This window comes from Diabrotica virgifera, chromosome 5 (genome assembly GCF_917563875.1).
Source record: "Diabrotica virgifera virgifera chromosome 5, PGI_DIABVI_V3a".
Lineage (NCBI taxonomy): Eukaryota > Metazoa > Arthropoda > Insecta > Coleoptera > Chrysomelidae > Diabrotica > Diabrotica virgifera.
In genome coordinates this window covers 66,770,039-66,908,597 of record NC_065447.1, presented here as the reverse complement: position 1 = coordinate 66,908,597, position 138,559 = coordinate 66,770,039, and the positions used below count along the sequence as shown (strand labels likewise).

The window sequence follows — 138,559 nt, the reverse complement described above, 5'->3', positions numbered from 1 at the left end:
ATCATTACTGATATCCCTGCTTTCGCTCTTTCACTTTTTGATACTCCCGTGTAGTAGTGTATATAATTCTGAAGATCTCCACAGGCGTTTCCCTTCTTCTTTGTTTCCGAGAGGATAATCAGGTCCAAGTTTCTTTTTTCTACTTCCATAAGAATTTCTCTTTGTTTATTTATAATTACTTGTATATTCCAAAAACCAATATTCAATGTCCATTTTCGTTGCCGTGTTCGTCTTTGATTAAAACAGTCCCGTTTCCGAGGCCAATTTCTGGGTGTTTTAGCATTTGTTTATTTTTTTTACGGGTGTAGGGTTGCTGGCCCTACGACCTAACCCTCCTCCTTTTTCCGGGCTTGGGACCGTCAAGCTACTCGATCCACCCAACAGTCATTCCAGGCGGAGTTATTTAATTAACACAACTTAATTAATTAATTTAAGTTTATTTAATTAACCACTTCAATCCCAGTCAATAATAGAAAATTCTGAATTTATATCTGATTTTACCATATACCCGCTTTACAACAATAATAAATTCATGAAGAAATTCAGGAAGTTCTTTAAGGTCAAATTTGACATCCAATTTTGCCACGAATAAAAAATGAAGAAATTTGACGAAATCAAACATCCTATTATAAGACATTTTTTATTTCGTCAAATTTCTTCATTTTCTTCTTATTCTTTTTATTATAAAAAGAAAATGAAGAACGTTGACGAAATTAAACATGTTCTATTACAGGACATGTTCTATTTCGTCAAATTTCTCCATTTTCTTTTTATTCACGGTAAAATTGCATGTCCAATTTTACACATGTGCTACGTACACATCAAATTTGACCTTGAAGAACTTTGTGAATTTCGTCATGAATTTAATGTTGGCGTAAAGTGGGTAATAGAAAAATGTGTATATTTTTCGGAAAAACTGAACAAATTAGTCTCTACAGGGTTTAAACCACCCCGATATATATATATATATATATATATATATATATATATATATATATATATATATATATATATATATATATATATATATATATATATATATATATATATATATATATATATACATCCCGCTATCATTATGTCATCTTTTCATGTTGCAGTCATTTGGCATCACCAAGAAATACTATCATTTTCGAATTTTAATTCGTGTATGTTTGTTGAGCGCATTTTTTAACGCCCTGTATCGTTCTCAGTTCTCTAAAATTTTAATTTTAAAAATTTAAATTATATACAAAAATTTTTACACTTCATAACCATTTTGACTTCCACCACATAAAAATGTGTATTTCCCATCATTTTGCCGCTTTTCGACGTTGCCACGAGTTAAAAATACCGATCTTTTGAGGACAGGTAGAAAAGGTCTATTGTAAACTTAGAGGATGGAATATTTTGGTAAAATATTCCATCCTCTCAGATTATAAACTACATAAAAGGTAGGTTCTTTACCTGTTCAGCTGGATTACCAAGCAAGGGTCTAAATATTTTACGAGTTGAATTGTGTTTATTTGATTTCATCTGTTAAATTAAAATTTCTCATACCGACTTAAAATATTTGTTTGAAAAATTCATTTTATATTTTCGTTTAATTTACTTAGGGTTTTTGGTCAGAATTTTGAAGAAACGCTTGGTTTGACATAAAATTTGGGACACGTACCTATAGCTAATATGTTAAAGAAAAAAAGTGATATTGTGCCGATATGTGCTTTTGATCTGGAGGTGAGTTTCGTCGGTTATAGGGTATGAAAACAAATACGTTCAAATAAGTCCGGAATTGGATAAACTGACTAATTCTAAGCAACTTCTATTTTATAGCGTTTTTCACTAAGTCAATACTTTTAGAGATATTTGCGAGTGAATATGTTCATTTTTCAACAAAAAAAAAAACGTTTTTATACGGTTTTTCGCAAATAACTCAAAAAGTAGGTACTTTATTGAAAAAAAATTAGCAAATAGTAAATATAGCTTATAAAAAAGTGAAAAAATGGTATATGTGTCAGGTCTGTAGACCCAGTAGAAGCAGAGTTATTGCTAAGCTTTGTTTTAAAACCAAGAGGAGTAGGTAAACTAAATGGCAGATTCACACCCAAGAAAGTCACTAGAAATATCATCAGATAAATCTTCTTTTTTGGTTGATCATATCGGCCTTTGACGGTAATCTTGACTAAAAATCTAAAAATAAAAGGAAGAACGCAGAAAATACAAAAATTGCTGATAAAATAAATAAACTGACCTATGAAATGCCAATAGTGTCAAAATTTGATATGAGTAAAATTGCCTGAGGTTGTACCAATTACAAACAAGGTGTACGGCGCGGGAAATTTGAATGACTCCTCAAAAACAGACTATAGTGAAAAATAAGCTCTTATATCTCAAATTCCAAATCGAATATTTTAACGTGAAATAAAAAAAATGAAACACTTTTCTGGGAAAACTTATTACAACTTTCTTAAAGTGTTTAAGAAAACGTTTATTTTTATTATTTTTTTAAGTTTCCAGCAGCAAGAGTAAGCAGGTTACGCTCAAAATACAGTTGTTCCTTTTTTTTGGTTAAAAATATTCTAAAAACTCCCTCTAATTAACAGCCCAAATGGAATTAATCGTTACCACTTCACAAGTAACTTTATGTATTGTTTGTGTTTGTAAGTTTCATCAGTTCAAAGTGCTTATTTGTGGAAAAATTTGGTTTTAAAGTAAATTTTTTTAAATCTTTAATTTTGAAAAAAAGACTTTTGTCAAAATAACTTAAAAATTATTAGTGATACCAAATATCTTAAAGAGTAAAAAATGTAGGTGTTGCTTTTTTAAATATTTGGAATTTTTTGATTTTCTGGAAGACAAAAATTGGTTAAGATATGGCTGTTCAAAATTTGCATATACATACTCGTGACTAGTGATTCGTTCGAGGCCTTTCAACAAAACCCCTTTCAAAAATAAGCATTTTGAACCAATGCAACTTACAGATCATATACAGGGTTTCCCCGAAAATAGTGCGTTCCTTAAAGGTATAGATAGAAAGCACAATGTAGAGCAAAAAAGTCTTATAACATTTTATTCTAAATTCAGCCGTTTGACCAAAAAACGAAAATACGTTTTGATATGCAAATTGATACTCAATTAGTAAATAAACAAGGGGTCCCATTAGATTAAATTTCACAGTCACAGGTTCTTCTACGCCATGTTGCCAGGTCATATAAATTTATGAAAATAAAAATTTACTCTTATGGAGAACAACTTAATTTTTGTTGAAACGGTTAACTTTAGGAAAAAATGTTACAACACCTTTTTGTTCTAAATTGTGTATTATATCCACACCTTAAAGGAACGCACTATTTTCGGAGACACCCTGTATAAACAATACATTTATCTAAAGTAACGTGTGAAGCGGTAACAATTAATTTTCATGACTTTCTTTTGCCAAAAAAAAGGGAACGATTTTATTTTCAGCGTAACTTGCTTACTTTTCACGCTAGAAACTGTTTTAAAAACACCAAAAAAAATTTTTTTTAAACACTTTAAAAGAGTTATGATGAGTGTTTCCCGAAAAGTGCTTTATTTTTTTGGTTATTTTACGTTGAAATATTCGATTTGGTATTTGACGAATAAGAACCTATTTTTCATTAGCTGCAACCCTGCTTCTACTGGGTCTACAGACCTTATACTGACACCTCTTTTTCATAAGCTATATTATTGCTAGGAATATTTTCTTCGATAAAATATGTACATACTTACTTTTTGAGTTATTTGCGAAAATCCGTCCAAAACGTGTTTTTCTATGAAAAATAAACATATTCACTCGCACATACCTCGAAAAGTATTGACCTAAAACTTTTATAGAACAAAATTTGCTTAGAATTAGAATTAGTCAGTTTATCCACTTCCGGACTTATTTTGCACGTATGTTTTTTCACCTCCAAGAAGGGGTGAAAGTCACATCCAGGACAAGAGAACATATCGGCATAATCTCACTTTTTTCTTTGGCATTTTAGCTACGTGTGTGCCAAATTTTATGTCAATCCAAGCGGTTCTTTAAAATCTGGAGGTTTTGCGATATTTTATCGTGAGTGAATGGAATAATAATTATTACAACGGCAATTATTGCCGTTGTCACTTTTAGATAAGAAGTCATTATCACAATGATATAGTCAGGTTAACTGAATTGTATAATTATTGTTTTTATCATTAAATGTGAAAACCTAGAATTATCCATGTCTGTCCGTCAATAAACACAACTCGTCTATTAGTAGGACAGAAAGAATGACAAATAAGGTGTCAAATGAAAGCCTATAACCAAAATATGATATTACATGTGAGAAGTTTGACCTCGGACTGCCTGTTCCAGAGTTGCAACCGAAAGTACTGTTTTAAATTCGTCGAAATAGTACAAACTATTGGTCAACACGACTAAGAAAGACCAGAACAAATACATACTTCCGGTTTCATGCCTGTCTGTTCGTCCATATCTGTAGGTGAACAAAATTCATCCGTCATATCAGCTGACAAAAAGTTACACGAAGGGTTCAAATATCGACTGCCGGTTCAACTTCCGGTCACTTTTTGTGAAAAATTAGAACTTACGATGTCCAATTGCTTGTTACAATTTTTTTTATAAGTGTTCTACTCTATCTATTCTGACTTTTCATTAACTTACTTAGATCACATATAATTTAATACAGTTTTGATGTCAGGGTCTTCAAAATTTATGTGGTGAGTTCCGGTATGTGATGAATGAAAAACGACTCCATAAGCAGAAGAAAAAAGTGTTCTCAAGACCTAAGACAATACATCGACTCACAAGAGCGTTGTGACAGTAGCAAAAATTCGAGTTGGGGTTCTAATTACTTTCTCATGCGGCTTACTCTCCTGACTTGGCCCCCTCCGATTATTAAGTGTTCCCAAATCTGAAGAAATGATGGGCGAGTCACAAAGTTTCACAAAAAAGCGAATATTTCGCGAAATGAACGTCAGATCGAAAAACTAAAAAATGCGTGTTCAATATTTTTCAAAAGTCTATCGAATGATACCAAAAACGAACCCCCACGGAAAGGGGTGAGGAGTAAATTAAAAATTTTAAATACGAACCCTGCGATATTTCGCGAAATGAACATCAGAGTGCCAGTGTGTGCTTTTTTTCTGGGGATGAGTACCACCCCCTTCTCGAGTGTGAAAAAATATAGGTCCAAATAAGTCCGTAAGTGGATAAACTAATTAAATTCCTTGTAACTTTTGTTTTTAGATGGTTTTTCGCAAATAAATCAAAAAGTAAGTATTTGATCGAAAAACTATTCCTAGCAAATATAAAGCTTATAAAACAGTAAAAAAAATGATGTATGTATGAAGTCTGGACACACAATAAAAACAGAGTTGGAGCTAATCAAAAGTTGGTTCTTATTCGTCAAATTCCAAATCGACTAGTTCAACGTAAAATGTCCAAAAAATAACGCACTTTTCGGGGAAAACCCGCCACAAATTTTTTAAAGAGTTTAAAAAAAGTTTTATTTTTGTTATATAAAAAGTATCTATTCTATCACCATCAGCATCAAAAGTAGACCGGGCAGTATCGTCGCCCCCGCTAGCGAAATTATTCCGATTCGATTTTTTTGCACAAACTTACTCAAAAAGAGGTCCTTATAACATATCCAAAGGGTGCCGGGCGGTGCATTGGTCGAAAAATTGTTTAAAAAATTTTTTTGAAACAAATTCACAAAAACAATTTTTTCATTTCGAACAATTTTTTTTAGATAACTTGTGTCATTCTGGGCAAAAAAGGTGTCTTGCCATTTTTGTTTAAAATTGATTGTTGTCGAGTTATATGCGATTAAAAATTTGAAAAATGCGAAAATGGCCATTTTTAAGGCTTAATAACTCGATTAAAAGTTATTATTATGAAATTAAAAAGTGAGCAGATCAAGTTTCAAACCCTTGCTTCAAGGTCCTTAAGAGATTTTTGTCATTATTTTATTACAAAGCTGTTATTTTTAATTATTAATAATTAGCGCTATAGTCCCGGATTTATCGTCGCCCCTGTTAGTGAAATTATTCCGATTCGATTTTTTTGCACAAACTTACTCAAAAAGAGGTCCTTATAACATATTCACAAGGTGCCGTGGTCGAAAAATTGTTTAAACAATTTTTTAAACAAATCCACAAAAATAATTTTTTCACTTTGAACAATTTTTTTTTAGATAATTTTGGACATTCTGAACAAAAAAGGTCTCTTGTCAATTTTCTCTAAAATTGATTGTTGTCGAGTTATACGCGATTTAAAACCTGAAAAATGCGAAAATGGCCATATAACTCGACAAAAATCAATTTTAGAGAAAAATCTCAAGATACCTTTTTTGCTCAGAATAACCCAACTTATCTAAAAAATCGTTCGTAATGAAAAAATTATTTTTGTGAATTTGTTTAAAAAATTGTTTAAGGTGATACAGTAGCGATCAACAGGTAGCCAAAACGCGTTCCAAGATTGCGGCTGTAATTTTGAATATTTTTTCAAGATATTTGGCACACGTATCCGTAATATAATAAAGAATGGCGGTACAGAGCCCAATTTGAAAAATATATTAGGTAATATTTGAAAATTATTCTGTAATTAAATACAATATTAAAAAAACGAGCCTGTACCGCCATTAAAAAGAACAAAAAAATACACTTTCTTCAAATTAACTTTTTTATCCGATGCCTAGATTTTGTGTCATTTTGGAACTACTAAAATGTTTTATTTCATTAGTCCAAAACAAAATTTAAATTTTTTAATTCGACAAAATATTTCCACGCACAGGCTGTGGTCTGTATTAATTCGAGAACCAAGAGAGACAGCTCATTAACCGCCTTTCATTTTTTCTTAGAAAATAAACGATCTCTACACAAAGTACTTATAGGATAATACGCCGCCGTTATGAAATGATTGTAGGATGTTAAAATGACGAAGGATGTTTTACCCGGAAATCCGAATTTTATATACTTTTGTTATATTTAATACCCTAATAGCACACGACGTCCTTTGGACGTCCAAAATAGGTCAATTTTTGGTCCTAACGTCCATGGACCATAAACGGACGTCCTTTGGACGTCCGACGCTGGACGTACTTCGGGTGTACTAAATATGTACGTCCTTTGGACGTCCGGCGTTGGACGTCCTTTAGGTGGACTAAATATGTACGTCCTTTGGACGTCCGGCGTTGGACGTCCTTCGGGTGGACTAAATATGTACGTCCTTCGGACGTCCGGTGTTGGACGTCCTTCGGGTGGAATAAATATTAACGTCCTTTGGACGTCCGTACTCGGACGAAATACGGACCTTTTCCAATCGTCCATATTGGACATATTCTACCAATAAGGGGATTAAACAGCAAAATTATTTAATAAAATATTAACTTAATTATGTTAATAAAATAGTTTAAATGGAAAAGATTATAAATCATATTTAATTCAAAACTGTATATGTAGTTTAATATCTAATACATGTTTTTGTTTTTATGTAAAGTGTGAAAATCTGATCGGTAAATTATTCGTTATGTCCACTCTACATCAACAATAAATTGAACAAGAAATTGACTAAGTTATTCAAGGCCAAATTTGACGAGTACAAAATGTATGATTTGTAAAAGAAAATGAAGGAATTTGATGAAATAGAACAATTGGATATGTTTTATTTTGTCAAATTTCTTTATTTTCTGTTTATTCACGGCAAAATTGGAAGTAGAATTGTGTTTTGTATAAGCCAAATTTGACCTTGAATAACTTGTCGTCAATTTCTTGTTCAATTATTGTTGATGTAAAGTGGACTTTATAATGTTTTATTATTCCCGTTACCAAGATGATAGAAGTTTGGTGGTTAAATCTAATAAGCAAAAATATAATTTTTATCAATGTATCCTTACTACAGATGAATATTGAGAGCATCTTTTTGAAGTTGAGCGTACGTGTGCCCAAAATAGGTCCAGTTTTAGTCCTAATGCGGATGGACTATAAATGAACGTCCTTCGGACGTCCGACGTTGGACGTACTTACGTGTTGAATAAATATGAACGTCCTTTGGACGTCCATTGGACGTCCGTGCTCGGACGTCCGTTGGACATTGACATCGATCCGTGAGCGTCATCTGCAAAGAAGAAAATCACAAGCCAGGACAACCAATCCCAATAGTGAGTGTTTCAAACTTTTGTGTTGTGTTGTCAAAAGTTTATTTAATTATTTATGTTTTTCCTTACATACTTACATATTTTTTCAAGCTTTTTGGTATATTTTTCATATTTTTTACTATATTTCGATAAAAAAATTCTTCGCAGTTTTATCCTAATCAACATCAACATCATTCTATCCAAAAAGGCAAATCGCCAAAATCGCAATTTTATCATAATATGATATGTATATTTGCATTTTACCACATTTTTTCGATGTTTTGAAACATTTTTGTATATCTTTTGTGTATCTATCTACATTTTGTATATCACCCCTCCTCGGGGTGAAACTCACCCCCCAAATTCACATACTAATTTGTAAGTACACATACTTTGTAAGTATGGAATAAAGGTTGCTTAATATTAATCAGTTTATCGAAGTCCGGACTTATTTTGAACGTTTTTCACCCCAGAGAAAGAGTGAAACTCACCCCAGGGCAATAGCACACATTGGCACAATATCACTTTTTTTCTTTGGCATGTTAGCTATGCGTATGCCAAATTTCATGTCAATCCTTTAAAATTTACAGCAAAAACCATCAAAGAATGTAGTAATACTTGTTTTCATGAAGTCGGTGATAGAGTTTGACAAATCTTTATGGTTGTTAAATATCTTTTAATTTGTGTATTCGATTTTTAAAGGTAGGTACTATATACGTCCATTTGGCACAATAAAAAATAACCTTCGACCGGTACATATTGCTTGTATCGATGCTCGGTGCATTGTTCAGTCATAAATTTTACCTGTCCCTATAGCGTCGGCCGTCGGTCGGGTCCTATTGTAAATTATTATAATAATAGTCCGTCTCGGTATTTTATTATTTCTGTCATAAGTATCTCTGTGGAAATGCAAATGCTGCTTGTAACATCCCAAAAACCAGCTCTACTATTAATTGTACTCGTATAAATAAGTGTATAATATGTACCTACCTACTTATTTATTGTATTCATTTATAGACCTGGATCCCGCGTAATAAAAAAAGTTGATTAACAGCAAGCTGAAAATTTGTTAATAGCTTCACGGTGTCTAGTCGGACAAACTTTGATGTACGGGAATACTGGAACCGGGGAAGTTTTAATTGTGGAACAGGTTAAAAACTTGGAACATCAGACTACCGAAAACGTTCCATGTATTTTGTCGGACAGAACTTCCAATTGATTTGTTACCATTTCATTAAACTTATGCAAAAATCAGACTGCGTACCAGTCTACTTTTATTCTCTTAATATTTTTACTTAAAAAAAGTGTACTACAATCATCTCGCTAAACTTAATATAACTGTTTTCGAGATAAACCCATTTTAAATCTGCGATATAACATAATTTTTTGCATAATATTGTAGTTAAATCCGAAAAATCAACTTAAAACCATAATAATAATTGTGCCAATTCTCATTTATGTCATTTATATTTTTGGAGATTTTTATGGTTTATAAGTTATTTTTCGAGTTTAGCGAGACGAATGTAGTATATATTTTTTAAGTAATAATATTAAGAGAATAAAAGTTTTGATTCGAAAAGTATATGTAATGTAGAGTTCCCTCAGCGATGTGATATAATATTACAGTATAGCTCCCCGTGCATGACAAGCTTATGGAGGTAGCCCATATAGCCTAGGCTATAATATTATTAAAAAAATCACTTAGATGGGACAATGGCTTTAGGAAATTCGAGACATCAAAAATGGCCCATTTTTAAGGTGGTGCGTTAATTTCTTGGAGAAATGTAATTATAATTTAATGTAAATAATCTAATATCCAATAATTGTAAATTAATATAAGATGTAATATAAGTTCCTTAAAAAATATATTTTTTATTTCCCACAATACATTCTCCACAGGTATAAATATCGTCTCTAGACGTCCACCGAACGTCCTCCCAGGACGTTAGATGGATGATCGGCAGCAATACATTGGACCAAACTGGGACGTCCTATGAAGGCCCAATTGACGTCCACCGAACGTCCCTTCGGACGTTAGGTGGACCTCCATTGGGCGTTTGGCAACGTGGAATTTGGACCAAAATTGGACGTCCTGTTAAGGTCCAATTCACGTCCCCTAAGACGTCCGATTAAGATCCAATTTACTCCGATTAAGGTCCAATTTACGTCCAATTAAGGTCCCATTTACGTCCGATTAAGGTCCAATTTACGTCCGATTAAAGTCCAATTTACGTCCGATTAAGGTTCAATTTACGTCCGATTAAGGTCCAATTTACGTCCGATTAAGGTTCAATTTACGTCCGATTAAGGTCCAATTTACGTCCGATTAGGGTCCAATTTACGTCCCCTAGGACGTCCGATTAAGATCCAATATATGTCCCCTCGGACATTAGATGGACGTCCAATGGACGTTCGGTAGCGCGACATTTGGACCAAAATAGGACGTATAAAGGACGTTCCTCGGACGAAAACGGACGTCCAATGGACGTCCCTAAAGTCCGTGAAGGACGTCCATTGGACGTCCTTGTGCTATTAGGGTAGGTACCCACCTATAATTCTGGTGATTTTTTAAATCCTCTATTGTTAAGAGAATTTACACCTTTAGCCAAAGTTTTACGATTTTCTAACGGAAATTAACAAGTTATTTTAAATACGCACCAATTATCGATGTTGAAAGGAGTTTTTCAAGTTATAAAAATATTTTGTCTGATCAAAGAATATGTTTCCTCGTAAAGAATTTGGAAAAACACATTGTAGTGAATTATAATCGAAGATATATTTATAGTGATATTGTTGTTTTATTTTAAATAGGTAACTATTGGTAGCAGTTTTTGTAAAAACTGTGAATAAATTGCATATATAAAAAATGATTTTATTTGAAAAATAATAAATAAGATTACTAAATAAGACAGAAAATTTGTGGTTTCCCGAAATGCGCATTTTTTGAATTTTTGTGCATATCTTGCGCATATTTCGTAATTTTTTACCGCATATATATGCGAATATTTCATCAAAATTGATCGCATATAAATCCGCTCCCTAGTCATTGTATTCTGTTGGCTGATTCCAATGATTTGAGCCGCCGTACGACACGTTGGGACCAATGGGAGTGAAGATACGTAACTAATACCTATCAAGAGGTTTACTCAAACTTCTTCTCTGTACTTATACCTACCACTCGGTATAAGTACAAAAAAGAAGTTTGTGTAAACCTTTGCACAACTGTGTAAATACTAAAGAAAAATCTAAAATATTAAAAAAAAATAGTGGAATCCGTTAATCTGTTCTCGAAAAAATTAGCTATGAAAATGAGCATAATTTTCTATATCCCTAACTTTTGACGAGCAGTTTAGCTTAAATGGGGAAAAGCGGTAAGCTTAGACCAAACACCAGTAGGAGGCATTCAATTAATTGAGGAAAAAATTAAATGGATAACAATATTCATTTCAGTTATAGAAAAGGCATTGCCCCGCTAGAATGGTTGAAATCACAAGTAACAATTAATAGTCCTACAAAAAAGACAGGCGCTTGAAAGTGATAAGACCATTGAACAATAAGCCTGCGAACTGCCTTTTAAACACATTCTTAAAAATAATCCATAACACAATTAAAAAAAGGTTTGTTAAGAAATTCTTTTATAGACTTCAGAAATTCAACAACTTCTCCTGATTATGTTTAAAAAACGTACGGAATGCACTAAATGAAAAAAAGAAGAAAAAGATTTATCATACCGTTATACTCTAATATATTCTTACGTTGAATATTTGATGCTTCCCTGTAGAGTATAAAACGGACAGTTGTGTTTTTCCCGTGAGCTGCCTTGTTTAGTCTTCTTTGTCGTTCTATTCGTTAAATCATATCCTCTCAAGTCACAGCGTCAGAAAGCAGTGGGTATATGCAGTGAACGGGAGGCCTATGTCGAGCAGTGAACGTTGGGGCCCTTTCGCGTTTATCATATGTAGAGAAGTCGCTTGTCAAAAACTGGACGTATGTAATCGTATTCTATTTGTTAAATACTCTCACCTAATATGTCATACCATGTGTGTTAATCCATTTTATTTCTACAATTTTAAAGTGTTATTACATGCCGTCATTTTCATTTGTCTACACCATCTTATTCTGCCAGTTAAATCCCATCATTTCAGACGCTGTACGTCACGATTGAACCAATAGAACCGTAGATACAAGACTAAGGCCCTTTTGACATGATGCTGTAATTGATTTTCATACGTCATTGTATTATATTAGTCAAATCCAGTTATTTTAGGTGCTGTACGCCACGATTGGACCAATAGGAGCGAAGATACGTAAATAAGGCCCTTTTGACATATTGCTGTATTTGATTTTTCTGTGTCATTGTATTCTGTTCATTAAACCCTACCATTTGAGCTGCTGTACGTCACAATTGGACCAATAGGACTAGATATACATAACTAGGGCCCTTTTGACTTGTTGCTGTATTTGATTTTTCTGTGTCATTGTATTTTATTTGTCAAGTCCTATTATTTGAGATGCCGTACGTCACGATTGGTCTTATAGGACCGAAGATACGCGACTAAGGCCCTTTTGACATGAGGTTGTATTTGATATTTTTCTCTCATTGTATTCTGTTTGTCAAATCCTATCGTTTGAGGTGCTATACATCACGATTGGACCAACAGGACCGAAGATACATAACTAAGGCCCTTTTGACATATTGCTTGTTTGATTTTTCTGTGTCATTGTCTTCTATGATGTCTAAGGCATATCTCTGATATGCCCTATTTTTAAATTGGACTTTGTAAGTCCTAGGTTTTCACCCACAAGCTTTTATTTGACACCTCATTTGTCATTCTACCCGGTATAATGGCGGAGGAGTTATATTGGCGGTCGTACGGACCGACAGAAAGAGTACCCAGCTCAAATATCTCACCTTTAGTACCATCCTTGGATTATAAGCTTTCATTTGACACCTCATTTATTATTATAGCTGGTATAATGACAGAGGAGTTACATTCGCGGTCGGACGGACCCACCGACAGACCGCCTAGGTCAAATATCTCACCTTTAGTACCATCCTTGTATTACCAGCTTACATTTGACACCTTATTTGTCGTTCTACCTGGTATAATGACGGAGAAGTTATATTCGCGGTCGTACGGACCGACAGAAAGATTGTCTAGGCCAAATATCTCACTTTTAGTACCATCCTTGGATTATAAGCTTTCATTTGACACCTTATTTATCATTCTACTTGGTATAAAGACGCAGAAGTTATAGTCGCGGTCGTACGGACCGGCGGAAAGACAGCTTAGGTCAAATCGCTCACCTGTAGTACCATCATTGGATTATCAGCTTTCATTTGACACCTCATTTGTCATTCTACTTGGTATAAAGACGCAGAAGTTATAGTCGCGGTCGTACGGACCGGCGGAAAGACAGCCTAGGTCAAATCGCTCACCTGTAGTACTATCATTGGATTATCAGCTTTCATTTGACACCTCATTTGTCATTCTACCTGGTATAACGACGGAGGGGTTATATGCGCGGTCGTACGGACCGACGGAAAGACAGCCTGGGTCAAATATCTCACCTTTAGTACCATCCTTGGAATATAAGCTTTCATTTGACACCTCATTTGTCATTCTACCTGGTATAATGACGGAGAAGTTATATTCGCGGTCGTACGGACCGACAGAAAGATTGCCTAGGCCAAATATCTCACCTTTAGTACCATCCTTGGATTATAAGCTTTCATTTGACACCTCATTTATCATTCTACCTGGTATAATGATTGAGGAGTTACACTCGCGGTCGGACGGACCGACGGACAGACCATGTAGGTCAAATATCTCACCTTTAGTACCATCCTTGGAATATCAGCCTTCATTTGACACCTCATTTCTCATTCCACATGGTATAATGACGGAGGAGTTATATTCCCGGTCGTACGGACCGTCGGAAAGACAGCCTAGGTCAAATATCTCACCTTTATTACCATCCTTGGAATATAAGTTTTTTTGTCATTTGTCATTCTACCTGGTATAATGATGGAGGAGTTATATTGGCGGTCGGAGTGACCGACGGAAAGACAGCCTAGGTCAAATATCTCACCTTTAGTACCATCCTAGGATTATCAGCTTTCATTTGATACCTCATTTGTCATTCTACCTGGTATAATGACGGATAAGTTATATTCGCGGTCGGAGGGACCGAGTCACAGACCGCCTAAGTCAAATATCTCACCTTTAGTACCATCCTTGTATTATAAGCTTTCTTTTGACACCTCATTTGTCATTCTACCTGGTATAATGACGGAGGAGTTATATTTGCGGTCGGAGGGACCGACGGAAAGACAGCCTAGGTCAAATATCTCACCGTTAGTACCATCCTTGGATTATATGCTTTCATTTGACACCTCATTTGTCATTCTACCTGGTATAATGATGGAGGAGTTATATTCGCGGTCGTAAAGACCGACGGACAGACCGCCAAGGTCAAATATCTCACCTTTAGTACCATCCTTGAATTATCAGCTTTCATTTGATACCTCATTTGTCATTCTAGCTGGTATATTGACGGAGGAGTTGTGGTTACAGACAGACGGACAGACGGACGTGGATAATACAAAGTTTTCACATTTTTTCAAAATTGGGTGAAAACAATAAAACATGATGCCAGACTGATTTCTTTATGAAAATAATATATACATTCTCAAATTGTCTATTTTTCGTTGTGAATAATATTGTATTCAACAGTGATGCCAAATTTCTGATGCCAAAATGATTGATAATGAAAGTGGGATATACGTTTTCATGTATATAACGGCAGCGACAAAACGGTAAAACACTGAACTAAATGTATATAATATTTTCACTGTACGATCATTTTGGACTCAAACATTTTATGGAATAAACTTATATAACTTAGTAAGAGGTAAACAAGGAAAGCTGATATATTAAAGTAACATCAAGGAATCAAATCTCTAACTACCGAGCTGATTAGACTTCTGGTAGCAAGTACAGGAATAAAGTTATTAAGGTAGTGTAAAGTGGCATCGATATACAGATGCCACTTTGCAAGACGATGCCAAATCGATGGTAAATGCATAATGTATCGATGCCAAATTGATAGTAGGATGTATATATATATATATATATATATATATATATATATATATATATATATATATATATATATAATGTTCTTGAACTCCTAAGTGGAGCATAGAGCTTCAGTGAAAACGCGCCATCGGGTTCTATTTTGCGCTAGGGCCTTCACCTCATTCCAAGACTTTCCTTGACTTCTTATCTCGTCCATGATGGATCTTCTCCAAGTTTGTGCTGGGCGACCTCTTTTTCTCTTTCCTTGTGGATTCCACTCTAGGGCATTTTTTGCAATACTGGAACTATCTTTTCGGAGTGTGTGACCTATCCACCCCCACTTTCTGTATTTGATTTCATTTTCTACCCTCTTTTGTTGGGTCAGGTGTAGCAGATCTTCGTTTCTGATGGTGTTTGGCCAGAAAATACGAACAATTCTTCGTAGACATTTGTTAACAAAGACCTGCAATTTGTCTGTAAGGTATTTTGTCACTTTCCAGGTTTCACATCCATAGAGTAGAACAGACATAACATTTGACTGGAATATTCGGATCTTTGTCCTTGTAGTATATTCTCCAGACCTCCAAACAGGGTTAAGCATGCTGAAAGCTTGTTGAGCTTTTCGTATCCTCATACGAATATCGTCTTCTGTACCTCCGCTTTCTGTTATGACACTTCCAAGGTACGTGAAGTTCTCCACATTTTCAATCTGCTTGTTGTCGATATTAAATAGCGTGTTGTTCCTTGCATTTATTCTCATCGACTTGGTTTTACCAATATTGATTTTTAAACCTATTTTATTGGACTCAGTGGATAGTGTTTCCAATTGGTCGGCCACATCCTGGAACCTTTGTCCTAACAGGCAGATATCGTCGGCGTATTCCAGATCACTTAGGCGTGTGGTTAACGTCCATTGTATCCCTTTTGTGTCGAAGTCTAGTTTGGAGAGAACATAGTCCAGAGCTATGTTAAACAGAAACGGAGAAAGCACACATCCCTGTCTGACTCCAGTAAGTACGTCAAATTCGTCACTGTTGACCCCATTGTGTGTCACGCTGCCCGAAGCCAGCCAACAATTTAAAATTCGGGGAAACCAGGCAAACAATAGAAAGTTCTGGATCTATAATTATTTTACTAAGAAAGTTAAAATAAGTGTTTGATATGTATATTACGGTATACCGCAAGGTTACCACTCGCGTTACGATTTTTGAATGACGCCAAATACGATTTTAGTCCCGTCAAAATTCCATACCGAGCGATAAGAAGTATTCACTTACAAAAAATATTTTTAATAACGTATATCGATGGCTTAGTGTGAAAACCTCGTATCTCAATTTTTTTCGAAAATGACTTTTTCGAAAAATGTGGTTTTAGTTTGAAAACTTTGTCTCTCGCGGTTTACAGCTGTTAGAAAAAATCCAAATACACCATGTTTTTTTCTAGAGCCATAAAAAGAAAACACGTATATGAGGTGATTTCTTGATTTAGTGTGAAGACCACGTATATAATCAAGACTGTGGTACTTAATTTGGAGTGTTTGTTTGAGAGTTTTGACTTGGAGAAGTGTTTTTTCTGAACAATGATAAGTTGTCATGCAAGTAGAACATTTTATTAATCTTAATTTAAAAGATTTGTACTGTATTAACCTAGTATTTGGAGGTGTCCACCAGGATATTAGAAATGAAAACCTCGTAAATAATCATGAACACAGCATAACTATCTATGAAAAACACGTATATCAAGATATACGAGGTTATCATAGTTACTTGAACAACGTCTATATGTACTGCAAGGATAATAATTACGAGTTTTTCATAGTTAATATTTATGTCTTCATTTTAAAAGCAATATTTGAACCATATAACAGAATATTATCTACAATAAACCAATTTTTACAGCGCCTAATAAACGCTAGAGGTCTAAGCGCAGCTGAAAATGACAACGGACCATATAACAATATTTTTTCTGTAATAGACCGCTTTTTACGGTACCTAATAAACCCTAGAAATTTAAACGCTTTTATTGTAACTAAATATTAACCGACCAGAAAGAAATAAAATTTAATTTGGATGGTTCACATGTTGACAAAACAATTATATTCTTCAAACACAACCGGAAACTCAATATAATACAGTAATATAAAAACCATCACCAATTCGATATAATTCAATACCTAAGCTAAATCTCCGACCCTATAATAACATCCTTTTATCCTCACAATAATCCCATTTTACAATCATTGGAACATTTTTTTAAAACGTAAACTTTATCTCAGTGTCGATAGTACCTGATTAAGAATACATGGTTTCAGCAGAAAAACAAAATTAAAAGGCTACAGGGGGAAGAATACTTTGGCAGAAGAAAAACTGAAGCGGGGAAAATTGTTTTTGATAAAAAAAGGAATGAAAAAAAAGAAACCACGTTGTACCTGTAGAGCTAACTCTAAAACAGTATTTAAATGTGCCACTGTCACTCTATAAACAGGTATAAAAGAATCTATAAAACAGGTATTTGATCAGTTTTGGTCTTTATCACGGGGAGAAAAAAAAATTCTTTGTGCAAAGTTTAGTTGGGAAAAAATCTGTGGCTCAAAGAACGGGGGATAACGATGCAACTAGGAGAAATCTATCGTTATTTTATCACCTGATTATGCATAACAGTCTACAAAAAGTAAGAATTTGCAAGAAAATGTTTCTGAACACTTTATCTGTTGGAGAATGGTCAGTTTCAAATTGGGTGCGTAAATTTAAGGAAAGCCAGGGTCAAGTTGAAAATTATAATGAAGAAGAGTTAAAGGAGGAACAGCAAGAATTGATCGATACAAGAAAGAGTGCAGCAAATAAGGCTAAAAAAGATTTATTAAAATCCTTTTTTGAAACTTTGCCTAAGCTTGAGTCTCATTACTGCAAAAAAGATACAGAAAGATGTATTTAGAACCAAAGTGGCAATCAAAGGCACGTTTGTATCGGTTGTACCAAGAATACTGTGAGTCTCAAAATAAAGCTAACTTTTTATCGTTGATATGTTTATTTTATGAAATATTTGATGAGTGCAATCTGAGCTTATTTCAACAAAAAAAAAAGATCAATGCGACATTTGTTGCACATTCACGCGGGAAATTAAAGCGAAGATAAGTATAACGCTCACATTGAACAGAAGAAAAAAGCTAGGCAAGAAAAAGACAAAGACAAAGATTATGCAAACTCTACCAACAGCAAAACCGCTGTGTTTACAATGGACCTACAATCAGTTTTGCTAAGTCCATACTTAAACGTTTCTGCGTTGTACTATCGCACAAAGCTAAAGTTCCACAATTTTACGATCTTCAATCTCACCACTCAGGATGGACACTGCTATTTGTGGAATGAGTGTGAAGGCGGTCTAAACGCAGATGAGTTTGCAACCATTATCTACAATTTCATAACAACTGAAATCCATAGAAATACCTACGAACATGTAATCTTATACACTGATAGCTGTACATACCAAAACCGGAACTGTATACTAGCTAATGCCGTCCTGCTCGCTTCTCTTTTAAAACCGGTATAACTATTACACAAATATTCTTGGTCAAGGGACACACTCAAATGGAGTGTGATTCCATGCACGCAACTGTAGAACGGAAGCTTAAAAATAGGGAAATTTAGTCTCCTTCAAGCTACGAAGCAGCTATCAGATCAGCGAGACTACATCCTAATCCATACAAAGTACGATATATCTACCATGACTTCTTTAAACAGTACAGCAGCCTCAAATTCATTGAATCGATCAGACCAGGAACAAAAAAAGGAGTCCCCGGTGTTACAGATCTCCGTTGCATCGAATATAAATCAGACTGGTCGTTGCAAGTGAAATTAGGATTTGAAGATAACTTTACTGATCTTCCGAGAAGAGTACGGAAACCCGATGATGAAGTAGTTGTTCCCTCTCTCTACAAAGCCCGAATTCCTTTGGAAGCAAATAAGTTCAAGCATCTTCAAGAAATGAAGTCGGTAATACCCAGAGATGTTCATCTTTTCTATGACACACTACCTCATAAGTCCGGAGGAAAACTATGTAGGGCTAAAAAAAAATAATTAGTGCTCCTGTATTCTTCAGGTAAGAGTGGACTCTAAACAAAGTACAGACTGACATAATTAAGAAATAATTAAAAGACTGAGATAACTAAGACATTTTATTATAGCATTGAGTTTGTTATTTAGATTAAGAGTCAATGATTTTATTGTTTCAAAAATCAATATATAATAATTTCGTCGTTTAATGTTAATTTTGTAAAATATGTCAATGAACTAAATAAACAACTTATTTTTATTTTTTTATATAACCCTTTTAGTATTCAAAATTATGTTAGACAGATATACATGAATCAATATAATTAATATGAAAAAATCGTATATTTTAAATATCTAATATGAAAACCACGTATATATAGAACTTAAAAATGAATACCTCGTAGGTCAGGTAAAAAATTAAATAATAATAATATATGTGCAAAATTTATGGGTAACTATCGAAATGTGTCCAAATTAAAAATACGTAAAAATAGTTTTTTGTTTTTATGCTATAATATGCAGTAAATCAGTTTTTTGCCTCTCCTGTAAAATTGTATTTTATTGAGATACGAGGTTTTCACACTAAGCCATCGATATGTATTTCAATTATATTTATTATTGTATTATATAATATAATTTTTTAAATTTGTGTTTTATTTATGTGTATATGCGGTCTTGCACTTAAAACATCGATGTTGTTCTGAAGCTATTGTGGCATTTTTATGATTAACTATTTAGATGGGAAATAAGCCACAATTAAATTGAAAAAATAATTTTATTAACGTTTCGAAGCCCAAATCAGGTTTCGTTGTCAAAATACAAAATACTACTAAAATAAACAAAAATGTTGTTGCTAAGTAAAAAAATTCTTCTAATAATTTATTTAATCTGACTCATTTATATTGGCAATTCAGACGTATATTATACATTTTAAAGTAGAAGACTTTAAAATGATATCGCCAATATTTATGAGTTGCGTTCCTGGGACGACTTTACTAAAAGATAGTTCATTCGATTACATGAAATCAATCCCAACTCAAGAATATCCGCCACAAAAAATCATAGCATGTGATCTGTCTTTAAAAAGACAACCAAATGCAACGATGACAGTAAAATTCTCACGTTAGAGATTCCATAGTAAATCACGAGGGAAAACCGGAAAAAACATCGTGATACTATCCCGACATCGTAAGTATTTGTTCTTACATTTAATTTACTTTCAAAAAACTAATACCAAATTCTGACTTTAATATGTTTAAATTATAAATAATATTAATAATACATAGATATACAATAAGTAATACTAAAATATAAAATGTGTACTAACTCGATATGTTATTGACTTACTAATCGTGGTATTTTCTTTCTATTGACTTCCTATTTCAGTATGGGTAACCACATCCTACTGCATTCTACCGAGGAATTTGCGACACAATTGGTTTCATTTAGCATAATTAGAGCCGCTTCTTTGATTTTTCTTTTTTTAACTATCTGATTCTTTCAGGACTATACTTGAATCTCTCCACTGAACTCTATGTTCATTATCCCATGCGTGTTGACATATTTGAGATCTATCAAATTATCTATTTTTAATATAAGACTGATGTTCACTTATTCTAACGTTTAATGGTTTTGATGTTTCACCTAAATAAATAAATGGGATAGTATCACAAGGTTTTTTCCTGGTTTTCCCTCGTGATTTACTATGGAATATCTAACGCGAGAATTTTACTGTCATCGTTGCATTTGGTTGTCTTTTTAAAGACAGATCACATTCTATGATTTTTTTGTGACGGATATTCTTGAGTTGGGATTGATTTCATGTAATCGAATGAACTAGCTTTTAGTAAAGTCGTCCCAGGAACGCAACTCATAAATATTGGCGATATCATTTTAAAGTCTTGTACTTTAAAATGTATAATATATGTCTGAATTGCCAATATAAATGAGTCAGATTATAGTTATTTATGTACCAAGTCAGTAAAGTGACTCTTTATCGAACGAGTCTGATATTATGAGCCGAGCGAGAGTAGCGAGCAAGGCGAATAACAGACGAGTTCGATCAAGAGTCTTTACTGACGTGGTGCATACAAAATTTTATCGCCAATCATAAAAAACATTAACACTTACTTAATTACATCCTTCTAATGAAAAAAGAGTGTGTGTACTTTGTACGCACGAAAGAAGTTATACCTTTTTCTATTACCATAATTTCAACGAAATAAATATGTTTTTAACAATTTTATCGTATTTATATTTAAATAATATACTAATTTTAATACTTAAAGTAAAATACCAAAAATTAAAAATACCGTTAATAGTTACGTCATTGTTTATGAAGTTTAGTAAGTGCGTTCGCAGGTGCCTGTCGGCGACTAGTCAGCGACAAATTAGCAGTAAAACGCATGCGCACTTTAAAATGATATAAATAATATCGTTAATATATAAATCTACAAGGAATATTTACCTAGTATAATTTAATAATCAGTTATTAATATTAATTAAAAGTAAATATACCTTGTATATTTATCTACTAACGGTATTATTTATATTAAGTGAGGTTAGAAATTGTCGGCAACAATTTGTCAACTGTACCCGCGAACGCACCTAATGTAGTCTGCCGCAGCGAAGTTGATTTGCCGTGATGAATAGTAGACAATCTAAATAAATATATTTGCTTACAAATTATCAGTACCTACATATCTATCACCGTCCTATATATAATAGAATTAACAAAAACACCATTTCATACTATATTCTAATACTATATTCTAATACTATATTCGTATTAATACGAAACTTAAAAGATTTAAGAAATCTTTTACTTTTACACAAAATAAAAATTTCGTATGACAGTAATGACAGAAGGCTCTTGCTTGCATGATGGGCGATTTCGATTTTTAGTCGATAGTTGTCAGGTATCAATATTGAATACCTAATTACTAAATCTGTAAAGTTGTGATTTATGTTTTATAAATATAATTGCAAAATACTACAGAATTTCATTTTCTTACATAAATTTAATTAATAATAACGTAAATTTTGTACAATATTTTTAATAATTAAAGTAAATAAATTCTAAGGTTACTCAAATAAATAATCGATTACTGCCATCAACCACTTACATTCAATCTCAGTTGATTTGATTAATCGCGGCAGGTAAAGTAAAATTCTTCTTTCAGTACAATAAAGTGTTACTTTACTGCCGCAAATGGCGGCAAATCAGTACAATAATGAATGACTTTAGTGACGGTTGGCGATAAAATAAATTATTAGAAGAATTTTTTTCCTTAGCAACAACATTTTTGTTTATTTTAGTAGTATTTTGACAACGAAACCCGATTTGGGCTTCGAAACGTTAATAAAATTATTTTTTCAATTTAATTGTGGCTTATTTCCCATCTAAATAGTTAATCATAAAACATCGATGTCTCTTGTCGCCCCTGCTTTTCAACGTTTAGTTCGAAAGAATTTTCAGAAATGCACTTTCTGGAAAACAAGAAGGAATAATTGTGAACGGTGAAGTCATCAATATTTTGCGATATGCGGACGATACAGTACTCCTAGCTTCTAGTCAAGAAGATCTGCTAACACTACTTGATAGTGTCGTTGAGAGTTGTAAGGAGGCAGGTCTGGATCTGAACAGACGGAAAACCAAAATACTCGTAATAAGTAAACAACAGAATATAAAACCGTCTGTATATGTAAATAATACCAAACTTGAGCAAGTTGATAAAATTGTTTACTTTGGACAGCAATTAAATTGTAACGCCGAGAGGGGGCCATGGCCCCCTCCGAGAATTTAAAAAAGTACAAATTTAAATATTTGCAGTTCAAATGTTTTTAGTTTCATACACATATTTATATATGTGCAAAACGGCGGATAAATACCTATGTTTTCTGCATAGGGATTACGAACACTCGATACGAATCGTATCCGCCATGTTTTCCCATAGCACCTTACGGGAAAACATGGCGGATACGATTCGTATCGAGTGTTCGTAATCCCACCCCTGGACTAGAATTGAACAAAAGCAGTAACGAGAATGACATATGACATAGGATGTTTTATAAATCAAAATGTTGATAATTTTACAACGTGCCAATTGTTAGAACAACCTTAACACTGGCAGCCATTAAAATCGTATTAATTTCCATATTCTGTACACACAAAGAATAAAAAAGGAATGAAGCGTTACTTGGGTCACTAGCACTTAGTCCCGGCGCATATTGAACCTAAGCGAGTCACAACCTGCGCCGGTGGGACGGGTGACCTGTGCAGTTATTTTTCTAGCGTGCCGCATATTAAACACAAGCTAACCCGACCGTCGCCGTAACGAATAGAGACGGCCAAAATAAGTGCAAACGTGTAGCGGTTACTATTGATACCGGTTCTCAGTGGTACTGAGTACAAATACTGATTACAAAATACTGATGTATCTGATCCTTGTACTGAATTGAGTAGGCAACTAAAAAACGGTAGTTCCGTACATGTAACTAGTAACGTTTTAAAAATATCTTACACGTCCCTAGTAGTCGTAGCTGTATGACTTTCGAAAACATCGAATTTGATCATAAAAATTTCATATTTGAGCATATTTGAGCATAAAAAAATATCTTACACTGAGTATTCTATTTCTACATACCTTTATAATAACAAGCATAAGTTAAACACTGCATTGATTGTGATTGCAAAAACGGTTCGCATGTTTTAAATAAGATTTTTGCTGATTATGTTTTTGCTAAAATATTAAATAACACAAAAAATACAATTCACAACCATCATTTAATTTTTAACGATAAACAAAAGTCTAATAAATATATGATGACAAGTTTAGAATTGATCGACTTTGTCGATAACAGTGTCATTAATAGATATTTTTTACCATGAATCATTTTCCAATGATTGTGTGGATTTAGAAATACATACTAAACAATTTTTTTATCTATATAAAGGAGATTATAATTATGACACATTATGGTATTCCTTATTTTTCAAATAATATGCTCTTGTAAACGCATAACTTTGATTTATTGGCAAAAGCCACACCAACTACAGAGCCGTGCGGTACATGTTTTCAATATGATGCAAGTCTTCGAAATGCCGCCTCGAAACTTAACTTTTATTTTTATTAAATGAACCTACACAAAATGAAGGACACCTTTTATTTTAAAAGCAAAACATACTTTATAGACCTGGATCCGGCAAACTGAAAATTTGTTAGTAGCTTAACGGTGTCTATTCGGACAAACTTTGATGTACAGGAACACTGGAACAGGGGAAGGTTTAATAGTGGAACAGTTTAAAAATTTGGAACGTCACATTACGAAAACGTCCCATGTATTTTGTCAGACAGAACAACCAATCGATTTGTTACCCTATCATTAAACTCTCATTCAAAAATCAGACTGCTATTACTAACCAACATGATTCCTGTTATTTGACATGTTCTTCCTGTTTCACTCATTAAAATGCCCAGTTAGTGATAAATACCAATCTAATTTTTCCATGAGAGTTTAATGAAATGGTAATAAATCAATTGGAAGTTCTGTCCGACAAAATATATGGAACGTTTTTGTAGTCTGACGTTCCAAATTTTTAACCTGTTCCACAATTAAAACTTCCCAGGCCTAGAAATACAATGTCACAAATAATGGCGTAATCCCTTTTCTATAGGTATAAAATTTTTGTAAATATCATTCATTTCTTAAATCTACACAACATTATCATTAAAAACCGTTAAGCATATCTGTGAATATCGCACAACCCTCAAATAAAATGTGTCATCATACCGGGCTTGTTCATGCTTAAAAATAAAATATGTAGACAAGATATAAATATATGTAATAGGTAAGCAGTTTTTGCAACGACAATCCAATCACAATCAGTGTTGTTTATAATAATAGTAATTCCGAACGAGTTCTATTAGCTTTTCTACGTCCATCTCGAAAACAAAACCGCAACTGAGAATTGAGTCACGCGTCCCACGACACCAGAAAACTGTACGCCGATGACAAACGTTCGCATGCTAGACCTGGCACTGTATTCACTGATATTAGAATGCGCAGAACTCTCTACGCACCTCGCCGGTGCCAGGTTGTGTTCGCTTAGGATCAATTTGCGCCGGCACTTAGAATAAAGGAGTTGGTTGGTATTTTCTCACAGTCAAAAGGGATTGTTATACAAGTATTGCGTTTTATTTTTCTAATGAAAAATATGGAAACAATAAAGGGATGACAGCGCAAAGCCTTATCACGAAACCTTTAACATCTTTCGCCTAACTTATGGGCAAAGACAGAGCCGTACAAACCTATGAAAAAACATTATATCACAAGAAGTGCGTTCAGGTTGAGCTGGATTTTCTACAAAGTTATCGCAACCCGCAAAAATCAGTCATTAACCAGATAGACTCTCAAAGGTCTAAACAGAGACAAGAAAATAAAGAAAGACTACAACCAATACTAGAGTCTATAGTGTTCTTAGATCGGCAAAATATTCCTCTAAGAGGCCATCATGATAATGGCCTTCTGCTTTTGGACGAAGATGCTGGACCTAGCAATGAGAGGAATTGTTAAGGTTTAAAATCACATCAAGACAGGAGATAAATAAGATCTTAAACAACACCTATCCACAGCATCAACCTGAACAACACACATTAGTAGTACTAGCAAAAATCAATTAATAATATGTTGTGGTGAAGAAATAATTGAACAAATAATGGATCAGGTTCAAAGTGCAAATTATTACTCTGTCATATTTCAGGAAACGACCGATGTATCGCACGTGGAACAGCTTTCTCCAAATTTGAGATACATACACAATAACAAAGTTCGTGAAGATTTTGTCAAGTTTATTGACGTTTATGAGAACATAAAAATAATTAGTGAAAATCAAGAAAGAGGGGAAGAACAAGGCCTGACAGAAGGATTGGGAAAATAATTATTGCTTACTTGTTGAAAAAACTGCACTTGGATCCGAAGAAATGTGTAGAAATCGGTACTGACTTTAATAATACCTACTTTAATAACGATAAGTTTTAAATGTCTTTATGACATCAAAAGTGTGTGAAAAGTGCCTTAAAACTGAATATTGTAACTCTAATTTTTAAAAATTACCCCCTGACCCTCCGGTACACATCCCCAAAAAATGTTCATGGCCCCTCCCGAAAATCGGCCCTGGATCCGCCCTTGGGCCAGAGCCGCTTTTAGAAGGATGTCCAAGGTATTACGTAACAGAGACCTAAAATTGGCATTGGCGCCTACTTCGCTGTTACGTGTTCTCGGTCTTACTTTACAAATATAGATTGCTACAAAATATTATGTAAAGGAAAATAGCAGGCAAACGCAGTCCAGGACGAAGAAGAACCTCATGGTTGAAGAACTTGCGAGATTGGTGTGGAGTTGATGGAAGTATGCTATTTAGGGTGGCAGTGAATAAAATTAAGATAGCTATGATGGTAACCAACGTTCTGAAACGACATGGTACATGAAGAAGAAGAAGAACTGCCCAATTGTTTGTTTTGTACCCACGCCATGTGTAACGTTTTAATTTTGATAAACCCTTCTCTGGTTTGTAGCCAAATGAAATATTAATTAATTCCTTTTTACTAGTCCAGGAACCGAAGCTTTTCACCCCGCAATTTTTACAGAATGGATCGATTTGCTTGAAAATTTGAGAATAAGTAGTGGATGGTCCAAGGATCAAAATCTATATGATGCCGAAAGGCGCTTTTATTATGGGGGTGGATGCCACCCCATCTCGGGGGTGGATATTTTTTATTATATTTTGACAGCAAAAGTTGATAAAAACATTCGTTCTAAGTAAAAAATGTTCTATACTTTTTTTGATAAAACTAATAGTTTTCGATTTATTCGCTATAGAAAGTGTTAGTTTTATATGGAAAAAATCAATGTTCTTCTATAGTATACTCATTTACTATTCACTCAATTTTTGTCGTAGAAAAAAATTTTTCACACCAAGTTCTTAAGAATTAAATGACCTACAATTTCATGTTTAAACATTTTTTCTTATCTTTGATGCTATTTCTATTCTGAAGAAAATGGCATTTTTTACAAAATTACAAAAATTCTTTATTCGCTTTAACTTCAGTTTTTTAAAAACTAATCATTTTAAGCCAGTCAAACTTCTAGAATCTATTAATAATACACAAATAAAGAAGAATGAATAAGGCCAATGACTAAAAACACCGCTAACTTACATTATTATGCTTACAATTGGATTTCTCCTTTTTTTTTTCTCAAAAAAATATATTGATTTTTTAACCGTAACTTTTTTGTTTTGCATCTTAGAAAGTTTGGTATAGAAGAATTTTGTAGGTTTTTACAAAATCTACAAGCTTATTGATATTAAATCTTATTAAAATCCTTAGTCACAAAAAGAGGTGACTTTGAAAGGGTTGGTAAAGCTGGTTTTTGCATGCTATTACAAGTTTTAATTGTCAATAGCTCACTTAATTTTTTTCACAGAAAAAATTATTTCATACAAAATTCTTGGGAATTAAATTAGATATAATTTAATATTTAAACATTTTTTTACATCTCTGATGATAATCTTTCTATTCAGAAGAAAAGGCCATTTTTTCCAAACTACAAAAACGCGTTAATCGTTGTTAACTTCATTTTTTTTAAACGAATCATTCTAAGTCGGTCAAACTTCTCGAAACTATTAATAATACATAAATAAATAAGACCAAGTAAGGTCAATGACTAGTTTTAATTAGGATGGTGATTACAGGGTTGCTTCCGGCCACTTTTGCGCTGAAAAAAATAGGGACTGACATTCTTTTCATTATAAGTCACTTAATCTTTGAGCTAGAGACTTCTTTTTTATTTCTAGAGATAGATATTTTTAAATTCTTTAAAATAGTTTTAACAAGTTATTCTTGAAAAATGCATATTTTTCCCGTCTTTTGACTTTGAAACTACAGTATTTAGCATTTAGCAAAGGAGAGCTAACATATAATAAAGTATATCTTGATTACTGTTGGTCTTAAAGAAAATAAATAAACACAGCTTTGTTTATTTTTTCAAATAGTACATTTTTGTTAAGTAAGGTTGTTTTGATAAAACGAAAACTTTTGGAGTTATTAGCAGAAAACTGATTAAAAACATTGATTTTTCGATATAATACTAACACTTTCGATAGCGAATAAATCGAAAACTATTAATTTTATCAAAAAAATGTATAGAACATTTTTTGCTTAGAATGAATGTTTTTAACAACTTTTGCGGTCAAAATATAATAAAAAATTTCCACCCCCAATAGGGGGTGGTAACCACCCCCATGCTAAAGGCGCCTTTCGGCATCATATAGATTTTGATCCTTGGACTATCCACTACTTATTCTCAAATTTTCAAGCAAATCGATCCATTCTGTAAAAATTGCGAGGTTTTGTCCTATTTCAAGCTTCATTACTTGGACTATACGATCTTATCTACACTTGCTTTGGATATGGAACAAAAGCTGTTTGAATCAATTCTTTCTTTCTCTATTGCCAGTTGTTCTTTAGTGATATTTTTTGTTCCATTCGTTTCAAGTATCCTCAGATATTCTATTTGACCGTTACGTCCGATTGCTTTACCTACTTATATTGATAAAATTTGTTATAACATTTGTATATTACTTTTATAGACTCTTATTATTTTAAAACTAGATTTTATCGATCTTTTTGCAAATGACAGTTTGTCCTTGTTAACTAACCATACATTATAATACTCATTAGTATTTAATAGGAAACTTTGGTTTTATAGCATATTAGATACAGTAAGGTAACCTTGACTAAATCTCATATAACAACGAATTTATAAACATTTTTTTATTTAGGTAGGTACGTAAAGCCCAAAAATCAAATTGTAGCGTCAAAGTAAAGCCGCATCAACCATGGAGGATATTATTGTAAACATTAAATTTTGATTAATTGCCTTTTTATACTTTTATACAGGCATAAATAGATTTTATTGCTATATTCAAATACACTCCTGGCCAAAAAAACCTGGACACCTTGAAAATAGGTCATTTTTGATGTCACGTATCTTCTAAACCTGTTGTCCGATTTTAGTGATTTTTTTAATATATTATAGCCTTGTTCTTTAAGAATATCGCTGTGATAATATTGTTGCTAGACCGGTAAATTGTCATTGTATACCGGGTGTATCAATCAAACTGTGGTTTTTTCTCAAAGTTCGCCACACCCTGTAGAATATTCTAGCAATTATAAAATACTAAAATTAAAACCCAACTATAGCCTCATGTTTTCTTAATATTTTGTTGTTTGATTCATTCTCTTAGGTTGGATAATAAAAAAGTTAGGTACTTTAACAACTAGCCATGTTTTTCATCAATACAGGGAGATTTTAAATAAGTATAACAAACTTTAAGGAGTAATTTGCATGAAAAAATAATGACAGTTTGCTTTATAAACGTATGTTCGCAAATGCTTTGTTTCTGAGATACAGGGTGTTGAAATTATTCTTACAAACTGATGACGGTTTATGTATTGCTCTAAAACCGTTTGAGATATGAAAATTAAATTTGGTGGGTTTTATGGGGTAGCTATGTAACATTTTTTGACATACAATTAAGAATTTTGTATTCACCAAAGGCGCACATACGGGTAATATGACCCGTACGTGTAATGGTCTAACCTTTGTATAGAAAAAATTAGTAAACCACTGAGATATTTTAAATTAAAAATAATTTTTCTATTCCTCGTTAAATTTGCAACAAAAAACCTTTCTTGCCTTTTTTTCATGTGAGGCGCTGTTTTTATGCAAAAAATTAAAACATCTTAACGTTTACACAGTACCCTCAGTAAACCCTCCTGGTCAAAAAATTCCGGACACTTGCATTTTGTATGTTTTTTAAAATTCTCTGTTAAGGGATTTAAATGGGGGGAAATAAATATAAATAATAAAAATAATTTATTTAAAATACTAAAAAGTAATAATAGGGAAAATAAGTAACCCACAAGAAAGTAATAAACAACGCAAAAAATTAACATTGTTGGAAAAATTAAAGAAAAGAAAAAATAACATTTTAATTGCCCACAGTTGACTATTCTGTTGGTTTAGTACCGTGCTACTAAGTTGCTGAATTTGTGCTTGCGGTATATGCTCCCATTCTTCATTCAACGCTATTTTCAGCTCTTGAATTGATACTGGCAATGGTTGCCTCTTTCTAATCTTTTTCCCTAAAACGTCCCATAAATGTTCTATTGGATTCATGTCAGGACTACAAGCGGGCCAATCCAAAACTGGAATTTCGACAGCATTTAGGTAGTCCATGACGATTCGCGCAGTATGTGGACGCGCATTATCCTGCATAAATAAGAAATTATCCCCAACGAAAGGGGCGTAGGGGACAACATTCTCCTCTAGACACTGTTGTATATATCTATCTGCTGTCAGAGTTCCATGTTGATAAAAATTAATTCGGTGCGTCCGTGGAAAGAAATACCTGCCAATACCATAACGCCTCCGCCACCAAACGGCGTTCTGGGTGAAATACAGCAAGGTGCAAATCGTTCTCCGGGTCTCCTCCATACACGTTCGCGTCCGTCTGGAGATCGTAAGCAAAAACGGGACTCGTCAGAAAACATTACATCACTCCATTGCTGAACAGTCCAGTCTCTGAGTTAGCCCCATGAGCTGCTGTTAATTTAGGGCATGCTACTTGCTTATAAGAGCGTAAACCACTTTCATGCAGAACTCTTCTTACAGTTCGTCAAGAAATTTGGGTTCCTCAAGCTTGTAGCAAACCACTAGCGAGAACATTTGACGTTAAAGATCGGTTCCGTAATGCGAAAATCTGTAAAAAACGTTCATCACGCTGACCTCTACACCTTTTTCTGCCTGATCCTGGTCTTCTAGTCAATTCTAGTGTATTCTCCAGTCTGACGATACTTAGTAATAGCATTATGGACGGTACTTTTGGTAATATTCAACTGATTTGCAATATAACGTACATTGCGACCATCTTCATGTAACGTCACAACTTTTGCATTATTTTCGAGAATCACGATCAGAAATACTAACACGATAATATGGAAAAACTAAAAAAAAAACAGTTAGGTATCTGATTTTACCCGAATAAACTCAAGCTTATGGTAAACGCAATGAAAAATTCAAAAACTCTATCGCTGGTACACAAGACAGAAGTGTCATTTTTTGACAAATGTCAAAATTTTGTTTCTATGGTAACGCGGTCATTTAAAAACATTACAAAATCGTTTTAATTGTTGTGAATAAACGTGTTTTATCATCACCATAGAAAAAAGTGTTGTGTGATTTGGTAGAATGCGATCTTACCCTTCAAAAAATATGTCACGTATTTCAGCACCTGGAAAATTGGAAGGATACTACAAATCTGGCCTCCACGTAAGTGGTCTGTAGCTTCTACATGATAGGTGTGAAATTTTAAACGTTCTTGCTGTTGATTGGATAGGAAGGGTAGCGCTATCTAGCCTCCACGCTAGGTACACCATAGCCTCCATACGGTACTTCCAATATTTAATATTATTTTATTCAAGTGGACAATAAAGGTAAAACACAAACAACTTTTGTTTCTTAATTATTTATTTATACAATAATGTGACATTTTACATAGAAATATGAGTATTTAATTTCGATTAAATATATGTTTACTTGTTGAATTTATCGGCTGCACACAACAGCTGATCGGCCATTAGACCCAACAACACAACGCGAAATAAAATGTGTATTTTAAAACTATTGGATAAACAGTACCTACCTACAATCAGAAAAACTTACCTTTAAAAAGGTACTCGATTATGAAATAACAAAAATATCAAAAAACACGACTGAATATCAGCTTTTTATGGTGACACAAACTAAACACAAACACCAAACACATCACATAACCGACCATATAAAATAAGTGAACGACAACGAACGAACGAACACGAACACAGATTCACAGATAGCGCAGGATTTGTCAAAAGTCATGTTCCACCAATCACAATGCCGACATCAGCGCCTCTGACTAAACGGAAGGAAAATAAATACGATTACATGTTTTTTATTAGAGTTAGCGGGGCATGATCATCACTGTTTATTTCCTCCCAATTAAAACCGCTATACATTGAGAAAATTTTAGAAAATAAACAAAATGCAAGTGTCCGGATTTTTTTAACAAGGAGTGTATTTGAAATAAGTTTCATGCATATGGAAACTACCTCGAATACTTTGTCAGCGTTAAGAGGTTTTATTGTTTTGCATAAACACGGCGCGGTGCCTCATGTGGAAAAAAGGCAAGAAAAATTTGTTGTTGTAAATTGAACGAGAAATTCAAAAATTATTTTTAATTTGAAATATCTCAGTGGCGTACTAATTTTTTTTTTAATTCAGACCATTACCCGTTCGGGTCATATTACCCGGATGCGCGCCAATAATGAATATTAAATTTTTAATTGTATGTCAAAAAATGCACAATTCGCTCCGAGCGTTAACAAAGTGTCAAAGCAAAATCGACCGACCTGCTCATGGTGGCGGTTTTTTGAAATTTTATAAGGACGCTTTGTGTATGTTTAAATGAGATATTTAAACAAAATGCCGTGTCACGCTAGTGATACTATGTATTAATATAAACAGAAAATAAAAACGCACTTAATCTGATATAAATTCTTCACTTTCCAATATTGATTATCAGTTTGATTTTGTATACATAACCTCACTATCGCAGTTTATGTCAATAAATCTTTATTAACGAAAAAGAAAATATTTTTGTTGCACTATAAATTACAGTATAAATTAATAACTAATGAATTCTAACAATTGTATTCGGTTATTATCACTACAAAATAAAATATTCAAGTTTAACAAAATAATCCCATAAGACTCAATGTTAAAACGTCCTTACAAAATCTGACAGCGTGTCACGTGACTGTAAGTAGAGGGGAGACGCACGGAGCCAATAGCTACCTCTTAAAACCCACCAAATTTAATTTTCATATCTCAACCGGTTTTAGAGCAATACATAAACCGTCAGTTTGTAAGAAAAATTTCAACACCCTGTATCTCAGAAACGAAGCATTTGCGAACATACATTTATAAAGCAAACTCATTATTTTTTCATTCAAATTACCCCTTAATTTAAGGTTTGTTATACTTATTTAAAATCTCCCTGTATTGATGAAAAACATGGCTAGTTGTTAAAGTACCTAACTTCTTTATTATCCAACATAAGAGAATGAATCAAAAAACAGAATGTTAAGAAAACATGAGGCTATAGCTGGGTTTTAATTTTAGTATTTTATAAATGCTAGTACATATTCTACAGGGTGTGGCGAACTTTGAGAAAAAAAACACAGTTTTATTGATACACCCGGTATACAATGACAATTTACCTGTCTAGCAACAATATTATCACAGCGATATTGTTAAAGAATAAGGCTATAACATATTAAAAAAATCACTAAAATCGGACCACAGGTTTAGGAGATACGTTACATCAAAAATGACCTATTTTTAAGGTGTCCAGGTTTTTTTGGCCAGGAGTGTATTATTTTCACTGTTTATTGAATTTTTAAAAAATAACCGTTACATATTAATTGAAGTAACTATACCACCTCAATTTTCGGTATCTGAAACTTTCTCGATCATTATTGTCTCATATAAATATCTAATAACAGAAATGATTATAGTAAGGCTTATTAATTTATAATTTTAAATTGCCATATAATAGATATTTTATTATAGATCATCGATTTCTTTTTAAATGAGTTGGAAAACTTCCCCAATTATTTTATTAATAAGTATTTTTTGCCTTCTGCATTTAGATCAATAAAATAACAAAGTAAGTAGTTAATAAAATTCAATGTTTTTATGAATAGACTAGATCTGAAGGCTCGTTCCAAGACGGGATTAATCTTCTTCCTCGTGTAACATACTCAATTATTGTGCGTTGGCTATCAAATTGGCTACACCAATTTTGTTGACGGTAGCTCGGAAAAGTATACAGAGGATTTGTTTAACCATTTCTTCAAGATTCTAAGTCATGACGTTCTTCTTCGACCTAGACCTCTTCTTCCGTCAATCTTGCATTGTATTATTAAATGAAGTAAATCATATCTCTCTGGGTGATCCATAATATGGCCATAGTATTCCAATTTGCGAATTTTAACTGGTCTGGCCAGTTCCGTAACTTTTTTCGTCCGCTACAAAACAATATCGTTACGAATTCTATTTACCCAACTTAACTCATCGTAGGATTCTGCGACATACCCAGATTTCAAAGATTTCCAGTTTTCTGAGAAGTACATGGTATAGACCATATAAATAACAATAATGTGGCCCTTATTAAAGACCTATATTGGGACCGTGCAAGTTCGGTAAAGCGACACCTATTTCTACGCTCTGCAACTTTATTCGCACTTTTAATTATATTGGCCAATTATATTAGTCCTGGTTACTGGATAATTGTCAAGGCCATAGTCCAAAAAAATAATAAGAAAAAATAAGATTAAGGTTATGTTATTAAAACGTAAACAATTGACCATTCCAAATCACGTGATATAATATGGCCGGAGGAGGGCAAAAATTTAATAATATTTAGGTACATTCCATATCAAATCACTCAGGCAAAAAATTTTGGATCTCCGATTTGTCTGAAAATTGGTATATAGCTTCTGCGGGACGTAAAAATAAGATATTTAAGGTCAAAATATCTTCTTCTTTTTTTCTCAAAATGTGATTTTATGCGATTTTACAGTGATTTGGTGTTTATTTAAACAAATTTGCATTTTCTGTCGTAAAGTATCAATGAAAAACATAATATTTTAATAGAAAGGACTCAAAAATGTCATTATATGGCATTATAACAAGTTATTTTGAATCAAAACAAGATTTTGATCAAATTTTATAGTGTAAAAAACGTTAAAATACCGTTTTTTACATTTTCCTCCATTCCCAAAATAAATCATCATCGATTTGGCTGAAAATTTGCCAACAGATATCCAAAAGATAGAACTTTAAGTGGTTAAAAGGATTTGAATTATATTACAATACCAAAAAAGTTACATGCAGTAATATCAGACTCAAAAGTATATATTTGTCCAGTCGGGATAGCATTTTACCTTGAATGCCGCGAGCTGCCCAAAATTTTATTTTTCTGATCTTTAAGGGAGTCAATAATAGCCTAAATTTAAAATCACGAATGAATTCCTCCGTTACGTTAGCCGCCATCTTGATTTTAAAGGAGAACCTGTTTGGCTCAATATCTCCGCCATTTTTAACTTTTCGACAAAAATGGAAGGAACTGAAATTGTTCTAAATAAATCGTATTTACAATTATTACAATTTCTTTTTAACAATTTTTGTCGTGAGGTCGATATTTTCGAGTTAATTTTACTTACAGTAGACGCCTATATTTTTGACTATAATATTGCATGTAACTTTTTTGGTATTGTAATATAATTCAAATCCTTCTCACCACTTAAAGTCCTATGCTTTGTCTATCTTTGGGCAAATTTTCAGCCAAATCGATTATGATGTATTTTGGGAATGGAGAAAAATGTAAAAAACGGTATTTTAACGTTTTCTACACTATAAAATTTGATCAAAAGCTTGGAATCAAAGTAACTTGTTATAATGCCATATAATGACATTTTTGAGTCCTTTCTATTAAAATATTATGTTTTTCATTGATACTTTACGATAGAAAATGCAAATTTGTATAAATAAACACCAAATCACTGTAAAATCGCATAAAATAATATTTTGAGAAAAAAAGAAGAAGAAGATTTTTTGACCTTAAATATCTTATTTTTACGTCCCGCAGAAGCTATAGGTATACCAATTTTCAGACAAATCGGAGGTCCAAATTTTTTTTTGCTCCAAAATTGAGTGATTTGAAATGGAATGACCCGTTAACATAAGTTTTTGTAAAGAATATCCTGTTTGGTTTTGTTTTTTATTTTTAATTGTGCAGCGAAATTGTAATAGCAAATAAATATAAAGTAGTTTATCGCCTACAGAACTGAATTATCCCATAGTAGTTATTGACACAAACTGGTAACTACTATGGGATAATTCAGTTCTGTAGGTGATAAAGCACTTCATATTTAATTTGTTATCACAATTTCGCAGATTTCCCTACACAATTTACAAAAAAAAAAACAACCAAACAGGATTTTCTTTACAAATTAATGTCGATGTAAACATTAGATTTTGCCCTCCTCCGGCCATATTTGACAGTTCATTGGAATGCCTAATTGTATGTAGTAAATAAAATTAGTTATTAAAATAGAGTACTGCAAGCAAAATACAATTAATTAAATTTACCTTTATATACAGAGTGTCCCAAAAGTAGTGGAACGGTCGAATATTTCGCGAACTAAACATCGGATCGAAAAACTGAAAAATACGTGTTCAATCATTTTCAAAAATCTATCCAATGACACCAAACACCAACCCCCACTACACCCCCTGGAGGTGGGGTGGAGGGTAACTTTAAAATCTCAAATAGAAACCCCCAGTTTTTCTGGCAGATTTTAATTTGTTACATAAAAGTAAGCAACTTTAATTCAAGACGTTTTTTCGAACTGTGGATAGATGGCGCTATAATTGGGAAAAACGATTTATCCTGATACCATAGGTAAATTATAGAAACGCTCTAATATCTCACGAAATACACTTCCAAATGAGAAACCAAAAAACAGATTTTTAATCTTTTTTGAAAACCTATCGAATAACACCAAACATGACCCTCCAACCCACCCCTGGATGTGGGGTGGGGGTAACTTTAAAATCTTAAATAGCAACCCCCACTTTTTATTGCAGATTCGGATTCGTCATAAAAATTAAGCAACATTTATTCGAAACATTTTTTAAAATTTCTGATAGATGGCGCTAATAAAACGAATTTTTCCAATTAAGGCGCCATCTATTAACAATTGTAAAAAATGTTTCGAATAAATGTTACTTAATTTTTCATGACGGATCCGAATCTGTAATAAAAAGTGTGGGTTGCTATTTAAGATTTTAAATTTACCCCCCACCCCACATTCAGGGGGTGGGTTGGAGGGTCATGTTTGGTGTTATTCGATAGGTTTTCGAAAAAGATTAAAAATCTGTTTTTTAGTTTCTCATTTGGAACTGTATTTCGTGAGATATTAGACCGTCTCTATAATTTACTTATGGCATCAGGATAAATCGTTTTTCCCAATTATAGCGCCATCTATCCACAGTTCGAAAAAATGTATTGAATAAAAGTTGCTTACTTTTATGTAACAAATTAAAATCTGCCAGAAAAACTGGGGGTTTCTATTTGAGATTTTAAAGTTACCCCCCACCCCACCTCCAGGGGGTGTAGTGGGGGTTGGTGTTTGTTGTCATTGGATAGATTTTTGAAAATGATTGAACACGTATTTTTCAGTTTTTCGATCCGATGTTTAGTTCGCGAAATATTCGACCGTTCCACTACTTTTGGGACACCCTGTATATAATAATTGTATATCATATCAATATTGTGGAGCAACATATAATTTTTCTTCTTCAATGACAGTACATATGAAATGTACGTCAATTTGACAATTTCAATTGACAATATGAATTATTTAAGAAAGTTGCAATATTTCTCCGCTATTCGCGCACGATCGTTTCTCAATTCCCTTCCAAGTACTTGCACACCGCGAATTGGAATCAAATGGCCTCAATCAAAATAGACAATCGTCTGACAGCTGAAATGTCAATAAAAAGAGGAGTTCGTCGGAGTTGTGTACTTTCTCCACTATTATTTTAATATATATTCCGAAAAGATCTTTCAAAATGCCCTCGAAAATATTGAAGAAGGAATAAAAATCAACGGAGAATACGTAAACAACTTAAGATACGTAGACGACACCGCTATTCTTGCGGAAATAACGACTTACTTTGGAATGTCATAACCAGATAGGGAGATAGCTTGGGGCTGAATATAAACACAAATAAAACAAAAGTAATGACTGTTAGACGTGCAGCAAATGCCGACATTAATATTCGTATCTATAACAAACAGATAAAACCCGTACAAAGATTCCAGTATCTTGGTTGCAGGATAACAAACGATCTTGACCACGAGGACGAGGTCGAAATACGTGCTCGTATAGAGTATGCTGAAATCCTAAGAAACTCTACCGTATCGTTGGATATCCAATACAAATTTGTAAAAACATTCATTTATTTCATATTGCTACACGGAGTGGAAACATGGACTCTCGAAATTACAAATATGAGGTGTATAGAAGACTTTGAGATGAGGGATTTTCAAAGAATGCTAAAGATCTCTTGGACAGAGCAACGTGACCAACGAGTTACTGAGAATAATGGGGACTGAGAGAGAACTCCTAAATATCGTAAAAAACAGAAAAACGAGTAATCTAGGACATATTTACAGAGAAAAAAGATTACAACTTTTTCGACACAGAAAGACACATTCGATACTATGAACAACTCAATATAGATACAACCGTTGTAATATCCTGGTAAACCTGCCAGGGTATAAAGGAATATGTTTGATTCAAGACCTTTTATTGTGATCATTTTCATGACACATTCACATGTTGACTGCCCCCTATGATGACAGGTTATGTCACCTTCAGGCTCATATCGTGTTGGTTGCCTAACAGTGGCACCACATATATGGCAAAGACACTGACGCTAGGGCATCCATGCCATTTCGTTTGTTGCAAACCGTGACTGGATGCCGGAGATTATTCTAGTTCAGTCCGAGAGAGCTGCATATGCACTCCCTGATGAGAGACTCATAAGTCTCGAAACCGGTAGGGGTACTTGCGGCACTGTCTGATTGAACTAAAATGTAATACGGCTGTAGTTTCGTATCGCAACGAAATTGAAATGTTTATTCATTTTTAATTTGCATTTTTACTCCAATAGGAGTACGGGGGATCCATTTCCATTGGAACTACCGCGCTGAACAGATGGGAGGTGAATTATAAATTGTTAAGGTACTCGTACACTTAAGAACACCAAAAATAAGCATTTTTGAAGATTTTTTTTCTCAGAATCTTTATTAAAAATGAACATAAAACCTATTACACATTAATATCTAACTCTTAGAGAATACAAAAAATATATCTTCTTTCATATATGCACGTAGAGGGCGCCAAAGTCAAGGCCTCGAAACAAAGTAGTTCCGATGGCGGACAGTTTATCTCAGGATTGGGATCTCTGAAACTAAAAAATCGTACGGCATTTGAAAAAGGAAGGTTTCTTACGTGACAATTTACCATCGTTAGTGAAAAATTCTGCCAAAAAAAGATTTACGGAAATTTGAAGAATGTTTGTGAAAAAATCGCCCGTTTTTCTTCAGTTTTTCATGGTTAAAAATATTTATTTTTTATTTTTTGGTCAAATTGTGGTAAATTGTCACGTAAGAAACCTTCCTTTTTCAAATGCAGTACGATTTTTTTGTTTCAAATATCCCAATCCTGAGAACTGTCCGCCATCATTTTTCGAGGCCTCGAATTTTGCGCCCTCTATAATATTAGTGTACGTGCATACATGAAAAGAGATGTATTTTTTGTACTCTCTAAGAGTTAGATATTAATATGTAAAAAGTTTTATGTTCATTTTTAATAAAGGTTCTGAGAAAAAAAATTCTTGAAAAAATGATTATTTTTGGTCTTCTAAAGTGTACTAGTACCTTATTATTTCACATTAAAAATAGTTAATTATAAATTGTTAAAATTCCCTCATCTTCTTTAGTCTCAGCATCCGTTATGGGTTGCATTTTTAGAAGCCTTGGAGGTGTAACCAGAAAATGGTCTCAATACTAATCTGGTGGAATGTAAAATAATATTGTATGTGCTATTAGATTAAAACTTACACTTTTTTTGTTTTATTTATTATAACGATATTATTGACTGTTAAATTAAATTGATCAGAAAGACGAGAGTAGGTAATGAATAATAATATAATGTAATTACAGGGATAAAGTTTGCAAACTAAGGCCAAAAAACAAACAAAAAATTTATTTTAAAAGTACCTATCTATTTGTTTCCAAAGAAATTCATATACCGTACGCCCATGGTTAAAGTTCAGAATGGGTTGGATGCGTTGGATTTTGACACGTCACGCTATTTGTATTGTGTTTGTGATTGTGAATTGTGAAGTGTGAGTGTGAAGTGAATTGTCAATTGTTATAAACCTGTATCTGGAAGATAATATAAGTGATAAGTGATATAATAGTAATAGTAATAGATAATAATTGTAATTTGTAATCAGTGTGTAAGGTACATAAATAATTTCTATCGATTTAAAGTGAGTACATTTCATACTACCTCTAAAAATAAACTTAGTTGTTTACTTTTCAATAATTTTATCGTAGCAATTTTATAAAAAATACTCTTACGACACAATATACCATGGATAACAACTGGTAAAGGGTCAAAGTTTAAACTGTTTTCACTTTTTTTAGAAGAGTGTAAGAACAGTACGAAGGTGGTTGCCCTATTTGCTATCCTAAGGCAGTACAATGGCGCAAGCAGTTAATTCAAATTCTTCTTCCCCATTATCTTTGGACAATGAAGTCCTTAGATCACTGCTTTTCTACTGCTCTATTCTTGTTCTTAAGATGATGTTGATGTCCTTTTTAACTGCTTCAAAGAGATTTAAACATAAGGTAAAATGCAACTTTATATTTTTTTGTCTCATTTAGGGCCCCTACTTTCTGTCTTGATTAAACCCCCGTCTTTGTCAGGCAAAGGAACTTTGTCAGGCAAACTTCATCTAACAGGGGTTTAATCGGGACAGAAAGTACCGGCTCTTAAGTAGGTAATATTTTAGTATTTCCTCATTTTATCATTTTAACTTTCTCTTTAATAATTATTTTAAATGTTAATTAAATTTTGTATGAATCAGTGGCGGATCTACGGGGAGGGAAAATTGGGAAATCCCCCCCTAACAAGGTCCAACATTAAAGAAAAAAATTATTGAAACATAAAAATATATTAGCTGACATGAAACTTACACCACATACAGACAAATTCAACCCAATAAACAGGCTAGTAATTAAGGGAACTGAATGCATATTATTTATGTCTTTTATATACTTTGGGTTTATCTTTTTTATGTCTTTTAATTGGTGTTTCATTGGAAGTTCTCCCCTAAGGCAAATGTCCCCTCCCAAGGTAAATGTCTAGATCAGTGATTCCCAAAGTGGTCTATTTGTCAACCCACAGGGGTCGATTACAATCTGCAAGGTGTCTATATGGACGAAAATAAAAATTAGGGGTGTATAAAATGTAATGGGGGTCAATGGCAAGAGCCGCAATGGATTATCAATCCACTTGGTGAAAATGAAGAAACGAATGTTACATTACAAGAGGAATTGTTTGGAATAAGCATCAACGAAGAACTTGTAGAGTTTAGATATGGATATCAACAATTCTGGCTTCAAAAAGACATACCTTACTTATCCACTTTTGGGGATACAGCGAAAAAGTTTTTAATTGCTTTTCCATCTTCATACATAGTAGAAACTTAGTTTTTTTTTCATGTAACAGTGATATTTTGAGTTAAATTTAATCAAGAAATGTTTAAAAAAATTGTTGTTTTTTTTTTTTATTTTTTCACACTTTTCTACAGTATTCACTACTATTACAAATTTTAATCTTTCAAACATGAAAAACATGACAAGGGGTCTATGAGAGAAAAAAGAATGTGTGTGTACTTTGTACGCACGTAAGAAGTTATACTTCTATTATTATGATTTCAACGAAATTAATATACTTAGCAGGTTATTTATATTTTATTTAAATATTAAACTAACTTTCTTTACCTACCACTTTTAAAAATTTTTTATTAAAACGATACCAAAAATATAAAAAAAAAATATGAATCATCCGGGATTTGAACCCGGGACCTCTTGATCTCCAGTCACACTCTCTACCACTGAGCTATATCCCTTCTGCTTTGACAGGTTACAAGATTTCTCATATACCCAAGTGAAGTATACAAAAATACTTTAAATATACTTACTATTATTATAAAATATCTTATTCCCGAGGCAAACAAACCCAAAGACACAAAAATTATAATCAATAATACATTTACTTAACACTAATATATCCTTTTATTGGGACCGTGCAAGTTCGGCAAAGCGACCCCTATTTCTACGCTCTATACTAAAATTCGCACTTTTAATTATATTGGCCAATTATATTAGTCCTGGTTACTGGAAAATTGTCAAGGCCATAGTCCAAAAAAATAATAAGAAGAAAAAATAAGATTCAGGTTATGTTATGAAAACGTCAAGAATTGTATGTAGTAAATAAAATTAGTTATTAAAATGCAGTACTGCAAGCAAAATAAAATTAATTAAATTTACCTTTATATAATAATTGTATATCATATCAATATTGTGGAGCAATATATAATTTTTCTGCTTCATTGACAGAAGGTATGAAATATACGTCAATTTGACAATTTCAATTGACAATATGAATTATTTAAGATAGTTGCAATATTTCTCCGCGACTCGCGCAGGGTCGTTTCTCGTTTCCCCTTCCAAGTACTTGCACACCACGAATATGATATAATATGACTTATTTGCGCTGACAGCGCTGATACATACATCTTGAAAGATTAGCAACGAAATACATACTGTCTGTGTGCGCATGCGCCCGGCATGTGATAAAATTTCACTCTCGATCGTAAAGAAGTATAACTTCAAAAATTTGGGAAACTCTGGAATAGATCCACCTTTGTTATGAATAGTAGAATTAGTTCTCCATTTATTAATATATGTAATCAGGATTAAGTATAATATTATATCCATATATATTATTATATCCATATATGTAATCAGGATTAAGCAATATACCTAATTAGTAAATTTTAAAGTTTAGTTGGATTAATAATAATATAAAATAAATATTTTAGGCATATGCTAATCCCGAAGATGCCAAGCTAGAAAATCTCAAGCCACAAGTAAATGAAAATGTGGAGAGAGTTCGAAGGTAAGAATATTTTACTTTTTTTCGATTACAAAAAAAACCTATTTTTAAATGAATACACTTCAATGTTTAGTGTTTAGTTTTGAATTTCTGCAATTGAATTCAGTAGGTACATTTTGTTTGGGAACAATAGAAGGATTAAAAAGGTAGGCAATGTAATCTTACCAGAACATTATTTGATATCTGATTATCTGTGTTTGGAGAAACTAGCACAAGTCATCACAATTATTAATAAATCTGTGAGGTGATTAATTGGAAAAACTTACAGAATGAATGGGGAATAAAAATAAAATCAAACATTATTTCACTGTTTCACAACTTTTAGTCCTAACAACTTTCAAAAGTAGTGGAAACAATAATTAAAAATTAATAGCAAATTAAAGAAATCCATAGATGCTGAATGTTAGTGATTATGCCTGGGTGATTTACTAATTGGCTTCTGAGAGATGATAGGGCACAATGGCACGGGCGCCCATATAAAAATTTTTAGGGGGGGGGGCAGACGTGAAGATGTTGCACATTATATTTTGCATACATTGGATAACCATATTTAGTTTACAGCACCCGAAAAGCTAGGGGGGCACGCCCCCCCTGCCCATGGGTAATGCACAATGGGCACAAATTTGCCCAGATCAACAGAAGGAAATCATTGTTCATGAATCATTTCAAGAATCTACAATACCTACCTAATGGGAATTAAAACATTAAGTCACAATATTCTTTTAAAAGTAATTCAACAGACAAGAAAGACTAGTCTTTCAAATAATACTTTTATAACGCCTTTTACTGCAATGGAGACCAAGAGATGATACTTATCGAAGTAGAGGTCGTCCACCAACATATTGGACTGACTATTTAAAATGTTGCCATAGGAATTGGAAGCAAGAGGCATAAGATGGAAAATTATGAGGGAGATCTATGTCCAGCAAAGGACAAGCGAAGATCGAACGATGAATGCACTTTTGGCTTTCGATCTTTCGTTTTGTGTGATTAATTTTGTATATACAGTGAGCACGTAAAGGTTGGAATAAATTCATTTTTTCATAAATGGGCGATTTTGGAAAAAAATCCCGAAACAGGTCGCTTTTTATTTTTAAATTAAGATATTTTGGCATATACAGGGTGTCCAGAAACTCTACCGACAAACGAAGACAGGAGATTCTTCAGATAATTTTAAGATAATTTAACCCAATTCACTTAGTCCGAAAATGCTTCCTAAGGGAGCTAGAGCTCTTTGAAGATGGCGTCATGAAATTAGTTTTTCTTAAATACCTCCAGAACGCTTCTATTTAGAAAAACGAAAATTGGTACGCTTATTTACTTTTCAGAGATGAATGATTCCATACATTGTAAATTTCTAGTACCGGTCATAGGCGTCCGTTTTGGGTAGGGCAACGGTTATTTTATTGCATAACTTTTTTATCTTTAACTTTTATGCATTTCTGACACTGGATTATTAAATTCTGAAGTATTCTAGTACTAAAAGGTACTCTTATTTTAAATCTGTAGGACACACCGTTTTCTAGAAAAATCGATTTGAAAATTTTTCGCTTTCTGAATTAAAAAAAAATTTCACAAAAAAAACTGTTTAGAAAGACGAAAACTGGTACATTTATTTATATTCCAGAGATAAATCGATTTCATTAATTGCGAATTTCTAGTACTGGTCATAGGCGTCCGTTTTGGGTAGGTCAACAATTATTTTGTAGCATAACTTTTTGTCTTGAATTTTTGAGCATTTTTGACACTAGATTATTAAATTATGAGGTATTCGAGTACTAAAAGTTACTCTTACTTTATGTTGGTAAAATACTTCGTTTTTTGTTGAAAAGCTCTTTCAATTCTTTTTCAAATTCCAAAAACGAAAAACTTTCAAATCGATTTTTCTAGAAAACGGTGTGTCCTACCGACTTAAAGTAAGAGTACCTTTTAGTACTAAAATACCTCACAATTTAATAATCCGGTGTCAAAAATGCATTAAAGTTAAGAACAAAAAAGTTATGCGATAAAATACCCGTTGCTCTACCCAAAACGGACGCCTATGACCAGTACTAGAAATTTGCATTGTACGGAATCGATTCATCTCTGAAAAGTAAATATGTATACCAATTTTCGTTTTTCTAAATAGAAGCGTTCTGGAGATATTTAAGAAAAACTAATTTCATGACGCCATCTTTAAAGAGCTCTAGCTCCCTTAAGAAGCATTTTCGGACTAGGTGAATTGAGTTAAATTGTCTTAAAATTATCTGAGGAATTTCTGGACACCCTGTATATCATACTAATCGTTATCCATCTGGGTTTGATGACGTAATCGATCATTTTTTTTTAATGAGAATAGGGGTCGTGTAATAGCTCATTTGAAAGGTCATTCAATTCTCTATTCAGCAATATAAACACTAACATCACTATTTATACAGGGTGTCCAATTTTTTTTATATTAAATTAATTAACACAAGACGAAGAATGTATGTAATTTATTTAATTAAAAGTACATTTTAATGCTGTCAAAAAACAAAAAAAATATTTATTTGACAAATAAATATTGTGTTTCGCCTAAATTCAATTTTAAAGCTGCCACCTACCTGCCTCTTGGCAGTTTGAACATTTAATTAAAGCGAAAAGCAATATTTATGTGTCAAATAAACATTTCTCTCTGTTTTCTGACAGCCATTAATATTCATTTTTAATTAAATAAATTACATACATTCTTCTTTTTGTGTCAATTATTTAAAAAAAAAATTTTTTTTGGACACCCTGTGTAAATAATGATATTAATGTTTATATTATTGAATAGAGAATTCAATAAAATTTTAAATGAGCTATCACATGACTCCTATTCTCATTTAAAAAAAATTATTGATTACGTCATCACTCCCAGATGGATGACGTCACTAGTATGATATATATGCGAAAAGATCGTAATTTAAAAATAAAAATCGACCTGTTTCGGGATTTTTTTTCCAAAATCGCCCATTTATGAAAAAATGAATTTATTCCAACCTTTACGTGCTCACTGTATGTAATTATGAAACTGAATATTTAAATGTAGTAAAAATAAAAAAAACGTTAAAATATCTACTCATTTTGAATTTAAAATTACTCAATGTATTGTCATCTAGGTATTGGGTTTTGTAAATCATCTTATATCGAGCAGTGGTGTCTTAGTGGTTATGGAGATGGAGAAAGCCTGCAACCAACTAAATAAGGCTTTGACCTCATGGGCTCAAATTTTTTATCTTATTATTACTCATTGATAAATATTGTTTTAACTTTAAAACCTTTAGTATGTATTTGTAATTTTATCAATATGACTTATGAATAGTAGAAACAGGAAACCTTTGTGAGTATATCATATCATAATGTGATGTTCACTTTCATAATCAGATCCATTGTCGTTATTACTTGAGTCATTTAAATCAATTTGTAACTCTTCAGTAATTACATTTATGCAATGTTCATTTTCCAAGCTTCGTTCTTCTACCTTGACAATATGTTCACACATTTTCTTCCAGTTATCTACAGTTACTTTGTACTCTGGGCTAATTAGCAAAATTCATGGAAAAGTTATTTACCAGCAATTTTATTGCTGGAATCGAATTATAAGATCCTATATATTAATAATATAGGTATGCAAAGTCCGCAGATAGTGTGCTACTTTTTTTATAAACAAAATGCGCCGACAAATCGTATTTTGTTCAATTATTGTTCTATAACTCCGAAGATTTTAACTTTACAACAAAAACACCCAAATAAAAATTCACCGCAATTAAATTCTGCATAGAGATATGTTTTTCCTGATTTGCTCCGACGAAAATTTTCCTCGGAAAATGCGGGTTTTCCCTACAAAAACTCTAATTTTCAAATAAAGTTTTAGGTACTAATTATTAATCAATAATTAAATAACTTAGTGACATCAAAGCTCTCTTGGTATAGATTGTAATTCCAGAAGCCGGTGAAAATTAAACGAATATTTTAGCAACAATTCAATTGTTAATTAACAATTTACGATCGCACTAATAACCAAAATAATCATGATACATTGATCAAACTTATAAAGATTATAAAGATATGTTGCTTATTTAATATTTTATAGACAAAATATAAATTTTTCGTTTTTTTGCATTATCTTTAAATTTTGAAAAAAAAATAGTTATAATACGCTGGTCTAATTATTAAAGTACAAAGAAAGGTTATTTACCAGCAATTTGATTGCTGGAATCGAATATTATGATCCTATATATTAATAATATAGGTATGCAAAGTCCGCAGATAGTGTGCTACTTTTTTTATAAACAAAATGGCGCCCCCAAATCGTGTTTTTTTTAATTATTGGTCTATAACTCAGAAGATTTTAACTTCACACCAAAAACACTTAAATAAAAATTCACTCCAATTTAATTCTACATAGAGGAAGGTTTTCACCGATGTGCTCCGACGAAAATGTTCCTCGGAAAATGTGGGTTTTCCCAACAAAATCTCGAATTTTCAAATAAATTTTTTGGGCAAGTAATTATTTATCAATAATTAAATAACTTAGTGAAATAAAAGCTTTCTTGGTATAGATTATAACTGCAGAAGCCGGTGAAAATTAAACGAATATTTTAGCAACAATTCAATTGTTAATTAACAATTTACAGTCGCAATAAACACCAAAATAATCATGAGACATTGATCAAACTTAGAAAGATTATAAAGATGTGATGCCTATTTAATAGTTTGTCGACAAAATATAATTTTTTTATTTTTTAGCATAATCTTTAAATGTTTTAAAAAAAATAGTTATAAACAAATTAACATTTCTCAGAAATTCTTTATTATATTCTAATTTTAAAAAAATACTTAAAATGCGTATTTCAAAGGTCTTGAAAATGAATGCTTTAAAAAAATTTTCCAACCATTTGCAAAAAAGTTATGAAACAGCAAAGTAAATATACGATTGCTCCGTTGTTTTTAATTTGTTTTGATTGTTTCAAAGCTTAAAAGTGAGTCTGTGGTACAATCTAATTACTCACAAAGAATGTCAAATATTAGTTCTATGGTTCTATTTTAATCAAAGATTAAAAATACTTTTTTTTTGTAATTTTTAGCGCGAAAGTAGGCTTGATACAGAGCCGGAGATATTCACTCGAAGCGACTGACACGCTTTAAACTCGCGCGAGTTGTGTATGTGTACGGGTAAATACATAATACATAGCTACGGTACTGTATTAGTCTCCTTTCGCGCGTGTAAATTACAAAAAAAAATATTTATAATCTTTAATTAAAATATAACCATTAAACTTATAATTGTTATTTTTTGTAAGTAATTAGCTTGTACTTTAAACTCACTTTTACGCTTTTAAAAAATAAAAAAAATTATAAACAACGCAGTAATACTATGTTTACTTTGCTGTTCCATAACTTTTTTGCAAATGATTGTAAGAAAGTTTTAAAACATTCATTTTCAAGATATTTGAAATACGCATTTTAACTATTTTTTAAAATTAGAATATAATAAAAACTTTCTGATAAACGTTAATTTGTTTATAACTATTTTTTTTAAACATTTAAAGATTATGCAAAAAAAAATTATATTTTGTCGACAAAATGTTAAATAGGCATCTTATCTTTATATGATTTCAAAGTTTGATCAGTGTATCATAATTATTTTGGTTATTATTGCGACCGTAAATTATTAATTAACAATTAAATTGTTGCTAAAATATTCGTTCAATTTTCACCAGCTTCTGGAACTATAATCCAAACCAAGAAGGCTTTTTAGTTACCAAATTATTTAATTATTGGTAGATAATTACTTATCTAAAACTTTATTTGAAAATTAAAGATTTTGTTGGGAAACCCGGATTTTCCGAGGAAAATTTTCGTCGGAGCAGATCGGAAAAAACATATCTCTATGCAGAATTTAATTGCGGTGAATTTTTATTTGAGTGTTTTTGTTGTAAAATTAAAATCTTCGGAGTTATAGAGCAATAATTGGAAAAAAACACGATTCTCGGGCGCCATTTTGTTTATAAAAAAAGTAGCACACTATCTGCGGACTTTGCATACCTATATTATTAATATATATAATCATAAGCTTCGATTCCAGCAATAAAATTGCTGGTAAATAACTTTTCCCAAAAATGGCCTATTGTCCGATAATCAGCCCAGACTATTGGCTAATTACTATTCCATTGTTATAGCTCCTAACAATGTTACAGCTCCTAACATAAAATTATGAGTAGACGAGGGCTGATCTGTGAAAAACGTATATTTTTGGATGTGAGAGGTGGCATTCGGATTTTTGCAGATCAAGTTAGGTGATAACTTCAATAATAATAATTGACTTATGCTCCTTCTCAAATATGCCCGGAGCATTAAAAAAAAATTAAAATATTTAAAAATTTCGAAAAACATCGATTTTTTCTACTTTCTTTGCTTATAACTTTAAAACGATTCGTTTTGGAACAAAGTCGTACAGAAATAAAATAAAGATAATTGAATTTTGTCTTAAAGTATTACCCTTTCTGCAATATAGCAATAAATACAAAATAAGGGAGCAACAAAGCCTGTTGGTATTCAAATTTTTTTAACCACTTCGGTGGCACTTGGAAACTTAGTAATTTGCTTAGAAAATTCTTATAGCGTACCTACTTAAGCCGTCTACCAAATTTCATTAAAATCGACCTCATAGATTTTGCATAATAAATTTGCAATTTAAATTTTTTTAAAAAAGTTCAAATTTTTTAAAAACTTTCTGAACAAAAAGTAGACCATTTAGATAAAATATTATTCTAACCCCACATACCAAATTTCATCACAAAATTCGCAATTTTAGTTTTTTCATAATTTGTAGTCAGGATCCTAAAATTGCAGAGGGGGCTGCTGGCCGATCAGCCGCCCTTGCCCAATCTCCGGGCAGCGTGTGCGTTAAACTATAATGCAGATCTAAGGAGACCGGGTCTCCGTAAACGCTGCTGGGCTGCGCGGAGCATTAGCAAGTGAGATTTTCCGGCCAGCAGCCTCCGCTAAAGTTTTAGGATCCTGACTACAAATAATGAAAAAACTAAACGTGCGAATTTTGTGATGAAATTTGGTATGTGGGGTTATGACATTATTTAGAACAACTTGTTCAAATAACTTTTTCCGATATATCTAACGCGAAGCAAAATAGCAAAATAAACAAAACAGTGTAGCATGTGTAAAAAATTTATGGGGAGGCTAAGCCTCCCTTGCCTCCTCTGACCAGCCGCCACTGACTGGAACTGCTCTTCATTCCATTGTCAACGACAAATTCTGTCAATTTTTGAAGCAATAGGTACTTATTTAGGCGCGATTTGGAAAAATTTCGAGGGCGTGATAAACAATTTATTATCATTATTATTCTTCTAATGTATATTAACTGTAACTAACAATGTTCTGTTCTATTCTAACAATGTTCTTATTTTTATTTCAGAGCTCACTTGAACGACGTTGAAAACATTCCACTATTCTTCGTGATTGCTTTGATTTATACTTTAACCAATCCTGCAGTGTATTTCGCAAAAACGTTATTTTTTGCATATACACTGGCAAGAATCGGACACACTGTTGTGTATGCTGTTGTTCCGATTCCTCAACCAGCAAGAGTATTGTGTTGGATGGTTGGATACGGCATAACTGGATATATGGGCGTTGTCAGTTTGCTTACCTTTAAATAAGCAATAATTGTTAGTAATTTTGTGATAAAATATTTCTTTAAAAGACAGATTTTTATAGTTTTGTAAAAGATTCAAAATCTAAAACATAATAAAGGAATTGGTTTTATTCTTCATATTTATTTTATGTATAGTGTAACCAGTGACCTATTATGCGTTTCTCATAAGACATCTGCAGTGGAACCCCGATAAGTCGGCCCCCGATAACCCGGAAGTCCGGCTAACCCGGACCGATTTTTATCAGACAAACATTTCAACAATAAAAATGTATGTAATATAATATTTGAGAGATAATGGGTATTTGTGTAATTTGAACTACATATACGATAGTAAAAATGACTCATGGCACACGACGGGTGCCATGACTTCATGACAATGAAATGACTTCATTGTTTGGGTTATCGGAAACAACAGGCACCTGTAGTTTCAAATTGTCTTAACATTGTTTAAAAAAAACTAAAAGACTATTAAAAAATTCTTTTTTAAACAATGGTCTTAGTTCTTCACTGTTATTAAATAACAAAATCGTTGCGATTGAGACCGTATTGTGTGTAGTACAGTCGTATTGTTCGCTTCCGTTCTGTAATCGTTCGTAAATCTATTAAGATTTTGTGTTTGCGTGTTTTTTTGTCTACGTAATGGCAACAAAACATAAAAATGTTGTGACAATGGAAAAGAAACTTAAGCATTAGGTAGAATTGATAAAGGCGAATCTTTAAAAACAATTGCAGCATCATATGATGTCGGTACATCTACAGTATCAGATTGGAAGAAAAATAGAACTAAAATCGAAGAATTTTGTTTCAAAATGATAACAAAAGACAGTTTGGACAATCGGTGCAAAGCTAATAAAGCTAAAAATGTGACTCTCGACGACGCACAGTGGGGCAAGAAACAACATAAGTTGGCATTAAATCATTGTCGATATATTATGGCCAATTTTTTTTTCAAATATTATAAGTTGTGTGTACATAAACAAAAACGATGTTTTTTCAATGTTTTCTTCTTCTCAATGTGCCTATCCGTGACGAATGTTGGCGATCATCATGGCAATCTTTATTTTATCTGCAGCAGTGCGGAAAAGCTGCACAGATGTTGTGTTAAAGCAGGTTCTGAAGTTCTTTAACCAGGATGTTCTTCTTCTTCCTGGGTCTCGCTTTACAAATATTTTTCCTTGAAGGATGGCTTGTTCAAAAAATGTTTTGCTAAAAATTTTCAAAGCTGCATGTCCGTAGTTACTACCGATATTGATTTAAATGATATTTGAAGTTTAGTAATTTTAATTTAAAATAAATCTACAGTCTAATTTACTTGTTTTTATGTAGATTTATTATCTAATATTATTTATATCTCAAAACAATTGTGTTAACATAATTTTTGAAAAATTGGTTAACCAAATTGTTCTTTAAAACCATTTACCGCATATTTAAAAGAATGACATTAAATGTAGGTAAAATATTGAAAAACTTAAACTACAGATCATCATCAAAATCATCAGATGTGACGTCAACATCTTGCACATTCGGAGATTTGAACATAATATATTATGCACTAATATGCAGTGCTTCCACTGGCAGGTGTTCTAATTTCTTTCTTTTTATGTTTCTTTTGCTTGTGATCAGTGGATCATACTAATCAACAAAAAGTGGAATACATCTTAATTTGTTTTGGATCTACTACACTTTCTTGAATTATTATCCTTGAATTATGCAAATAACGAAAAATTAGAATAGAGTGTTATTCAATTTAATTAGGTGAACATAACCTCACAAAAAATAAAATTATGAAAAAAGGAGCAAATATGAGCAAAAAGTTAAAATGACTTTTTAAAGAATAATACTCAAGCTTTCAAAATAAAACAAAATTAAAGTTGGATCAGTCTGGGAACACTAACAAATCACTTGCTCTTTTTGAAAAATGCGTATTTTGATATTTTGTAGAGGTAATTTTAAACAACATATTATAAGAGACTATATTTACATAATTATTATATCACATCTGTAATAATATTGTTACTTTCCTGAAGATCAAATATCCGTAGCCAATTTTACTAGTAAATTAACTTTTGACTTGAAATAAGTGGATCAAACGTAAGTCGAATCACGTTATCGCGGCCTATGCATTGTTAACACGGGACCATGTGCCCTTTGCGACGCGTCGCAACTGGTGGAGGGGGATTTAATGGGAAAAAATGATGCCAAATCATAAGCAGGATTGTGTACTATCTAATTAAAATGAATGCCACAGAAAATACCGCATTTAGTATTTTCATTTTATGCCAACTTTTTAGCTCTCCTGCCCCACTGTGCGACGCTTTGTATGTGTGGTTTTGTGCGGAACGCGAACGTGGTTTACCAGTGTCTGGTAAACCACGTGGTTTTCCAAGCTGAATAAAATGTTGCCTGATTGTGAATCAAATTTCACTGCGAGTCAAGCAGGCTGTGTACTGTGCATATATATTTCATGGTATTTCAATAGGGCTTTTCATCGATTGTCATTTGTTTCGAGCTTCTGTCATGTGTCACATAATATTAATATATCTACGCCATACGTCTTTGATTTGTATTATTGTATATACCAATAACGTATGACGTAGATATATTAATATTATGTGACACATGACAGAAGCTCGAAACAAATGACTGTGAATGAAAAGCCCTATTATAACGGATTTTATCTTGTAAGTATACCGTATTTTATTAATTTTTACCATTTTCTCCGGCTAACCCGGATTTTCGATAACCCGGATCGGCCCCGGTCCCGATTAATCTGAGTTATCGAGGTTCCACTGTATATCTTTTGTATACATTCATCACAGCACAGCAAGGCACATTTTTACGTGTACAATAAAATAACTGGAACAGAAAACTCCTTACACAGCATAAAGCCATATCTTAGTGACCCTCAAGTCGAATTCCTTTCTTATCTTGTCGGCAAAAAGACGATGAAGAAAGAGGATTGATGACATATTGACAAAGGACGATCACGCAAGTAGCCTGGGATTAAAATTCTGAAGGATAAAAAATCGTTCTATATTATGTTGTAACGGAAGTGGCAAAAATTAAAACTTACCTCATTTTTGCGAGTTTCTCTACAAACATTTTATTTAAAAAACTGACGTCAGCTGCCATTGCAACGACAAAACTAAGAATGAATGAAATCTGGGCCTCTGGATACTTTATACCCTATTGCCAGACTAATTAAAACTGCTTGGTAATAAAAACATTCTTAGTAAGTGAGCTATGTTTATAATACTCAACGGATTTCAACCTAGTCTAGATGTAGACGGAATTACCCGTGTTGAGCTGCCCCCCCCCCCACTTGCAAAAATTAAAAAACAAATAGCCCTGATTTATGAGCTTTCATATTCCGCAAATTAAAATTTTTGAGCTCGTTACACTGAGCAGGAATTTAATATTTTAGTAGGGGGGGCTGAGTCAGCCCCCCCCACTACTTAAAAATAGGGATATTGAATCGATTTTTGCGGCAGAATTACGAGCTATTTATGAACTCTTGCAATCATATAGTTTCAATTTTTGAGCTCATCCCCTTCACCCCCAAACAACCCTTTAATTTATTTAACTTAAGAGAAACATGCTGAGAAAAATTAAAATATATCGAATCGCGGATATAATTTGTATAGGTTTTATATTCTAAGAATAAACTCTTAAATCAAGCGCATTTCGATTATTGAGCTGCAACCCCTTCGCAAGAAAACCACCCCTTCTTCCCGGCTTAAAAGAGAGTTGTACTTAAAATGCATTCAATTAATTATTTGGCGACTACAAATCATTTAATAATTTATGAGTTTTCAAAATACGCGCATTTAGATCATTAAATTGCAATTCCTTTTATATAGTGCAGTCACTGAAGGTAAAAATAAACTATTACCTTCAATTTCGGTGAACCGTCATCGATTTTTACGAAAATTCTTGAGTGGTTAAAGGAAACCTCAAGAAACAAAGGTGACATGGTGCCACCTTGCGCCTTTACCCTGAGGGTGGATGCCACCCCTTCTCGGGGGTGAAAATTATTTTATCAAAAATAACTTCACAAATCGATAGAAGGACAAATTATAAGCAAAATTTGTTATATAAAGTTATTACAATAAGTCAATACTTTTTGAGTTATGAAAGATTAAAGATTTTAATTTATTCGTGAAAAAAATGCATGTTTTAAAGCGGTATTTCATAAATGACTGAAAAACTGTAAGTCTTTGCAAAAAAGTTAATAGAAGATAAATTCGTATAGCTTATATTCTAAGAATTAACTCTTAAATCACGCGCATTTCGATTAAGGAGCTAGAACCCCTTAGCAAGACAACCACCCCATCTTCCCGGATTAAGAAATAATTTTACTTAAAATGAATTAGATTAATTATTTGGCGACTACATATCGTTTAATAATTTATAAGCTCGCAAAATACACGCATTTCAATTATTGAATTGCAATTATCTTTCTATAGTGCAGTCACTGAAAGTAAAAATCCAGTGATATGGGAGGGAGGGGATATGACATGTGGTGTGGTAGATGGGATCACTTCGGCCATGTTGTGCGTCTCATTGACACTATTGACAGCTCTTGTTGTTTGGTTTAGTTGTGAACTTAAAAAATATATTTTATAAATTGTTTTGAACTTATTTTTGCAGTGATTTTATAGTGACAATAGTATGCCGTCGTGTGCGTTCCCGTCGTGTAATTATAACGCTCGAATGAATAAAGAAAACTTAACCAAAATCTCCTTACATTGGTTAGTATCTAAGCATAAACAGTGGACAGGGCGGTATTCCTTCCATTTTAGTGATAATGCATGTAAAAATAACAGGTAATTTTTTAACTTGGTTTATATGATTGTAGTTTTCCTAAAGATGTTAAAAGGAGAAAGGCCTGGATACAGTTCGTAAATAAAGAGAACTGGGAACCAAGCAAAGGAAGCAGATTATGTACAAAACATTTTGCTGAGAGGGATGTAGATCGGACTTCCTTAGCTTATCCTATTCGTTTGCGAGAAAATGCAATCCCTACAATTGGTGAATCTCAGGTAACATAAATAAATTATTAAAATAATATGTGTACATATTTGCGGTCAGTTTATTTTGTAATTAACAGTGAATTCAACTTAAAAACACGATTGCAGTGTTCCTCAGTATTCATTCCTATTATACTCTACACTCAACATAATGATGTAAACTAACTAATGCCAAATCACACATTTTGTTAATTTAACGTTTGTATTAAACGTAATATTTTTTAATGTTTAAGTGACTGTAAAATTAAATAAATAAACAAAATGCAGTATATATTCTGTACATAGAATGTACATTGTTATACAAAATATTCCGACCACCTCATAATTTCCAAAACTCAGTTTTTATAAAATAAATTCACCTACTTACACTAGGTTCGCTTTCAAGATGCAGTAGCAATAAACAAACCAAGACACGTTAAATGCTACTAGGAACACTCCCGAATCATAATTTACAATGTATAAACTTTGGAAATCATGATTTGGGATTTACAATGTATGTACATTGTAAATTATGATTCGGTTGTGCTCCTAGTGGCATTTAACGTGTCTTGGTTTGTTTATTTCTACTGCATCTTCAAAGCAAACCTAGGTAGTTTGCAGTTTTTATTTAATTAAAAAATGTTATCTGTTAGTGTATAATAAATTGTAGTGTCCTATAAATTAAAGTAAAAACAAAATTAGAAATTTTAATATAGATTAATAATTTTTAAAACGCTGTGTGATTATCGGAGGCCAGATTTTTTATGAAAAAAAGGTAAAAACAAATCGGTAGTTAGCATCAAATTTTAACGAATGCATACAGATGAAACATAATTTTGAGTCGTCTTTAACTTATAAGATGTCTTAGTGGCAAAACTTAGTGGTTACTTTGGCAAAACACTCGTGTAAATGATTTTAATTTAACGTTTTAGAACTATGGGATCAAATGACAAAATGAATTGTTTTCCTCGAGTTATCGTCCATCTTTGAAATTTTGAGCGCCCTCTGTCGGAATTTAATTTTGCGAATAGGTAATAGGTGTGTAGGAGCAGATTTCAACTAGTTTCTTGATAAACTTGTTATAATTTTGTATATTATGTACTAAGTTTTATAAAATACTAATTTTATAAAAAAATATCCTATCAAGGTTCAATTTTTTTAATATTTTTTAGGAATAACTCATGTATGAATTCTTTATTAAGCACTTATACAATCTAAACTTACCTTTGGCCTTTTAGGATAGTGTGGAATACGAAATAATTACTTGCATTCTATAAACATTATTGAGAAGTGGCTAAATAGAATTATTTATGAGACAAATTTAAGATATTCCAGCAAGCTGTTATATAACGAAAGTCAATTTTGAACTGTACGTAAATTATTCTGTCACAAAGCTCTTATACATGCATATAGAGGAAAAAAAATAATATTAGACTTTAGCAATAGCCCATCAAACCAGGTACACAAGGACTATTGCAATTTTACCTAAACGTACAGTAGAGTCCCGCTAATCTAAACTTTAGTAATCCGAAAATCCGCTTAATCCGAAAGAGAATTTGGCAATAGCTTTAGAGAGCAATCAAATTTTTGTCTTGAAAAACGGTGTTTGATCCTACGTCTCAGATGAATGTGTTTTTTATTAAAGGCTTCATTACTTCCTTCTTATTATCATAGGCTCTTATTGCGTTCAAAAAACGAAAGTACTGTACTTAATGATAGGCATCGTGTTATTTTTTCTTAAAAGGGTGTTTTAAGAAAATCTGTATAATCCGAAAAATTCGGTAATCCGAAATGGGTTCGGTCCCAATTATTTCGGATTACCGGGACTCCACTGTAATAAATCCATACTCAAGAGATATGTTGGTTACATAGGGCCCAGAATACATATCTAATTGTCTACAGGAGAATTTAAAATAAATTAAAAATTATAAAAAACATATACATAAATATGAAATCAAACAATGGATTGGAAACAGAACAACACAATTCTATGAAAAACCGATTAATGGACAACCTCAATAAATAATAAATATCTAAAATATTACCAAATACTACATTTCTTCAATTTATTTTAATTAATGTCTAAAACACATTTATGTCACATGCAATATTAAAATTAATCTATTTAATTGTTTATAATGTAATAATGTATTGCACATAATATGTAATTAAGTGCGTATACGTTACTGTTTGTTTATATTTTTTTTTTGTTTATATGTATAATATATACAGTGAGGACATTTGAGTTTACATAAATTCATTATCTCGAGAATGGGCAAATTTGAAGAGAAATCCTCAGACAGGTCGTAATAATTAATGATTTTTTTAAATGAGAGTAGGGGTTGTGTGAAAGCTCATTTGAAATGTTATTTAATTCTCTATTCAGTACTATAAACCATAACCAAATTATTTATACAGGGTGGCCAAAAAAATTTTTTTAAATAAAATAATTGATCAAAAAGAAGAATGTATGTAATTTATTTAATTCGAAATACATTTTACTGTTGTCTGAAAACAAGAAAAAATGTTTATTTGATAAATAAATATTGTTTTTCGCTTAAATTGTCTGCCTCTTAGCAGTCTGAACATTTATAATTTAAGCGAAAAGCAATGTTTATTTTCCAAATTAACATTTTTTTTCTGTTCTCTGACAGCAGTAAAATGTATTTTGCATTAAATAAATTACATACATTCTTCTTTTTGTCTCAATTAATTTAATTCAAAATTTTGTTTGCCACCCTGTGTAAATAATTAGGTTATTTTTATATTACTCAATAGAGAATTAAATAACCTTTCAAACGAGCTACCACACAACCCCTACTCTCATTTAAAAAAATTATCGATTCCATCATCACGCCCAGATGGATGACGTCACCAGTATTTTATATGCCAGAAAGTCCTAATTTAAAAATAAAAATCAACCTGTATTTCTCTTCAGAATTGCCCATTCTCGAGATAATGAATTTATGCAAACTCAAATGTCCTTCACTAAATATTCATATATTTGGTTTATTGTTTGTATGGTTTTATGTTTATTTAATACTTATTCAGTATGCTTTTTGATTTCTTGTAAATCTATATTACATATTTTATTATTATCTCTTTGATATTGTGATACCTAGCGTTTGTTTTTTTCTTTTAGGTGCTACAAATGCAGGAGAATGCAAAAGTGAGGATATTATCTAATATATGTATCCAATCGCCAGGGAACGTAACTTCCGAAGTAGCACAAGATGTTCATAGTACATCACGTCAGTTAACTCCTAGGAAGCGGAAGATGTATAAAGAATTAGGTCGTTCGCAGAAAATTAGTAGTGAAAGAAAACGAAGATTAAGGAATCTTCGTCGAAGACTACAAAGAAGTGAGAAACAAGTAGCTAGCATGAAGAATGTAATTGATAAACTCAAGAAAACAAGGTTGGTTCAAGAAGAAACATTGGATCTTCTTGAAAAATTAGGAGCACCTAAAGAATTTGTTATAAGGCAATTCAAAAAAGTGGAAAAAAAGCGCTACCTAAGCAGTATTCAGAGCTGGTTCGTCCACATAAGTAGGAATAACAATTTTTAATTTTCTTGTTTTTGTAAAGAATATTTTAATTCATTTTCTTTTCAATATTATGGGACACCCCGTATATACGAGTAGGCCAATACCTAATTCAGTGAGTATGTATTAATTTTTATCATTATTTTCAAGTAAAAACCTTAAAGTTTTTTGTATGTAATTACCTGCCTACTCGCCTCATTTTAAAAAGACAATTCGCCAACCAACTCTCTTGGTTAACAGTCACTTACAATCATTCCGAAAAGTGTATAGAAACTCAATATAGTCCTCGCGAGTGATTTATACTTTATACTACTCAGCAATAGCAGTACGAAAAATAGCAGGCCTGCTCCAGCTTGTGCATCGAGAAATGACAAGGTAGGAAATCTTTTTATTACAATTTACTTTAAGGTCTGGTTTTTTTACTGTTATTTTTTTATTCTATTTTTAAATTCACCCTATGCTAAACAGTCCACTAATAAAGCTCACTGAGTTAGTAATCTCCTCCAAGATGATTTATTGGTCCTTCGAGCCGGATAGATCCATTTTCTATATTTTTTTCTTGCATTTTTCATTTTTCTAAGAGGGTAATATAGTCGGGGAAAGTTTCTTTTAAACCTGAATTGTTTGATTTTATTGTCATACTTTGCTAATTTACAAAGATCAGAATCAAATTCAGGTTATTTAACCGCATTTCCTTTGACTTTATTTTTTGTTATTCTTTAACATAAGGCGATAAAATATTCTTTACCAAATTAAAATCACGTATCAATTAGTAAATTGGTTTTTTGTTTGTGCCGATCGTTAGTGATACCTATACCTCAGTTAATGTTGTTTTTTAAGTAAAAAAGGAACACATTAATGTAAAAGTAATTATTATTAAATTGTCGACGTCGGCCAATAGACAAATTTTGTTATAATAATTATTATACAGGTTGACTCTATTATAGATGAAACTGTGTGTTTATTTTACACAGTAATTTTTATTTAAAGGGTTTATGTTTTATAATTATTTTTTGTCTATAAATATTCAAATAGCAGAGGACATAGTTTTCTATTTTATTAGCACAAAGTTCGGTTGTATTTTATTAATTTTCGTGTGGTGAACCTATTTTATTTCCTAACGCTAATTTCATATTTTTCTAAATTTATTAATTCTACATTTAAATTTACAAAATGGCAGATAAAATTAAAAAATATCAATCTTTAAGACAAGTTGAAGTGCAACAAATGACTGAAATTCATGCTGTTGCTTTAAAGGTAGCTGCTGACGATAAGAATTTTTACCCGGTTTTGGAAGTTATGTATGAAGGATTGGAAAAAATTCGTGACAATTTTTATGATCTTCATAATAAAATAATTATGTTAGTTTCTGAGCAAGATAATGAGGACGCGCTATTTAAAGTCGAAGATGATTGCCGTAGTAATTTTGACAAATTATATTATAAAATTAAATTAACATACGTGCAAGCCTTTAGAAAATCTTCAACATCAAGTCAGCAAACTACATCAACTTCACAGTCTCAAAATCCTTTACCTATAAATTATTTTAATTTACCGAAACCGGAATTGCCATCTTTCAGTGGAAAAATAACTGAATTTAGAAGTTTTATAGATCAGTTTGATGCTCGCGTTCATACTCTTACTTACTTACAGCCAATTGACAAATTTAATTTGTTACTATCGTGTTTAAAGGGTGCAGCGCGCGATGCTGTGGATCATATTGACATCACAGCAAACAATTATCCAATTGCCTATGATCTGCTTTGTGAAAGGTTTAATAATGTTAGGGTAATCGCTGCCAATTTATGGAATAACCTTGAAAGTTCACCACAACTGACTTCAGAAGATCCAAAAGAACTACGCAAGTTGTTAGATACATTTTCGAAAAATGTGGCATCTCTAAATAAGCTAGGACTACCCACAGTACATTGGGATTTTATACTTGTTCAAATGATTTTAAAACGATTAACTGTTTCTTTAGTAACACGTTTTGAGCTTTTTCATAATAATTCAACCATCCCAAGCTATAAAAAACTGATTGATTTTTTAAATCAAAGTTGTCTCGCTTTAGATAATATTGATTTTCACACTAAACCAAAATCTAACTTTTCTAAAAAACCTAATTCTTCCAAATCTACATCATTGCTTGCTCAAACAGAACCTGAACCAAAATGTTCTATCTGTAAAACTAATGATACCCATGCCATTTATAAATGCTCCGTTTTTTTGGCAAAATCTCCTGTAGATCGATTTCAATTAATAAAAAAGAACAAGATGTGTATTAACTGTCTTGGATCACATCGTTCTAGCCTATGCAAATCTACATGGACTTGTCACTCGTGCCATAAAAAACATCATACACTCCTTTGCTTCTCCTCTTCTAAGAAAGAAGAGAATGTTCAAGATTCGGCGGCATCCACTTTAAATTCAACGACTGGATCATCCGTTTCTGTGTGTTTTTCTTCCGCTGATAAAAGTACTTTGCTTTCCACTGCATGTATTGAGGTGCTTGATTGTCACGGTAACTACCAACCTGTTAGGTGTCTGTTAGATTCGGGAAGCATGACGTCCGTCATCTGTCAAAAGACCCTTAGGCGTTTAGGTTTACGTCCCATGAAAACTTCAGCTAACATCCAAGGATTAGGTTCTATGCAGTCGACCACTAATTTAGGTGGGGTTACCATTTCTTTTAAACCAGTACGTAAATCTTCTCCTATTTTGACAACCGATGCGTTAGTCTTGACAAAAATATGTGAGGATCAGCCTTTATGTAATTTAGAAGTTAATACTTGGCCCCATATTGCTAATTTAAAGTTAGCAGATGATAACTTCTTTCGTAGAGGATCCATCGACATTCTTTTAGGAGCTGATGTATTCTCTACAATTCTTTTGGATGGACGTATTTACGGCAATCAAGATCAACCTGATGCAATTAATACTATATTTGGCTATGTGCTTATGGGAAAAGTAAATATTTCAAAGGCACCTACTCTTACTTCTTTATTTTGCCAAGTTGAAGATACGGTTTCTTTGGATCAGCAAATAAAGAAATTCTGGGAATTAGAAGCAGTCCCTGAAGTTTTTTGCTTAGCTCCTGATGACGCTAAAGTGGAAAATATGTTTATGAATACTTATAAGCGTGAACAATCAGGACGCTTTGTAGTAGATCTACCTTTTAAGGAAGAAAATCCTGTCTTTCCTAATATTAGATCACTTGCTCTTAGTAGGTTTTATTCATTAGAAAGAAGGCTTCAAAAATCTCCTGAACTTTATGACCAATACCGCACCTTTATGAAGGAATTTGTTGAGCTCGGTCACATGGAACCTGTCCCATTGAATAACTTCGATTCACCTTATGTTTACTGTTTATCGCATCATTGTGTTTTAAGACCTGAAAGTCTAACAAGTAAATTAAGGGTCGTTTTTAATGGTTCCGGGCATCTTCCAAATCAACCTTCACTCAATGACAAATTATTCACTGGTCCTAAGCTTCAGACTGACATCTGTACAATTTTGATTAATTTTCGATTGCATGGTTATGTAATTACGGCCGATATTTCTAAAATGTATAGGCAAATTTTAATTAATCCTACTCAAACAGATTATCAAAGAGTACTTTGGCGTTCTAATAATTCTGAACCTGTTCGAGATCTTCGTATCAACAGAGTCGCTTATGGTCTCTCTTGTTCTCCTTATCTTGCTATTAGATGTCTACATCAGTTGGCTAATGATGACGGGGATTCGTTTCCTCTAGCAGCCGAGGCACTTAAAACTGGAACCTACGTTGATGATATCGTTTCTTCCTGTCCTAGTTTCGAAAATGCCTTAGCACTAAGAGACGAACTTATTGCCTTACTTGCCAAAGGAGGTTTTGAGTTGAAAAAATGGTCCAGTAATGTACCCGATTTATTGAAAGGATTAGCTGTATCAGATTTAGCAATAAAACCTCTTACATTTAATGATGATATTTCGTCCAAAACACTTAAAGTATTAGGGTTGGAATGGGACGCTTCTTCGGATACATTTGCTTTTAAAGTTCAAGTTTTAGACTCTTCTTGTACAAAACGTCATCTTTTGTCCAATTTAGCAAAAATATTTGATCCTCTTGGATTTTTATCTCCAATAACATTTCTAATTAAACACCTTATTCAAAGAATATGGACTCAAAAGATTGGTTGGGATGATGCTCCATCAAAAGAAATTATCCGTTTGTGGAAAAAATACATTGATGATGTAGCATATTTGAGTAAATTAAATTTACCTCGTCGTTTATTAATTGACGATATTTTACGCTTAGAAGTTCACTGTTTTGGTGACGCTAGCGAGAAAGGTTACTGCGCTGTCTTGTACTTTCGATGCTTATCACCTTCAGGCCAACCTTTTGTTTCTTTTGTTATAGCTAAATCTAAGGTCGCACCCATTAATAAGGGACTTACTATTCCCAGATTAGAATTGTCTGCTGCGGTTTTAGTGGCTCGACTAGTCTCCTTTGTTTCTTCTGTTATTAAAGATAAAGTAGAAATCAAGGAAATATACTGTTATTCTGATTCTGCTGTTACATTACGTTGGTTACAATCTTCCCCTCATCAGTGGAAAACTTTTGTGAGCAATAGAGTAGCTTATGTGCAGGAACGAGTAACTTCTTCATGTTGGCACTATGTTCCTTCTGAAGAAAATCCTGCTGACATTGGTTCAAGGGGTTGCTTACCCTCTGAGTTAATTAACTGTTCCAAATGGTGGGCGGGGCCAACCTTCTTACAATCTGATCCGCTAACGTTCTTTGAACTTAATTCAAAGGAGTCTACTAATGTAAATTTGGAAGTGCGGACTGTCGCATTGATTGCTGAAATTCCCAATAATTTTTTAGATATTTTATTGGATCGTCATTCGTCTTTAAATAGGTGTGTTCGATGTTTGTGTTACATTATTCGTTTTTTCCATTATGTAACCAAAAACCGATATGGTAATCTGGAAATAGGTTGTTTAAGTTTATTGGAGCAACATAACTCCTTACTGGTTTTTGTTAAACGAACACAGCAGATCTTTTTTAATACTTTAATAAATTTTATCCAAGATAAACAGCTGCTTCCAAAAAATTTAAGAAAGCTTTCACCTTTTATCGATGCAAAGGGAATTCTACGTGTAGGTAGTCGCCTAGCTAATGCGCCCATTTCGTATGATCGCAAATTTCCGGCATTACTTCCTAACAGTTGTAAATTAACTGATATGATTATTGAATCTACTCATCTGCAATATCTACACGCCGGGCTTCAAACTGTTCAATACCTAATTTCTCAGCGTTTTTGGATTATATCTTCCAAACGAGCCATTCGTAGAGTACTGTCTAAATGTGTTAAATGTTTTAAGGTGAATCCTTTGTCCCCAGTTCCGTTAATGGGAAATCTACCGCTAGCTCGAATATCTCAACTAAAACCTTTCAGTAATGTTGGAGTTGATTTTGCGGGCCCTTTTCTTATAAGAGCTTCCAAACTTCGAAAGTCTCAAACTCTTCATCAAAGGGCTAAATGGAATTCTCCGTCTCCAAACGTCCAACTAGGTACCTTAGTGGTAATCCGCCAAAATAATATTCCCCCGCTACCATGGCCTTTGGGCCGTATAATTGAGGTTCATCCTGGATCTGATGGTATAGTTAGAGTGGCCACAGTGAAAACTAATAGTGGTATATATAAACGCTCTATAGTAAAATTATGTCCTTTGCCTTTTGAGCCGTAACAATACTGCGTATTGTGGTGGGCGGTTGTGGTTCGTCCACATAAGTAGGAATAACAATTTTTAATTTTCTTGTTTTTGTAAAGAATATTTTAATTCATTTTCTTTTCAATATTATGGGACACCCCGTATATACGAGTAGGCCAATACCTAATTCAGTGAGTATGTATTAATTTTTATCATTATTTTCAAGTAAAAACCTTAAAGTTTTTTGTATGTAATTACCTGCCTACTCGCCTCATTTTAAAAAGACAATTCGCCAACCAACTCTCTTGGTTAACAGTCACTTACAATCATTCCGAAAAGTGTATAGAAACTCAATATAGTCCTCGCGAGTGATTTATACTTTATACTACTCAGCAATAGCAGTACGAAAAATAGCAGGCCTGCTCCAGCTTGTGCATCGAGAAATGACAAGGTAGGAAATCTTTTTATTACAATTTACTTTAAGGTCTGGTTTTTTTACTGTTATTTTTTTATTCTATTTTTAAATTCACCCTATGCTAAACAGTCCACTAATAAAGCTCACTGAGTTAGTAATCTCCTCCAAGATGATTTAAGAGCAATTGCGAACATTTGCTCTGACACTACATTATTACTCACCTGCAGCGTATAAATATGTTAGGCGAACATTTGATACATGTTTACCTCATCCTAGAACTCTAAGTAGATGGTATACAGCCATTGATGGTGAACCCGGTTTTACGAAGGAATCCTTTGACGCCTTAAGACTAAAAGTCAACTCATCGAATGACAAAGTAATATGTGGTCTGATATTTGATGAAATGTCTATCCGGCAACAGGAAGAATGGGTTCCAGGCAAAAAATGTTATGGGTATGTTGACTTAGGTACTGGTGTACAGGAACAGGTGTTAGCCAAAAATGTCCTTGTATTTATGGTTAACTGTATTAATGGTGCCTGGAAAATGCCTGTAGGATATTTTTTGATAGCTGGCTGCACTGGAGAACAAAAAAAAAGTTTTGTCCTGGAGTGTCTGCGGAAGTGCCATGAAGTAGGTGTAGATGTTGTAAGTGTTACTTTTGACGGGGCTCCAGTTAATCTCACGATGGCTAAGCTATTAGGATGTAATTTGAATCATTCATCCCTACAAACTTTTTTTAAACATCCTTGTACAGACAAAGATGTAGTTATAGTTTTAGATCCTAGTCATATGATTAAGTTAGTTCGTAACACTTTAGGTAATAAATCTAGTTTTGTAGATGACAAGAATAGAGTTATTGAATGGAGGTATTTTAAGGAGTTGCATTATCTCCAACAGAGTGAATCTTTTCATTTAGCCAATAAATTAAATGCCCAACATGTTTATTTTCGCAGACAAAAAATGAAAGTGTCACTGGCTACTCAGGTATTAAGCGAAAGTGTTGCAGTAGCTTTAGACTTTTGCAATAAAGAGTTAGGTTTATCACAATTTTCTGGAGTTGAAGCAACTGTTAGATTTGTAACAATCATGAACAAATTGTTTGATATACTTAATTCCAGAAGTTTGTTGCAGCATGGCTTTAAAAAGCCTTTAAGTTTAAATAACTATGATAACACTCTAAATTTTTTAAATGAAGCAGACAAATATATTAGTGAGTTAAAAGCAGCTCGAGGTCAGGACCTACTAATGTTAGATACAGATTGTTTTACTGGATTTCTTGGATTAAAAGTATGCATATCCAGTATAAAAGTTCTTTTTAACCAGTTAGTTGTTCCTTCTACTTTAAAGTATTTACCATTTTACAAGGTATCACAAGACCATATAGAATTATTTTTTAGTTCAGTTCGAGCACAAGGCGGTTACAATAATAACCCAAGTGCTAGACATTTTCAGTCAGCTTATAAAAAAATTTTGGTACATGTTGAACTGAAAAATAAATTTAGTGGTAACTGCTTTCCTTTGGAAGATTTAACTATTTTAAAATGCAATCCCACTGATCACATTAATATCACTTCCAGAGATTATAGGTTGAGTGGTAGTTGTACTACTGACGTGCCAGTAGATATAAGTGATCATGATCACAGCTATATTAATCCGTTTTCTGTTTATTCAAAAAGCATAATTACATATATAGCTGGTTATGTTGTGTTTTACTTACAAAAAAGAATAGTCTGTAATGAATGTTTAAGTGCCTTGTAAGTGTCACTCGGAACAACTTTTTATTTTCATTTATTGATAAAAAAAATAAAAAAGGATTGCAATATCCATCTGAGAGTGTGATCGATATTTGCTTTATGGCTGAGAAAATTTTAAAAGAGGTCCCTTCTCCAACTCGTATGAATACCGACGAGTTAGTTACAAACGTTTTGCGGAGGTACATAAACAACGACATCTTTTTAAATTTACTTAGTCATAGCATGGATCAACAATTCTCAGATAATCACAGAATGCTCCTAATAAAGGCTGTAGCTAGTCGCTATATTGATATTAGGATGTTCTATATGTGCAGGACTAGGACTCACAAATCCCGCACCACGAGACCTCTTATTAATAAAGTAGTATTATTTAGTGGGCACTAAATAATTTGTTGTGGTCAATACAATTTACTATTTTATTTGGCAGTTCCGGTCTGTTGAGGGATATTCCAAACCATTTTTTTTTATTTATAAATGAAAAAAAGTATAGATTTTTTCTTGTACTAATTAATGCATTAGAACATTCGGCACAAACTATTTTTAGTTTCAATGAGTGAACAAAATGACCTGCTCTATATATGCAATCATAATGCCTACTTCATTAAAAGCTGGATCTTGCGATAAGATTTTTAAAATCTCTTGAAGATTTATTTATGTGCACGATGGGATTACATTTTAAAATGGACACTTTCTAATAATATGCAGTTGCCTCTAAAGTTATCACTTAGTTCAACATGAACTAATAACTTTTTGTAAGCTGAAATGAACTGGCGAGCTGTCGTGTCATAATTAAGCCACCTTCTGATCTAATACTTTCAAAAAATAGCTCTATATGATCCTGGGAGAACTTATAGAATGGTAAAAAAGTTAATATGCCAGAAGTTACAAATGATTTGTATAAAAGATAAACTTTTTATGTATACTTTAAGACCTGAAAATCCTGTGTGACGAAGAGTGTCTAACAAAAGAGCACCACCAACATTAGTTTTTAACGCACTAAGGTATTTTTCAGTGGACTGTAGAAAACTACTTATTTCTGAATAATTTTGAATACTTTCTTTTATAACTAAACTGTAATAAATTTCTAGATTTAAGGACGTCAAATAAATTATTCATTATCATAACAAATCTAGTTGTGGTTTCAACTTACGTCAATTGCTATAACTGCAGTTCCTCTGAACAAAAGACCAAAGCGGATGCAACGCTTTAGTTAAATACATGAGTATCAAGACGAACTGTTTTTTTTTTTGGTTATAAAAAGCTATATACTGACATCTTAATTTATTAGCAAGATGAAATGATTCTTTTTCTTGCAAATTTGCGAAATAAGTTCTTGTAGGTAATTCCACAATATAACTTCATTGTTATCATCGAACATGATACACATCCCTTCTAAGGTATTATACGAACTAATTTGAACATATGGCAAGGATCCAAAAACAGTACATCATCACCATTTGAAGGATGCTTGAAGCTCGTTTTTAAATTTTTATGGTTTAGGTTACAGCCAAGATGAGCTGCCATTGTGAAATTTACTTGGCGGCCGTTCACAAGTTATACTCACTACCTTTATGTCAATGTTATGGCATTTGTGTAGGCACTGTTGGACTAAACCTTTTGTTTTTTGCTCTCCTGTAATTCCTTCTATTAAAAAATATCCAACTGGGACCTTGAAATGGTCATTGATACAGTTCAGCAAGAAAACAAAGGCGTTAGTGGCCTCTTGAGATCCTGTTCCCCTATCGATATAACCATAGAATATGTCTCTTTCAGCAACCCATTCCTCATGTCGGATAGAAATTTTATCTATAATAATTAAACTGCATAATTTATCAGGATCTAACAATGCTTTTGTTCCCAAAGCTCTAAAAGACTGCAGTAAAGCCAGGTTTACCATCAATACTTTGATACCATCTGTTCCATGTTCTTGGGTGCAACAAGCAAGTTTAAAAAACTGTCCTTACATAATTATATGCAGCAAGTGAATAATAATGTAGGGTCAAAGCAAATACTTTAAATTGCTCCGAATATTATCGAGGTAGTGATTGATTTTTAAATTTTCTATTGCCTTAGAATAATTTCTTCTGGTCCATCTATTTTTGAAATAATATCCAGAACTTCTTCCTCTGAATAATTATGTTTCCTAAGTTCCGAAACAATATTCTTCATGACTGCTAGTCTCTCTTCGTAGCAGTTTTTTATATCGAGGAAAATTTTCTTCTTCTTCGGCTACTGATTAATCTGCTGCGATTTAATTGTACCATTATAGTTCTTCCATTATATTATACTTTGAATTACTTTTTATACTAGGTCTCTTTTTTTACTCAGAGAAACTAGTATCGCAAAATTAAGCCGTTTGTTCATAGAAACCACAATAGGTTGTAAACGAGGATAAACGGTACGGCATGTTGTTGATACCTTGTTTACCATAAATTTAGACGTTTATCATTTTCAGTGACAGTCACATTAGTGCATTTATTGTATTTATTAGTTTATTTGGATTTATTGTTTCATTTGGATTTTCATATTATTTAAACTTTTAGTTTTTGTAGGTCATTGTTTTTATTTTCAAACATAATAGTTAGAACGATTAACTGTTGCTCTTTTAATTTTATTACTTCCGGAAGTATTTATTTTTACGCTAGTAAGACAACTAATATTTTCTAACTTATAAATTGTCATTACATTGAGAGATATCAATGATATTACGTATCGACTTACTTACTGTTTTCATTTAAATTGTTTAAAAATCATTTGTGTTCATCACATCAATCAATTCTTTAAAAATCAGAATCATCACGTTTGTGCAAAGATATAATGGAACAACTATAATTTCCGTTTTCTTGGTGTAACATCAATATTCATATCGTCGCCTTAGTACTACATATAACTTGATAACTTCAAAATTGATGTTTTTTAGATAACTAGTTCACAAGATGTATTTTATTTTCTTCCATATTGCGTAAAAACTTGATAACTCTCTCTAAACGAGTTATAAGTATTTATTTATGATTGACCGAGGTTGATAAAACTCAAATGCCCCTAATATTCAGTGCTAAAACTTGACAAGATAAGTTGTCAAGTTATTGTTTAATCGGAATAATCGTTAATGCAACATACACTGAAAGCTACAACTAGCTAACTCGAGTTATCTAGTTGTAGCACGTGTTTTTCTGAAACCATTGAGCTTACCGCGTAATTGCTATCTCTTTATTCGGTTCATGTTAATGCAAAAATTCGAGAATTGTTAGCAGATCTGGCAACCCCCATGGCAGAGGGCTCATTTTCACCAAAATAAATCTTAAAAATCAGTTTTTTTACAAAGTTCACTAAGATGCAACTTGGCACGACATGCGACATTACCAAATGTTAACATTATGGTAGTGCTAAAAGTTGATAACTTTAATTTTCCGTTATTTTCCATATTGGAAAACAAATTTGCACCGTACTCCTAAATAGATCAGTAGCCAAAAAGTTAAGGAACAGTATTTTAGAGCTGCAGAGAAATCCCGTATTTACCAACATCATGGTAGCAGCACAAATATCTTTAAAATCTTTAAACCCGTTTATCTCAAAACTACTAATTTCGAGTTATCAAGTTATAGTATTAAGCTTAGGTGGTTATAGTTATGGTAGTTATAGGTGGTTTATGTATATGGTATGGTTTATGTTTATTAGTATATGGTAGTTATGATAATTATGGTGGTTTAGGTAGTTATAGTATTAAGTTTAGGTTTAGGTTATAGTATTAAGGCGACGATATGTGAAATGGATTCTGTAGATTCAGTCGATGTACTGGGTATATCTTAATATGGAAGTTCAATTTGGTTCTATAACATATTTTTTCTATGCTCATACTTTAATATAGGTTCACTACCTTTATCATAATAAGCTTCATTATGATGCAGATTTTCATGACGATGCAGATTTTTAACTAATAGAATCGCGATATGGCATTAGCGATGAAGGTGGCACACGCGCAGTGACCAATGGCGAGTGAAATACATACGCTTTGACAGTTCTTAATATGTAAACAAGCTGACTAATTTAAAAATTAAATATTTTTAAGAAAATGTCTGAAGACGATAGGGATATTAAAAATTTATCCTCCAAATTCATTTTAATAATTGTAATATTGAAAATATAAATGTGTCAACAAAATAATTAATTAAACCATACAACTACTTATTTTGTTTGCGTTACAAAATTAATAAATTTGAATATATTTTTTGTTGTAAATGATCATAGAAAAAATCGTGTATACAACTTTCATTTAATTATTATCATTATGAAGCTCGTATGCTATAAGAAAATCGCCGCTAGGCGGCTCGTTTCGTATCCGTCATACTCGCTTCATAGTGACCATCATTAAATGCTCGTTGCATAATATACTAACATGTCGTAAAAAAGCAAAAATGTTATTTTCTATAAATTCATATAAAATCTACAATGAAAATATTAAGGTAACTTTTTCGAGATTTTCAATGCTGTCATTTTGTAAACTTTACACTCTTTAGGTAAGACCGATTCTGGAATATGCTGGTGGAACGTGGTATCTTGATTTGATTCGAGACAAAACTTTGTTGGAAAGCGTTCAAAGAAAATCCACTTGAATTTCATTGGAACTGAGAAGACCCCCCTATGCAGAGAGACTTAAGTATGACCAACCTAACTTCTTTTGAACTTTACCGACAACGTGGAGACTTAATTATCACATTTAAAAGATTAAAATTCAATTTCGGAAATCTCAACCAAATGTTTACCATAAATCAAGATGAATGCCTCAGAGGTTACCAGTTTAAACTTAAAAAAGAGAACTTCTCTACAAGATCAAGACAGAACTTTCCACTAAATAGATTTTTCGAGAGCTGGAATAACCTTAGTGATAACATTGTCTCGGCCTCTTCTACCAACACGTTTAAAAGTAAAGTGGACCATTTTCTATAACAGTCGAAATATTGTTTTTTATTTCAACCGAATTTTATTTTTTTTTGGTTTTTTTTTTTATTATCTACTAGTAAGTTACTTATAGTCCGTCCGCTATAACTTTTTCCATGCGTTACGATTCATTTTCAATCAAGTTAAGTCAAAACAGAAAGTGAAACGTACGCCGATGTGTGTAGTATATATAGTATACGGTATACAAAATGTATATACACATCGACGTTCGTTTCAATTTATGTTTTGACTTAATTTGATTGAAAATGAATCGTACCGCATGGGAAAACTTATAACGGACGGACTATATATAATTTCATTGTTTGTGTGCATAATAGGGACTTGCCCCTCCGTCCTTGCTTATGAATAATAATAAAAAAGAACATGTACTTTGTACGCAACTAACAAGTTATACTTCTGTTATTCTGATTTCAACGAAATAAATATACTTTAAACAGTTTATTTGTATTTTATTTAAATATTAAACTAATTTTAATACTTACTACTTTCAAAAATTTTGTATTAAAACAATACCAAAAATTAAAAAAAGGAATATGAATCTTCCGGATTTGAATCCGGGACCTCTCGATCTGTAGTCGAATGCTCTACCAATCACCCATAATCGCTTTATTTACATGATTTCTCGCACATAATTACAAATCACGGTGACAAATAGATCAAGTGAAGTATAAATATAAAAATGTTTTAATAATACCTACTTATTATCTTACTCCCGAGGAAGACAGATCCAAAAACATAAAAATTATAATAAATATAACTAAAAACACTAATATGTTATTTTCATATCTTACTTCTGCTGATACATACATAACTTGAAAGATTTAACAACTAACTCCATACTGTATGTGTGAGCATGCGCGTGGCATAATAAAAATTCCCTCTCAATCGCACCTAAAGAAGTATAACTTCAAAAAACCTCTTTGAAGTCGGAAGTGGAAAACTGGTTCTTAAATTCAAGACTAGTTTTGAATCTTAAAAAAATACTAAAGGCGTATTGTACACCTGACAGTATTTAACTAAATGAACATCTGATACCATAGGCAGGGGGCCGTGGCCCCCCTGGCTTTTCGGCTGCTGTTAGCTATATATGGTTATCCAGAGCACACAAAATATAATGTGCAACATCTTCACGTCTGGCCCCCCTGAAAATTTTTATATGGGCGCCCGTGTCTGATACCCTTCTCTGAGTATGTCAAATGCTTAGGGGTTTGGATTGATCAAAACTTATATTTCACATATTCTTTATTTTAGTTTAATAAATTGTATTATTATGTTATTATTATTATTAAAAGTGTACTTGAAAAGTACTAAAAATTAAACTAATTTTATTTCAAATAACTTATTAATCTAACTCGATGCGTATTCCCAAATAAAATCGTAAATACATATTGAATTAATTTGAATCCGGACCTGCCCGCCGCCATATTGTGCGTCTCACCAAGTGGTCCCATTTAGTAAATACAGGCAGGATTGCTCGGGTCCTATCCACTCCCTCCCATATCACTGTAAAAATCATATATGATCTTTGATTTCGGTGAACCTCCATTCATTTTCACAAAAATTGGTGAGTGGATAGAGGATACCTCAAGAAACAAAAGTAACATGGTACCAACTTGTGGTTTTAGCCTGGGGTAGATGTTTGCTTTATTAAAAATAACTCCACAAATCGATAGAGGGACAAATTCTAAGCAAAATTGGTTATATAAAGTTTTTACAAAAAAGTTTTCATCACTAAAATTGAAGCTAAAAAAAATGTAATAAATTCCTTACTTGAAAATAGGCTATTGATTATGTATTAAAGAAAGGAACTACAACGTTAACTATAAAAACTTACAGTATATTTTTTTTTCACAAAAATTAAAATATTTGATATTTAATAACTCAAAAAGTATTGATTTATTTTAATAACGTTATATAACAAATTTTGCTCTATCGATTTGTGGAGTTGTTTTTAATAAAACAATTTTCACCCCCGAGAATGGGTGACATCTACCCCAGGCTAAAACCGCAAGTTGGTACCATGTTACTTTTGTTTCTTGAGGTATCCTCTATCCACTCACCAATTTTTGCGAAAATGAATGGAGGTTCACCGAAATCGAAGATCATAGATGATTTTTACCTTCAGTGACAGCACTATAGAAAGATAATTGCAATTCAATAATTGAAATGCGTGTATTTTGCGAACTTATAAATTATTAAACGATATGTAGTCGCCAAATAATTAATCTAATTCATTTTAAGTAAAATTATTTCTTAATCGGGGAAGATGGGGTGGTTGCCTTGCGAAGGGGTTCTAGCTCCATAATCGAAATGCGCGTGATTTAAGAGTTTATTCTTAGAATATATGCTATACGAATTAATCTTCTATTAACTTTTTTGTAAAAACTTAGTTTTTCAGTCATTTATGAAATACCGCTTTAAAAGATGCATTTTTTTCACAAATAAATTAAAATCTTTAATCTTTCATAACTCAAAAAGTATTGACTTATTTTAATAACTTTATATAGGTAACACATTTTGCTTATAATTTGTCCTTATATCGATTTGTGAAGTTATTTTTGATAAAATAATTAATTGAATGCATTTTAAGTACCACTCTCTCTTAAGCCGGGAAGAAGGGGTGGTTTTCTTGCGAAAGGGTGGCAGTTCAATAATCGAAATGCGCGTGATTTAAGAGTTTATTCTTAGAGTATAAAACCTATACAAATTATATCCGCGATTCGATATATTTTAATTTTTCTAAGCATGTTTCTCTTGAGTTAAATCAATTAAAGGGTTGTTTTGGGGGTGAAGGGGATGAGCTCAAAAATCGAAACTATATGATTTCAAGAGCTCATAAATAGCTCGTAATTCTGCTGCAAAAATCGATTTAATATCCCTATTTTTAAGTAATGGGGGGGGGCTGACTCAGCCCCCCCCACTAAAATATTAAATTCCTGCTCAGTGTAACGAGCTCAAAAATTTTAATTTGCGGAATATGAAAGCTCATAAATAGCTCATAAATCAGGGCTTTTGTTTTTTAATTTTTGCAAGTGGGGGGGGGGCAGCTCAACACGGGTGACGGAATTAAATTACATGGGGAAACTTGAAGTAGGCCGCAGTCAGAGGCAATGAAGACACTCTGAGATATTGTAGATACAGCACAATCAACATTTTACGAGCTAGAAAAATTAAACGCTATTATTTCTGGAAATAAACTTGTTGACATGAATAGTTTTGTTTTCAACCAATAATATATTTGATAAAAATAATAAATTTAAAGATAAAACCCATAACTAAATTAAAATTCATGGTGACGTTTCAATTATTACTTTAATCATCGTCAGAATAATAAGCTTCTTGAGCGGATGCTTTTAAATAATTTTAAAGGAACAAACATAATTAATGAAAACGTAAAAAATGACATTGACAATCATTGGGTTAAGTTAATAATTTCAAACACGCCATGTCTTGTTGCGTGTTTAAGGGTGGCTTCAAAAGAAATATGGATAATGCCTCCTTGATGCTGAGTTCTGTTGGAGAACTTGCATGACCAATGATTGATAAGTCCTTACGACTAATAGGGTGGTCAGAATCAGTCATATGAAGCAGTCAAAATTTAAAGATCTACTGACATTAGCTGCCAAAGAATGTCTATTCAGTTTTGACGGAAAAGTGTATAGACAAATAGATGGCGTTGCAATGGGCTCTCCTTTAGGACCAGTTTTCGCGAACACTTTTCTATGTCACCATGAGAAAACATGGTTAGCTGACTGTCCAATTGATTTTAAGCCACTTCTTTATAGACGATACGTGGATGATATTTTTCTCATCTTCAAACATACCGATCACATTCAACATTTTTTAGATTATCTCAACCAGAAACACCACAATATGAAATTTACTACTGAAATTGAAATCAATGGAAATCTGCCCTTAGGAATTAACATATTCAGATCACCTTCAGGTTTTTCCACTTCAATATACAGAAAACCAACCTTCACCGGCCTGTATATAAACGCAGATAGCTTCATTCCCAACAAATACAAAACAAGTTTAATCAATATACTTGTTCACCGCGCTTTCACTATCTGTTCAACCTGGCAATTCCTACATGAAGAATTAGAAAACATAAAGATGATCTTAAGTAAAAATGATTTTTCGTTGAACTTCTTAGAAAGATACATCAGACGTTTTTTCAATAACAAATTCGAACCAAACAACAAAGTAGAAGAAATCAAAGAAAAGATCTATATCAAACTTCCATATACTGGTTACCACAGCTTACAAATCCGACGCAACATCCGTAGAATAATTAAAAAAGCATTTCCCTCTATAGAATTAAGATTTGCTTTCACGACTTTGGAAAGGATAGGATCTCGTTTCCATGTGAAAGACATGATTCCTAGTGATCTCGCATCTAACATTATATACCAATTCAAATGTAGTAGCTGTGCAGCTACGTACGTCGGAAAGACTCGACGTCACTTTAATGTCAGATGTTGCGAACACTTAGGTATCACTCCTCACTTAGGAAGACGATCAAGAACAGTTCCAAATTCAGCAGTATTCCAACATATGACTGTTTCTGACCACCCTATTAGTCGTAAGGACTTCTCAATCATTGGTCATGCAAGTTCTCCAACAGAACTCAGCATCAAGGAGGCATTATCCATATTTCTTTTGAAGCCACCCTTAAACACGCAACAAGACATGGCGTGTTTGAAATGATTAACTTAACCCAATGATTGTCAATGTCATTTTTTACGTTTTCATTAATTATGTTTGTTCCTTTAAAATTATTTAAAAGCATCCGCTCAAGAAGCTTATTATTCTGACGATGATTAAAGTAATAATTGAAACATCACCATGAATTTTAATTTAGTTATGGGTTTTATCTTTAAATTTATTATTTTTATCAAGTTTAAGGGTGTGTCCTTATCTACATAAATAATATATTTTGTGTGATAAATTAAAGTGGCGAAAGCAACTTTGTCTAACTCTTCTAGATTTTCCTTAATTTAGTTATGGAGTTTGAGCTACTTAATTATGCCACAAGACGGTTAATTGCCTAAAATTTTGTTGACGAAAAACAAATGGCCAAGTTGGGATTTTAAAAATAGACATACCTAATAGTCATTCTTCTGCAGGTAGGTATAAAGACATAATTAATTAATTAATAATCTTGACTGACATCAACGTGAAAACATAATGATTGGGCGGAATAATTCTAAAGAGATTCAAATACGAAAAGGACTAAGACCGCATTTTGTCAACACTAATATTTAATATCTAAATATTCGTTCGTTTTCAATAAAGCATTGGATAGTGTTCAATGTGGTATCAAAATTAATGGCGTCAATATTGATAATTTGAGATACGCGGATGAAACGGTGTTTAATTGCAAATCTGGACCTCGGAGGTAAACTACACTATGTCGACATGGTCTTTTTTTGAATAATTTTCTTTAATCCACTTACTTTATTACCTAGTTGGATTATACAAATTGTTTATATATTATCATTAAAATATAGTCATATTGTCTTTCAACTAATTATGTGATATATCAGATTTTTGTTAACATCCTAAGTGCTCTAATCTTTATTGCAAACAGACGCTAAACACAGTTGCTCGAAATGACATAGTGTAGTTTACCTCCGAGGTCCAGAAATATTTACGAAGAACTTCAACATATGATTAATAGGATTACCACAACGTGTGATGACTATGAACTGAAGCTAAACACCACAAAGACAAAAATGATTGTTGTCAGTAAAACTCCAATACAACCAGAAGTGGTAACAGCTCATGGAGAACAACTGGGGAGAACCAGTAGTATCACTTTTCTTGGTTATAATCGAGAACTGGGACATAAGCAAGGCAATTAGAATACGTAGAAGGCCAGAGCTGTATTTTTTGTAAGACGAAGAAAATCTTATGTGGAAACAATAACACTTTAAGACTGAAAATTAGGTTAGTAAAATGTTAATGTGTTCTCTATTCTTTTATATGGTGTTAAAGGTTGTACTTTAATGGATACACTTCTCAAAAAACTGGAAGTCTTTGAAATCTCGATGTGTCGAATAATCTTACAAATAAGTTGGGTAGATAGAGTTCGTAACGAGGTTGTTTTATAGCGGATGGGGAAAGTTACGGAAGTGGTCAGAACAGTTATAATACAGGGTGCGCCAAACCTCTGGTTTTCTTTGATTACGGCTAAACTATGGGATATACAAAAAATGTTTTTAACAAAACTAATGTATGTCAAAACCGTCTATAATCTAAAATTATTTTTGATTATACAGGGTGAGTCAGAACGACGGTACGAACCAAAGTTGTATTTTTTTAAAGTATAAGGTCTTAAGTTAATAATTTTGGAAATATTTATTATTTTTATTGAGAAAAATGGTAATATTTGTAGGGCTGTGGATTATGTTTTTAAGTTAATAAAAATTTAAGTGGTAGGTCAAAGTTTTTATAATATAGTATCATTTTTAAATAATTTAATATCTTTTACTTATAGCCATAAAATATACAGTGTGATCACTATTTGCAAATACAAAATTTTCTCATTTTTTTTAAATGGGACACCCTGTATATTAGTATTGCATTTTGTAGTAAATATTACAACCTTTCTTTTGGTATAAGGTTGTATGTACATAGCATGTTTGGTTTTGTAAATATTTAAAAAAGAACTATAGATTTTAAGTTTCGCGGATATTTTATATCCGCGGATAATTTTAATTAAATTTTTTTGCAAAAAAAATTATAATCTGATTTTAGAAACATGCACTAAAATATCAAAGATGAAAATAAAAACGTAATTAAAGGTTAAAATAAAACGTATGCAAGTGGAACTTAATTGAATTTAATAACTTTAAAATTATGTTACAAACAATATTTTACCATACTAATAAGTAATTAATATGGATAAATTAATTATTAAATTAAACAGCCAATTTTAAAATCTACCCTAGAAATTTTTCTACCCTAGTAACTTTATTGTACCCAATTTTGATAGTTAAATTGTATTTCCGAGTAAGATCAGTTAATAACTTTTTAATTTACCTACATCTTGAGAACGTATAAAGTATGCTTTGAAACAAATGAACGTTATAGAAGTATTTATTATGAAGTAAATAGTATCTATGTAGTCGTGTCACAAAAGCTGGTAATAATTTCTAATGGTTTCGCCCAAAACAAATGTTATATCCACCAATTGTTCGGTTGAAAAATTAAAATTTAAAATATAAAAAATTGTTACAAAAACTTCAACTACAAAAGTATTACCAGCTTTTGTGACACCAGTTAAGACTATTTATATTAATAAATAATTTGGCTGATACATTTAACATTCATTTGTTTCAAATACTTTATAATTATGTTCTCAAGATGTAAGTAAATTTAAAAGGTAAATTAAAAAGTTTAACTGATCTTACTCGTAAATACAATATAACTAACAATTAATTTGGTACAAGAAAGTTGCTGTGGTAGAAAAATTACTAGGTTAGATATCAAATTTGGTTGTTTATTTAATTTAGTAACTAATTTATGCATTCATTAGTATGGTAAAATATTTTTTGTAAAATTATTTTAAGTTATTAAAATCAATTGAATTGTACTAGTATACAGTTTATTTTAATCTTTAATTACGTTTTTACGTTCATATTTGATATTTTAATGTATGTTTCTAAAACAAGATTATAATTATTTAAAAAAAATTTTTTTTTAATAAAAAATCCGCAAAAACGTAACATTTATAGTTTTTTTTAAATATCTACAAAACGAAACATGCTAGGTACATACAACTTTATACCAAAAGAAAGGTTGTAATATTTACTACAGGGTGTCCCATTAAAACAAATGAGAAAATTTTGTATTTGCAAATAGTGATCACACTGTATATTTTATGGATATATGTCAAATATGTTAATTTATTTAAAAATAACAGTATACTAAAAAACTTTGACATGTCATTAAAAGTTTTATTACCTTGAAAGCCTAATTCACAGCCCTTTGAATATTACCATTTTTCTCAATAAAAGTGTAAATATTTCGAAAATTGTTAACTTTAGGCCTATAACACCTTATATAAATTCTTAATATTTTTAAAAAATATATTCAAAAATGATTTAATATATAGGGTGTTCCATTTAAAAAAAACACAACTTTGGTTCATACCGTCGTTCTGACTCACCCTGTATAATCTAAAATAATTTTAGATTATAGACGGCTTCGATATACATTAATTTTGTTAAAAACATTTTTTTGTATATCCCATAATTTAGCCGTAATCAAAGAAAACCAGAGGTTTGGCGCACCCTGTATTTTGGCCATGTAATGCGTTACCCAGAGAGGTATAATATTAGACCTGGATCCCGCGTACCAAAAAAAGTTGATTAATATATAGCCAGCTGAAAATTTGTAAATAGCTTAACGGTGTCTAGTCGGACAAACTTTTATGCATGGGAACACTGGAACAGGGGAAGTTTTAATTATGGAACAGGTTAAAAATTTGGAACGTCAGACTACGAAAACGTTCCATGTATTTTGTCAGACAGAACTTCCAATTGATTTGTTACTGAGCGGAAGAAGAGGTCCACGTCGAAGAAAAACGTCATGGCTTAGAAACCTGAAGGAATGGTTTAGCCGATCCTTTGCATCCATTTTCTGAGCTGTCATTACAAAAATTAGTGTAGCCACTTTGATAGCCAAAGCATATGGTATAGGAAAAAGACTAATCACGTAGAATCGATTGTGTATTCTCATTATTCTTATCAGAATATTTGTCAGCCTACCACATGGAGGTTTGGAAGTGAACCTGAACAAACATATTATAATGTGTAATTTGTAATCAGTGCCTAAGGTACGTGGATACATAATAGTTTTTGTCTTTTTTTATACTATCTTAAAAAATTTACTTCGTTGTTTACTTTTCAATAGATTTATCGAAGCAATTTTATAGATTACACTGTTATGACATAATAGGTAGCTACTATCTATAGATAACAACTGATAAATGTTCAAAGTATACTTGTTTTCACTTTTTTATAAGGTACAAGAAGGTAGTTACGCTATTTTATATCATAAGACAATACAATGACTCAAGCAGTTCATTCTTCTTCGGCATTATCTTTGGACAATGAAGTCCTTAGATCACTTCTTTTCTACTGCTCTGTTCTTGTTCTTAAGATGATGTTTATGTCCATTTTAACTGGTTCAAAGAGATATAAGCATAAGGTAAAGTGGAACTTTATATTTGCATTAATTTATCTCACGTAATATTTCAATATGTATTTAGTTCATTATTTATCATTTTAACTTTCTAATAATTTTCCCAAAAATTAAATTCTTTGTCCATATTAAGATTTTCATTTATGTAATCAGGATTAAGGGCGTAGGTTAAAAATTTCGCGCCAATGTGTTTTAAATGCATTAATTTTTTTCGAACTTTGGGAAAATTAATAAGTATTTTTGAAAAATTTAAATGCAGAGGCAGAATGAAAGATTTCATTATTACCGAGGGCCGAAAGTACCTGAAAACTTCTATAATGTTTATTTTAATAAGTTACAGGGGCTCGGTAATAAAGTAATCTTTCATTCTGGCGTTTAAATTTTTCCAAAATACTTATTAGTTTTCTGAGGATTCGAAAAAAAAAATGAATGCATTTAAAACATTGGCGCGAAATTTTGGCGCCTACGCCATTAAGCAACATAGTTAGTAGGTCCACAATGTAGGTCATAATTTTAGTATTAGTAGGTCCCAATTAGTAGGTATCTATATACATGTTAAGGTTAGCTAGATTTAATGGATCATTTATTAATATTTTAGGCATTTGCTAATCCAGAAGATGCTATACGACGACATGTCAAGCCAAAAGTAAGTGAACATGTGGAAAGAGTTCGAAGGTAAGCACATTGTATAAAAACCTTTGAAGTTATACTTCTTTAGGCGCGACTGGAAAAAACGTTGAGAGGGGGGGGGGTTCATGGAGTTTGAGGGTAATTTAATTACTTTTCTCTGATGCAAGGTCACTAATGCCTGGTTGCACCAACAGATCTTAAGTTCCAGATTAGCTAAGCTCTACTTATAAATAGGGCCTCTTTGAGTATCACTTACGTTTCACCATAATTTTAAATTCTTACCTGATTATCAATTATATCTATTATTATGTGATGGTATTCTTATTGTAATATATTATAATTATATTATATTAATTCTTATGATATTCTCGACTTAAGCTTAAGATCTGTTGGTGCAACCGGGCATTAGTCTTACAACCCCTAGGATAAGAGGGTTTTCAATTATTTTTTTGGATGGGTGTAATTTTTTTTGTTCGTCATCTCTCGGTTTTTCTTTTTTTAGGATTATGTATTGAATTAATATTTATTTTCGTCTGGGGGGGGGGTCATGACCCCCGTGACACCCCCTTGGATCCGCCACTGCAGTCATCACAATGAACAAAGTTGTGAGGTGATTAATTGTAAAAACTGACAGAATGAATGGAGAATAAAAATAAAATCAACAATGATTTCACTCTTTTAACTTATGATATAATAAAGAAATCCATATGCAGAATGTTAGTAGGTAATTATGTAATTATGCTTGGGTGGTTTCTTAATTGGCTTCTGGGAAATGACACAGCACAAATTTAACTCAAATCATATAGGTAGTCCGAAAATGGAGAAATGAAAATAAGGGAGCTAAAGTAGAAGCCACAGTAAGGGGACAAACATAGTGGAAGCGGTTTCCGCTTCAAACACAGTGAATGGCAAACACAGTGAATACGGCTAAAAGCGAGAAAAATCTTTCAAATTTGTCGGTTGCATCTACAACTTATACCAAAATGTCATCTGATGACGATATGATTGCTTTTGATTCTGTTTTGACTAAACTGAAAGGAAAAAAGTTGGTATACATTTTCTTAATCGCGAAAGAATAATTAATGAAGAATATCATTATCTATTTCAAAGCTTAAAATAAGATAACATAGAAAGTTAAATATCGTTCTCGGTCGTGTCCCAAATAGGGGGGCAGCAAGCAATGCCTTCCTTATTCATTGTACAAACACTAAACCCGCGCGACAAAATACTAAAGCGGAAAAATAAACTAAATTCTCATTCGAGTAAAAGCGATAAGGCGGGTTAAAGCGGTTTGCCCGCGCCAACCTGCTTTAACTATGTACGCGTACATTTAAAAACGTGCATTCATTTTGAAAACGTATAAAAGCGGGTCCGCGCGGATTGACCGTAAGCGGGAACCGCTTCCACTATGTTCGTGTACTTAGAATGCAGTGAAGGTAGCATAGGGCAATGTATTTCTTATCGGAGAACGGCCGACTACGTTGCCGATTCGCCCCGAGCGGTGCATTAGGACCGGATTTAAGATTCGTAGCACTGTAGTATAGTACACAAGTAGCACAACAATTGTTGACGGTTGCATACACGTACCTACCACTGTGCCGACATGAGCGGCACCCATGCGCGCCGTAACACTAACACTGCATTCTAGCTCTGGCCTTCAGTATAGAGCTCTTTAAAGATGGCGTCTTGTAGGTAATTAGTTTTTTAAATACATAACTCCAGAACGCTTCTATTTAGAAAAACGAAAACCGGTAGGTACGCCTATTTATCTTCCAGAGATGAATCGATTCCATAAATTGCGAATTTCTAGTACCGGTCATAGGCGTCCCTTTTGAATAGGGCAGCGGTTATTTTATCGCATAACTTTTTTATATTTAACTTTTAAGCATTTTTGACACTGGATTATTACATTTGTGAGGTATTCTAGTACTAAAATGTACTCTTGCTTTAAGTCGGCAGGAAACACCGTTTTCTAGAAAAGTCGATTCAAAAATTTTTCTTTTTTTTAGTTTGAACAAAATTTGAAAAAAAAATTAAAAAAAACGTTGTATTTTACTGATTTGAAGCAAGAGTTTTGTACTAATATCTCATAATATAATAATCTAGTGTCAAACATACCTACTTAAAAATGAAAGACCAAAAAATAATGGGATAAAATAACCGTTGACCTACCCAAAACGGATGCATAAGACCCGTACTAGAAATTAGCAATTAATTAAATCGATTCATCTCTGGAAGATAATTAAACGTACCAGTTTTCGTTTTTCTAAATAGTTTTTTTAACACACGTGTCTTCAAGATATGTGATTTTCACCCACATCTCTTCGTGGGTCAAGCATGTCATTAACCTATGAAAAGCACTGATGATGGAATTGTTATTCCGAAAACGTTCTGTGTTTTTTAATTTACCTTTAATAAAGGATTTTTGTAATTTTTTTAACTTAAATCTCTATAATCTGTATATGTTACCGGCTAAACCCGATTTGGCCTAGGCCAAACTAATTTATCCTGATATTAATACGGACGCTGCAGGATAAACTAGTAAGGCCTTTATAATATACCTACAAAACGAAAATAAATATGTAGATGAACTGAATGAAATACTCCGTAATTGGAAAATAATCATTTTTATTAAAAGTTAATGACTCGTTAATATTTATGGACAATTGGCAATAGAAACAATCATGTTATAAAAAATAATCAGTGTTTTTATAAAAGCAATAATTATACCTCAATTTTAAAAAATATTTATTTTTCCATGGAGTATTTTGGTGACACTTATAATTACGGATTATCATTGGTTTCTTGCTCTTGCATCTGTTTGTGGAAGTGGAACAGTTTTTGTTGCAGCTGAATTTGACAAAAACTTGTCCTAATCAAACTGAACCTCTCGTAGCTGCAACCTTTAACGGTATTTCAGAGCCTTGCTTTAAATCTACTACCTCTAAAAAAGTTTGATGACAAATGTCGAATTCTGATCTGAAAGAGACAGGGACATTCGTACGCCAAAAAGTTAGATCGGACAAGGTTGTGTCAAATGCAGCTGGAACAAAAATTATTGCACAAATAGATGCAAGTGCAAAAAAGAAATGAAACTCTGCAATTCTAAGTGTTACCAAAACACTCAATGAAAAAATAAATAATAATGTTTATAATTTCGTAGATGTATTGCTTTTATAAAAAAACATTGATTATTTTTTATAATATGATTGTTTGTATTACCAATTGTCCATTAGTTTTAACGACGAATCATTATTGTTTTAATAAAAATGATTATTTTCAAATTATAGAGTACATATTTTATTCAGTTTATCTATTTATTTGAGCTTCGTAGGTACACTATAACGTTTATACTAGGACGTACTAGTAGTGGGTCCTGCAGTATCCGTAATATTATGAGAATAAACCAGTTTGGCGTAGACCAAACTAGTTTATGGTAACGAGTTCAGGACAAACTCGTTTGGCCTAGGCTAAACTAGTTTGTCCTAAAATCGGGTTTGGCTGGTAACATACACACTTGCTAGTGCGAGCTTTAGTATACTTTCTTACAAATCAAATACCGATGTTTTAAAAATGAGTACCTATCAGAATCGTAAAATGTAGCAATATTGTATTCTGCACCGTTTTGATTCGTATCTCATAAGAAAATCGAATATCTCTAATAATAAGAGACTCAATAGCCTGGGAGGTAGTGTCAAATTTGACCGGAGCATTTTAGCATGGCTGTTTTCTTTTTATTTAGTTAGGTGTTCCAAAGCTTATTAACAAATGATGTGTCAGCTGGCCCAGAACCGGGGATTTTAGGCAAGAAAAGGTAAAATATGAAACTTGATGGAAAAACGCTACAACTGTTTGTCAAATATTTATCTCCGTGGCTTACATCTATTAATGGCCTTATATATAATACTTGGCTCCTAGCTTTCTGAGTTAATACGACCATCCTAAGTAATCATTATTTACGCAGACACTACAAAAAATATTGTTTATTAGAAAAAAGAGTTGTTAAGGGTTGTATATGTATCTTTTGGTTCTATATCATATAAAATTAAGAAAAACAGTTTGTTCAAAATAATAAAAAAGAATGTCGGGGGAGGGCAACCCCCTTTTCACTTAGATTGGTCGTACAACTCAGGAACCTTCAGGGGTTCATGTACAACTTTGCTTATTAAGGTCGCATAGTTTACGATTCTATAAAAGACATACAGACTTTTTTATATTGTGTCGTATAAATAATAAAAACGTGGTATTATCAAAAAATAATATTTTTCAAATCAAAATGTCAATTTTAAAAACAAAAAAAAATTTCCAACGCCAGTAATCGAACCCGAGTAGCCTAGGTGAAAGCCAGTAGCTAGCTATTCTAGGCCATTATACACGTAAGTCTTGGAGATAAATATTTGACACATAAGCTGTAGCGTTTTTCCATCAAGTTTCATATTTTACGTTTTCTTGCCTAAAATCCCCGGTTTTGGGCCAGCTGACACATCATTTGTTAATAAGCTTTGGAACACCTAACTAAATAAAAAGAAAACAGCCATGCTAAAATGCTCCGGTCAAATTTCACACTACCTCCCAGGCTATAATGTTCTGATGCCTTCCTTTTATGCTGTAGGGTACATGACCCTACCTGCTAAAAAACTCTTTTCTGCCGTGATAAACATATTATTATCATTATTATTTTTTTTTCTCTGATTCTGGCCTTGGTTTAGAACTAGAACCTTTAGCCACGTAATTGTATAACTTATCACTAACTCAGGTGTAATGTGTAGTGTGTGTGTGTTGAGTAAGTGTCTCGTTACTTTACAAAGTTGACGTCATTGTCTTTGCAAAGAGACGCTAATTGTATCCGAACGTCTGCGGTCCCTCCGGTGAGTACCGATCCCACAAGGACAGAAACCACTTTCATTTATTAATGTATAATAAATGAAAAAATTTCTGACCCTTGTGAGATTCGAACTCACTACCATTCGGAACTTTCGATCCAAAGGTTAGGCGCTCTTACCACTGAGCCACAGAGGGGGTTATCATTATTATTCTTCTAATGTATATTAATTCTAACTATCAATGTTCTTATTTTTATTTCAGAGCTCACTTGAACGACATTGAAAACATTCCACTATTCTTTGTGACTGGTTTGATTTATACCTTAACCAATCCTGCAGTGTATCTCGCAAAAACTTTCTTTTTGGCATATACACTGGCAAGAATCGGTCACACTGTTGTGTATGCTGTTGTTCCGATTCCTCAACCAGCAAGAGGACTGTGTTGGATGGTTGGATACGGAATAACTGGATATATGGCCGTTGTCAGTTTAATTACTTTTAAATAGGCCATAATTGTTAGTAATTTTGTGATAAAATATTTCTTTAAAATACGATTTTTATAGTTTTGTAAAAGAATGAAAATCTAAAACATAATAAAGAAATTGGTTTAATGCTTCGTAATTATTTTATTTATAGTGCAACCAATGAATTATTAGTTTATTAGGCGTTTCTCATAAGACAGATATGGATGTAGGTAATTACATATAAGTTTTGCCTACATTCATCACAGCATAGTAAAAGGCATATTTTTACATATAATAGGTAAAATAACTGGAAGAGAAAACTCCTTACACAGCATAAAGCCATATCTTATAGTGATCCTCAAGTTGAATTCCTATCTTGTCGGCTAGGGCAGGGGTCACCAATTAGCGGACCGCGGTCCGCATCCGGACCGTGAGCTAGTTTTGTGCGGACCGTCAATAAATTCAGAATATATCTAGGGTTTGGCAATTTTGAAAATGTGTGGCCATGAAATTGCGTACTATGTTTGGCTCAACGTATGTGTGCGAAGCCGCTTTATCAAGAATGAACTTTATTAAAAATCGGTAGAGATCTCAGTTGCACTAAACTCACTCCAAACTTCAGACAGGTTGTACATAAAAAATGTCATTTTTCTCTCTGATAATTTAATTTTGTAAAGAGTTCTCCCCCTTATTGTTATACTTACTAATCATTAATTTTGAAATTAAGTAAGCTGTAATATAAAATTGTCATGTGCAGTTTTTTTATATTCATTTCCTCTCTACTATATGTTAAGTAGGAGTACTTTTCAGATGTGCATTTAATTAAAATAATTTTCAGATTTAATAAGTTTGGAACAAACACCTTGCATTGAAACTAATGTAGAAAAGATAACATGTTAATTAGCATTTTGTACTTCTTCTTAACGTGCCCTATCAAGTCCCCTTGACGTTGGCGATTAACATGGCGAAACTGTCTCTGTCTCGAGCTATTCTAAATAGGTGTTCTGCTTTCTTTATTCCTGTCCACTCCCGGATATTCTTCAACCAAGAGGCCTGCTTTCTACCAATTCCTCTGCGTCCTTCGATTTTACCCATCATAATTAGTTGAAGAATATTATACCGGTCTCCCCTTACTACGTGTCCAAAATAGGCCATCTTTCTATATTTGATGTTATCAAGCGGCTCGCGGGTAGCATTTGCTCTCTTAAGGACTGCCACATTTGTCAGCATAGCCGTCCATGGTATTTTCAGAATACGTCTGTGCAGCCACATTTCAAAGGCCTCCAAACGGTTAATGGTGGATATTTTTAATGTCCATGCTTCGACACCATACAAGAGGACTGACCAAATGTAGCATTTAATCATGCGCTTTCGAAGTTGAAGTTGCAAGGTATCATTACAGAAGAATGACCTCATTTTTAAAAATGTGGTGCGGGCTATCTCGATTCTACATTTTATCTCTTTATCTGGATCTAGTTGTTCAGTAATATGGCAACCAAGATATTTAAAACTGGGTACTCTTTGAATTATATGACCATCAACATATAAACGTGAATCTTGATGGGCCAAACGGCTAAATACCATGTATTTTGTTTTTGAACAGTTTATATTTAGGCCAAACTCTCTTCCCACTGTGTCAATGGCATTTAAAAGGTGTTGTAATCCATTCATATCATCACTTAAAATAACTGTATCGTCTGCATATCTGATTGTGTTTATCAGAATTCCATTAACCTTCACACCCCATTTCAAATTATGCAGCGCTTCCTTAAATATTCTATCTGAATACAAATTGAACAACAGTGGGGACAGTATACAACCCTGTCTGACACCTCTTTGTATTTTGCATATTTCTGTTGATTTTCCATTTATGCAAGCTGTCGCTGTTTGACGCCAGTATAATTTTTCTATGATTCGCACATCTTGACTATCAACTCCTTTATCCTTTAATATTTTAATTAATTTGTGACGTTGTACTCGATCAAAGGCCTTCTCATAGTCAATAAATACAGCAAAGACGTCTTTCCTTTGATCTCGGCATTTCTGCAATAACACATTTAGTGCAAAGAGTGCGTCCCGGGTTCCCAGTCCATTTCTGAAGCCAAATTGTGTTTCATCCTGGTCTTCTTCACATTTATCTCTGATTCTACTGTGGATGATACGTAGAAAGATTTTCAAGGTGTGGCTCATAAGGCTTATCATTCTATAGTCGCTACAGTTTTTCGGACGTTGTTTTTTTGGTAGGGTTATGAATTCGGACTTTAACCAATCTTCAGGGATATCACCAGTCGAATAAACATCATTGAAAAGTTTGACTAGTATTCCAATGTTTTCCTCATTTATGAGCTTTAACATTTCTGTAGGTATGTTGTCGGGACCAACGGCTTTCTTGTTTTTTGCCAATTTTATAGCATGTTGTATTTCTGATTTTAGTATTTCTGGTCCTTCACCTTCATCTAAAGTGTCCAGTTCTTCGGGTCTATCATCATTATACAGTTCATTTATATAATTATACCAGGTAGTTCGAATTTCGTGTTCATCTATTATCATTTTTCATTTTGTACTATGATTATTTATTTTAAATTCCTCCGTTTCCTTTCTACAAAATTGAAGATGTCTAAAAACTTATTAGCATTCAAAATATAAATTCCTAATTTTTAAAATATTCTCAGTAACAATTTACAATACTGCTGTTTTCAAAATATACTGATAATAACATCAGAATAATACACAATGAATTTATATTTTATTTATTGTACCAGGAAAACTCACAGAAAAGTATACAGTAACCAAAAAACGAACAGATATTATTAGTTTCCCTTTCCATATTAGTCCATGTGTGAGTCCACTTTCGTGTGAAAAATGTTTCTGACTCGATTTCTTTGCGGATTCCTGTTAAAAAATGTCCCCTTTAAACAAATCAGAAGGGTGTCGGGTGAAACAATTTTTTAAGCAAATTCAAAATTACTTTTTTGCCTCGAAAAATGTATTTTTAGGTTTCTTGGGTAATTATAAACAATAAAGGTCTCTTGTCATATTGCGATTTAAAATCTGAAAAATGCGAAAATATGCATTTGCGATGCTTGAAAACTCTTAAGTTTTAATAAAATGACAGATCTTTTTTATTTAAGATGACCCAAAAATGCTAAAAACATATTTTCGCGGGTAAAAAAGTTGATGTTTTGAATTTGTTAAAAAATATATTAAACAATTTCTGCCCAAAAATTTCGCCCTGCACCCTTCTAATTTGTTTATAACGGATATTTTTTAACAAGAATCCACAAAGAAACCGAATCAGAACATTCAGACACAGGCAGCATAAATCCGGACCCCGGAAGTGTCACAGGTTTTCGAAACGGACCCTCAGGCAGGGCCGTAACTACGATGTTGGGGGCCCCGGGGCAAACGTAATCTGGGGCCCCCTACCCCACACCCACACCGCAAGGGGGGTCCGGGAAAATGTTTGATATTTAACGCCTTGAAAACTCATTGTCCCTCCTGTGTGAACACCACACTCTCTTCTTCCTTTTTTTTTTCAGCATGTCTTGCAATAATTATAAAATTAGCAGCGCTAATGAATACATTTTCATCTGTAGGTATCTGACATTGTGGACGGATCATCAACGAATGCGTTCGTACGCTACAATGTAAATGGTCTTACTTTGTAGCGAACGAATAACCAAGCGAACTACCAAGCAAACGTAAATGCACCTTAACCCTCCGTTTGTCGCGCGGTCTACATTCGTAGACCACTCTCCTTTAAGTGGTCGCCAATTGCAGAAAACTGCACATACGCCCCCATCCCGCTTAGTAGCTGTCACTAATACTTCCAACTTACTGTTCAGTTTGTTAAACGCCGCCGATATGTTTGCATTATTTTTTTACCATTATTCAAAGAGCACTGGTCTACCAGCGTAGACCGCGCGACTAAGCGCGTTCCAGTTTTTAGTCGTATATATAAAGCTAATATGTAGCCTGCTGTATCCCGGGATCCGGGAAAATGTTTGATATTTAACGCCTTGAAAACTCATTGTCCCTCCTGTGTGAACACCACACTCTCTTCTTCCTTTTTTTTTCAGCATGTCTTGCAATAATTATAAAATTAGCAGCGCTAATGAATACATTTTCATCTGTAGGTATCTGACATTGTGGACGGATCATCAACGAATGCGTTCGTACGCTACAATGTAAATGGTCTTACTTTGTAGCTAACGAATAACCAAGCGAACTACCAAGCAAACGTAAATGCACCTTAAGGTGCCTTAAGCAACTTCAATGTGAGCCAAACACAGTCAGTGAAGCTGGTCAGTGTAGTGGTGGGACTGATCCTAATGTGCTCATTCTATCTTACCCTTCTTTTCAAAATATGGTACCATGTGGTTTCTTTCACATACCAAGATGTGGTCTGGGAAAATTGGTTAAGACAAAGTAGCTGGGCTGGGACCTGGGGCCCCTATTCCGGTTGCATTTTAATTTTTATTTCGCCGAAATTTTAATTTCCTCAGCAACAATTTATATCTTTACGAAAGGTCTCGGGGGCCCCAGCTTAGCCCGGGTCCCCTCTTCCAATGGCATTTTAGGTTTTGTTACGCCGAAATAACTAACTTCCTAACTAATAATTTAAATTTTTATGTTAAGGTCTCGGGGGTTTCAGCTTAGCTCAGGCCTCAGGGGCCCTGTTCTGTTCCAATTGCATTTTAGTCGAAAAAACTAATTTCCCCAGTGAAAAATTAAGACTATGATGCTGTCTTTTTAAAATTGTGTAATTTGAAAATATTTCGTTGATATCGGCTTCTAAATTACATACATATTTTTATTTTCCTCGTTAAAATCTATGCACGGCCAACCAAAAGGAGGCCTCTGTGGGCCCCCCCTTGGCCGGGGGCCCCGGGGCACTGCCCCGGGCAAGAGTACAAGGCAAGAGAACTTTTCAACACAGTGAAAGTTAGAAAAACATCGTACCTAGGCAACATACTGAGAAATAATAGGTACCAATATGCTCAACTTATAGTGAAAGGAAAATCGAAGGAAGGAGAGGACTAGGAAAAAAAAGACTATCGTGGCTCAGAAACATCCGACAATGGACAGGGCTAAATTTTGAACAGCTAATAAGAACAGCTGAAGACAGAGAAGAGTTTGCAATTGTAGTAGCCAACCTCCACTGAGGAGACGGCACTTTAAGAAGAAGAAGAATTAAAACTGATTGTTAATAAAAATATTCTTAGTAATTAAGTGAGTCTGTGTTTATAATACTTACTCAACGGATTTCAACTTGGTCTAGATATAGACGGATATGGGGAAACTCATAATACGCCGTAGTCAAAGGCTATAATAAAGACACTCTATTAAACCGGGAGATATTAACAGAAGTTCAACCACGATTTTCTAAGTCCTGCCCTTTGCAATACTGGAAGGTTAGAGAAGGTACTTACAACTTGTGGAAAAATCCACGGGTTTCCTGTGACATTTTCCTGTGAAAATTAGATTTTCCATGAAAAAAAAATTGGGAGTTGCGATGAATTTTTAAGTCCTGCCATATCCATAGAAAAACAGGATACTATCTATTTTATGAAGAAAATTTTTTGGGCAGGACGGCTGCAAAAGGACTAAGGGAGTATACAGATATACAAACATGTAATGAAAATAATAAAATTTTCATAATTTTCTAAGTTCTGCCAACTTAATAAATTAATCATATTTATTTCAAAATGACCAACAAAATGTTGGCACGACGTCACCTAATGTTTAACTGCACTTGTTTCTTGGAAAATTCTGTATAAAATTTTCACTCTGGTTCCGTGATTTTCTAAGTCATAAAATAAATTTTGTTATAAAATAAATAATTTCAGTAGACATTATTCAAAATGGCAGGATGTTTAGTTACACCTTTTTTACTATATATAGTTAAAAAATTTGTAAGAAAATTCGTGGAAATTACACGATTTTCTAAGTCATGTCATTTCGCACATATCTCAAGATGGTTAATATAAATCTATTTTCAAAGAGGCAGGATGGTTGTATAGTTATTTCGTATAAAAAAATTAAATTGTCTGTCTGTAAAATTATTTCAGGGTGTTATACAAACATATTCATATCACCACAATTTTCTGAGTCATACCATGTCGAGTATGCTTAAAAAACACTAATCGAAAACCGTTTACAACTTGGCAGGATAACCGCAATGATGAATAATACAAAAAATTAATTTGTATATCATTAAAACAATCGTATCCTATTAAATATTATTTTCCTGAATAATGTCTCGGAATTTTTACACACTTTTCAAATCTAATAGCAAAGTGTAACATCTTTATTTTAAGTGATTAGTTCATATTTTTATCTAAGTAAACGCAATAAAAGTAAATAAACAATTTTTACAATTTATTGGTTATAGTAGGGAATTTACCTACCCATTATATTATGCAGGGTGTCCAGATGCTCTTATAACAAACGAAAACCGGAGATTAGTCAGATAATTTTAAGAAAATTTAACTCAATTCACCTAGTTCAAAAATGCTTCTGTGGAAAGCTAGAGCTCTTTAAAGATGGCGTCTTGTAATTCATCATCGTCATAATTCAACCCGGATCTATCCAATGCTGGATATAGGTCTCCCTCAGTCTTCTCCATGCATTTCTGTCCTGTGCTGCCTGCATCAAGTTTCTGTCGATCCGTTTGATGTCATCAGACCATCTGGTTGGCGGACGACCTCTACTTCGATATGCTTCGTCTAGAAGAAGCATATCGAAGTCTTGTAATTAGTTTCTTTAAAATAGCTGCAGAACGCTTTTATTTGGAAAAACGAAAACTGGTACACTTATTTATCTTCCAGAGGTCAATTGTCAAATGTCAATTATCAATTGTCAATTTTTAGTACCGGTCATAGGGGTCCGTTTTGGGTACGGAAACGGATATTTTATCGAATAACTTTTCTGTCTAACTTTTAAGCATTTCTGACACTGGATTATTAAATTCTGGGATAGTTTTGTACTAAAAGGTACTTTTGCTTTAACTCAGAAGAATACGCAGTGTTCTAGAAAAATCGATTTGAAAAATTTTTCGTTTTTTGAGTTTAAAAGAATTTAGAAAAATTCTATTTAGGAAAACTAGAACTGCTACGTTTATTTCTCTTCCAGAGATGAATCGATTTTATCAATTGTGAATTTCTAGTACTGGTCATAGACATCCGTCTTGGGTAGATCAACGGATATTTTATCTCATAACTTATTGGTCTTTAAATTTTTAGACATTTTTGAGAGTAGAGTATTAAATTGTGAGGTATTCTAATACTAAAAGTTACTCTTGCTTTAAGTCGGCAAATACACCGGTTTTTTTAAATTTTTTAAAAAATTTTTTCAAATTCAACAAACAAAAAATTTTAAAATGGATTTTTCCAGAAAACCGTGCATCCTACTGACTTAAAGCAGGAGTACCTTTTAGTACCTACTAGAATACCTCACAATTTAATAATATGGCGTGAATAATAATATGGCGTGTATATTAGTCACCCCGAGCACTAGGTAAAGATCTGTTCTAATGTGACATTCTTGTTCAGAAACCCCAAAAACCACCTGAGTAATCTGTCTGTATCAATTTACTGCCGAAATTAATATTGTTACAAGTTCTTTACAATACTTTATTTAAACTCCAATACAATATTACAATACGTTAACAACTTGAACAAACTGACAACTTTAAATACTCAAATTCTCAAAATACAACTGAACTTTCAAATGTCAAACACAATGTTTATATAGTTTTCTGACGTTCTAGATATCACCAGACATTTCTGGGTTATTCCATGACATCCAGAATATTCTCGTCTACTACTTCTTCTTTCACGTCGAGGGACTCTTTCTATGTAGGAACAATCTACGGAACTGTCATAACACTGCTCCCTCCTTTATAGTTATTCGCCTCGAATAACTGGTCTATCAGGGTCTGGTTGAAGCCAACAGGGTGGATCAGTTCCATGATATGGGGCTAATCTCTCAATGTGAACTACCTTGGGTTTACTTCTCGCTGAAAACTGGATGCGGTAGACCAGGTCATTTATTTTCTTTAAGACGGTGTACGGGCCTTCCCAGTTTCGTTGAAGTTTCGGACAAAGTCCTTTCTTGCGTGTGGGATTGTATAGCCATACTGGATCACCTCTTTCGAAAGTTGTCCCTGTAGCTTGCATATCGAACCTGGACTTGGCTTTATCACTTTGAAGCTTCAAACTTTTACGAGCAAATTCGTGGACTTTTTCCAGTTTTTCTCTTAAGCTTTCTAGGTACGTCAGGGATGAAGGTTCTTCTTCACAGGTAGGCAATTTTCCGAAAATAAGATCTTGAGGAAGCTTCATTTCTCTTCCGGTGATCATCACTGATGGAGAATAACCGGTTGCTTCATGTTCAGAACTTCTGTAGGCTAACAGGAATAGAGGTATTAGGGTATCCCAATCTTTTTGATTATCAGCAACAAACATTGAGAGGTATTGACAAATAGTTCTATTATGTCTTTCGATCATTCCGTCTGATTGTGGGTGGAGAGGCGTAGTTCGAGTTTTCTTAATACCCAAGATTTTCATTAGTTCTTGCCATAATTCGGATTCAAAATTTCGTCCCTGATCAGAATGCAACTCTAAAGGAACTCCATGTCTTGATACGACGTGTGTTATGAATGCTTCCGCTACAGTCGTCGCTTCTTGATTAGGAAGAGGTGCAATTTCAGGCCATTTTGAAAAATAATCCATTGCAACCATTAAGTACTTGTTACCTCTCTATGTCGTTGGAAGTGGACCGAGAATATCAACTGCAAGTCGTTCAAAAGGCTCTCCGGAAAGATATTGTGCCATTTTACCACGACTTCTTGTTCTAGGGCCTTTTCTACCGTTACACAAGTCGCATTTCTTACACCATTCTTCTACATCTCGGCGACAATTGATCCAATAAAATCTGTCTAGAACCCTGGCCAGTGTTCTTTTTACCCCAAAATGTCCTCCAGACAGGCTGCTATGAAGTTCTTGCAACACACTTTTAATGTGTGATTTTGGCAGTACCACTTGTTGAACTATACGTACTCCATCGGAACTTTCCCACTTCCGATATAACAAACCATTCGAAAGATGCAAGGATTCCCATTGAGCCCAGTACGCCTTTATAGTTCGACTGTATTTAGATATTTCCTGCCAAAGAGGTCTTACTCCATTTTTAAGCCAATCTCGTATAACTCTTAAGTCGTTATCTTTCTTTTGACTCTTCTTAATGTTTTCCAGAGAAATCTGGTCATTATCTTCTTGTTGTTCAACTGTGGTCATCCGCAGACTAACTTCTTCGGTTACATTCTCTTTTTGTGCTAGCTGACGTTGGCTTTGAACTTGTAATTCATTTAATGCATTTTGGTATTCTTGAAATTGTTTATTTAACACATTCTTCTCTTTCATCAGTTTTTGACATTCGTTTTCCAGATTGGACTGTGTAGTTTTTGCATTATTTTGAATTACCTTACACTCTTCTTGCAATATTGTCACCTGTTCTCTTAATCTTTCTATTTTATTTTTACTAATCGCTAGTTGTTCCTTCAAATGGCTAACTTCAAATTCCAGTGTATTTTCTTCCTTTCTATGGTCAGTTGTAGGAAATCTGTTTCTTAGTGACCATCTACCATCATTTCTAGTGAGACTTTGCGACAGGCTTCTGGATGTCGAACTAGGCGACCTTCTGATCTCATTCTTGTATTCTTCTTTTCGTGCTTGGGATCGGCTTCTGCAATTGGATTTTAGATGTCCCATTCTTCCGCAGTTAAAACATCTTCTGTTTTCATTTCGAGGTTTTTGTTGATTTTGTTGAAGGTTTTGGAGTATGTTCAACATCTGGGACAAAATAGGTTGTCGATTATCTGTGGTAGTGACTTCTTCATCTTCTCGAAATCTTATTTCTTTTAATCTTGGGCGAGATCTTGAAATACTTTTAGCCGCTTCAAACTCCTGGGCTGAAACTAGTGCTCCATTTAGCGTTTTGTGTTGTAATCGGAGAGCCTGTTGCAATTCAATATCATGTAGTCCGTCTATGAATGCCTGTATACCGATTTGTTCAAGAAAATCTTTAGGTGCCTGAGAGTATGCCAAATGTAGTAATCTTTTAATATCAGCTTCAAATTCTTGTAGGCTCTCGTTATGTTTTTGATACCGAACTTTAAGCTGACTTTGAAAAACCTGCTTCAGATGTTGTTGGCCATATCTTGTTTCTAAAGCTTGAACAAGTGAGTCATAACTAGGTGAATCCTGAGGAAGAAATTGAAGGACGGTTGCTGCCTGGCCTCGAAGCGACACCACCAAGGAAGCTGCCATTTCTCTCTCAGTCCAGCCATTTGCTCTTGCTGCAGCTTCAAATTGGAAACGATACGTTTCCCATGCTGTTTGGCCATCGAAGGTGGGTGGTTTCAAAATTTTGCTCTTTCTGATTGTGCCTGATTCAAGAAGATTTAGGGGATGTGAAGATGAAGGGGCTGTTTCAGATTCGACATTCGTTACTGAAACAATACGAGATAAAGAAGCTTGGGTATCAATTTTTCGTTCTAACATAACTATTTGTTTTTCTAAACTAGATTTTAAATTATCTTGTTGTTGCTTTAAATCATTTTGTTGCTGTTCTAGTTTATTATCTAAATAGTTTTGTTTTTCTTCTAATGTGTCAATTCTACTATTAATTTGACTTACCTCTAATGTAAAATTTTCTTGAATTTGTGACAAACTATTTATTATTTCTACCTCTACTTGTCTACGCCTCTCCTCCTCTTCTTGCCTACGTTTCTCTTCATTTTCTTTCTCTGCTTGCCTACGTTTCTCTTCATTTTCTTTCTCTTCTTGCCTACGTTTCTCTTCATTTTCTTTCTCTGCTTGCCTACGTTTCTCTTCATTTTCTTTCTCTTCTTGCCTACGTTTCTCTTCATTTTCTTTCTCTGCTTGCCTACGTTTCTCTTTTAACTCTTCCATTTTTCAAAAACCATTCTGGTGGTCCGGATGTATCCATTTCTTTCTCGAATTTAGTAGATCTTGTATTGACCATATACAAATTACTTAATGTCTTCTTATCCCACCGCTGTCACCAATGTTACAAGTTCTTTACAATACTTTATTTAAACTCCAATACAATATTACAATACGTTAACAACTTGAACAAACTGACAACTTTAAATACTCAAAATCTCAAAATACAACTGAACTTTCAAATGTCAAACACAATGTTTATATAGTTTTCTGACGTTCTAGATGTCACCAGACATTTCTGGGTTATTCCATGACATCCAGAATATTCTCGTAAGTGACTACTTCTTCTTTTACGTCGAGGGACTCTTTCTATGTAGGAACAATCTACGGAACTGTCATAACAATATATAAATATAGTATAGAAAATGCTTAACAAATAAAAAGGTACCATGAAATATCATTTTATTATAATACTAACATAACTAAACATTTTGGTATACTATTAATAACTGACAATAATAGACTATATTAAAAATCGTTTAAACATAAATTAATAGAAGTTTGGATATCAAATCACTAACAATATGTATAGGGTGTAAGTGTTCCTACAAAATTAACAGAAAAACGTAATTATATTTTAAACTACCTCGTATAATATTTCAAAACACTATATTTTATTAAAGAGAACATCGAGTAGAATCCAAAAATGTAAAAATATACAGGGTATTCCATTTAAAAAAAAAACATAAATTTGTGTCACCCTGTGAAAACGTGTAGCCCTGTATATTAGAAAATACTGTTAAATCATAGTCCTATCTGTGGCTCATATTTTACCTAAATAACTTTTTTCGTATATCTTACGACAAACGAGTAATTATACTTTGTCACACTAATGCCTCACCCTGTATACAAAATAACCATAAAACCATCCTGCCTCTTTGTAAATAGACTTATATTAAGATTCTTGAAACATGTGCAAAATGGCATGACTCAGAAAATCGTTGACTTTTTCACGAATTTTCTTACAAATCTAGAACTCCTGCCGTCTTACAAGAACCGTTTAACCTTCCTGCCGAGTACCGAAAAGGTATTAATTGTATTTGAGTATTATAACTTTTTAAAGGCAGGACTAAGAAAATCACGGAATCAGGGTGAAAATTTTCCGCAGAATTTTCCAAGGGACAAGTATACTTAAACATTAGGAGACGTCATGCCAATATTTTTTTTGATCATTTTGAAATAAATATGTTTAGTTTATTTAGTTGGCAGGACCTAGTAAATCATGAAAATTTCATTATTTTCCTTACATGTTTTCCTTACATGTTACTCGCGCAGTAAGCCATCCCATGATTATAAGATCACAGTTAGTTCTGAGGAAATACCTTTTAGTGATAAAACATTATTTCTTGGTAGCATTCTAGAAAGTAATATGACATGGGATGAGAATGTTACTAAAGTCTGCAAAAATATGAATAAGGGTTACTATGCGATCCTCCAGTTGAAAACTCTGTTTAATTCCAATCAATTGATGTGTGTACTATGCATTGGTTTACATATGGCCTATAATGTTGTCTTGTGGGGAAACTCTAGGAACTCTTCCAGAGTTTTTATAAGTCAAAAGAGAATTCTTAGACTGATATTGAATATTGATAATAGACAATCATGTCGTAAATATTTTATTGAACACAGACTGTTGACTTTCCATGCTTTATATAGTTATAAGTGTAGTATTGATGTTAAAACTAAATTTCAAAATTTTACCCTCAACTCTGATTATCATAGTTACCCGACAAGGCACGGGAGGTTGATAAGCGTGTGTAATCATTCCACAACTCTTTTTGAAACTAGCCCTGATTTTGCAGGATACAAGTTTTACAACTGTTTGCCACTTGTTATGAGAAATGAAAATAATATTCAAAAATTCAAAAATAAATTAAAATCATGCTTGATCCAATTATGCGTTTACAACTTAAATGATTACTTTGACTTAATAAAAGACTACAGGGAATGAGGACCGACGGGGTTCAGAAACGATCTATATTGCATATCTTTCTTTTTTTATTATTAAATTGTATTTTGTTGATTGTATTTTATGTAATTGTCCTATATGACTTTTTGTTTATGTTTTATGTACCTACATGACATGTCCTATATCACATTGTGATCGAATTGGATAAATAAAGATATTATGTTCTATTCTATTCTATACATATATACTCCGTTACCCCGTTTGCAACCCTCCTGCCCAAAAAATTTTCTTCATAAAATCGATAGTATCCTGTCTATCTACAGATATGGCAGGACTTAGAAATTCATCGCAAAACCCTATTTTTTTATTTTTTGGGAAAATCTAATTTTTACAGGAAAATGTCACAGGAAATTTGTGGATTTTTCCACAGATTGTAAGTACATCGTCTACCCTTCCAGTATTTCAAAAGGCAGGACTTAGAAAATTGTGGCTGAACTTCTGTATAATATCTCCCAGTCTATATAAGATATTATAAATCAGCACAATCAAAATTTTAAGGGCTAGAAAAATTAAACGCTATTCTTTATAGAAATAAACTTGTTTAAATAAATAGTTTTGTTTTCAACCAATAAGATATTTTGTATGATAAATTGAAGTGGCGAAAGCAACTAGGTACTTCGTCTAACCCTTCTATATTTTCCTTCAGTTAGTTATGGAGTTTTTCACACAAAGATAGTGGCATAATTAAATGGCATGGATGTTGATAAAAAAACTTGGCAAAGCAGGGATTTTAAAAATAGACAAAGTCTTTAATTTTGTAGGAAAGTTTTCTCATTTATATATCTATCGATTACATCAGAATTTGTAATAGCAGTAACTTTCAATACTGTTACACTGCACTGTACTGAGTTCATTATTCTGGCTAGCTAGATAAATGTAGCTGCACAACAGGCTGTAACACAAGATAGCAATTTAATATTTTTGAACATCACTGTATACTGACTTACCTCTCTTAAAACAATTGTATCTTTGGGACTTTGGAACCAGAGAAGTACTATTTAATATTCAGTTTATGGTACAGAAATACAGTTTAGTAGTTTACTTATTGACTTTAATCGAGTAAAACATACAAATAAGTTGGGTAGATAGAGATGTTTTGCAGCAGATGGAGAAAGTTGTGGAAGTGGTCAGAACAGTTAAAAATCGTAAACTGGGATATTTTGGCCATGCAATGCATTACCAGGGAGATTTAATATTCTTAATTTAATAATACATACAATAAATATATACGGAAGAAGAGGTCCAGGTCGAAGAAGAGCGTCATGGCTAAGAAACCTGAGGGAAAGGTTTACGGAGTAGCAGATTCTCTGCATTCCTTTTACTAGCTATCCTCAACAAAATTAGTATAGCCAATTTAATATAAAGCACGATAATGGAGCGTGACACAGGAAGAAGGCTAATCACCTAAAATCGATTGTATACTCTCATTATTCTTATCACAATATTTGTCGGCCTACCATATGGAGATTTGGAAGAGTTGGGTATTGACTCGCTTTTATTTAGTGTGAATTTAACCTGAACATACACGTGTATTTTGTAAGCAATGCCTAAGGTACGTAAATAATAATTTTTATTTGTTTTCAAGTTTTTATGCTCCATTCGGAGTAACATTACAATCTGTTCACTGATAGAACAATGAGTAACTTAATTCTAATCTAATCTAACTACATTTTTCTTAGCTGAAGTCTTTACTCAACAATATTTCTTTAGTTTAGTTCTTTTCGTCCTGTATTTAGTCTGGTTCGTGTTGTCAAGTAGCTGGAGGGCCTCAACATCCACGTGACGATATAGCCTATCTTCGTGGTTCCGGGCAAGTATAGAGATAGTCTGTCTAACGGTGTCAATCCCCAGATCATTGTGGATGATACTGTTTCTAATGTACCAAGGGGCATCTACGATGTTCCTTAGCACCTTGTTCTGAAAGCGTTGAATTATTTGTACATTGTACCTACCTTACTTTCGCTGGCACACCCCCATAGTTGTATGTCACACTCCAAACAGGCTTGAGGATTTGATTGTAGAGTAGTAACTTATTATGAATTGATAATTTGGAGTCACGTACAAGCGACCTAATTCATTTTTTTTTATATCTGATTCCAGGCTCTTCTTTGTCTGCTTTCTTGAATATTGGTATTATTATGCTGTTTCTCCATGCGTCTGGTATCTTGCAGTGCAATATTAGTTTTTGTATAAGTTTTGTCATCTCTAGGGTTATACTTTCTCCCCGTATTTTAGAAGCTCGTTGGTTATTCCGTCTGGTCCTGGTGACTTTCTATTTTTGAGTGAATTTATGGCTATCTCTATTTCCTGAAAATTGATTTCTATTTCGTGTCTTAATTCAGGTATGTTATTGTGTTGATTATTATTTTCCTTTCCTTTAAACAGTTCCGTCAAGTATCTTTCCCATTCGTTTGCTGGTATGTTATTGTATTCCTTCAATTATGCCATTTCTTTCCGTTGGTTTTTTTATAAATCTCCATATTTGTTTTTGTGTACCGTAGAAGTCGCTTACTCCACAGAGAGTAATCTGTAATTTTTTGAGCGCTTAGTTCACTGAGGTACTCCCTATGGAATCTTGTTGAATGCATATGATTTCGCGCTTTAGTTTACCTGCAGGATTTCTAGTCGTGTGCTAGTTTCGTCGTAGTTTTCTCTTTTCGGCTATCATATCCCTTATTTCTTTTGGATAATTGTTGCTTTTAGGTCTTTGGAGAATAATTGATGAATTATTCCAAGCTGCTAGCTGGATCTTATTGGCTATTTTTTCTACAGCTTCATCTAATTCTTCGGGGCTTTTTTAATGAGCCAGAGAGATCAGTTGTCCTTTCTAATTGTAGTTGGAAACTACTCCAGTCTGTACCCTTATTTGTAAATCGTGGTGGATTTTCTTTCTGTATGAGAGTGTCACTGAGAGTAAGAAGAATTGGAGAATGGGCCGAATTCATATCCCATGCTTCTTCCACATGTATAAAATTAGATGCAACGCATTTTATGACAAAAAATCTATTAAATCAGGTAACTTGTTTGAGTCCGTAGCCCAATAGGTTGGTTGGCCTGTACTCAGAACATCACACTTTAATTATTTGGTTGCTTTTAGCAGCTCTTTACCTTTATTTGTTGTTAATCTGGAATCCCAATGAACATATTTTGCATTAAAATCGCCTCCTATAATGAACCTTTTAACATGATTCATCAAGAAGTTGGTATAATTTTCTTCTTTTAATGAGTGTCGTGGAGGCCAGTAGATAACGTTATAATCTTTCATGGTTACGTTGACAGCTGTGGCTTGTATCTCTGCTGTTTGGTATCCAGTGTCTTGATAATGTCTAATGGTTTCTTTGGCACTACCTCCTTTTGCTGTATGATCTGGGTGTATTGTGTGGTATATTTTATAGCCTCGGAATCTGATATTATAATTCTGTAGTAAAATGTGTTTCGGATATTGTGATGTTGGGGGTTGCTGGACGAAGACACTATCCCGAACAAACAAACTTAAACTTTTTACATAACTTTATTCTTACAAGGTTAAAGGTACAATTACAACTACGTCGACCGACATTATCGTTAGGATAGGTCAAGGTGACCCATATCTCGGTAACTATATCCCCTGACTACGCGCCAGCAGAGTTCAGCGAACACACTGATCCAACAACGATGTCTCAGGTACTCGACCTTCCCACTTATATCTATTATATTAAAAACAATGCCCACATGTATTACCATATATGGTTATGCTATACGTATTTCAATAATGACGTGTGCTTTGTTTGCAGTCTTGCGAATGAGTTGAATACTTTGAACTTTGCTACTGTCGTAATAAATTATACAAATTGCAACTATAATATTGACCTTATTCTTATAACAAATAAATTAGGAAAATTCCGTGAGGGTTGTCGTGTACCATCACATCTCTCTGGGCGGGGAAAAGATGAAAGGGAATTTCAGTAACAATTTCCTTTCATCTCTATTTTATATTATTTATGCTGACTGACGTCTCTCCTTTATAAGAAAATTAAACAAACATATTAAAAGAAAATGAGAAAAGAAAAAAAATGAGATATATAAATATGTACACTGAACCTTAAGTACTAGTAAAAGTCTTATGGTGGACTATTATTACACTTTTACACTATAACACTTTTCAGTACTTATTCTTTTTATATATTATACAGCTTAACGTTATTCTTATGTATGACTACTTGTTTACCCTTTTTCTCAATAATTACGTTAGGCGTTTCATCTTTAATTACGGTATATGGACCCGAAAACAAAGAGTTAAGTTTTGTGTTTGGCTCATTTTTTATTAATACCTTATCTCCTGGTTTATAAGTTATTTTACTCGTTTTGGCATCATATATTTTTTTTCTGCTGTGTTTTGTATGTGTTAGTGTTTCTCTGGCCTCCTTTGCGGCTACTTGTAGTCTGTATTTCAGTTCCATGGGATAGTCGTCAAAATTATACAGGGGTTCTATTTCGTTTTGAACATTTGTCGGCAGTCTACATATTTTTCCGAACACTAATTCGAATGGTGTGTAACCCGTTGCTGAGTGTACTGAAATGTTATACGAAAAACAGAAATATTGCACCCATGTACTCCAATTTGTAGGGAATTTTGATAGTTGTATCCTAAGGTACGCATTTAAATGTTTGTGAGTATTTTCTAAAGCTCCTATTGTTTCGTGGTGATATGCTGTTGAGTTTAGTTTCTCTATTTGCAATAATGAGCATGTTTCCTTAAATGTTCTTGCCATAAACTCTGAGCCTTGGTCTGTGACTATTTTTCTGGGTACTCCATACCTCAGAATAAAATTTTCTACCAATGCCTTGGCTACTGTTTCGGCTTCTTTGTTCTTTATTACATATCCTTCTATGTATTTACTTAGCTCACATTGCAGTGTCAATATATATCTATTCCCACTGTCATCCATCTCAAATGATCCTACTAGATCTATAAATATTGTGTCGAATGCGCAGGTGGCAGTCGATGTGATAGTTAGAGGTTGTTTGGTTATGATAGAATGCTTATGTCTTTGACAATCGTCGCATCTCTTCACAAATTCCTCGATATCTTTTCGTAAACTATTCCAAAAATAATATTTCCTTATATTTTTGTACATTCTATTTATTCCGGCATGCCTTCCTGTTGGTAACATGTGAAAATCATTAATTATAATTCTTCTTAATTTTTCATCTGCTATATTCTGTTTGTCTTGTACTATACATATTTTGATATCTCTTTCTTTAAATATTTTAGGATCCTTTCTTATCTCTTCAATAATTGGCTGATTCTTATTATTCTTTACTAGTACTAGTTCCTTTATATTCTTTTGTGCGCACATTTGAATCAAGGCTCTCAACGATGCTCGTAGCGCAGACGTTGATCGAGGTTCTTGATATGTCGAGTTTCTCAACGACGCTCGTAGTGCAGACGTTGATCGAAAATCTCGAATCAGATAAATAATATCGTCTTCTTCGTTGTACAATATACTACTATTTGTATTTTCTTCAGCCGAATCTAGCTTCATTGTTTTGCAATCGTCCTTGTCTATCAGTTTTACCTCTACCGCACTTTTCGGGAATTTCAACAATTCGACTACGTCTGGTTGATCAGTCCATTCGTTCTTCGAATCGGCGATTTCCTCCTGCTTTTTCGTTTGTGCTCTCGTCATCACTAATATACTTTTCTCTGAGTCCTTATTTAGTTGCTTTAGTTCTTCTGATGTAACTTCTATTCGTGATAAGGCGTCAGCTGTTACATTTTCAGCTCCTTTCACGTATTTAATTGTAAAGTCGTATTCTTCTAACTTCAATCTAAATTTGGTTAATCTGCTGGAAGGGTTTGTCATACCAAATAGGTACACCAATGGTCGGTGGTCTATCAAAATAATAAATTCTTTCTGTAGAAGGTAATGTCTCCATTTAGCAATGCTATATACTATTGCCAGTAATTCTTTTTCAATCGTAGGATAATTCATTTCCGCTTTATTAAGAAGTGTTCTACTGGCATATGCTACCGGTTTGTCATTCCCGTTTGACAAAGTTGCTCCTAGTGCGATGCCAGATGCATCTGTCCGTAGAATAAACGTGTTCTCCTCCGATAAATCTGGGAATTCCATTACGGGGGGGTTTGATAATGACGCCTTGAGGCTTTCAAAAGCTTTTTGGCATTCTGTTGTCCACTCAAATTTTACATTTTTCCTTGATAGTCTATTTAGAGGTGCGGCTATTTCTGCAAAATGATTGATATGTTTTCTGTAATAATTTGCAAAGGCTACGAATCTTTTTGCTTCTTTTGCATTTTGTGGTATTGGATATTGTTCCAATGCGGTGATCTTTTCCGGATCTGGTGCTATACCTTTATTCGAAATCTTGTGTCCTAAATATAATAGTTCTTTTTTCATAAACTCGCATTTAATTGGATTTAATTTCAGATTTACTTTCCTTAGTCTCTCTAATACCTTCACTAAGTTCTGATTATGCTGTTGTAGACAGTTGCCAAAGACTATCAAATCATCAAGATATATAAACATGTTTTCATAATTTAAACCTGACATTGCCATAGTCATGGCTCGTGAGAAACATCCTGGGCTTGTCTTTAACCCCATCGGAAGTCGTGTATTTGATATTGACCTCTATCGGTTGCGAATGCTGTGTACGGTCTGGACTTAGAATCGAGTTCTATTTGGTAATATCCTTGGTATAAATCTAAATGTGAAAAATATGTTGCTCCTGATAAAGCGTCTAGGATTTCTTCTATGCATGGTAATGGAAATCTGTCATTCTCAATTTTGTTGTTTAGTTGTCTGTAATCTATCACAACTCTCCATTTCTTGTTTCCATTTTCATCGTTTTTCTTTGGCACTATAAGTAGTGGAGATGAGAATTCTGATATTGCTTTTTCAATAATCCCGTCTTTTAACATTTTGTCTACTTGTCTATTTATTTCCGTTTTTTGTCCATGTGGTAATCTATACGGTTTTGTATAAGCAGGTGATACTCCTTTTTGCAATTTTATTTTTGCTTTGTATACGTCCGTCGTTGTGCATGGATCGTTTTCTAAGAAAAACACATCGGAATATTTTACACATATTTTTTCTATTGCTCTTTTTTCCTCTCTAGCGATAAATTTGTTGTGTTTATTATATTCAAAAGTCTTTCGGCACGACTCACCGATTGTTTTGATTCTCCCATGTAGAAAACGTCGAACTTGTCTAATCTTTCGACCTTCGGTCTAAAATTCTTAACAATTATTTCTCTATCATTGATATTTAATATCCTTATTGGTATTTTTCCGTCGACTGGTTTTGAGACTGTTCCTGCCGAGAAAATTCCTTCCGCTATCTCCTGTGTTATAGTTACAAAATCTCCGTAGTGTGTCCCGATCTCGAAAAAAAATAATTTTTCACATCTCCTAGGTATTATTATCGTATAAATTTCTCCCATAGATAGTATTTCCAAATCTCTTCTCATTCCTTCTACATGTAACGATAATTTTAAGGATTCGTAATTTATTGTAGCAAAATATTGGTATAAAAAATCGCTACCAATAACTCCATCGACTTTATTTGTGAAACTCTTCATAACTGCAAATTCCTGTGTCAACGTTATCTTCTCTGATTTATCTAATATTTCAAGGTCACACAATAAGGTTCCCCTTGTATATACAGTTTTTCCGGTAACGCCTCGCAAGCTAATACGTCGGGTTTTGTTTATGTCGGTGTAGTTTTTATCTAAACATTCTTCAAATAAAACGCTGACTGTTGCGCCAGTGTCAATTAATAGTTTTTTGCGTTTTCCTCTGTAATAAACATTCATATAATTTAATCCACTTGCTGTGGAATTATCTGCCTCCATTCGATGGGCCACGAAAAAAATCTACTTCTTGTATTGTGCTTGTGTGTGGCTGCTCTTGGCGGGGCTGCTCCTCTGTTGCGAAATATGCTCCTGGTGAATTTCTGTTGCTGGGGTTTCTACCTTGCGACCAATTATTATTTCTCCCTCGTTGACCATGTCCTGCTCCTCTGTTTCTTTGAGACCTACCTCTGTTATGATATTGTCTTACTTCGTTTCCATTTGTATTTCTATTATTATATGTCTTGTTACCTTCTTTTCTCCTGTCAAAACTATTTTTGTATCCGTTTGTTGTATTTCTTCTTCCGCCTCTATATGTTTTATTCATGTGGTACATTCCTGCAGTTTCCGTTCGAGTTAGCGATTCTTCGTTCTTTGCGCTTGTTATCGCTTCCGCTAAAGTGCTAAAGTTCTTGGCTTTCAAAATTGTCTTTATCTTGTCATTTTTTAAACCGTTAGTAAACACGCTTATTGCAATTTTTTCGTTTACTTTGGCCAGCACTTCTTCTGCATCTCTGTTTCCCTCTGCTTGTGCTATTGTTAATTTAGCCATGAGCTCCTCTAAACTTCTTCCAAATTTTTCTATTGACCTATTCTCTTGTTTCGCTGAGTTGATCTCCGCTGACAGAACAGGGATAGATTGTTTTACTAGAAACTTTTCTTTAATATCGGTTATTAGTGCAGCGTTTGAGTTGTAAGTAGTCTTCAGTCGTAATTTTGCTGCTTGCGTTAGTTTCACCTTCAACAGGTACTTTGTTAGTTGCGGTTTTCCCTCATTATCTAAAAATTCATCGTACAGTTCAATTGCGTCTATGAATGCTCTAATTGATTCTTCGGTGTTTCCTATGTGAGGGATCAGGTTCCCTGCTGTTTTCAGTTCGAATTTCTCTCCCATCTTGTCGTTGTTATGTTCAACTTGTCTTTTCCGTAGTTCTGTTTGGACTTTTTCGATTTTTTCTCCAATTTTTGCAATAATATCTGCAATGAATTTGTCTTCTGCTGCCTTACAGCTGTCACCTTTGTATATTTTATGCACCGTCCTAAACTGTTCCGTGATAGTCCTGAGTTTTTCCACCCATTTATCTGTGATTAGCTTATTTTTCCTTCGTTCTATAGTGTCTTTTGTGAGATTCCTATTTAATATAGTTATATCTTCCAGAATACGTTGAAATCTTTCCTCGAACATAAATTTGGCCTGACTACGTTACTCAATAGTATATGGCCTAGTGTCTCGAAGTCTCAATTACTTCGTAAAGCTTATCATTGCCGTTAAGTTTATCAAATATAACAAAATATAACATATAAAATATTATAATAAAACATAAATGTAAGTAAAATAAAAGGATCAATAATATTGGATAACCGTCAATATTTAAAGTGTCAGTAAATAAGTAAGTGAGTAATTATATAATAAAAAAAATAAAAATGTCAATATGAAAATTAAAAAAATAGTCATCAAACTTACTTCATAAGCAGTTAAACTGTATTGTATTAAAAAGAAAAATTACTCACGAATATGGGTTCATGTGTCTATGCATTTGGTCCTGGATTCTGGGCGTCTAACCTCAGCATCTCCATTGATTTAGATACTTCCTGTCGGATGTGGCGTCGAAGCTGCTTCTTCCATCGTCGATACAGTAGCCATCCGACGATGATTATGGCCAGGCTGAACGATACAATTCCCAAAACTCCAGGGATTGATAGCTTCTCGTTTTCGCCGGTTTCAGCTGTCACACCTCCGCTGTTGCCTGCTTGGTTTATGAAGATCTGTTCCTCTTTTTCTTTATTCTGGTTGTTTCCCATCTTACGTGTAGAGCTGCATACCTCAATCTATATGCGAACCAGAAAACTCCATTCTTTAACTTAAGGCACGGGTCGCCATGTGATGTTGGGGGTTGCTGGACGAAGACACTATCCCGAACAAACAAACTTAAACTTTTTACATAACTTTATTCTTACAAGGTTAAAGGTACAATTACAACTACGTCGACCAACATTATCGTTAGGATAGGTCAAGGCGACCCATATCTCGGTAACTATATCCCCTGACTACGCGCCAGCAGAGTTCAGCGAACACACTGATCCAACAACGATGTTTCAGGTACTCGACCTTCCCACTTATATCTATTATATTAAAAACAATGCCCATATGTATTACCATATATGGTTATGCTATACGTATTTCAATAATGACGTGTGCTTTGTTTGCAGTCTTGCGAATGAGTTGAATACTTTGAACTTTGCTACTGTCGTAATAAATTATACAAATTGCAACTATAATATTGACCTTATTCTTATAACAAATAAATTAGGAAAATTCCGTGAGGGTTGTCGTGTACCATCACAATATAAGGCATAGGTTATTTTTTCGGATATTTTTTCAAGATCAAGGACTATTTGCAATTTCTGTTGGTGGTTTTGGAGTCTACTAGCGTTCCATTGCATAATGCGCATGCGCAGTTGCTTAGCCATTTTTGTTTTTTGGTATCGCCCCTTGCGCGCGTTTTTCTAAATTAAGGATTCTGTTATCCATTTGATTTAGTCTGTCTAGTATTTGCTGCAATAAAATTTCAGTAGCTGCAGATTCTATTTGTTTAAAGTGGGTGCATATTTTATACTATCTCACAAAATTAACGTCGTTGTTTACTTTTTAATAGATTTATCAAAAGTGTTTTATAAATACTCTTATGACATAATATAGGTACATAGATAACAACCGAGAATTGTTAAAACTGTAATTAACTTGTTTTCACTATTTTTAGAAGGGTATAATAGAACTACATTAGAGGTACGCTATTTTCAATCCTAAGATAATATATGATGGCTCAAGCAGTTCATTCTTCTGTGGTATTATCTTTGGACAATGAAGTTCTTAGATCACTTCTTGTCAACAGCTCTGTTCTTGTTCTAAAGATGCTGTTCATGTCCAATTTAACTGGTTTAAAGAGACTTAAGTATAAGGTAAAGTACAACTTTCTATTTGTATTTATTTATCTCAAGTAATATTTTAATAGTTCCTAATTTAAATGATGAAACGGTTGCAAGTTTGGGTCCATAAATGCAATGGTATAGTAAAGAAAATACTCACAATCTTTTTTCTTTAGTGACGTTAAATAGTGGCTACCGGTTTGGGGCCTTAAGCAGTGCTGCCGCTGAAAAATTTAGGAATGTACTAGAGTTCTTCATAAAATGTACTAGATTGTACTCACTGTCGCCAACGACGGAAAAATGACACTTGACAGCCCAGAAAAGAAAAAAAAATGACAGATAACAACCCAAAAAAGAAGAAATGACAGATTATTTTGTTAGATGTCAAAATAAAAGACAAAGAAAACAACAAAAACTAGTTTTATTTTTTATTTATATAATATACAGTAAAACGTAAAACCTGTCAGTAACGGCCACTAAAAATGAAAGGACTGTTGGCCGGTATTGCCAGTTTTTGTAGTCTACATAATATAATTGGTTTGTGGAATTTTTTAACTGGCCGTTTTAGTACAGGTGGCCGGTAACACAGGTTTTACTGTAGTTTATATTTACATTAAAACAACATAACTGAAACTTTAAATACTTATTCTCACTCTAAAAATATAGAAATCAAGAAGTGTAAGTTCTAATAAAAAAATATATACATTTTTAGCTGAAATTTAAGAAAAAATATCCTCAGTCGAGTACTAAATCAAATACTTTAAATATTTCTTGTAGAATATTGACTAATTAACGCGGCTAGACTATTTTTTGTTTATAAACATAAACCACAATAAACATGGAGGAGCCAAGACGCAAACGGCCGAAACGGCACAACGGCAGGTGTAATAAAGTGTAAACTAAGAACAGAGTTGCCAGATAACTAAAAAGACAGTTCACACAACCAACACAATAACCAAAAAAGTCACTAGAAAAATCACCAAATACATAATATATCTCCTTTATTGGTTGATATCTGTATAAAGTGAAGAAAATAGATTGTGTAATAAATGTACTAGAAATGGGTGGATAATTTACAAAATGTACTCTCGTACTCACTCGCTAAAAATGTACTAGAAATAGTACAATTGTACTAGAACGGCAGCACTGGCCTTAAGTCGCGTTTACATGATGGCAATGGACCGTGATAGTGTGACGTCAAAACGTCAAAAATTTTCCAAACACGCTGTGTCTAGGGTATACGCTAACGTGTACGCAAATAAAAAAGTTAGGTAGAATGGGTAGAATTAAAGGTCATAACAAATATTTTTCTATCAAACAAACACTAAACATATCAAAATAGCGTGTATCAAAATATACAGTCACTGCCCACGCTAAATAGTCACTAGCTTGATGAAGTTTAACTCCTTTATTTGCGTACATTTTAGCGTGTACCTAGACACAACGTGTTTGGAAAACTTTTTTTGACGTTTTGACGTCACGACTATCGCGGTCTATTGGCGAGACAATTGTCATTAGACAATTGTCATCACGTGGTTGCGGATTGTCGGAGGCCAGTCCAGGTGAAAGAGAAGATGTTTACACGGGGCCATGATGTTTAGTTGGCCCCGTGTAAACATCTTCTCTTTCAACTGGACTGGCCTCCGACAATCCGCAACCACGTGATGACAATTGTCCAATGACAATTGTCTCGCCAATTGCCATCGTGTAAACGCGACTTTAGGTACAAGTTTTGTCCCATCCGCAGGTCAGAATAAGAGGTTGTAGTGTTTGTCCTTAAAAACAAAGCTGTAAGCTAAAAACATAAATATAGACAGTTACACAAAAACAACAAACGAACAAACTAACAGCGTTAAAAATTAGAAAATTAATAATTAAGCAAACAGCTATAACGTTATCAAATTATTAAGTGACGAGTGGTAGTTGACTGTAAGTTAGGGATGGCGGTTTTTGACAAAACACCGGTTTTCGGTAATACCGTTTTTTTTGTTTACGGTTTAACCTGGTGGTTATAACCGGCCAAAAAAACCGGTTTTTCCAAAAACTACCCGTGTTGAGCTGCCCCCCCCCCACTTGCAAAAATTAAAAAACAAATAGCCCTGATTTATGAGCTATTTATGAGCTTTCATATTCCGCAAACTAAAAATTTTGAGCTTGTTCCACTGAGCAGGAATTTAATACTTTAGTGGGGGGGGGGGTTGAGTCAGCCCCCCACTACTTAAAAATAGGAATATTGAATCGGTTTTTGCGGTAGAATTACGAGCTATTTATGAGCTCTTGAAATTATATAGTTTCGATTTTTGAGCTCATCCTCTTCACCCCCAAACAGCCCTTTAATTGATTTAACTTAAGAGAAAAATGCTGAGAAAACTTAAAATAGCGGATATAATTCCTATAGCGTATATACTCTAAGAATAAACTATTAAATCACGTGCATTTCGATTATTGAGCTACAACCCCTTCGCAAGAAAACCACCCTATCTTCCCGACTTAAGAGGAAGTTGTACTTAAAATGCATTAAATTAATTATTTGGCGACTACATATCATTTAATAATTTATAAGGTTCCAAATTACGCGCATTTAAATCAGTAAATTGCAATTTATTTTGTATAGTGCAGTCACTGAAAGTAAAAATTAACGATTACCTTCAATTTCGGTGAACCTTCATCGATTTTCACGAAAATTGGTCAGTGGTTAGAGGATACCTCAAGAAACAAAGGTGACATGGTACCACCTTGCGCCTTTACCCTGAGGGTGGATACCGCCCCTTCTCGGGGGTGGAAATTATTTTATAAAAAATAATTGCACAAATCTATAAAAGAACAAATTATTAGCAAAATTTATTATATAAAATTATTAATTTAAGTCAATGCTTTTTAAGTTATTAAAGATCAAAAATTTTAATTATTCGTGAAAAAATGCATGTTTTGAAGCGGTTTTTCGTAAATCACTGAAAAACTGTAAGTTTTTACAAAAAAGTTGATAGTACTTTTATTCGTATAGCTTATATTCTAAGAATAAACTCTTAAATCACGCGCCTTTCGATTATTGAGCTACAACCTCTTCGCAAGAAAACCATCCCATATTCCCGGCTTAAGAGAGAGTTGTACTTAAAACAATTTAAATAAATTATTTGGCGACTAGATATCGTTTAATAATTTATGGAGATTTACCGAAATCGAAGGTCATAGTTGATTTTTACCTTCAGTGACTGCACTATAGAAAGAAAATGGCAATTCAATAATTGAGATGCGTATATTTTGCAAGCTCATAAATTATTAAACGATATGTAGTCTCCAAATAATTAATTTAAATTATTTTAAGTACAACTCTCTCTTAAGCCGGGAATATGGGATGGTTTTCTTACGAAGGGGTTGTAGCTCTATAATCGAAAGGCGCGTGATTTAAGAGTTTATTCTTAGAATATAAGCTATACGAATTAAACTACTATTAACTTTTTTGTAAAAACTTACAGTTTTTCAGTGATTTACTTACGAAAAACCGCTTCATAACATGCATTTTTTTCACGAATAATTAAAATCTTTGATCTTTAATAACTTAAAAAGTATTGACTTATTTTATTAACTTTATATAATAAATTTTGCTTTTAATTTGGTCTTTTATTGATTTGTGCAGTTATTTTTAATAAAACAATTTTCACCCTCGAGAAGGGGCGGTATCCACCCTCAGGGTAAAGGCGCAAGGTGGTACCATGTCACCTTTGTTTCTTGACGTATCCTCTAACCACTGACCAATTTTTGTGAAAATCGATGAAGGTTCACCGAAATTGAAGGTAATCGTTGATTTTTACCTTCAGTGACTGCACTATACAAAATAAATTGCAATTTACTGATCTAAATGAGCGTAATTTGGAAGCTTATAAATTATTCAATGATATGTAGGTAGTCGCCAAATAATTAGTTTAATGCATTTTAAGTACAACTTTCTCTTAAGCCGGGAAGATAGGGTGGTTTTCTTGCGAAGGGGTTGTAGCTCAATAATCGAAATGCACGTGATTTAATAGTTTACTCTTAGAGTATTATAAGCTATAGGAATTATATCCACAATACGATATATTTTAAGTTTTCTCAGCATTTTTCTCTTAAGTTAAATCAATTAAAGGGTTGTTTGGGGGTGAAGGGGATGAGCTCAAAAATCTAAACTATATAATTTCAAGAGCTCATAAATAGCTCGTAATTCTGCCGTAAAAACCGATATTTTTAGTTTGCGGAATATGAGAGCTCATAAATAGCTCATAAATCAGGGCTATTTGTTTTTTCATTTTTGCAAGTGGGGGGGGGGGGCAGCTCAACACGGGTCCAAAAACTGGTTTTCGGTGTTTTTATCCAATAGGTTACAATGTTACATTTACAATGCATCAATTAATGATGCAAATTTAATTTACCATTTAAAAATATAATCCTCTAAAATACCCACCAATTTTCCTCTCCTCCCAAACCCAAAAAATTCCCCAACCATTTCAACTTATAAAAAATTTCCCAGACTCTTTCAAATGGGATTTAAAAAAATAATATCAACATAAATATTTTACTTAAAAATAAATTGGATAATGCAATTTATCTTTTATTTTTACTATCATCAAAAAAAATTTATCATGTATTACTTTTAACACGTTTGCATATTTTTATAATAGGTACATTTTAACTCATTTAATACTTCCTGTATGGCTGTATCGTTTTGAAAACGTAGGGAAATCCTTGGAGATTCGTATTCGCAATCGGTAATTCGATATTCATAGTCAGAACATTATTTTTGGTAATCAGAAAAAGTCATTCACCCACTTTCAATGTCAAGAGTCAAGTGTGAAAAATAGATGATGTTTGCGTCTACTTCAACCAGATCACTTCTTATGTAAATATTATGATTACAAATACCTTTTCAACGAAATATTATAATAAAACTTAATTGTTTCTGGCTGATGTAAGTTTTCACTTTCAGTTTGCTTCTGCATTTATAAAATAAGATTTGAATTATGGTTTTGTTTGGAATAATTCCTTGAGAATAATCATTATGAGTGGGATCCAAAATAATATCTAACCTTATCCTAATCACCGTAAAAACCTAATAACCGGTTTTACTTTAAAAAGAAAAGACCGGTTATAACTGGGACAAAAAACAACCGGTAAAACCGGTTACTGCGAAGTAAAAAAAAAACAGTTTTAGGTTAAAACCGGTAGGTTTTTCCCATCCCTACTGTAAGTGGTATGCATTTGGACAGTTTTACTCTTGTATTATAACTGATCTGATGAGACTGAGTCATAAATTATGCACTGCACTGGTATATATACTTTGTACTTTCTCTTTGTGTTAAAATTAAAATAAATCAATTTAATAATATGACTCTCATCAGATCAGTTGTAATACAAGTGTAAAACTGTCCAAATGCATACCTACCACATACAGTCCACTACCACTCATCACTTATTAATTTGATAACGTTATATGTAACTGTTTGCTTAATTATTAATTTTCTAATTTTTAACGCTAGTTTGTTGTTTATGTGTATATGTCTATACAGTGTGTTCCAACGAAAATTTGACCCCCTCCCCAGAAACTTAGAAACCAAGAGTTTCTTCACAATTTAGAAAATCACGTCAATTTGTATTGGAAGAGGGACGAATTTTCATGCAAAATTCATGCCATCAAATGTAACCCCCTACTGCCCCCCAGTTTTTTTTAGTAAGTGTAGTCGAGTTGCACATCATTTGAAAGGAATTTTTTATGTACAGGTCCCTCTAATTTTTTTAAATTTCAGGAATAACTTTAAAGTCAATTTTGGATTTAACTAATTTATAATACATTTGTTATGTCCAAAATTATCTTTAAACTTATTAAGTAAATTAAAAAAAAAATAAAGTGTCCTGTAGAGAAAAAAAATGCCTTTCAAATGATGTGCCACTCGACCACACTTGCTATTTAAAAAAAGTGTTGGTCGATGCGGGGCAGTAGGGGGTTACATTTGAGAGCATGAATTTTGCATAAAAATTCGTCACCCTCCCATTATAAATTGACGTGTTTTTTTTCAATTTTGAAGGAGCTCTTGGTTTCTGAGTTTCGGGGGGGGGGGGGGTCAAATTTTCGCTGGAACACACTGTATTTATATTTATAGCTTGGTTTTTTTAAAAACAAACAATAAAACCTCTTATTCTGGCCTGAGGATTCCCGAAACCGGTAGCCACTATTTAATATCAATAAAGAAAAAAGATTTTGAGTATTGACCATTTTCTGTACCTTACCGTTGCAGTTCCTTATTTATCATTTTAACTTTCTCTCTAATTAGGCTAGGGTAATACGACAAAAATATACCCTGTTCGTGATACTTCAGCAGCCAGGGTACTGAAGGGTTTTTTCGAAATTAACTGTCAAAAACTTATGATTTTTTTAGCACAAATATCTTAGAGATTATGGAAAAAGCTTTAAAATGACGTATTACAAAGTTTGATATACTCATTTATTGTTAATATAATTGCGAAAAAAGGTCGGAATTGCAAAAAAAATATTTTTTCAATAACTGTTGTAAAAATTAGTGTACAGCTTTGAAATTTTTGTCAAATGAGGATTCTTTGGTGCTTAATATGTGATAAAAATTTCAAAGCGATTCATTCAATTGTTTAAATTTTATTCAAATTGTTTATCCCAGAGAGTATTTTTTTTTGCAATAACATAAGTCAGAAAAAAATGACCTTAGAACCATTCCACAGATGTCAAATGAAAGAGCATGAGCTAAATTTTCAACATAGTTTAAAAAAGTGAATAAAAAATGCATTTATTAGTAATAAATAATTATGCAAAGTATCGTCAATTTTTCTTTATAAACTTTTTGAATAACTTTTTCCAAAAAAATTAACTTTTTTACCCTGTTTTAAGTGCACAACTACCAAGTAATCCTATACTTATATGGTATACCTATATCATAATTGATAAAAAATTGTAATAAATATGTATAATTTGTTATATAACAAAATAAAAAGTTTATAAGGAAAGATTTACGATACTTTTGCATAATTATTTATTACTAATAAATGTATTTTTTATTTACTTTTTTTAAATCAAGTTGAAAATATAGCTCACGCTCTTTCATTTGACACCTGTGGAATGGTTCTAACATCATTTTCTTCTGACTTATGTTATTGCAAAAAAATGCTCTCTGGGATAAACAATTTGAATAAAATTTAAACAATTGAATGAATGGCTTTGAAATTTTTATACCCTATTCGACGAACATACGCCTGTTCTGACTTACATCGACAACGAATATTTTACTGTGCAAAATAAGAAGAACGAAAGTAAATTGCAAATTTTATTGTTGTGTATTGGAATAATTATTAGCGCCATTTACTTTCGTACTTCTTATGTTGCACAGTAAAATATTCGTTGTCGAAGCAATCCAAAACAGGCGTATGTTCGTGGAATGGCCATATTAAGCATCAACTATTCTTTCATGGTTTTTGCTCTAAATTTTAAAGAACCGCTTGGATTGACATAAAATTTGGCATGCGTATAGGTTACATGTCAAAGAACAAAAGTGATATTGTGCCGATGTGTGCTTTTGCCCTGGGGGTGACTTGCACCCCCTCTTCGGGGTGAAAAAATATATGTCCAAAATAAGTCCGGAAATGGGTAAACTAACTAATTTTAAGTAGCTTTTGTTCTATAGAGCTTTTTCGCCAAGTCAACACTTTTCGAGTTATTTGCGAGTGAATATGTTCATTTTTCAACAAAATAACCACATTTTTAGACGGTTTTTCGGAAATAACTCAAAAAGTAAGTATTTTGTCGAAAAAACGTTCTTAGCAAAAATATAGCCTATAAAAAAGTAAAAAAAAATGGTGTACGCGTTAGGTCTCTGGATCTCGTAGAACTAGAGTTATAACATAACCAATGAAAAATATATTCATATTCACCAAATTTCAAATAGAATATTTCGACATGAAATATCGAAAAAATTAAGCACTTTTTGGGGAAAACCCATTATAACTTTTTAAAGCGTTTAAAAAAGCTTTATTTCTGTTTTTACAAAAAGTTTCTAGCATTAAATTTAAGCAAGTTACGCTCAAAATAAAGTTGGTCCCTTTTGTTTTTGCAAAAAAAATCGGGAAGACCAACCCCTAATTAGCAACTTAAATGAAATTAATCGTTACCGCCCCTCAAATTATTTTACTTATGTTGTGTTTATATGATCTGTAAGTTTCAACGATTTAAAGTGCTTATTTTTGAAAAACATTTGGTTTCAAAGTAAAATTTTTAAAAATTTAAATTTTGAAAAATATGCTTTTTTTTAAAATAACTTAAAAATTGTTGGAGATACCAAAAATCTCGAAAAACAAAAAAAGTCAGATTTGCTTTTCTGAATATCATGTATTCTTTTGTTTTTCTGTTAGACAAAAATTCATTAAGATTTGGTGTTTCTAAATTTTCATACATTCGTGATCAGTGACTCGTTCAACCCCTTTTAACTACAGCCCTTTCAATAGTAAGGACTTTCAACCGATGAAACTTACAGGTGCTAACTTTATTTTGAGCGTAACTTGTTTAATTTTGATGCTAGAAATTTTTTTTATAAAACAAAAATGAAGCTTTTTTTAAACACTTTAAATAAGTTAAATGAGTTTTCCCCGAAATGTGCTTCATTTTTGGTTATTTCACGTTACAGTATTCCATTTGGAACTTGACGAATATGAACCTATTTTTCATTAGCTATAACTCTGCTTCTACTAGGTGTAGAGACGTGATGTATACACCATTTTTTTAAAATTTTTTACAAGCTATATTTTTGCTAAAAATGTTTTTTCGACAAAATACTTACTATTTGAGTTATTTGCGAAAAACCGTCTAAAATCGTGGTTATTTTGTTGAAAAATGAACATATTCACTGGCAAATAACTCGAAAAGTATTGACTTAGTGAAAAAACTCTATAGAACAAAAGTTACTTAAAATTAGCCAGTTTATCCATTTCCTGACTTTCTTTGAACGAATATTTTTTCACCCCCAAGAGGGGGTGAAAACCACCCCCAGGGCAAAAGCACTTATCGGCACAATATCAGTTTTTTTCTTTGACTTGTTAGCTATGTGTATGCCAAATTTCATGTCAATCCAAGCGGTTCTTTAAAATTTAGAGGTTTTGCAATATTTTACCGTTTAAGAACGGACTAACCCATATTTGACAAAAATTTCAAAGCTGTACACTAATTTTTACAACAGTTATTGCGAAAAATTTTTTTTTGCAATTCCGAACTTTTTTCACAATTCAATAAATGAGTATAACAAACTTTGTAATACGTAATTTTAAAGCTTTTTCCATAATCTCGAAGATATTTGTACTAAGAAACCATAAGTTTCCCTGTTTTCCATTGATTTGAAAAAAAAAGTGAAAAATGCCATTTTTTGACACTTAATTGTTTATAAATAAAATGGCTGTCAGATCCTACGCAGGAAATAGTTACAATTTGCTCTTATAGGTATTACCTCTCGAAAAAACGCTTCAGTACCCTGGCTGTTCAAGTGTCATAGAAAAAACCTTTATTACCCTGGACTAAATGTAGATACAATACAGTCATGTACTATAATACATAAGGTTATAGTTAGATTAGTTGATCATTTATTATCAATATTTTAGGCATTTAATAATGAAGAAGATGCTAAACCACGACATGTCAAGCCACAAGTAAATGAAAATGTGGAGAGAGTTCGAAGGTAAGAACATTTTACTTGTTTTTGATTATAGGAGGTATGTCAACTCCGCCTCCGGTGCTGGGTGGATTGAGTAGCTCAGTAAATGCCGGTGCCAGTCCCAAGCCCGGATAAAGGAGGAGGGTTGAGGCGATGGGCTAGCAACTCGTCCCTTGTCAAAAGAAATAAATGCTACAAATTTCGACAAAACGCCTCGGAATGCGGACGGATCAAAACAAAGACGACTAATGCAACGGAAAAGGAAAATGATATTGGCTACATGGAATGTGCAAGGACTTAAAACCAAACAAGCAGAAATATTCAAAGAATTAGCGGAAAGAAAAATAGATGTATGTGTTCTTACCGAAACCAAGAAAAAGGGAAAAGGAAATGAAGAGATAGGAGAGTATATACATATCTTCAGTGAAGTGAGCAAAGATAACAGAGCTAAGAGAGGAGTCTCTATTGCTATTCGAAAAAATCTTAAAAATAATATTAAATCGTGGACTGAAGTAAATGAACAACTGTTGATGCTGGAAATGACAAAGAATGGGCACAATATCGTAATTGTCGGAGTGTATGCCCCAAATGAAGATGCAGATCCAGAAAGTAAAGACGATTTCTACGACAAGATGAATGAAATAATCTCTCAAGTTAAAGGTAACTGTGAAATCTATGTACTAGGGGATTTAAACGGCAGAGTAGGTAGAGAAGAAAATAATAAGGTCGTAGGAAGATATGGGGAACAAATAACCAATGACAACGGAATGCGTCTTAGAGATTTTTGTGAAACAATGTCTCTCAAGATTATGAATGGATTTTTTCAACATAGAGACATCCACAAATTTACATGGATACAACCTACTAGGAATCTGCGCTCGATAATCGACTATGTAATTCAACGTCAAACTTCCCAGCTGAAAACCACTGACGTAAGGGTATACCGTGGATCAGAATGTGGATCCGATCATCGTTTACTTATGGCCAACGTGATAGTTAACTATCGCAAAAACAATAATACTCAGGTACAGAATATAGAAAAGGGACAAGAAGTAAGATCTCATAAATATAACCTAGAAAGCTTGAAAGAAGACTCAACGAAATTTCTATATAAATTACGACTGGCCACAAAATTACAAAATGTGGGACGAGAAAATATAAGAGCGGAAGAATTATACCAGCAAATTAAAAAATACATTCATGAGGCTGCAAGTGAAGCTTTGGGGTATAAATACAAACATGAAATAAAAAATACAGAATGGTGGTCGGAGAATATGCAAACGTTAGTAAACAAGAAGAAAACTGCTTATCAGAAATGGATGTCAACAAGAAAGGAGGAAGATCACAAGAGATATGCAGCATTAAATCGAGATGTAAAAAGAGTAGTGAAAAGTAAAGATGAGATGTGGGACCGAAAATGCGCAGAAGTGGATAGGTATATGGGTGGAACAAGAGTTGGGCAAGCGTGGAAGGTAATAAAGTCTCTCCAGAGGGAAGGAAAGGAAAAATCTAACATAAAGTTAATAGATCTTAAACAGTGGAAACACCATTATGAGATTTTACTGACAGAAGATAGATGTAAATTCCAAGAGATCGAAATGGAAGAATTAGCCGAACATACACAAATAGTTGAGATAACAACCGGAGAGTTAAGCGAAGCCCTCAAAAGATCTAAAAACGGTAAAGCAGCAGGACCTGGAGACATCCCAATTGAGTTGGTAAAGTACGGACCAAACATATTACATGAGATGTTGGTTCAACTATTTAATAAATGCTTAAAAGGACAAAATATCCCTGATGATTGGAATGTTGGATACATCAGCTCAGTATTCAAGAAAGGGGATAAACGCATATGCTCTAATTATAGAGGAATAACTGTTACCAGCTCAGTAGGGAGGTTGTACGGTCGAATAATAAAGAAAAGAATAGAATCAGAATACGAAGACATGGAAGAACAAAGTGGATTTCGTGCAGGAAGATCGTGCACTGATAATATATTCGTTCTGCAGCAGGTAATAGAAAAACGGAAGGCAAGGAATCTATCTACCCACCTATTGTTTGTAGATTTGGAGAAGGCATACGATACGGTACCTTTGAAAAAACTGTTTCAAACATTGACGAAGGTAGGTCTCAGTAGAGAGTATGTGGATGCTATCGCAAATATATACAAAAATGCAAGAAGTGTCGTTAAAGAAGGAAACTTTATATCTGAATCATTCCCTATATCAAAGGGGCTTAAACAAGGATGTTGTCTGTCTCCGACTTTATTTAAAATATATATTCAATCATCGCTAGAGCAGTGGAGGAAACAAGTATCCGGAATGGGAATAGACATAGGCAGTGGTAAATGTCTAACAACTTTGTTTTTTGCAGATGATCAGGTAGTCGTAGCGAATGATGAGGAAGACATGGACTACATGTTTAGAAAACTAAAGAAAGAATATGAAAAATGGGGCCTCAATATGAATATGTCAAAGACAGAGTATCTTAAAATAGGGGATGATGAAGAAGATCCAGAGTTAGAAATTAGAACCACGAAAAGATGTAATGAATATAAATATCTCGGATCTATAATATCTAAAGAAGGCACTACCAAAAGAGACATCGAAAAGAGAACGCAGCAGGGCAAAAAAGCGGTAAACATTCTGAGCTCTCTACTGTGGTCTAAAGATATAAGGCAAGAAACGAAATTGACAATCTATCGTACCTTGGTAGAGCCTATTATGACTTATGGGGCAGAAGTTTGGCAGATGACAAAAAAAGATAGGAAAAGAATAGAAGTAGTAGAAATGGATTATCTAAGGAGAGCGTGTGGTATATCTAAAAAGATCACATCAGGAATGAAGATATTAGAAGGAGGACACATACTGTATATTCCAGTGTAGATAAAATTGAAACTAGACAACTAGTGTGGTATGGTCACGTGAAACGAATGAATGAAGATAGATGGAAAAAGAAAGCTTTAAATTACATACCACACCAAAGAAGAAGAAGGGGAAGACCTTCAGTTGCCTGGGAAGAAAATGTACGGCACATCATGAAAGATAGAGCCATCAAAGAAGACGAATGGATGGACAGAAAACGATGGCGGTCGAAATGCGAGAAGCGGCAGAGGCTGTAGGAACCTCGCTGATAGATAGATAGATGTCAAAAGTAGCGGGGCGGTCGAATATTTCGCGAGGTTAACATCGGATCGAAAAACTGAAAAATACGTGTAAATTTAATGATCAAATTTTCTTAGTAAAAGGTATATTTACTTAAAAACCCCTAAAAGACCCACATATATACAGAACGTTTTCGCTCTCTAAAAAGAGCATCATCGGTGCTACCTAAAATAAGTATAATCGTATTAGTGAAAACAAAAGTTAAAGTTAAAATGTTGACCAAGTTAAAGAAAAACAAATATTGGTTATATTTATAAGCTCAACATGGTGAGCCACCCAAGAATATAAATGTTAAAACCCTTTTAAAGTTGACTCTTGCATAGTTAAATAAATTATGGAATCCAAAGCATGGATATAATCCCTATTGATAAGGCCCTGGGGCAACATATGACTCCCACGAGGTACGTGGGTTGCTAGGTTATAATTCAGTCTTCACATTGAGAGCGGTGAAAGGCAACTAAAATAAAAATTTGAGAAAATTTCCGTCTAATGCCAGAACTAAAACTGTCCATGCAACTTGAAGGTTTGTGAAATGACACTAGCTACTAAATTTAAAAGTTGCTTATGGTAAAAAATAATAATAACAACAAACATCAGCGTGTCGGGATTAAAAAATTCAAAAATTAGTAACAATATAAGATGTAAAATTAACGAATTTGAAAATTTTTATAATTGAGAATGCGTAGAGTATAGATAGGCCATAGGCTATAGGCCTATCTATAATTTATCCATTCATGTGTACGGGTCATTCCATTTCAAATCACTCAATTTTGGAGCAAAAAAAATTTTGGACCTCCGATTTGTCTGAAAATTGGTATATAGCTTCTGCGGGACGTAAAAATAAGATATTTAAGGTCAAAAAATCTTCTGCTTCTTTTTTCTCAAAATGTTATTTTATGCGATTTTACAGTGATTTGGTGTTTATTTATAGAAATTTGCATTTTCTATCGTAAAGTATCAATGAAAAACATAATATTTTAATAGAAAGGACTCAAAAATGTCATTATATGGCATTATAACAAGTTACTTTGATTCAAAACAAGCTTTTGATCAAATTTTATAGCGTAGAAAACGTTAAAATACCGTTTTTTACATTTTTCTCCATTCCCAAAATACATCATAATCGATTTGGCTGAAAATTTGCCCACAGATAGACAAAACATAGGACTTTAAGTGGTGAGAAGGATTTGAATTATATTACAATACCAAAAAAGTTACATGCAATATTATAGTCAAAAATATAGGCGTCTACTGTAAGTAAAATTAACTCGAAAATATCGACCTCACGACAAAAATTGTTAAAAAGAAATTGTAATAATTGTAAATACGATTTATTTGGAACAATTTCAGTTCCTACCATTTTTGTCGAAAAGTTAAAAATGGCGGAGATATTGAGCCAAAGAGGTTCTCCTTTAAAATCAAGATGGCGGCTAACGTAACGGAGGAATTCATTCGTGATTTTAAATTTAGGCTACTATTGACTCCCTTAAAGATCAGAAAAATAAAATTTTGGGCAGCTCGGCATTCAAGGTCAAATGCTATCCCGACTGGACTAATATATACTTTTGAGTCTGATATTACTGCATGTAACTTTTTTGGTATTGTAATATAATTCAAATCCTTCTAACCACTTAAAGTCCTATCTTTTGGCTATCTGTGGGCAAATTTTCATCCAAATCGATGATGATGTATTTTGGGAATGGAGGAAAATGTAAAAAACGGTATTTTAACGTTTTTTACACTATAAAATTTGATCAAAAGCTTGTTTTGATTCAAAATAACTTGTTATAATGCCATATAATGACATTTTTGAGTCCTTTCTATTAAAATATTATGTTTTTCATTGATACTTTACGACAGAAAATGCAAATTTGTTTAAATAAACACCAAATCACTGTAAAATCGCATAAAATCACATTTTGAAAAAAAAAGAAGAAGAAAATTTTTTGACCTTAAATATCTTTTTTTTTACGTCCCGCAGAAGCTATATACCAATTTTCAGACAAATCGGAGATCCAAAATTTTTTGCCTGAGTGATTTGACATGGAATGTACCGTACCTTATTGATAATACATACATAATTTATTATTACTAATTTTTGAATATTTATAATACCGACACACTGAGATTTGTTGTTATTATTGTTTTTTTATCATAAACAACTTTTAAATTTAGTGGCTAGTGTAACTTTATATCATTTCACAAACAAGTTGCATGTTGCATTGACAGTTTTCGTTCTCTCATCAGACGGAAATGCTCTCAAACTTTTACTTCAGTTGCCTTTTACCACGGTTATTATATTATTTCTAACAATTATTAAAGCTAATTTTTTCTCACCAAAGCCATAAATTCCAAAAAAAGAAGAAGAAGAAGAAAAAAAAAAAAAAAGAAAAAAAAAAGAAAGAAAATAAACCTATGCATTACTGCATCCTTCCTCGAGGCACTCACGAGTGGAAAGTTATGTTGCAAAATTTTTCATCAAGTTATCACGAAAAAGGATAAAATGTTAGATTTTTTCTAACGGCGCGACTGCTCGCAGGTTAAATTAATGTTTATGGTACGAAATAAAGTTTTTTAATAATATTTTGTAGAATCAGAATATGCAATAAAAAATAGGGGTTCCCATTAAAGATTGCAAAGTTATCCTCCTTTCCATCCCCACGGGTAGGGGGATCATATATATTTGGTGTAATTCTATAAATATTTGAAAATATTGGACACACATTGGTTTTTCAGTTTTTCATTTAAAAGTGTATTTTTTCAGATATTAGACCGTTTCTACAATTTTCCTAGGGTATGTAATGTGCGAGCCAATGTACATAGATCGAAAACTTACATTGTTTCGGAAAAAATCAAACAAGATTATTAACTGTAACTAACATTGTTCGTATTTTTATTTCAGAGCTCACTTGAACGACGTTGAAAACATTCCACTATTCTTTGTAATTGGTTCGATTTATACTTTAACCAATCCAACAGTGTATTTCGCAAAATCTTTATTTTTGGCATATACACTGGCAAGAGTCGGACACACTATTGTATATGCTTTTGCTCCGATTCCTCAACCAGCAAGATTACTGTGTTGGATGGTTGGATACGGAATAACTGGATATATGGCCGTTGTCAGTTTGCTTAACTTTATATAAGCAATCATTTTTAGTAATTTTGTGATAAAAAATTTCTTTAAAAGACATATTTTTATAGTTTTGTAAATAAAGAAATTGGTTTTATTTTTCGTAAATATTTTATTTATAGTGTATTAATTGTAAAAATAGTGTAATAATTTAACTTATTAGGCGTTACTCAATAATTGCCTTGATATTGTGAATAACTGAAATCATACACTTAATACTAGGACTGAAAATAAGACAAGAATTTACTAAACGGCTATAAGAATAATACTGACATAATCTTGATTGCAGAAATGCATATTGTAAGGAGAATCACTGGAAACACACTGAGGAATCAAAAAAGAAGTGACTAAATTAGAACAGCATATTTCTAGTGACTACTAGAAACAACAGAGATGAAAATACTCCGACGAATATCAGGGAAAAGTCTGTTGGATAGGGAGAGAAGCGAAAACATAAGAAGATCATGCAATGTAGAAGACATAAATGGATGGGTGACAAAACTGAAACAGGAGTGGAACGAACACATTAGTAGAATAGCAGAAGATAGGATAGTACGAATAGCACGAGATAAGTCACTAAATGGATGAAGAAGTATTGACAGACCAAGAGAAAGATGGTGCGATAACTTAAACAATTTAGGAGGCTAATATTGAAGAAGAAACAGGCTTTAAAGCCTACATACAAGAAGGAAGAAGAAGAAGAAGATACTAAATAGTTTCAGAATATCGTGGCTGCGCAACTTGAGAGAATGGTACGGATGTACATCAAATGAACTTTTCAGAGCAGCTGTCTCCAAAGTCCGAATAGCTATGATGATTGCCGACCTCCGTCGCGGAGATGGCACTTAAAGAAAAAGAAGTTACTAAATAGGAAGAGAGAATGGAACAATCTTATAAGCAGAAGGACGGACGATAGGGTAGTCAAGTTATTTTTAAGATACAAATCTCCGTCAGGTAGAAGAAATTTGGTTTGACCACTTGCTTATTTTTGATACTAGATACTTTTTCAAAAAAAATGAATAAAGTTTTTTAAAAACTTTAAAAAAGTTGTAATGAGTTTTCCTCAAAAAGTGCTTCATTTTTTGGTTATTTAATGTTGAAATATTCGATTTGGAATTTGACGAAAATGAACCTGTTGTTCATTAGCTACAACTCCTCTTCTACTGGGTCTACGGACTTCACACATACACCATTTTTTTCACTTTTTTATGGCTTATATTTTTGCTAAGAAAATATTTTTTGAAAAAATACTTACTTTTTGAGTTATTTGCGAAAAACCATCTAAAAACGTGAGTTTTTTGTTGAAAAATGAACATATTCACTCGCAAATAACTCCAAAAGTATCGCCTTAGTAAAAAAATGCATAGAAAAAAGTTGCTTAGAATTAATACGTTTATCCACTTCCGGACTTATTTTAAAGATTCCTTTTTTCACCTTCGAAAAGGGGTGAAAGTCACCCCCAGTGAAAAATGAACATATTCACTCGCAAATAACTCCAAAAGTATCGCCTTAGTAAAAAAATGCATAGAAAAAAGTTGCTTAGAATTAATACGTTTATCCACTTCCGGACTTATTTTAAAGATTCCTTTTTTCACCTTCGAAAAGGGGTGAAAGTCACCCCCAGGCTAAAAGCACACATCGGCACAATATCACTTGTTTTGTTTGACATGCTTGCTACATGTATGCCAAATTTCATGTCAATCCAAGTGCTTTTTTTAAATTTAGAGCAAAAACCGTGAGTAAATGTACTATAATTAATAGTTATTTATGAAAGAGTTCGTGAAGTATCCTTTTTGCGAACGCACGCGATGTTTAGAGCACAAGCGACAACGGAGCGAGTGCTATACATCGCGTAAGTTCGCAAAAAATACTTCACGCACAGTTTAATACAATATTTTATCTATGATGAACAAATAAAAAAACTGTAACTCTTCGTCACTGGAGTTTATTTCTATTTTACAATTTCTACAATTTTTAGAACTTTGACATTTAAAAAATCTAACTTCTTTCAAACCACAAAACTGTAAAAACTTTTGTCGTAATTTATTGCTCATTATGTCATCACCATGACAACGCGAAAGTTAAGGATATTTGATTATATGAAAGTGTGTCAAAAACAGTGCGAAAAAGTAAGTCCCATTTAAAATACTACATTTAAATTACTTCACGAACACTTTAAACACTTCACGCACTGCTATCTATAATGAGAGTTTTCACAAACTAAAAACTTATGCATAATATGACATAGAGTAGATAAACCGTTATTTTTGCAATAATTTATTAATAACAAATTCGGAACGTGGTTTCTATTACGACTAATGGCAATCGATTTAGTTTATAAAAATACTATGAAAAAGGCTACAAACTTGCTGTAGATAGCGCATTATTTCGAACTTTTCGGCGAATAAACAATTATTTTGTTATCAACAAATAGTGGAGTCAATGAAGGTGCATATTGAGTTATTACCTCAGATTTCGTTGAACCTCCATCGATTTTCATAAAAATTAGTGAGTGGTTAAAGGATACCTCAAGGAATAAAGGTGACATAGTGCCAACTTGCGCTTTTTGCATTTTAGGGGTGAAATACACCCCTTTTTTAAAAATTATTTTTTAGATTTCTGAAAGTGCAGTCACTGTAAGTTTTCACTTCCTATTTCGTTGAACCTTCATCGATTTTCATGAAAATCGGTAAGTAGTTAGAGGATACCTCAGGCAATAAAAGTTATATAGCATCAACTTGCGCTTTTGCATTTTAGGGGTGCAATACACCCCTACTTTTTAAATTGTAAAAAATGCAGATTTCCGCATTATGGCGCAAGTAATCTTTAATTAAGAAAAATAAATATTTGTTTTGTATTTATGTGCATGAATTACATTGTTTTTTTAATTTTTCGAACCTTATAGTAACCAAAAATCCGAAAATTAACAAGTCGAAAATCACGAAAACCTTATTCTTCTATATTTCTGAAAGTGTAGTCACTGAATGTTTTCACCCACGATTTCTTTGAACCTTCATCGATTTTCATGAAAATTGTTGATTAGTTAGAGGATACCTCAAAAAAACAAAAGTGATATGGCACCAAGTTGCGCTTTCTGCATTTTAGGGGTGAAATCCACCTTTTTTTTTAATGATAAAAATGCAGATTTCAAGCATACAGCATTCTCGCTCAAGCAATCTCGTTTAATTAAGTAAAATAAATATTTTTTTACATTTATGTGCATGATTTTTAATTTTTATTAATTTTTCAAACCTTATAGCAACCAAAAATCAGAAAATTAGCAAATCGACAATCACGAAAAAAATTATTCTCTTAATATTTCCAAAAAGGCAGTCACTGAAGGTTTTCACCCCTGATTTCGTTGAACCTCCATCAATTTTCATGAAAATTGGTAAGTAGTTAGAGGATATCTCAAGAAACAAAAATGATGTGGTACCAACTTGCGCTTTTATCCTGGGGGTGGATGTTACCCCTTCTCATGGGTGAACACTATTTTATTAAAAATAACCCCATAATTAGATAGAGGAGTAAATTCTAAGCAAACTTTCTTTTATCAAGTTTATAAATTTTTTATTTAAATAATATTTCAAAATTTAATAAAATATTATTGGTACAGTAAAACCTGCCAATAACGGCCACTAAAAATAGAAAACAATTGGCCGTTATAGAAATGTGGCCGCTAATGCTAGGTTGCCTTTTCCACAAATACATAAAATATAATTGAAAATTTATTTATTTTAGTAATTAAAGCAAATCTAATTAAATATAATTCTACAAACAAACGGAACATACTAAAACTAAATTCAATTTACTACAATTAAATATAAAACAATATCTATCCGAAAAAACAACTACAAGAAAAACAGAATTTTTGTTTGTTTTACATTTTTTTTAGATAAACGAAACATACTAAAACTAATTTAATATAGGTAATACATAATATAAAACAACATACTATAGCTACTACGAAAAATACGCTTATCACTAAAGTATCGTCGTGCTTTCATGCTATATTCAACAAAACCAAATTGGTACGGCCTTTAATTAGATATCGCAAATCACTTTGGCTGATTTTGTCTGCATATGTATTATGTTTGAAGAATCCTTTTTTCTTGTGAGACTGGATATAGGACATTTCTCAAGTATGAATTCACATTCATGGTATATCTTTGCTATACAGGGATAATAATCTGTGCAATGTTATGGTACAGGCTGCGTTAAATATGAAGTAAATGTGGAAGATATACACTTGTAACGAGTAGCGTTGGACTACCCCAGCTAATTGAACCAATATTCGAAAATATTACCTCAACTAACCAAGATAGCCATCGTTACACCCTTAGCTTAGCTCAGTCACTCAGGTGTGTGTTCGTCTTGTCCTAACCTTAGATATGAACTATGAAAATTGGAATGGAAGCAAACAAAACATAGTTTTTAACTAATCATGTTTATTGTTCATAAAGATATAATAAATAAAATGACTTAGTAAATTGCATTAACAAATGTATTTAAATTCTTGCCAAAAACTAACAATTCTGGATTATACTTATGGCTTTTGGTAGCTGATGGTATCTTCTTGATGTCGTATGGTACTGCTGCTGGTTCTGCAACGGGGTGCAATTCTCTGGGGTTGTAGGTGTTGTATTCCACCAGGCCTACGGATGTTGGTCGTTGCAGTCTTGGTTATGTGGTTGCAGCCCTGATGACATGGTCCTCGTTGTTGTATCGCCGGCGATTTGAGGGTTGTTGAAACTCCCGGACGGAGAAAAGTGGTTTCTTTCCAAAAAACTATAAAACAGAGACACATATCAATCATCAAGAAGAAAAACCAACGTGTGCCATCTGCCGTTCTAATCGTCAGAAAGAGTAGCAGATGACAAGAATAAATCAAATGAAATTTAGATGAGAATAGTTAAAATTCTGATTACTAAACGTGCATACATGTAAATTAAAAGATAATTATATTTGAAACTAAAATATCAGAACACATGGTCTGACATTGGAAGTTAGGTTAGATAAAAAAACAATATAAAAACTGTTAGACGGAGAAATATAATTACAATATATTATTCTTACCCCAAGAGGAAGATGATTTGTTGAAATAGAAATGATTTATTTTTCGAATTACATGCCTTTTTAAGGATTAATTTTTCCCTTCCAGTGTATGTCAGGGAGTAGGGGGTCAAGTCGATGAAGTGACACTGTCATTGAAAACGACATTTAAAATGACAACCAAGTACTATGAAGTAGCGGCATGTTCCGTATTGAAAATACAGATATTTGGAGAGTATGAATATACGAGGTATGTTCAGTATGATGATTTAAATGAAATAGATATATTAAATAGAAGATAATAAAAGAGGGTAATAAAAGAGAGCGCCAACCGATTTTTAAAGGGGAAAATGGGTAAACCAATTAGAAGAAGATAATTATTAATGAAATATGAAAGGAAATAAGGTAAAATAATTATTTAAAAATAAAATATCAAAGATGTGACGTTTGTAACGTTACACACTGGTTATTCATTTCAATTTAATTTTATTGTTTTTTAATCGTTTACAATATTTAAAATAATTAAAGACATAAAGTTAGGGATTTCAAAAATAAATTCAGTTCTCACTGGCAGGGTGGGAAATAATAAAGTGCCATACAATAGCATTTCATTATAATGCTCATTACAGGCATTACAGGCTGCTCCGTTTGAGAAAACTCATACTCTCAAACTTTGAGAAAACACTCATTCAGTTTCGACCAACCCTGTATTATCTAAAATTAAACGTTTTGCTAGATTAATAATTTTTAACAATAATAGACTATATTAAAAATCACTTGAACATAAATTGATTTTCTGATGTCAAATCACTACAATTATACAGGGGGTGAATATTGCTATGAAATTTGAAAAAAAAACGTAATTATCTTTTAAACTACTTCGTATAACATCACAAAACCTGATATTTTAAGAAATAAATCAGAGGAGAATGCAAAAATGTAAAAATATACAGGGTGTTCCATTAAACAAAAGATAATTTTGTTTCACCCTGTCAATATGGGTGGCCCTGTATATTTTGAAATGTATTTAAATTCTGATATTATCTATGCCCCAGTCTCACCTAAATAAACTTTTTTCGTATCTCCTACAACAAACGACTAATTGGACTTCCCACAACCTGTATACATACAAAATCTCCGCTATAAAACTTTTTCAAAGAAAATGTTATTGGTTTTTTTAAAATAACTCAGTTAATTTTTGAAACATGAGATTTATCCAAAAACCATTACAGAGCTAAGTAAAAGGTCTATAACACTGTATTAAACATAATTTTCTAAATCCTTTATTTTTTTTTAAGTACAAGGTGAAAGGGCTCCGGTTACATGGTTCTCGCAGTAAAATTTAGGTTTTAAATGTTTCTACCTCGGTTATTTTTTGTCGTAAAAAAATATTAAAACAAGAAAAGCTTAAATAAGGTTAAAACTAAAATTTTGTTCTCTACCATTTTTTAAGTATATCGAGTATTTTTGGAGTTATTATCAAAAGAAAATGAAATTCACGAAAATTTGAAAAATTCTATTTTTTTTAATCGTATTTTTTTTTCAAAAATATGCATTCTAAACCGGTCAAAATTGTTGAAGTTATTACTCATGTTAAAATAAATAAAGTTTTAAATGGGTTACTATAAATTTTAATTTTTGTGGAAATGACGTATGTTTCATTATTCATTCTTCCCTAAAAAATCTGAAAGAGTCCTCTTATTTCCATCATAACTTGCTTAATTTTGATGCTATCGACTTATTATGTAGCTTTTTGATAGTTACCTTTAAGTACTTTATTAAAATGTTTAGTATCTATATTTAACAAAGTGCATCGTTTTCCTGTTATTTAAGCTTGAATACTAAGATTTGAGTACTCGCGAAAAAAATATATACATTCAATTGCATATAACTCACTTTGTATATGTAATAAAGGATTTTTCGAATCAGGAACTTATTTATTTTTATATTATCTTCGATTTTGGTAATAACAACTTTTTTAAAGAAACTTATGGTTTTTGAGTTATTTATGAAAAACTGCTTTAAAACATGCATTTTTTTCAGGAAAAATAAAAACTTTTGATCTTTAATAACTCAAAAACTATTGATTTATTGGAATAACTTTATATAACAAATTTTACTTATAATTTGTCCCTCTATCGATTAGTGGTATTATTTTTAATAAAATAATTTCCACCCCCGAGAAGGGGTGGCATCCCCCCCAGGGTAAAAGCGCAAGTTGGCACCATGTCACCTTTGATTCTTGAGGTATCCTCTACATACTTACCAATTTTCATGAAAATCGATGGAGGTTCAACGAAATCGGAGGTGAAAACCTTCATTGACTCCACAAGAACATATTTTAAGTAATCGCGACAAGTCGCATTCGATTCAGCGACCAAAAATACACCAGAGAAGACCTTAACACTATCAATTTATTTACAGGGCTTCTAATAATTCCTGAAAAATACCTAATTTTACCATAATTAGTTAATAACAATTAAACGCACCATATTTGGGCTTCCAGACCACTTCCATTGGATTCAGCGACCCAAAAAACCTATAATACCACTATCAAAGCACGGCGAGCTAGAATGTCCCACGGGAACCCCTATGTTGCGACTAGACTATAATAAGAAGGTAGAAGAAGAAGTTACACTTAAATTAAAACACAAAGCTGGCATAAATCTATATAATACAGGGCCCATTCAGTGTGTATCTCCAAAAAATTATGTTACAAAAATGATAGTCTGTGAAAATTATATATATGTTACAGTTCAAGTTGATTATCCAGTTGGAGTTGACTATTCCGAGTTCGAGTCAACTCAAACGGCTGGTTTCAGTAAAAGTTGATTATAAATATAAAATGAAGATTTTTATTCAACATTTACTAATAAAAGTAGACCCCAACTAGTTAAAGTATACTCTTCCAAATGCCATTTAGTAAAAGTTGATTCACACAAACAACAGATTCTAGAAATTAAATAATGTTATTGGATATTAGGCCAGGAAGTGAAGCATTTTGGAATTTTTTCGTCCAACATGGAGTTACTTGAAATTTTCACAGAAGGTAGGTAATAGCCCAAGGATCAGTTTCTATATCATGCCGCTGTACGCTAAATGCTTAGGGGTGGTTGTGGTTGCCACCCCATCTCGGGGGCGGAAATTTTTCATTACATTTTGACCATGGAAATCGATAAAAATGCAATTCTAAAAACAAATGTTCTTTACGTTTTCTTTGTAAAACTAATATTTTTCGAATTATTCGCGGTTGAAGGTAACAGTTTTTCGACGTGGAGATCGACTTTTTTAGAGGGTGAGAATAATTCAAAAAATATACATTTAATCAAAAAACTGTAGCTTTAAAAATTTTATCTTTTAAAGACACAAACAAAATCCTTTTTTATAATTTTTCTGCAACCAATACAAACTGAGAAATGGCATGTTAAAGGTTAGCTTTTTCGACAAATGCATAATTTGAAATTTTCAATGCCAAGTAACGGAAAAACTTTGCATTTTTCCCATTTTGCAAACGGAATTAGACTTTAATGCCCATATTAAGGTTTACAATGTTTTTATATAATTTTTGAACATAAGGGGTACTTTACACCCCTAAAAATAATAAACGCCCTTGAGCATGATATAGAATATAAAGTACAGGGTGAGATGATCCTAATCCCAAATTTTTATGCAAATCGGTGCAAGCCGAAATCATTTTTTTAGGATAAATAAACTTTTTATATATAGCTCCAACAAGGGTGGTTTTAAAAGTTGAAATATGATATTATATCCTAAAGCATAAATAATCATTATTTAACTAATAAAAACCAAATGTTGACCATATTAAAGTTTAAAATGTTGTTTTATAATTTTTTTACAATTAGGGGTAGTTATCACCCTTAAAAAAACCAAAAGCGTACAACGGCTCAATATAGAAAATGAACTAGAGAGTAAAATGAGCCTAATCCCAAATTTTTTGTACAAATCGATGCTGGACGAAAAAATTACGAGCTTTTGCCATTTTTTCAGCTTCATTTCCTGGCCAATATGTTTAAATCATGAAAAGTAGTTGAAACGGTCAAAACAAAGAGATCCACAGTCATCAAAAAAGCACGTGAGATTATACTCGTATAATCAACATTTACTGAATCGATTCAGGAATAGTCAACTCAAACTAGTAAAAGTTGAATTCAATTTTTCAAATCAACTTTTACTGCTCGTTTTAGTTGGAGTTGACTCGAACTAGGAATAGTCAACTCTAACTGAGAATGAACTTGAACTGTAACATATACATTAGCACTTCGAGCCAAGCAAGCTCATGTCTTGGTTTACAATCTTCCTCCATTCTTGCTTGTTCTTCACTTTTCTCTTTCCAATTGGTTGCATTGAGATACCTCAGGTCATCATGAACTTCATGGCTCCATCTGGTCCTAGGTCTTCTCTGGCCCTAGGTCTTCTTGTGAAAATTAAATACACGAAATATTGTAGTTATTTGTGGGAATCAACCTTCGACCGGCTCAGTACTCGCTATTATGAAGCAAGACTCCTGTTATTAGTTTCTCTACTACGAATTAATACTGGGGAGCAGCAACATTAAAAGTTTTTTTGAATGACCTTTGATTTGGGAGAAAGACGAGAAAAAGAAGACCCAGAACGAGATGGTTGGATGACGTAGAAGATGACCTGAAAACTATGAATGTAAGGTAATGGAGGAGAAGGGCATAAAAGAGGTCTGAATGGAAGGACATATCCAGGGAGGTAAAGACCCATCCAGGGTTGTGACGTCAAAAGAAGAAGAATAAAGAATAATTAAAAAATACAGCACCACTTTATTTTCACCCTTTTATCACCAACCCCTATTTTTTAATAGCCATATTAGTAATTTAATATTTGTTAACCGTGGTTAAATGTAGCATATACTTGGGAAATGGGTACGCCAAACATCTAGTTTATCTATTACAAGCACTTTATGTAAATAACACCGCTAATGTAAGAGTTAATAATGTGGTTTCGAAAAACTTTAAATTAAAATCTGGAGTGCGGCAGGGATGTATAATATCCCCCATTCTATTTAATATATATAGTGAACACATTATGCGTCAAGTTTTTGAGGAATGGCAAGGTGGAGCAACGATAGGAGGAAGAAAAATAAAAAACCTACGTTATGCTGATGACACTGTTATATTGGCGTCTTCACCAGAAGAACTGAAAGAAATTATGAATAGGCTAAGAACGGTGAGTACAGAATATGGTTTGAAAATAAATATACAGAAAACTAAATAAATATACTTAGGCTCCGTCATTACTAACAGTGGAGGATGCGAAGACGAGATCCGTAGGTGCATCATAATGGCCAGATTGGCCACAGCCAAACTCACAACAATATGGAAGAATACTGACATTACAAAAAACACAAAATTACGCCTTGTTCGAGCGTTAATATTTCCTATCGCCACCTACGCTTCAGAGACTTGGACCATCAAAAAAGCAGATTCAAAACGTATAATGGCATTTGAAATGTGGGTCTACCGGAGAATGTTGCGCATACCATGGACCGCACATCGCACAAATAATTCAATATTAGCCGAACTTAACATAAAAACTAGACTCAACACAACTATCAACCAAAATATACTGAGATATTTTGGAGATATAACTAGAAGAAGAGAAGGCATGGAACGAATGATAGTTGAAGGCAACGTAGAGGGCAGAAGATCCAGAGGAAGATCTCCATTACGATGGTCCGACCAAATAAGGGACATGACTGGTTACTCGTTCTCCGAAGCAGAACAACACGCACAGGAGAGAGAGGACTGGATAGAAATAATCAAACGACCTACATGACGCCACTACATTTTTACGAAGGAGAACAGATAGAGGAGGAGGAACCGTGGTTGATAAATGATTGAATTATCACTAGATCAGTTATCGGTACCTACCAGGCGTTTACCGGTGTCACTTCTTGCTTATTAGTAAACAGTATCTCGTTTTCTTTGTGTACTCTAATACATAGTATGGTGTAAAATAAAATGAAAATAAACGGTTTCGTTTTGATTCAAATCGAGTGTCTTGCCATCCCCTGGCACGTGTTTCTAGGTTTACCCGTTATCTAAGAGGCTTTGCAAGAAACTGATCTGAATCAAAACGCACCGACTGCTCGGCATAAATAATAAAATATTTATATCGGAGTAAGATTAGCGCGACTTCTAATGAGGAAAGATGAAATGAGTGTCGATAACGATTCAAGTAAACTGTTTACCCAGATATAAAAATACCAAACGTGCGACGATTAGGAAAATATTCCAACAACGCATCTCAGTTTACCCA

General features: G+C 33.0%; 4 protein-coding genes across 4 annotated transcripts; all 4 read left to right on the top strand.

The window, feature by feature from the left end:
• The first annotated feature begins 40,340 nt into the window (after positions 1-40,340).
• LOC126884221 (microsomal glutathione S-transferase 1-like) lies at positions 40,341-51,040 on the top strand. Its single transcript, XM_050650117.1, has 4 exons — positions 40,341-40,554; positions 40,712-40,915; positions 43,177-43,253; positions 50,686-51,040. The coding sequence occupies exons 2-4, from the start codon at positions 40,769-40,771 to the stop codon at positions 50,927-50,929; spliced, it is 468 nt and encodes a 155-aa protein (XP_050506074.1). The 5' UTR covers positions 40,341-40,554; positions 40,712-40,768; the 3' UTR covers positions 50,930-51,040.
• Positions 51,041-55,596: 4,556 nt separating this feature from the next.
• Positions 55,597-72,743, top strand: LOC126885378 (THAP domain-containing protein 2-like). The gene is made up of 4 exons (XM_050651938.1): positions 55,597-55,676; positions 55,784-55,967; positions 59,077-59,103; positions 71,863-72,743. The coding sequence occupies exons 1-4, from the start codon at positions 55,597-55,599 to the stop codon at positions 71,956-71,958; spliced, it is 387 nt and encodes a 128-aa protein (XP_050507895.1). The 3' UTR covers positions 71,959-72,743.
• Positions 72,744-81,179: 8,436 nt separating this feature from the next.
• LOC114340706 (microsomal glutathione S-transferase 1) lies at positions 81,180-87,586 on the top strand. The gene is made up of 3 exons (XM_028291477.2): positions 81,180-81,523; positions 82,116-82,192; positions 87,233-87,586. The coding sequence occupies exons 1-3, from the start codon at positions 81,383-81,385 to the stop codon at positions 87,474-87,476; spliced, it is 462 nt and encodes a 153-aa protein (XP_028147278.1). The 5' UTR covers positions 81,180-81,382; the 3' UTR covers positions 87,477-87,586.
• A 14,268-nt stretch (positions 87,587-101,854) lies between these two features.
• LOC114340705 (microsomal glutathione S-transferase 1) lies at positions 101,855-127,303 on the top strand. Its single transcript, XM_028291476.2, has 4 exons — positions 101,855-101,985; positions 111,047-111,245; positions 120,852-120,928; positions 126,971-127,303. Exons 2-4 carry the CDS (start codon positions 111,102-111,104, stop codon positions 127,212-127,214), a joined length of 465 nt encoding a protein of 154 aa, XP_028147277.1. The 5' UTR covers positions 101,855-101,985; positions 111,047-111,101; the 3' UTR covers positions 127,215-127,303.
• The last annotated feature ends 11,256 nt before the right edge of the window (positions 127,304-138,559 follow it).

Bases quoted from the DNA above. Each gene is read 5' to 3' on its own strand.
- LOC126884221 (XM_050650117.1), top strand. From the start codon at position 40,769: ATGGCGCAAGCAGTTAATTCAAATTCTTCTTCCCCATTATCTTTGGAC. The intron at 40,916-43,176 runs GTAAAATGCAAC...TAAATATTTTAG, and splicing joins CAAAGAGATTTAAACATAAG to GCATATGCTAATCCCGAAGA. The intron at 43,254-50,685 runs GTAAGAATATTT...TTTTTATTTCAG, and splicing joins AATGTGGAGAGAGTTCGAAG to AGCTCACTTGAACGACGTTG.
- LOC114340706 (XM_028291477.2), top strand. From the start codon at position 81,383: ATGACTCAAGCAGTTCATTCTTCTTCGGCATTATCTTTGGACAATGAA. The intron at 81,524-82,115 runs GTAAAGTGGAAC...TTAATATTTTAG, and splicing joins CAAAGAGATATAAGCATAAG to GCATTTGCTAATCCAGAAGA. The intron at 82,193-87,232 runs GTAAGCACATTG...TTTTTATTTCAG, and splicing joins CATGTGGAAAGAGTTCGAAG to AGCTCACTTGAACGACATTG.
- LOC126885378 (XM_050651938.1), top strand. From the start codon at position 55,597: ATGCCGTCGTGTGCGTTCCCGTCGTGTAATTATAACGCTCGAATGAAT. The intron at 55,968-59,076 runs GTAACATAAATA...TTTTTCTTTTAG, and splicing joins CTACAATTGGTGAATCTCAG to GTGCTACAAATGCAGGAGAA. The intron at 59,104-71,862 runs GTGAGGATATTA...TACACTCTTTAG, and splicing joins AAATGCAGGAGAATGCAAAA to GTAAGACCGATTCTGGAATA.
- LOC114340705 (XM_028291476.2), top strand. From the start codon at position 111,102: ATGATGGCTCAAGCAGTTCATTCTTCTGTGGTATTATCTTTGGACAAT. The intron at 111,246-120,851 runs GTAAAGTACAAC...TCAATATTTTAG, and splicing joins TAAAGAGACTTAAGTATAAG to GCATTTAATAATGAAGAAGA. The intron at 120,929-126,970 runs GTAAGAACATTT...TTTTTATTTCAG, and splicing joins AATGTGGAGAGAGTTCGAAG to AGCTCACTTGAACGACGTTG.